Below are 101,389 nucleotides of genomic sequence, written 5' to 3' on the forward strand. Positions count from 1 at the left end.
ATTATGTGGGTGGTTATAATGTTATGTATAATCGAATATGGTCAAGTCTTCACCATGATTAGGTTCTACAGTGACGAAACACTTCCCTGGATATTTTTAAAAGGTGTTTTATAGTTTTATTTGCTGGAACAAAATTTTAGGTTTCAGCACGGGTGAAGAGAGAGGCCTTATCAAGCTGCCGGAGCCAACCAATCAGACGGCTCCCCCAGCTTCTGTCTTTGCAGGAATAACAAATATGTGTGAGCTGTTGCCAGTCTGAAAGTTTCTGCATGTCAACTTTGTACCATTTAGCATTTACACCTGTGCTTAAGATAGAAGTTCTGTGCTGTCTGAGTGAACCTGCAACAGTCCCAATCCAATTATAGAAAGTCGGTTTAATTTCCTGAACTACTTCAAATGTCAGTAAATCTTTGACTAAGCGCTGCTTTCTCAACATTCACCAAAATTCTTCCATTAATCCCCCCACATTTTTGTCTGGATACAAACACAAGCTTTTAGTGCAATCCAAGACACTACCACAGGATTTCTGCATGCTGCACCACTTGATGCTCTTTAACCAAGCATCAAGTGGGAGAGTGTGTTAGAGAGAGTGTGTTAGATGGCGGCACTTTAAGAGACAGTGGTTTGAAACTGAAGGCCGAGGCCTGAGTAGGTGGTTTGGAGTGTGGCTTTTAAGAGCCCAACACTGCCGGATATGAGCTGCCCTCAATGTTGGGTTTGATGAAGAGGAACTCTTTTGGCAGCACTGACTAGAAGTGCCAAAATTGAAACTGTCTCGAGTTTATCAGCTATATGAAGCTGTTGTTAGGTATGGCTGTGCTTTTAACAGATACCCTGTTAATCATCTTCTGGTAGATGAGAAGCCAGAAGATCTGAGCCAGTCCTTCAGTTTTTCACCCGGACTGACAAATATCACATCACAGTGGTGCAACCCTAACCCCAGTTGGGGGGTCAAAGACATCACTATTCAAATTTTGGCGGGAGACATTGTTATCTAAATGTTTTTGCCAATTCGTTTATACAGGTAAGTGTGGTGTTATGTTGTAGGATTATCAGAAAAAATCAAGTACCACAGTGTAAGGCGGGGGTCAGGGTTTTTAGAATTTGATCTTCAGTTATACTCTTCTTCGTTCTAGGTCTATTTAGTATTTACTATATTCCTTACAAGTCTTGTTCATGTTATTTTCTCCTGATTTGCTCTTGATGCTTGTTGGAATTTCTTGGTTGCGCTCCCTCATTTTCAGTCGTGTTCTTCACCTGCCTGCCTGCTTGAAGTCTGCATTTGGGTCTTAATACACGAATAGGAATTCATCAGAACTGACCGTGGGGGTGTCGGCCCTCATTCGTGTGATCCCGGGATGGTTTTTGTGCTTGCTTGCCCTTAATCTTGCAATCTTTTCTCCAACAAATTCATCGCGCAATCCTCCACTCTGTCCACATTCTTACATTCTTCCTTGTGGTGTCTCACAGTATCATTGGCCATTACAGGAAAGCTTACAGAATGATAAATATTAGAGTTACATGCAGCCTGGAAGCTTGTGTCTCTGTTTGTGGGTACAGAGCATGTGTTTATGTGCTTCTGGCCCACGAGTCAGGTTACCATTAACTGACCACAAACATAATGGAGCCACTTAAGACATGACATAGTCTCGAGGCACATACATCTAGGCGCACACTGTCACTGCATTGCATTATCTCCCTGATGTGAGAGGCGATAATGCTGCTGGTCCCTGTGAGAGTACTGAGAAACGCTTGTATCATATGTCACAGTTGTCAATTATTCCACAGCATGTAATTTATTACAGTGCATTTAGACTCAGTGCTGTGTAGAATGTGTAGATGTGTAGAATCAGATGTCTTTTTATATACAGTTGATGTACAGAAACGTGGGAAAAGGATGTTTATTGGAGACGTACTGAGCATTTAGATGTCTGAGTGGCTGCGTCTAAAGTGGTAACATTTTCTGAGGTTTATTTGACAGCCCTTACAAGAAACCATGGATGGTCCAGACTTGAAGAAAGAAGCATTTATATTACATCTTGTGAATATATATGAATATGCAGTTATTTCTTTGAGAAATGGAAAAATTAGTTTGGGTCCCAGTCCTTTTTTTACACTTAATTTTGTTTTATTCTGTTTATTTTTTGTTCAACTTGGTCTGAACCAGAATAGCCCTGATTTTCACAAAAAAAAACGTCACGATAACGCTATTATCACAATATCAACAGAAATTTTATTTAAAAAAAATAAATAAATAGAAATGCCATTGATCAAATTCCTCCTCCAATGTATTATTTTGTCTTTTTTATTCTTGGTAATGGAATGACTGAAAATCCATGTGAAGGGAGGTTTATGACCACAATTGTACAAAAACGCCTAAAAACAATTACATATAACGTGCAACTTGCAGGTTAACAACTTCTCCAAGAGACATGAAGAAAGAATGAGGTTTCTGAAAAAAAAACCTGTCTATATCTCTGCCTTAAAACGACGTTTTAGTGTCAGAGTTTTGAATGTATTTTAAAAATTCAGCTCAGCAGTGACCTAACACAAAGGGAAACCTAGATGGAGTTTGAGCATAAGAAATGTTGTTTTTTTGGTTTTTATAGTAATTTTATTATTTAAATAATGATTATCTAAAGCGTATAAAGGCTTTTTAATTTTTCCTGCATGCTTCTAAAGTTTACGTCACTGAAGTTGTGAACCTCCAAGCTGCCCTTTAAAAGACAATGAAAATTAAACTAAGTGAAGGAATCAACAAAAAGTCCACAAGACTCAACTTCTGCCTTTCCTACAATGTAAACTGACACAAAATCACTTCTATTATTTTCTTATTTGTATCCATTTTTTTGTATATACATTGTAGATATTACGTGTTGTCTTTTTAAACTATAACTTCGTGTATCTGTTCAATGATGTTTAAATCTTTGACGTGTTTCTTCTGTATCACAATGTTATTTGTAGAACATATAAAAAGAACTAGCAGTTCTGTAAAGTTTGTAAAGTTTGTACTGTTTTGACGAAAACATCCTGGGTTGACGTGGTAGCTAAGTGCTTTGGCTACACCTCATGACTGAATAATCTGAGTCCTCAGCGGATGTTTTCCAAATTCCATTCTGCAGCTCTCTTTTGCTCTTATTAACTTCTGTATTAATTTCCATACCAATTTTTCTTCATAGTAAGTTATTATTTTTATTTGACCATGAGATTTTTTTCTTGGTGGAAATGGCATAAACATGTGTCAGATAATGGTAAGATATAGTGTTGGAAATGTTCATGGTAAAATATGAACTATGTCTTTGAATGTTTTGCATTTTTGTCACAAAATGCACAGTCTAAACTTTTTCCCCATTTGGAAAATATTACAAAAGTCACAAGCCACATTAAAGTGTTTCCATATATCGGACAGAACAGACCAAACAGAAAGACTTTAATTTTTGTTGTTGTTGCCTTTACCAGGGAATTCCACAACAGTTTCAAGCATCTCTTTTAATGAAGCTGAATAACATCTGGCAAAGAATAACAACTGTCTCCCGACAGCCTCTGTCAGACCCAACATATCGTAATATTTGCTGAAGAGCATCTCTGTGAGATGAACCGATGATTAAAGTAGCTCAGTAAATAGATAAGGTAGACTTTTTATCTTTTAATTGTTTTTATTGTGCTGTGAATGTCTGAGGGTTAGATTTCCTCTCTTTCAGCGAAAATTGAACGAGATGATGGAAAACATGAGAAACACTCTGACATGATGTTCAAGTTGTGTGTGCATCAGATGAAGGTGGATGTCTATGTGTTTGTGTGTGGCTTGTGTTTTTTCAATTCAAGCCAGAGATGCAGAGAGAGGCGGAGGAGATAGGGACTTGTGGTGGAGAAGGTAAAAAAAAAAAGACTTCTTCTGCTTGGTCGTTTGACTAAAGAGGGGGAGGTCCAGTCTGTGTCATAAACTAATGAGATAGAGACAGTGAACCAGAGGAAAGAGACAGTGTGCTTGGGCCATTAAATATGCTGTCAAGCAGATGAACACGAGCTACACCAAGGAGAGATAAGATTGATACCATTAGAAGTAGGACAAACCCTCTTGATCTTCAAAGGTTTACAGACGCAGTTTCAAAAAGGCACCTGTTAGGGTTGGAGAAAAGTTGGTCTTTCTCTCAGACTCAGGAAGGTCCGGTGACTCCTATCAACAAGCAGCCATGGCCTCCTTTGCGTGGGGCTTAGTCACTGGCTTCTTCACCTACGAGACCACTAAGTCTGTGGTTGTGAAGAGCTGGTCTGTGGGGATCATCAACAGGATCGTGCAGCTGCTCATCATCACATATTTTGTCGGGTAAGTGATTTGTTCTTTCATTCTTTGGGACAGTGCAGGGAGCAAAAAGAAGTTTAAAGCCCCGAGTCAGGGGAGTGTTAAGGGGATAGGTTTAGTTCAATTACAAAACATTTCTCACCACTCGCAAAAAAAGATTCAGACTTCAGGTAAAATTATAATGTGTTTTTTTATTAAATCTCAGCTGGGTCTTCATCCATGAAAAAGCTTACCAGTTGACCGACACCGGCATCGAGTCATCAGTGATGACGAAAATCAAAGGCTTTGGTTACCAGCACAACCGTGTGATGGACGTTGCTGACTATGTCTTCCCTCCTCAGGTGTGTTACCTTGAAAACACACATTTTAACACTTATATATAAAACACAATGCTTTGCAGGAGTATTTTCATGTGATCAAATATTTTGACTTACCGCTGATATCAGACATAACAGCTTAGGGGGGAGTGGAATGTGTGGTGGTGGTTTTTGTTGCATGTAAAGAGTCAGATTGTAACAACAGGCATGTGAGTTGTTGCTAAAGACTAAGGTCATCAAAATATGGCTAATATGTGGATATCAAAAGCCTTTCATGGTGTGGATTAATTCTTCTACATGTGGCACTGCATTACACAATCTAACGGTATACTGTTAATGTTCTGCTGTGTTTAAGGGTTCAGCCATCTTCTGCATCATGACCAAAATCATCATCACTGAAAATCAGTTCCAAGGATTCTGTCCAGAGGTGAGGAGACATTCACATTTCTGTATTTGGATTGCTTCAGTACTATCCAGTTAGTTTCAGTCGACTCTCAGGTTTTACTACAACCCCAAAGCAGAAGAAGTTGATGCAATATGTAAAATGCTGGTAAAAAGAAAAAAATGCAGTGAATCAGCATTTATGTTTATGTATTTAGCAGACGCTTTTATTTAGTGTATTTAGTGTACATGTATCAAGTCCGATTTTTACGTCTTCGCAGACAGTATGGACCAAAGCTGTTTTATGTTTTTTTCTAAACGACTTTATTTCATTTGAAGGCTCCAGCACATTCCAAAAAAAAAGGAAAAGGAAAATGCGGCGGTAAAGTTTTTACTACTCTGTAATATTTATATTCCTTAAACACTTAAAAGCGTCCTGGCATTGAGGATACAATGTGATTAAAAAGTTCTTCCTTTTTAAATTTTTTTTTTATTACATATGAGGATGTTGTCATCATTTTTGTTTCAAAACTCTAACATCCACACATTAAAAGTGGGGTAGGGGTTCTTTTTCTGGAGCATTTTTTTTACATATTGCTTGAAATACTCTTCACACCCCCATTGCAACCAATTAATTAAAAGTTTTGACACAAAAATTAAAAGTTTTAGTGGCCTCTAGAACGTACAATCTAGGAAAAACACTATCCAATCATAGCCTGATTAACATAGACTTTCAAATCTCTTCGAGATTCTGGTCTGACCAAGACCATAACGAATACGATTCGAAATGGCCTGGTCAACCCGCCTCCCTCGGGTTGCTACTGGTTGTGGCCAGAAAAGGTTGTGCCTAAGCTTAAGCCAATCACACCACTCTTTCCTCTGACGTATGATTTAGCTACCAGCGGGACTAACTGGGAGATTAAACTCTTACCAAAGCCAGTAGGGAGCAAGGCGAAAACGTCTTTCCTGTCAAGAAATGATTCAAGGGCTGTTCTCTGCTCGATTTTTAACGAGAATCTCCCGTCAAACACTTTCATTACAGCATCTACAGCAGTGTCAAAAGCTTGACGCTGCTCCATGTTGATATTGAATGAAGCGCTTCCGTGTACAATCCATGGGTTGAGTGGCAGTTCAACCACGTCACTACCTTGAACACGCCTCTACCCTGGGCCGTTGGCGCTGCTCAAAGTTGATTGCTTCCCGACAAAGTGGGTGGAGTTCCCATTTTTTCGGGAACTCGAATCCACCTGAATGAGCAGTTTGCCTGAGTAAGTGTAGCAGAGCCGAAGGTGTTGCGTCACTGCGAGGGCGGAGCCTGGGTAATCCAATCATACTGAACGGACCGTTAACGATGATTGGATTCTGATGCGTCTATCAAACTGCAATCTGCTCCTCCCTCCCCCTCCTTGCCCCTGTGCGCGTACCCTTCTTCGTGAACGAATTATGCGTGTCCAGAAGCTTGGCAGGAAGCTAAACTAGAGCCAGCTTGGCTAGCACCTAGCATTATTAAACGTATAGTTATCATATACTAAATACTAAATACGGCAACGATCGATGCTTGCTGTCAGAACAGCGCTTGTGCACCTTCGTGCTCGTGCGCGTTCATGTACTCTAGAGGCGTGGCTTCGGGGGAAAGTGAAGAAAACAGCGGTCTTTTATTAGGGGATGAAACCGGAAGATGAACACGCCGCCGGATGTGATGTAGATAGTGGCTTGCGCTCGCGTCTTGCGTCTTGCGTCTTGCGTCTTGCGTCTTGCGTGAAGTTTAGAAAATTGAGGTGACACACGCAAGCACGCAAGGGGGGGCTTGCAACCGCGCAAGGGCTTGCGTTGCGTCTTGCGTCACTGACCATAAATCAGGCTTAAATCAGGCTTTAATTAGTTTCCCTCTGACGATGGCAGGGCTCAGCCATCCGGGGGAAGCTTCAGGGTAGAGCTGCTGCTCCTCTACGTTGAGTCAGCTGAGGTTGTTCGAGCATCTGATTGGGGCTCCTTCTGGTCGCCTCCCTGCGTACGTTTTTCGGGCTTTTCCAACTGAGAGGAGAGCCGGGGGCAGACCTAGAGCATTTGCTGGAGGGATTTTATATCACATCTGACCTGGAAACGCCTTAAGGCTCCCAAAAAAGAGCTGGAGAGGGGTGTCTGGGTTTCCCTCCTGGACCTGATCAGATTTATTCTTATTTGAAAGCCTCACAAATCACAATTTTTTTTCATTAGATTTCAATTAAATTTGGACAAAACTTTCAACCTGCCCCTCTGGATAAAATCCAATTTTCTATATTCAAAGGGGAAACACGTTCAGTTTTTGGTGAGAAGCTGTTTTAAACCTTGGTTTGGATTTAGTACATCAAAGGCATGTGCACTGCAAACAAATGCATGTAAATTGTCGTTTTGGAGTTTTGACCAATGAATTAAGGCTAAGCATACATTAGAAAGTAGGGATGTGAATTTGCAGTTGTTAAGTGTCATCATCTTTAAGCAAAAAAAGTATCAGAGATGTCATTCCTATTGAACTGATTCTTTAATTGGCTCATTGCTGTCATTTATACAACTGACATATCATCATGTATTTATCATTTTGCCATTAAATGTCTGCATTCAAATACAGCTAAATGTTATATCTCTTTGTGTATTTCAGTCTTCAGATAACTTCAATTGTGACACAGATGAAAACTGCACACAATTTTTAGGCTCCATTCTCTCCAATGGTGAGTCTGATTTCTTTATTTCTTCAAATCACAATGAATATTCAAATCAAAATAGTAAAAACGACAAAACTTTTGTTTTCTCTTCAAGGAAAAATGTCACAAAGTCATTTACAAGAAAAACACAGATTAGAAAAACAATAAATCTCCTAATACAAATCCCATCCTTTAAAATAAAAAACAGTTAATCGGTAATGATGTTGAAAGGAAGAAATATTAACGTGTGGAGCTGCACGTTGACTTGAGTTATATGGTTGACACATCAGTGTCACCTCCAGTGAGTTGCACACATAATGTTTATTTTTCAGAGAGTGAGATTCACTTTAACTTCATTATTTGAGTTGTTATAAATTTACAAATGGTAGCTCTTCCTCTACACTTTGTCATTTCAGTTTCTCCTGCAAACTCATAAGTTGATTCCTTCCTTTCAACATGCTAGTGACAGACCTGCTGCAGTTCAGTGTACTTCATGGATCATGCTGTTGTTTCTTTCACTATAGTGTCATGTTTGAAGTCAGCAAAGTAGTAATTCCCACAAATGTTGGGCCACAGTAACAATAGAACATGAAACACACTTTGCTTTGCTATATCTTAACTTCCTAAACTGCGTGACAGCTTCATGTTGGAAGAAAATCTCTACCAACTGTTTTCACGTCTTATTGTCATTATTAATTTTTTAACACTTTGAATACTCTTTCCCTTGATAAATATTTCAAGTGTGGAGCAGACCGAGGAGGCTACAAGCTGCTCATCTGACAGTTTTTATTGTGTTTATTTGTCTGTGTGGTGGGCCGGCGTTAACTCTCCGGTCTATCACTCACACAAGACATACGCACACAGGTTCTCTCTTCCACCAGGTGTTGGAGTAGCCCTGATGCACTACTGTAGAATACTATCAGACCGTCTCCAGAAAAAGGTCAGAAAATGTGACCTGTGAAGCCATTGGAACAGTAAAAACAATGTTAAGTTAGTTTCATTCCGGTGACGGCAGCAGGTCTGCAGTGTGTTTGCCTGTAGGTCCTGTACAACAAGTTGTCTGTCAGCGAGGAAACAAAGACGGCAAAACTGGCAACAACAAGACTGTTGAAATAAATATCTATTTAGATACTAAATTCAAATATGGATTAGTATCTGACTATGGATTTTTGTTTTTGCAATACTTCCTCAATGGTAACTTTCAGTGAAGTTTTTTTGGAATTACTGCCATCTATTGTTCAGTCATTCTTGATAATACCTTATCTTATTGCTATTAAAATTATTCATAGGTATCTTTAAGAAATGTTGATCATTGGGATTCCTTAAATGATTTACCTTTATTGTGTATCTTGGTACTCAGCCATAACCAACTTGGTCTTTCTAGGAAGAAGAGACCTTTTTTGAAGAAGAGGGTGGAGCTGGAGTGAAACTTAAAACCTGATTGAAGAAAAAAATTGTACCTTTAATGTCAAATTTTTTATTCTAATTAGTTATTTTCAAAATAACCACCAGCACACTGCTGATATAATTAATTCTCTGTTGTGAATTACACAAAATGTTTCTTTCTTTTTAAACTCCTCCCGACTCCTCCCAAGCATGACTGCCAATGTGTTTGTCCAAAAATCCAGATGATTTCAAACAAGAGTGTCACCATTCAGTTGACCGGAGAATTTCTAATTGAGCATCAAATCCTTTCGGTCTCTTTTACCAGGTGTAATAACAGGTAAATGCCTCAAATCCTTCAACAAGTCTCTGGGTCGCTGTGAGATTGAAGGATGGTGCCCGGCTGAGAATGACCAAGTCAAGATGTAAGATGCACACTCGCAGGTATTCTTGTACCAGACAACTTTTATGTCTTTGAAAGCCTTAACTGCTGTCAACACCATCCACAGCAACCCAATGCTGGCTGTAGAAAACTTCACCATCTTCATCAAAAACAGTATTCGCTTCCCACTCTTCAATGTTACCAGGTGGGTCAAAGTGTGGAAAATATTGATTAATCATATATACTTATTTAAAAGTAACAAAAATGATTGTGTTTTCATTTCACAAATTAATTTATGCTTGTTCAGAGGAAACTTTCCCACCACAATGACGTCCGCAGAGATTAGGAGCTGTTCCTACCATCCGGTGTCAAACCCCTACTGTCCCATCTTTCGTGTGGGGGATGTGCTAAAGGACATCGGGCACAACGTGTCTAAGCTGGCGGAACAGGTCTAAACTGTCCTCAATGTTTAATTCTCTTTTCATCCTCAATGTAAAAATGATCTCATGTATAAAAAAGGCACCAACGTTAAATTTTTTAAGATTAAGCCACGTTATATTGCGTTCAAAAGGTGTACCTTGCACACAAGAGAATCAAAGGACGCTCTTCCTTCTCCTTCCCTGGTCTGCTCCTTTCAAGTAGAATTTATTGAAGTAGAAACACCTATATTTTCTCAGTTGAATATGATTTCGGTTCAGTTTTGATTGCTAACTATTTTTATCGATTTTGCAGTGTAATGGCAATTTTACCAGAGAGAGAAGTAACGCTCTCTGCATCTGTGCATGTTACCGTGGCATATGCAGGTGGGGGGAGTGAGGTTTAAGTTCCCGTCGACTAGTGTAAGAGATATGACAACGTCACCCTGGGAATATCGCTCAAGGATTATTAAGTTGTTGGAAATCATTCAAAGATGTATCTACTACCCTAGAGAGGCACGCAGGTTTGTTGTAAACACGAAACACAGTCTGCTGCCTGTGGTAGAGACCACACACAGATCGACTATGAAGTCAAGAAATCTCGCATTCTGTGTCAAACAAGTTGGTCTGATTAGAAGTCAAGTCAGAGCAACAAGTCAGAGCAAAGCAGCAAGTCTCTTGCAGCCTTCACCAGAGCAGTAGCAGCCTTAGCAGTGACTACTTCCTGGTAAAGCCAGTATACATAAAGCCAGGCCTGCAGTCCCTGTCCTGCAGGAAAAATCATATTTGCATAGAAATATTGAGTGTAATCAAGAATCAGTGCAGAATGACTGGAGGCTCACTGCTAACCCATCTGTTGGCGGTGTTTATTTTAGGCAAAGCACCCTATTAATATCAAATGGCACGATAGATCAGTGACAGGGAGTAATCAAACATAACAGCAATAATCCACATCGAAAATGACTGGAGGAAACCCACAATGATCAACAAAGACATGTATTTCTACAAAAAACAAGTGTTACAGAGCAGCTACAGTAACTGAGACACAGAGGAATGTCATACTTTCAAGAATGGCAGAAGTCAGGCAACAAGGTGTGGGACTCAATGTCAAAGGAGAACTCAGAGCATGGCAGTTATAACCATTTATACAATGTCATAATATGATTGGCTGATGGTCTCACAGTAATTAGTAGAATACCTAAAAAATCCTATTCTGCCAGAAAATAGGGAGTTCATGGTAGGTTTTGCTTTTGAATTTGGTGTAGTTTTTTGTCTTTGTATGTTTTTATTAGAAATCAAAAGACAGGACTCTGAACGAACAAACGAAACGAACAAAAAGAAAACTAGAATACAGAACCTGGAAAGCCAAAAGACAGCTCTAAATCAAAGAATAAAACAGAACCCAAAGACCATGACACATATAGCCTCAATCTGTGCCTCTCTTTCTCTAATATTTATTTTTCAGGGTGGAGAAATAGGAATAAACATAGAGTGGAAATGTAACCTTGACCGAGATATTGAATACTGTGTTCCCAAGTATTTTTTCACAAAACTGGATGCTCCATTTGCCAAGAATCCCATCTCCAAAGGGTACAACTTCAGGTACAGTAGTGAAACTGCTTCTATTTGTTGTGATGTTTTCTCAACTGATTTTTTTTATTATTTGGTCACATTTTCTTCTTCTTGAATCCAGGTTTGCTAAATACTTCAAGACAGAGAATGGCACTGAATTTCGGACTCTTCACAAAGCATATGCAATCCGCTTTGACGTTCTGGTCACTGGCAATGTGAGTTATGTTGAATTTTTTTGCAATATTGTGTGTTTTGAAGTAAATCTGAAGTGTATCTAAACTCTTTTTTGTCAGATAACACTTGGTATGTATTGAAACTTTGTATATATATTTCACAAAACACTGCAAATAAAGAAAACGCATGTTTTGCCATATCCAGTGAATGCAGTAATGATGACAATCTGAAATATTGTCTGATATGTTGTATTTGCCCACATATGTGTTACTACTCTTAATATAAGCGTGGATTCAACAAGAACTTTGCCCTCAGTGTCATTCTGGTAGCACACATTTTGGGAATTAGTATCATGAGGTGCAGATTAAGAGAGGAAGTTCAACCTGTCCGACACACATTTGATGTAAAACCAGATCCTGGAATTTATAGATTGCAGCATTTCAAACGATGCAAATATATTGTGTTAATTCAATGGATAATTTATGCTATGAACACAGCCAGACGGTAACTTATGACTCGTGACAGTAACTCAATTTTAAGGTGCTTTTGTGTAAATCCTCACTGGAACAAACAGCTTTTCCTGTATGAAGGATTAACATTTCGGTTTAGGAATTCCTGAATTGTTCACCGTTCACAATGTGATTTATTTGTGTTCAGGAGTTGTTTAGTCCTTATGTGTTCACACAACAAAACTGAGCTACATCAGGGGACTTACACCCCTGACTCGTCTGACTGGTCTTTATCAAGCAGTTTTGGCCGTCACGTAGACAAGTCCATCTCTCATCATTAACTTTACCCTGTTTTGCTCACCAGATTTTGGAGGAGAACTTTCTCACTGCTGCTTCTCTCTCAAGTGTGTCATTGAAATCACACGCTGGAAGCATCAAAGACACATGGCAGTTGTCACCAATGTTTAACCAAATTCTGTCCTGAGAAGACCATAGCTTCTTCACCTTGCTTATCGTCATTTTTGTTGCATGCTTAGATCTGATGGCTCAATCTGTGCTTTTCCTATCCTGACTTCTCAAACATATAAAACATGCTAGATATTTAGCAGGCACTGGGACATCTCTACAAACCTCACATTTCTCGTCTTTGTAGCGTTTGCACATAGCGATTGATGACTACCAAATAAACTCAGATTTGCCTCAGATTTTGGCGATTTGTCTGCAACGTGAAACTTAAGTCTGCTGAAAAAAATCCAAACTTAAACTGAACCCTGCTAGATAGTCTAAGATGAAAACTGAAACAAACGTTAAAGAAGAACCAGTTGTGTATCTGCCAGTCTTTTACGATGTTACTTTACTGCAGTCTATCTGACAGTTGTCATGATTTTATGTATCTATTGTGTGTTTGTGATTTAAATTTACCTTTATGTATTTTATACTGAGTTTTATGTAACTTTAAAGGCTCATCTGGGGACAGGCATTGCAAATTAGCTTAGGCTATGAATTCTATGAGGGAGCTGCATTTGTTAATGCTAAACAATTGTCGCTATACAAATAAACTTTAGATAAATAAGTAGTTCTTGTGTGTGGGACCTAAATTGATTTGATCTCTTCCTGACCATCTCTTCTAGGCAGGAAAGTTCAGCACAATCCCAACACTGATCAACTTGGTTGCTGCATTCACCTCGGTTGGACTGGTATGAATTTCTGTTCCGAGGCCAAAATTTGATTAGATTTTTTTCTGTCAGCTGTCTTTACTCTCTTTATCTGTGTTCCCAGGGTTCAGTTCTCTGTGATGTTATCTTACTAAACTGCTTGAAAGGAGCAGAGCAGTACAAAGCCAAGAAGTTTGAAGAGGTATTGCGTTTGTTTTTTTTCAATTATAATGCAGCAGCATGTGTTTCTGACTCTTACAATGACTTGGATCCAGAGCTTCTTTCATATATTCTTTGTGGATATGTCCATCCAGGTGTCAGAGGCTCAGATTGAAGCATACCTCACTCCCAGCCCAGGCAGCCAGCTGTCGCTCAGACCAGGTGTCAAGAGCTCCTATGACTCTGGAGCTATTTCACTCTCTCCTTCGTACTGACAACAACCATCTGAAGAAATGGATATGCTTCCCACCATTTCTTTCTCTTATTAGGCAACATTATGTCTTCTTCAGTTGTCGGGTTTTTGAAGCCACTTTTAGTTCAGCAAGTTTATGGAGGTGGGAAATGAGGACAATATTGCTGTCATCCTCACAATTTGAGAACTATAAGTTGGTATCTGAACAAAAGGTTATATAGCTCACATGTGGCGCAGAACAATTACAGGCACACTGGAGCTTCCTGGTTACCAACACTGGAGCAAGTTTATTCTTAAGGAAAATGGATAGCTCCTGATCACCTTCAAAGGGAAACATACAATTGTAGAAGTGCTGTTTTATTGTAAGCACTTTCATTTTACAGCATCTCAACCACAATGGCATGTAACCTTGTTTGTATTTTAAAATAGAAAAGCTGAATGAATCCCGACTCCCCATTATTATTTACAATTGAGAAGCAACAGCCGGAAAAAAATCCACAGTAAAAACTATTTGCTTGTATTTTATAATATTTCTCTTTGTCATCATGTTCAAGTAATAACCAAATCTTTTTGAATAAAGTGCTGAAGTCTCTTATTGGTGGAGAGACCCAGTGAATACTGTACATGAGTGTGTGAGAGAGGAGGGAATAGGAAACAAGTGGCTTGAGGTTTGAAAATGGACCATCATTAATGCACTTCTGGGTGATGCGGCACAGCAGGAAATGTTACTGTACACACTAATGGACTGATGCAGTTCCTCCTTAGAACAGACAATCAAGAGGGACATGATTATCATTTTATCTGTGTATTTCCTCTAGTTTATTCCGAGCATTTCATCTCAAACATGCTGTATGTGTTTCACAATCATTCTAATTTCTTTCTGTATACCGTTTGCATGTTTTCTAAATTTTCCTTCCCCTTATGACTACAGTACCACCCTTGTTTCATTGAAATTGAACAGGACACTGAAATGATCAGCCAAATAGCTTCTTGATAGTTCTGACAGTGATTTACAAGAGAATATATCTGTGATGAGAGGCGTCAGAGGAGTTGACGGGAGTTAGCCACAAGCACTGGTATTCCAATCTCATAAAGTGTAATTAATATAAGGCATGTTATGGAAAAGGCAAGGGATATGATATAAAGAGCCAAACGGTACTGTTTCATGTGTGATCCAGCTAATCCATACACTGAATAAACAGTCTATCTTAATTCTATATTCTATTAGGGTGTCCATGAACAAATAGTTGTGAAATATCTAATGGATCATGTCAAATGATCTCTATTTATTAGAATTAAAGAGCCTCTGGTATGCTAATTTAGGTTTATAACATATTGGAAGACTGGCGACCTGTCCAGGGTGTACCCCGCCTCTCCCACAATGACCGCTGGGATAGGCTCCAGACCCCCCGCGACCCGACAGTTGGATTAAGCGAGTATAGAAAATGGAAGGATGGAGATATTGGAAGATGACAATAAATGGTTTGCTGGCTTTTATTTCAGTATTTCAGTATTATGCCCTTCTTTCACAAGTTGACTCAATTGACTGAAGTCTCAAATGTTTTTGACATGATTTGGTAAGTACAGAAAGTACAGTTCTTTCTTTAAAGGCTATTAATTTACAGCTGTTTTCACTACAACTGACGTTAGGGTCAGGAGGGAACAACTCAACTTCACCCCCCATTCTGCAGGGTGCGTCTTAAATTAAATCTGTCCGACAGTTATTAGCTACAAAGCAAACGTATACAGCAAACAAATTACATCAACTCTTGAAGCACATCATTACCAAATGGAACACTATGCAGTACTTAGCCTGAGAGCTCATATGAGGACATACAACAAACCGTTCTCACACTTCCACACACCAAACTGATAGTAAGTTATTGGACAGTCAGTTTTATGCACAAATATTTGGACACAGTTTATGCTGATCACTCTTTTAGGCACAATCTAGTCACAAGTTGAACTGGCCCAGGTTTGAAAAACTCTGCACTGGAGATGGAAAGGCTTGCGTCATGTGTACGCCTTCCAAAAATCATGCAATTATTCCATGAAATCTGGGCTTCACTGTTGGTTGATTGTAATGTGTTTTAATTTTTATTTTAACAGCTACACTTTTTTTAAAGGGAAACATTTTTGCGCATTTTCACTCCAGTTTAAGCTTAATTTAGGTCACTGTACATGTTTAAATTGCTATTCTTTAGTAAACATGTCAACTTATTTAGTTTTCGAAAGCAATTTGTAAGGAATGACAGCTGATAGACATGCAGATTTATGCATCAGACAACAGTATAAAAGTCTACTAAGTCCACTTTACCCAAACATTACAGTTAGCATGCATAAGATTGACGCTGTACAACTGTAACAAGTTTTGTAGGCATGATATTTCTTTGAGCAACAAAATAGAGCCTATATATCTGTAGACATTTACATTGCTGTGGTTTAGTGGCTCACTCCATCTTGGGTTAAACTACACCCTAAATCCTCAAGATGAATCCCTGGGCAGCTTTGTTCTGAAGACAAGTGTGTTCACAAGAAGGGAAGATTCTGTATCAAGAGCATTACATCAGCATTAGAATTACACCAGCATTACATCAAAATGCTTTATTCCGTTGTTGTTCCATAGAGCAAAGTTTAGCATTTTTTTGTTTTGCAGAATGTCAGGATTGTTCCAGATGGGTATAAGCTTACACGGGATAAGTGAAGACTTGGTTATTTTAAGATATTCCGACCAGGCTGTCAGAGAAGTGCTGATGCTTTTAAAACATTTATGATGTTTTATACTTGAGCTAATATATAACAGGTCAGAGATTTCTAGATGGGGAAACAGTACTTGCGCTACACCCACTTATGGTTCATCTAGAGGGATAGATTTGCACTACTTTCAGATGTAATGAAACTTACTGGCTAAGAAATAATGCTGGATATTACGTAACTCTAATCCACCACCATCGTTGGTCTTGTTTTTGGAGTTTTTAAACTAATTGGTGGTGGGTCGTTTTTTGTCAAAGAAATTTGGACATGTATGAATCTAGTGACTTAAACCTAGTAGAGGACAGTTTGATGGGAATAATTGAAAACAAGTCATTTACTTTGGGTAGGACCAAACTTTTTACGATGGCAACTCTCCCCATGAGTGATATGGGTAAGGATTTCCAACATGTGATGTCGTCTTCTACTGGCTTTGAAAACTGAACGCAATTTAATATTGTTAATTCTGAAAGTCTGAGGGACAAGTTTACACCTAAATATCTAATATTTCCTGACTGCAATGTGCTATTGGGTATATTATTGAAACTACAGTTAATGGACAGAACTGTGGTCTTAGACAAATTCATGGAGTAGTCAGAAATTGAAGAGAATTTACTAATGAGGGCAATTGTGTGTGAGAGAGATGTCTGTGAGTTCTGGAGGAAAGGTAATACATCATCAGCATAAAGGCTCATCTTATGATGAACATTTTTGGATGGATTGCCTTCAATATCTATATTTTGTCTGATAGCAGCTGCTAAAGGTTCAATAAAAATAGTACACTGAAGCTTGGAGAAGTTTGGTCATTTGTCCTGACACATGCATTTGGGGAGCTACATAACATTCTTATCCAGTTAATGAAGGATTAACCAAACACACATTTATTTAAAGCTGCAAATAAAAATTTCCAGTTAACCTAATCAATTGCTTTTTCTGCATCTACAGAGACGATCGTGGTTTCCAAGTTATTAATGGTAGAATGGTCTATGTAATTAATTAGCCTGCATATCTTAGCACGCTTTGTCTACCCTTTATAAAAACCTGTTTGGTCAGGATGCATTATGTGAGAGGTCATTTTTTTTAACCTTCTACCAAGGGCTTTGCAAATCATTTTGAGGTCTACATGTATTAGTGATATTGGGCGGTAGCTGAATGGAAGTGTGGGCTCTTTATCTGGTTTCAGTAGAAGGGTAATGTTAGCAGAGTTCATGTTTGGGGGCAATCTGCCAGACTCCTTGATTTGTGATATAGTTTTGTGAAATGTAGGTGCCAGTGTAGTCCAAAGTACTTTATAGAATTCTGCTGGAAAACCAACTGGACCTTTGGCTTTTTTACTGGGCATATGAAGGTCTTCATGGAGTTCACCCATTGAGAGAGGTGAATCCAAAGCCATAACCTGTTCATGCTGTAATTTTGAAAGATCGATGTTACGAAGAAAATGGCCCATATTATCATCTGGTGGATGAATATAAGGTTTTGTAGAAGTGCCTAAAAGTCTTGTTTACTGCGTTGTGGTCATATTCCCTGCCGAGCCCATTCTCTTTTTAAAGTGATTAATGGAGTCTGGATCTTGAAGTAATGATGCATTAAAACTCCAATTTCTAGTTGGTGGTGCGACTTTCATTTATCTGAATAATAGAGACTGGTGTGTGATCGCCTATAGTGATGGGGTGTATTTTGATATTGGAACTATCACTTGGAAAGCTGCCAACTAAGAAATAATCCAGTTTTCTAATAGGCCAGTTCAACACATGACCAGACTGTCTAAAAAGGGGGAAATCAGTGCCAATACAAGCATCTCCCCCGCCCCCATTATTAGTTTGTGATCTCTGGCAAGGTACTGCATTTCAGAAGTCAAATGCAATTTGGGTCCAGATTTATGTGAAAGGGGTGGGCTCATGCCCCTCCCTGCCAACCAGCTGAAGCATGGCACCATAGTCAACCTTTGCAAGTGAGAAAGTCCACACTTGTAACAAATCGTGTTGTGGGCAGAAAGTTTCTTTGAGCCACAAGATCTATTAAATCCATGCCGTTGCATTTTTGCATCTATACAAAAGCTAAGGTGCAAAAATGTCTTTTTTTTTCGTCATTTTGTTTGGGGGGAACGGTGTTTAGCACTGCCATCTCACAGAATGTTCCAAAAACAAGTCTTGGCAAGTACTCCTGAAGTACCTCCCACAGTCCAAAAACATGCACATTAGGCTTATGGTGATTTGAAATTATAGAAAAAAAGCAGGATGGTATCCTTCTTGTGAACAGCCTTACCAAAAGACTGCAAACAAGCATTCTTCTAAAACTGTTTAACTATTCAGTTAATGTTTGCCCTAATCTTGTACATCATAAGTCTCCCATGATGTTACAATAAAACCTTTATGAAGATACATAACATTTACTCTTTACAATTAATGACTCATTGGAGTTCTAATGATCACAAGTTCACTGTACGGGAAGAGTTCAGATGTTCACTCAGACCTCTGCAAGCACATGCTTGAGTTGAAGAGCAGCAATCGATCAAAATCTGCTCAGTGTCTCTAGTGCATGAGCTTCATCTGGCATGTTTTTCCTCTTCTGAGGTGAATTTTGATGAAGGCAGGACAGGGAGCCATGACCAAGAGACAGCATACGTGCAGAGAGTCAGACAGTAGAGACTGACGGAGGTGGACACAGAGTACCTCTAAAATCAGTTGTAATTCAATACAAGTTACCAAAGCACTCAAAGAGAAAAAATGTGCATCCTTTCTCCAGAGAGGAATCTGCTCAGTAAGCTTGCTCTCTGTCTAGCTGACAAACTTAAAGTCAAACCTATCAGAGGACATTGAAAAAATCCCCAAAAGGTGAAGTCATGATGCAACCAACTTTTCAGAGCTTTTAGAAAAGCGATACTACGGTCTGATACGACTTTAGTATCTCAGAAATACTGTTATTTAAAAAAAAAAAAAAAACATTTTGAAAGTGGAAGAATCTGATTTTGACTCTCACCAAAATGATTTTTCCAAGCAAAATTATTTTAGGAAAAGAAACGTCTTAGAGGCTGGAGGCTTAATATTGCTGTTGTGAAGTCATTATCTGTGCTTCCTCCCCGTATTTTTCCTCTTTAAAGCCAGAATCCAGGCGGGTAGAGCAGGCCGACGGGCTGGTGCCACCTCCTCTGTGAGTGCCGGCTCTACCTCACACTCCTGCTCTATCATAGAGTCCTCCTCTTCTTCGGACTCCTCCTCTGAGTATGTTGCATTCAGGTCCAGGTCCGGAGATAATATGGTCTCCACCTCCTCTGAAAAATGAACCCGGCGGTTCTCCTCAACTCGCCTCTGATTAGCAGAGATGGATGGAAGAAAGAGAACACATTAACAAACATTTTAAAATGTCTTCCTGACTTTCATCTCTCCTTATCATCATCTCCTTATCACTTTCATCTCTCTGTCTTATATGTGCTGCATGGAACACTGATTATGCTAATTTACAAAACTGCAATTCCTCAATAATTTCCTAATCTTTCCAAATGTCAATCAAAAATCATTTTGCCACAATGAGTGACATTTCACAGCTGAGTTTGAAAAAATAAAAAGAAGCAACTTTTTTTTAAAAACATCCTATTTTAAAACAAACAACTTCCCTAACACAACAGGACAAACTAATAGCATATAGTCTAAATTTTGTTAACAGGACACATTCAAAATACTTTGCATGCAGAAACATACAAAAACATACAGCAATAAAAAAAAGACTATTTGTGACTTCATTTTTTCCCCCTAAGGTTTTTCTAAATCTCCATCAACATATTTTTCAGCTGTGCTGTGGGATAACTAGGTCAGCAAGATATTCAACATTCTCTTAAATAAACAATGACTGTGTTAGGCATGCTTTTATTTTGTAAAACTATGCTTAAATCCTACTTAGAAATCGCCTGCAATGTGGAATATTGGAAGATTCAAATTCACACACCACTGGGAGGCGTTGTGATACACAATATCTTACCCTTTTTGTAAGAGTTTCCATTGAGGACTCCTGGGACATGGTGTGTTTGAGGACACCCCGGGGTGCAGGAGCGAAAGGATTAGACAGAGGTGTAGGATGAGAGTTTAGGGCGTACAAAGGTATGACGTTATCCTGTTGTGTCTGTCCTGATTTATCTATCATGTGGTAGCTGGTTGGGCACGCTGAAGATATGGACCCTGTCGTGAAAAGAGCAACAAACAGAGATCTGATTGTCTCCTGAAGAACAACTGCTACAATTGACAGGTTCAGCTCAAAGTATCCGAAATATTAGATTCAAATTAAATTAGGTATAAAAATCCTTTGCCTTCATAGAAGGAGAACTGCATGTGTTGCAGCAACACTAAACTAAAACCAGACTTTTTACAGTGATTTAGATTTAGAGTGTTAAGTTGTTCTCACCTCCATCTGCCTCTTCTCCATCACTTATTTTCTCAAGCTGAAGCCTCTCATCTCTCCTCCCAGCTGACTGATGCTGCCTCTTTCTGCTGGTCTGGACTCTGCTCTTCAGTGCTGAGTTGTATTGATTATCTGCAGGCTGCATTTGAAAACAGAACATTTTTCAAGCCGATGACAAAATCAAATGTTTGATTTTTTTTTTTTAATTTTAAGTCATAATACAGATTTGAATATTTCACCTCTGTAAACGATGAAGGTCTGAGCTGCAGCACCAAACCTTTATCTGCAGACTGCATGTCTGATTGGTTATGACCGTCTTCCATTGGTTCTGATTGGTCAGAATCTCTGTAACCCCGCTGTTGTTGTTTTCCTTTTGGCACGTTCATGCTTGAGGATGTGAAAGCATCAGGTGGCGACTGTGCCACTCTGAAGACTGCAGCTGGTGAAGACTCTGTACTCCTGAAGCTCCGGTGGCCGCTTACACCTCCAAGTTGATTAGGATTTGGTTGGATTTTGGGCTGGTTCAGCAGCTCCTCTGATGGTTTTTGATTTGTAAAGGTTGCTGAAAGGTTGGGGTCTATGAACTTAGCCCACTCTTGACCCATGACGATCTCCTCCAGTAGGCTAAATGAACCAAGGCCAGTCTCAAAGTCACTGGTACACCTGAAACAGGAGACAATGTAAACTCAGTTTGACACACGACTCAAAATGACAAATTAATAAGGAGGCTAATTGTTTCTTTGTGTGAAAAAAAATTATATGCCATGACCAAAACCAACATTATAGCCTTAAAGAATAAATCTAAATATGTGCAGCTTATTTTTATTGTTCAAATTAAGTCACTTTTCTTTATATAGAATTTTTTAGAAACAACCGAGGTTGACCAAAGTGCTTCACACAGTAAAAAAAAAAAAGAAAGATGAATGATATAAATAATATGTCATAGAATTAACAGTAGAATCTGCAAGGAAGAGGAAATTACTCAACTCAAATTATTTGTTTGTGCTTTTATTATTGAAAACACAGACCTTGGCATGACAGTGTCAAGAGATTTGGTAACTGTAATAAGAACACTGTCAACCTGCCATTAACTATTCATCTTCAAAGAAAGACTCGTGTGTGTGCGCTTCTTTTCCGTGTTGGATGTTGTTTCGTTGTATGGCATGTTATGAAATTCTGACAGCTTATGTAATTGCATGAAAGTGTGACGGCTGCAGTCAGTCACAGGGGTACGTTTGGCACATCAGCAGTAAAAAAAAAAATGTCAGCACAAAGAAATTTCATAGCTATGACAGGAACTATCTCACATTCCTTTCATTCATTAGTGGTGATGTGTAAGGGAACAAATAAAATAAAGAAAACATAGCTGTGAGAATGTTTAGCAGTGCGGCACTAAAGTGGATGAGTTTGAAGATTTGCAGGACAGCTTGTTGTTGATTACCTGAGGCTGCCATCAACGACATTATCCTGTGTTTGTGAAGGAAACATTATGCTGGACCCACTGGTGTCCAGTGAAGTAAAGCTCTGTTCTCCATCTTCATTTGGTGTGCTCATGAGATTATCTGTCATTGGTAACTGGTTTGGGGTTAAAATCTGTGGAATTGACAAATTACAGTTTTACTTTAAGAAATTAGTTCATTATGTCGATTAGAAAACAAACAATAGAAAGTGCACTGCTTACTTGAGTTGGCTGCTCAATCCTCTGGTCAACTCTCCCCTCATCTTCTTTTCCCTTTTTGCCAAAACTCCCTTGCCTGTCCTTCCATCTCTCTTTAATCTTCTGGGCCCATCTTCTTGTTTTGTTCTCAGATGACCGCTGCTTTCTTCTGCTGTTTGTTTGTTTTTGGCTACTCGAGACATCTTTACTCTGTTCCAAACCTCCAGAGTCTCCGTTTCCTGTGTGAAACTTTTTATTCCCTTGACCAGCTGAGTCAGCATCTAAGCTCTTCATGGACAATAAGGAAACTTTGGGCGTGAACTTCTGGACCTGATTCTGGTTCGGTCCCATGTTTGAAACAGTATCTGTATCAGGAGGGATGTGCCTTTTCATTGAAAAGCTGCCAAAACTCACCCTATCCCCTTCCGTCCTGTCAACAGAAGTGAGATCAGCATCCTTAAGTGATTGAGCAGGAAACAGCCTCTCTGTTCCTGTTGGGATGAACCCGGGCTGTGTGGCCTGTCCCAGCACCCTGCTCTCACCCATGTCACCACCAATGCTGACTTTCTGGAAGGGGAAGGAAGTTAGACTCCTGCCAACTTCAGAGCCAGACCATGAGTGCTTTGTTTCACCACATTTGACATCAAAATTACTGTCCACGGCAGGGATTCCGAACTCTTTTGAGTGGATGCCATTAACACAGAACACATTTGCAGGACTGCTGTTTATGACTTGGAGGTTGGATGCTCCTTTTCCATCCTCTTGCCTGAATGTAGAAGCAGTACATACAGGTGTTTGCAGGTACGCCTGGCCCTCTCTTCCTGGCTGGAGTTTCAGTCTCTGCAGCATGGACTGCAGCAAGGCCTGCGTATCTGTCGGGTGATGTGACTGAGACATCTAGGAACAAAACTTCTACAGATCAAATCCAGATGTCACAGAAACACAAGGGAACAATGCAGTGGATCCAGCTAGACAGGGATGGGTTCCACATAGTGTTGTGATTTGTTGAAGTTGGAGACCATGACAGAGGAAATTGCCTTACCATTTGTCCAGGTTTTGTTAGCAAGGGGGCTGCTCTCTCTCTTCTTTTTGAATGTTCCAGTCTTTTTCCATCATGCTAACAGTTCCTTATAGCAAATATCAATCCAGGTATGCTCACAGATGCTCTTCCTGCCGATTCAGCTCATAGACTTCTTGCCTTTCCCTTTACCTCAGTTTGTAATCCTCAAATGTTGCAGCAGAAATCCATCTATCTTTCTGTTGTTTTGGCACAAGAAGCCAAACAAAACAGTGTCTCACTCGTCTCTTCTTGTGCCCTTTAAAAGTCCCTTCTTTTCAGTAAATGTCCGTAGTTTCAACACACAAAGGTTGGTTTAGTCACACCTCTTCTTCAGCAGCAACTTATACCAGCAGTGATGGGAGGAGGGACAGTTCACGGCAGCGTTCCTCAGACCTTACGCACTGAAGCAAACCAACAAGAAAGACCAGTGAGGTAAGATAATTTATCTTTGACAGCGACTCTCCCTCTGTCTGTTGCTATTCGCCCTTCCTTCCTATTTCTGTTTTGCTCTAACACATGTGCAGCAGACACACCCTCTTCCTTGCCACTGTGGCCCATAACTGGTAATTATAGGGAGTTTTTTAGAGAGCAGCTGCTATTTACAGCATGTCTTTAAAATGAAAGAAAAAAGAAAATGCCTGGTGTCATCTTTAGAATAACCCAATTTTATTTAAACTCTCTGAACTATATGAATCTTTTCGTTCATATCTTTTGTTTGATTATCAACAACGTATGACTGCTGCTGCTGTAGGACTTATAGAGTGGAGTACTTGAATTTGACATTTCAATTAGTTTTTCTTTGAAATATTTGCTTATATTTGATAAGTGGATTTTTGATTTGACACAAAATAGTTTTATTTTACTTGTGATCCAATCAGTAAAATCTAAATCAAACAATCACAACGAGCCTAAAAAAGATCATAGTAATCATCAACTGATGTTGTTGTAAGGTAAATGTTGTCATCATTCTTGTACTTGTGTTGTACGTTGTACCTGTACAATGAAAATAAACACGTTCTATTCTATTCTATTCTATTCTTCTGGCAGACTTTAAAACCACTCAGACTGCTGGTAAAGCTCAGTACAGTGCACTCAGCTGTTTAAATCTAAACAGTTTTGGACTGCTCTACGGAAATCTAAGGTTGTTATGGACAGATCAAAAGTGATTGTGCATAAAATGCCCCCAAAGTTGTCAGCATGTATTGATAAAGGACAGGGGCGGTCTAAATGTTGTATCAATTTAAGCAGAAGGATGGTAAATTGTGATTGTAGAAAAATGCATTCACATAGCTGACAAAAGACTTCCTGAGCAATCTATAACTGGCGCTACTTAAGTTGACCTGTTATGTTATCTGAAGTTTTAAAAAAAGGACTGAAAAAAAATATCAAACTAACTAATTACAATGAATTGATTTCCAATTGGCTTGAATTGGACTTTATTATTTAAGTGCCTTGAGATGACATTTGTTGTATTTGGCGCTATATAAAAAAAAAAAATTGAATTGAATTGAACAAACAATGTACAGTATTGCATGTTGTGTTTTAAAGCGTGCTTAACATAATCGACTATAAGGGGCAAGAGTTACAAAATACCCACTTGTATCTAGTACTATAAATTTAGAACAGAATTAATCGTAAATATTACCCCATTTTATTGATAAAACGTTAATAAAGCAATACGTTTCAATGCGCATGCGCATCACAAAAACCCCACAAAGTCTTCAATTCCTGCCTCTCTGATTGGTCCAAATTGCGGAAGCAGGTACAGCGGCGTAAACAACGCGAGGCTCAGCTAAATTGTCGCTCATTTACCGCATTTTAAATTTTCAAATACAGCCACAAATAAATTATGTTTTCCATAAGAGAGTTTATGCTCCGCCTGCAAACCATTGAAACCCAACTGGTTCACTTCATGTTGGTGTACAGCTGCTAGTTTTGGCTAACTTTTAGTCTAGTTTGCTAACTTAACGGATAAGTTAGTTTGCAGAAATGCAGTGTGTCGTGACGGGAGGAAACGTGAAAGGTAGCAGACATGTCCCGCCGGTTCAACTCTGTCTTTTGCTAAAACACAAGCATTTCATGTTGATAATAATCTTATTTTTATATATACGTGTGTGTCTGTCTGTTCACGCGCGCGCGTATCTGTACCGTCCAGTGTTGGCCAAAGCCATCCATTCTCTGTCCAGGATCGGTGATGAGCTGTATGTGGAGCCTCAAGAAGATGGGGTGAGCTGGTCTGATGCTTTCAGATAAACCAACACTTCCTCCTGCCATGCACAGTTTGGTAGCTTCCTGTTGCTGTACACTTTACGTCAATGAATGATGCTGATTTGATATTTTTTCTCTCTTGTAGCTGGCCTTGCGGTCTGTGAACTCCTCTCGGTCGGCATATGCTTGCTTCCTGTTCGCACCACTCTTCTTCAGCAGGTGCAGACTCTTTTGCGTCTTAGAGTGAGTCAGTGAACATCACATTCATGCAAAGAATTAAAGTAACTTCTCCTCGTGTTTCTTGCAGATACTCCATTCCCACTGGCCTCAACTTCCGCTGCAAGATGGCTATAAAGGTGTGAGAGACAGAGATGAGCCATGACAGATGCATACAGTTGTTTTATTGTCATCTCTGTCAGCTGTTCCCAAACTTTATTTGTTTTGAAGATGTCTCCAAAGTCAATCACAAGAGTTCAAGTACTCTTTGACCCATATCTTTCTTTTGTGGATCAACTGGAGTCATCTTTCCCACACAAGACATTGTCAGTCTGTTCCTAGAAATGTTTTGTTTAACTCTCTTTTCTTCTTTTGTCAGTAAGTTGCAGGTGTTCAGTCTCAGTACCTCTTAGAGAGGGAATGACGGGTGTTTTTTGACCATTTCTCCATCATGTCTTGCTGTCTGTTTAGCTCTTTTATTTATGTGCAATTACAGCGTGCTATAATATTGTGTAACAACAGTTTCGGTTTTGACGATTCATGCTTCTAAGTACAAGTTATTGTACAGTAATTACACCAAAGAATGAGCAAATTTATGTATGTGTCTTTTTCCTTCCTTAAGACATATGCAGGCAAATGTATTTTACCAAAGCATGATTTAGATTTTCTTCACATAGCTGTGCTACTACATAGTCCTCGTAAAGAAACATCCTGGCAGATTGAGTACTATCTATTGGGAGTTTCAATACTCATGCTCATGACTCCTGATCAAAATAATTAATAGCAGAGAGAGCAAGAACTAAATGAAGCCAAGAGTAGTGAAGTTATATTCGCCTTTAAATGCTGTCTATCCTGTCGTGTAACAGCTAGAAAGTTGTGGTTAAATGTGTGAGCTGTTTTTCAAAACCTCTAAACTTCCTTCTTCTAACACTTGTAAATAATAATGTTGCAGAGTAAAAAGTTTTTCAGATCCGAACATGTTTTTCAAGTAGAAACACTTTTTGAGTTTAAAATAAGCCATGTACATGTCGAGATTGTCCTGTAAATACGACATATGACAACTCACAGAATATTTCACTGCATATTGATATAGTCAATGTCCCTTCTCTGTTGTGTTGTGTTGTTACAGAGTGTGCAGGCTGTGTTCAGATCACTAGCGACTTTGGAAAAGACGGTGGAAAAGTGTCACATCGAGCTGGATGAACAGAAGGACCGTCTCACCTTCACTCTGCACTGCAAACACGGTAATTTAACTTAACTTCCATCTTAGAGAGTTCATAATACTTTACAGGGGTGATGTCAGGGTTACATTCAATTTATATTGGCACAGTTTCTATTAATCGAAGCACATTGTGTATTAAATGCCTTCTACTCCACTTTGTGTCCTTGTTTTCTCTGCAGGCCTTTTGAAGACACATAACCTGTCTTACCAGGACAGCGAAAGCTTACAGGCAGTGTTTGATAAGGACAGCTGTGCCAATGCATTCAGAGCCCAGCCCAGGTCTGTAAAATCTGTCTTCCAATAAAAATATTTATAGTCTGTCTTTTGTTTTCCTTGTGCCTGATCTAGAACATAGTGTCCTTTGTAACTCTGATGAGTATAGTTTCAGACCACAGTTTCCAAATAATACACAATGTCTTTTAATTTAGCTGATATCAAAATATTTAGTTTTGTTTTTTTTTCCTGTATCCTCAGGCTGCTGGTAGACACAGTCGTGCACTTCCCTCCGTCTCTGGAAGAAGTGACTCTGACAGTGAGTGATGAACGGATGTGGGTCAGGAACCATGTAGAGGATGAAGCAGGTGACAAGACACACACACACACACACACACACACACACACACACACACACACACACACAGTTGAACAGGCACAAGTTTTAGATGATATTTTTCTTTTATACAGTAGCAAGCCACAGCACTGAAACCGTCATTGTTGTACTTGAAAATGACAGGATACATGAATAAACATAAACTGATCATTTACCAACCCTACTTCTTTGAAAAGAGTGTTGTCTTAGCGAGATTTCACAAATTTATGTCACGTTGCTGTGGATGACATTGAGAGTGATTCATAAACATGGAGAAAATAGATTTAAACCTGGCAGTTTTTTTAGTTTTACAGCCCCACCAAGTTGGCTGTAACAGAAAATAATTGTGTAAAGTTTATTTAAAAGCAGAAGTGACTTTTAAATTTATTTGATTTTGCTACCTCTTCATCTTTCCTCCTTCTCAGAGCGATCCAAGGCCATGCTGACAGAGCTGTGTCTGGCTTCAGATGAGTTTGAACATTTTGCTGTCAGAGCTCACAACAGCATCACGTTTTGTCTGAAGGAGCTACGGGTGAGACAAATGACAGCGGGAAAGAATAACAGATTAGACAGGTGGAAAAGGACTGGGTTATTGTCCGGAGAGTGAGAGAAGTGAGAAAAATACACTGTGGGATGCCGACTGCTCGTAATGAAGTTACAAGTTTCCCTCCCTTCCAGGGTTTGCTGTTGTTTGCGGAGGCCACTGGTCTACCTGTTTCTTTGTATTTTGATGAACCAGGCAGGTGAGCAAACTCATTTTCAAGTTGTATAATTCGAACACTTTTTCCACTTCTGTGTATTGACATGTACATTCATGAGGTTATGTGTTTGTGTGCCAGCCCAGCGGTGCTCTCAGTTACGGACAGCGTCCTGGAGGGGGACTTTGTGCTGGCCACGCTTTCGGAGGATCCAAATCTTCGTAAAAACAACAGCAGAGGGTAAACAGAGCACGCTAAATGATGAAGATTTCTGTGGAAAGCACTTGAGCAGTCGGTTATGCCAGTTATGGAACTGAATGAGATTCAAACTATTTTATTTTTCACCCAATGTCGTCTGATTCAGTGACAGGCAGGAAGTCATCAACATTAACCAACAATGCCACCTGGTGGATGATGTGTACGTAATTTAGTGCAACTGTAAGCCGTGATAAAGACTTCTTAATGGAAACTTTTACCCCCCTATTTGCTTTATATGAATCACATTTACAGTGTTTAGAAATTAAGAGTTTTCAGTTTAGGTATTTTCCACCTGACCTTATTCCAACCATTTCTCATCTTTATCTGAAATGTCAAAAGTAATTTTAGTCAGCGTGTGAACTTTGCCATTCTGGTGAGGAGCTGTCCGACTTCCTGGATGTCAGCAGATCAACACAGTGGGTTTCATTCATAAGCCTTCACTCATTTGTCCTCATGGAAATATTTCTTTGACACTAAATCACTTTTAAGATGAGCGAGTGCATCATCTCAGCTGAGGTTTTCCATGTCCCCAAGCCTGGAAATGTGGAGGTCTAATACTGACGATTCTTTTGATAAACAGCCTACATGCCAAGAAGAGCAAAACAACACTTATTTACTAATGTCCACCAGCTAATATTGGTGTGCAAATCAATGTGCGTCAACATTGCACCAGTTTGAGCATGTATGGCATATTTCCACTGCATGATGTTTGATTCAGGACCTGGTAGTTGCAATAACTGCCACAGATACCAGCACTGCACCAGGCCCACCTACCACCAACCCACCCACACCCTCATTAGCTGTGTCCATAAGTTCAAAACTACCGACTGCTTTTGGGTCTCATTGAAGAGGGTAAATGTTCATGCAAGGTAATTAATCAGCTGTTGGCACAGTTTTAGACTGAGCTATTTCAGGAATTTTTTAAAAATTTTTCTTTCTTTCTCGACGTTCATAAAATGCACCAGCACTTGTCCACAGAACACATCTCTGTGTGTTGCAGCAGTGTTTGAAGACTTTTGGTAGATGTGTCATGATTTCTTACATGTTCCAGTCTGATTTAACAACCTCTTTGAAGAGACAACAATGCATGCCCTTCTGGGATCTCGGATCCCGGGTCGATTGCATCTCACATGCAGCATTAGGAAAGATTCATTTAAGATTGGGTGAAAAGGAGAAGAAAAGAAAGGAAATTGGTGCAAAATTTTGTCTTCACTGTCAGAAAATTCAGCTCAGCATGAGGCGACAAACGCAGTAGCTGTGAATGTTTGTGTTCTTCATTCTCAATTTGTTTTACCGTTCTCTCTGAGTTGTGCTCTCAACTGTCTTGTGCACTCCTCAGAGCACACACACAGCCACCACCCCCCCCGGATGACTTCATGAATGATGACATAGACTCCTACCTGATTGCCATGGATACCAGTATTGCACCACACCCATCTACCACCAACCCAGCCACATCCTCATTAGCTGTGTCCACAAGTTCAAAACCAGCCAATCACAGGGCAACGGTGCAAAGCGAGGAGGAGGAAGAAGAGGTAGATGAAAATTCGGACATGCCTCCGAACAAGAAGGTATGGTTTAGTTTTCACAGGTAAAGAGGGGTGGTGTCCTTAACCTTTTCCCTCGGAACAAATAGCAGATTTGATCAAAAACATTTCTCCTTCTTTTGGGAGAAATGCAGACTAGAATAAGATTTTGCAGGCAAAAAAAAAAGATTGCGGCCCACTTGCATATGAGATCATGCTGTTATTTTTATTTTGCCACAAAAGTCACACAAAAGATTTTTTTTTAAATCCCTTTATGTGGGAAACGAACATCAATGAAACAAAATCATTCAGTTCAGAAGTGGCACTTGCAGTAGAGTAAGTGTAAAACCAGCCTGAAAGCCCTAAAACTTTGAAAGAAAAAATTCACACAGTAAGATTTTCATCTAGTCTGATCTAATTGAAAACATTGAGCAAGTTTACATTACGGTAGAAAAAGATTTAAGTATCATCAACCAGACTTTTAGAAATGGATATCAGCATGTTAGTCTATCCAAAACGCCCAGACATTACGGTTTGGAATCGAATCACTCCGCATTTATATGCTCAACTAGACTCAAATGGGTCGAGGTGCCTCACAGACACTCCAGCGTCCCATTTTTTTGTAAAAAACAGTAAAGTACAAGTGTGTATCATTACAACTTGATACCCAATAAAGCTGCTCTCATTCTCATATTTACTAATTCTGACTAGAAAATCAGCCCAGAATCACGACGTCTCAAATCACGTTCGCTTAAAGATCTTCCAGACTGTCACTCTGCTCTAATAAAATCCTGAATTTATAACAGAAGAATCATCTGTCAAAATCACCATTCAAGTCACTTAAACACAGCGTCTGTGCCGTGAATTCGGCCTTACTTGCACGTATGATGATCTCCCACAGAGCAACGGAAGAATGCCCTCAACGTTTTCTCCTACAGTCCAGTGCCCGGCTCCAGCTGTAACCAGGGCTCAGCTTAGCTCTGCATATAACTGCTTATTAAACGGTACAATCAGAGACCCCCCGAGGTCTCTGATTAGTGCTTTAAATAAGCATTCTTGCACTTTGTACACACTGCATAGCAGCTTCTGTTGAGAACAAGTTTTAGGAGACATGTAGCACGCAGCACACGTTATTTCTCATTCTTGGCAGTTGTTTTAACTCAACTCAGGTGTACTGATTGTGTGATGATATCAGACTTTTGTCCTCGATTTGAATGGCTACAATATTCATTCCAGGGTCAAATATCTCAATAACCTCTTGTGTGCTAATCCTCTCATGGGATAATACTTATTTTCAAAGTTCTTTAAACATCTCTTTTGAGGGTAGAATGAATTTGAATATATTTGTTTATATACCGTTATGTGTGGGGCAACAAATTACAAGCCCAAAACTGCTCAAAGCTTCAAGCCTGTTGCATATTATCTTGAGGATTTTTGCCTCTCGTCTCATAAGTCTAATGTTGACAATTCAGTTAACAGTGGTGTATCTGTACAACAAGTAACCAATCACTTGACTGCCTGTATCCTAACATTAAGATAAAGTCCAGTTTGGTCATTTCTTGTGTTTTCCTCTCACAGTTCCGCTCCCTCTTCTTTGGCTCGGTACTTCCTCCATCTCCTCAGATGAGCACGCAGCCGGTTACAACTAAAGAAGTGCTGGCCAGTGACAGCGAGGATGACACTGAAGCAGAGTGACAGTGGAAACATAGACATACCTGACTGTGGATGATTGTGAGAGCACTGTTACACCACCTGGAGTACTTGAAATTGAACAAATGGACGTTTTGGACTCTACTTTTCATTTGTGCGGGCCAGTGCAAATCTGACATGGACCTGCTTTAACATACAGAGGCCAGTACATTATGCTGCAGTCCAATCACTGGATTGTAGTGTTCAAGGTGGACTTAAAATCCGGGATTATGTGAAACAGAAACAAGAAGCACTTCCATGTTTATTGTGCGGATTCTGTGCAGTTTGTAATGCAGATGCAGGATTTAAGTCCCACCAAATAAAACAAACTTATTTTTCAAAGTATGTGAACATCATTTATTATTTACATGTCAAAAAGTTCGATGTAAACCAGTGTGAAGCTCAAACAACAAGTACCTCGACAGAAAGAGCAATGATGCCTGATTTGAAATCAGATTTAATCATCAAAAGAAAGTTTCAGCGTAAGAGGAAGAATATTTAAGTGTCTGTGAGGCAGTTGTTGCTGGATGAGCGGCCTCATCACTATATTTCTCTTTCTGCACTTGAAAACTTTTCCCTCTTGTCTGTGGTTTCCTTCTATCCTTCTCCTTCACTTTCTCCTGCTCCTTCCCTTTCTTCTTTTTCAACCTTTCCTCCTCTTTCTCCCGTCTTTCTCGCTCCCTCCGCTTCCTCCTCCTCTCCCTGGAGCTCAGCTTCTCTTCTCCCGCGTCCTCAACTGGTTTCCCTGTTCCATCGCTGAAGTCTTGAATTAAGATTTGGGGCACTTGCATTTTGGGTGTCCCCTTTGCCTTGGTGTTTTTGGACTGCTCTCCTCTCAGTCTGCGCAAGAGACCAAAGCGTTTGGGGTTGTCGGCCTGCTGCTCCTGCTGCACTGACGTATCCTCTGTTGCCTCCACAGATCGTGGAGCTGTTTGCGCTGTGTTAACTGCTCTAGGTTGGGACTCTGGATCATTAGGGCTGAATTGAGGTTGGTTAGTTTTCGGTGGGATGGTGAACAGATCTTCTGAAAGCCTACGTGCTAACCTGGAACCACGTGAGGTGGATGACTTGCGCACACAGAAATCCCCAGAGGACCTGCTGCTGCGATGTCCAGAGGTTTGTTCGAGACTGCTGTCGTGAGGCTCAGACCGATCTTTTGTAAAGTGAGAATCTTTGACTTGGGCTTGTGTGTCACTGACAGTAAGTGGATCGTCTGTTTGTTCAGTAGACTTGAACACATCGTCGTCTCCTGCTATAATTCCTTGGACATTTTCTGAGCTCTCTGCCTCCTCCACGGCACCCGTAGCAGCATTGTCTGTTGATTGTTTGGGTACTTGTGTCTCAGAGGAGCTTTCTTTCACTGAACTCATCTGTTCAGGCTCAGTGGTGTGGTTCAGTGCTTCATCCTGTGCTAAAAAGTCTGCGGTCTCCTCGTTTGTTTCTATTTGTGTTTGCGCTGCGTTTGTTTGATCACATACACATGCTTCATTGTGTGTCTCTGTGTGTACTGTCTCAACTATTTCTTCTTTTTCCTGCACAGGTTCAGCTACGATGGCTCCAACTGATTTGTTCATTGTGTCATCTGCAGCTGCTATTTTAGCCTCAGTCTGCGTATCAGCTACTAAGCCGGACTCCTCTTTTTGTTGGAGGCATTCGGGTGAAGACGGTACAGTTGTCGCTTCCACTGTCTCTGCTTCCGTCTCTGAATCTATGCGTTGTTCTGAGTCCGTTTGTGTTATACTGGCATTCAGTTCGTCCTGCGCAGCTACATTTTCCTCTGCTTCGTCTCGAGTCTCTGCCAGCGCATCAGTTTCCGTCTTTGTTTGAGTGTGTGACTCTTCTTTCTTTTCTGTTTCGGACAATGACTCTGTGTTGACGCTTTTCTCCTCGGACGGCTCTTCCTCTGTCTCTGTGATCACTTCTTTCTCTTCCTGTTGAGTGTTAGTTGTGGGATCTTGGTTGCCGAGAGTTGAATCTTCAACATCTCTGTCTGTCTCTGGATCCAGACTCGTCTCACTTGTTGCCTCTGAAGCCTCTGTAACTGTGTTCAACAGCACCTGTTGTGCATTTTCACTTTCCGCCTCTGGTTTCATGTCAGCTTGTATTGTCAGCTCTTCCCTTGAATCAGCAGTTACTTGTACCCCCTCCTCCCCATCTGCTGCTTCTCCCCTTGTCTTAGTGTGGTTGTCATCTGTATCACTTGTATGCTCACGGTCTGTCACAGGTTTCTCTGTCTCTTCATCTGTGTCTTGAACCTCACTTTCCTGAGCGGTGCTTTCATGACTTTCTTCCTCCAGGACTTGTGATTGGCTCACAGTGTCCAGCTTTTCTTCCTGCTCACAGGGAGGTATGAGCTCTGAAGGCCGGAGAACATTTTCAACAGTGTCCTCTTTGGCTGGACACGGAGTTGTTTCCTCTCTCGGTTCTGAAAGCATTTTACTTTCTGCTGTCTCTTTGAGTTGACTTCCATTTCCAGTTTGTTTTTCTGCTATTTCTCTTTCTTCTGTGTGCTCTGTTGGTGCGTTTTGGGTTTTCAGTTCCTCTAGATTTTCCTCCTGTTCGGTTTCTTCTGTTAGCTTCAACTCCTCCTTTATTTCGTGTCCCTCTGAAACTACGTCCTCCTCCTGGACGCCCTTCACGTTCTTAAGATCTATACTATTCCAGCTTTTCCAGTCGTCCTTTGCTCCCATTGAAACATGCCTCACAACTTTGTTCCCGCCTTCCCAGTCACCAGTGTTCACTTTACCTCCTTTCTTCCACCTCTTGTGAAGGAGGGAAGGTGAGAGCGAAAGAGTGGAGGCAGAGCGAGCTAGGGGGACTGACAGGTTCCCTTTTTGCCTCTCTTTTCTTTCTCGTTCTTCTATGTCCTGTTGAGCTTTCGCCCATGCCATCCGGTATCCGTGGCAGCGACCGCTGGGGTCAAAGGTGGATGTGGGTCTGTCTTTCCTCCACTTCTTTAACTCCTTCTCTGTTCGCCTCTCCAGGTCTTTGGATGAGAGTGGCACCGAACACACCTGAAATGAGAACAAAACCCTGGTCTGATATTTGTTTAACTCTAATTTTCAGAATTTGGGGTGGCAAAACAAAAGAAAAATAAGCAGTGCGTCTCAGTTTGGCAGGTATTTCTGAAAGTTACTGGCATATTTCTATTTTTTAAATAAATGTGACCGCGAGCACTGTTAAACTTGTTGGTTTCGGGCAGATAAGTCTGTTTACTTAAATCAAAGAAAAGTTTATTTATAAAAAAGATGGGTACGAAGCCCTCCCGTCAAAGATCGTGTGTATTTTATTTCCACCTCAGATTTACCTCTGCTATGAAAGCATCATCTTCCTCCAGGACTTCTTCCCTGACCCCCCTCAGCCTCTCCAGAGTCTCCATCTGGCCCTGACACTGCTTCCTCTGCTCGGCCCGACCCAGCACCCGGCGCACCAGCACCACCGCCACCTGGAGCAGCACCCGTACACCTGTGCGGCCGCAGAGGAAGAGGAGGGTGGAGGTGTGAGACGCAGAGAGCACAACTTTTTCTTTATCCTCCAGCCACTGTGACTAGAAACATGTTCCCCTCAATTTACGAGACTCCAGGAGAGCAGGATTTATGCTATTCGAATTATTAGTGGGTTGTTTTGGAAAAGGTTTGATGTTTAGGCTCACCGTAGCAAAAGAAGAGGTCCCAGACTCTGAGAAGTGTGTTGAACGGCAGGTGACGTGTGAACAGACACATCAGCCAGTCGGTGGCAAACATGAGCGGCTCCACCCCGTGCTGCTGCAGGTGTTTGTGTGCGGCAGGGCACGTCTTCTTCAAAACCCAGGTCATCATGGCCGCATCAAACAGGACTCCTTCCTGTACAACACACCACAGCAGGCTCAGACAGGAGCCGCTCTGCAGACACTGCAACTATATGACTCATTATTACTTTAGTCAGTCTCTGAGTGTCTACTGAATTGGGATCATTCAAAGCAGAGGTCAAAGAAAATCACTCTCCGGATTGAACTTACAGGCTGACATGTGAATCGTCTCTGACAGGGTCAAAAAGTGTGAATGAGCTCACCAGCAGAGGGCTGTAGTATCCAGGCAGGTACTGCTCACTGATCTGGACCAAACACCAGAAAGCCTCCTGCCCGTGGGAAAACAATGTGAAAATTAGGTGCCATTATAACTCAACATTTATTACATTTACTGTCAGGGTTGCAAGGCTATTAAAATCATGGCGATGAAAACGTGTAAGTAATGGGACTGAATGCAAAAAACAGTTAGATTAACAAACAGTGCTACAGAACTGCTGTCAGAAAGGGGCTTTAATTCTTTTATCAATGTATTCTATTCATGTATTCCATCCATCCTTCAATTTTCTTCACCCACTGAATCCAATTCAGGGTCGGGCTGGGGCAGCCTATCCCAGCTGGCACTGAGCGAAGGGCAGGGTACACCCTTTAAACTATTACACCACAAAGGTGCACAGAGAGATCACTTAAAATGGGATCAAGTAAAAAAAGCAACCATGTGAAGGAGTGTAACTGGTATCAGAGCTGAAGGGAACAGCGGGAACCTGCGAATTTAGCCTGTATGGCTTCATAAGAAAAAAAGCAATACGCCATTCATCTCAATCAGTTATTTTCAAAGTCTGAGACTGTAGGCCTCCCCTCAGATGAAGTTTGGGGGAAAAAATACCCCTCAGTCTCACCACTTATCACTTAGCAAGTGAGCCAATATGACCACATATTACTCACAGACTGCTCTAAATACATAAAATGGGTGTTTCTATTGTATTTATTGGTTTATGATTAGTTTATTATAAGTACATTTTCACAGAACCAATGCATCTGAGTCATTCGGTCAGATCATAACGTTGATTACTTGTAAATTTGTGTAATATTTCCCAATCTCCATTCACTGAGTCTACCCTGAAGCTGAGTAGAGCCCCGCTGGGGAGGCTGGCTTCGCACAATGAAAATCTCTGATCTACATTTATTTTTGAACATATGTTTGCTGTCACACCAGCAGGATGTTATCGGTCATTACCTCAGCAGGCATGTTCATAAGCAGCACTGCAGCCACTGGGCCCTGTGCCTGGCAGTAACCCTCCTCTGGCTGGTGCTGAGTGTAAGCTTTCAACACCCGGAACAAACCACGCTGCCTGCACACACACAGCGTTAATTAACCACACAAAACACATACGCACGCACGCACACAACAAAAAAACAAAACAAAAAAAATGTAGGCAAGTGTAATTAAGGTCAAAATGGATTGTCTAATGGATCAAAAACCTTTGATTCTGCATCAAGAAAGAAAGAAATACATTTTATTAATATGAGCTAGAAGCAGTCATCGCAGACTGAAGCATGTGTATGACTGTTCTTTTGCAATCAGCTCGTCGACAAAAACAAATTGTAGAAACTAGCCTACCCGTGACCGTCCTTGGAGAGGAACATCTCATGGAAAGGAAACTGTCGGTCCAAGTCTCTTTCAATTATATCCACCCAGCTCTGCAGACCAGGCTGCGAGTCCAGAGACTAAAATAGTGCGGCAGAGGTCTTTACAAGTCAGTGCTGGGTAAATCAATTATTCCTCCTGTTTTGTGACCAATTACACAGCATTCAAAGCTGTTGGTGGTTACCAGAAAGCATGTACCACAATGAGAAAATAAAATGTTTCTTGCCTCGTAAGTATTTTTGTTTTGCCTCATTCTGTGAGAAGCTCCACACAGCAGAGGCCAGCACTTTGCTCGGAGCGAGGCCGGGATTCCTTTCTGACATTGCACCTTGACCTGCAGGGGAATCACAGACCCAGGATCAGCTCTGAGAGGCCCTTCACATTCTGACTTATGACAGAAGATGAAAAATAGATAAGTGCAATGACAAGCCGTCGGTTTTGTTCAGGTTTCCTGTGACAAAGTAGCAGGAAATCAGGAGCCCAAACTGAATGTATTTCAGCCACGTCACCCTGGCCCCCCAGATCAGTATGTGAGTAGATTTCTGTAAGTCAGTGATTTTTACGGGATTTCGACAGGACACACCTTACTGCTCTTCTTCACTAAGATGCGGTCCCATTGCCCCATGATGTTTATCCACTTGGCCTCCCGCTGCCTGACAAGCTCAGGGGAAGGACCCACAATCCTGATGAAAGACGGCACACAAAGCACCCAGCGAGTATTTACAGTATCACTTTGTTAACCAAAAACACTAAAAATCACTTCACTTCAGGCCTTTAAGTCAGAGTGCAGTGTATGCTGCATGCACTTTATGTGCTGTCATTACTGCACAGAAACGCAGAGCTTCGAAAAACAAGACAGGAAACAGGAAAACCACACGCTTGCAGTTTGACGTCTCCATGGTAGCAGGTCAGGATGTTATCAATGAGGAAGGTGGGAAGATGACAGGTAGCTTTTTGCTCAACCTGTCTTATTCTGATTTGCCACAACTTATGTCAAGATTTCTGTTTTGATGATTGTTAGCGTTCATGTAAATATGCAGTTTGCTCATTCTGGTTGTGAGGTCTGAGAAAATCATTAAAAACATTGCATTGTCACTAGGTGGTGCAATGCTACAATAGTGTTGTTTTTTTTCACATTTATGATATAAATGATCTGATCAACTGTTAAAACCTGCTCACTGGTTGTCTAGAGACTGCATTCTGTTAATCAATTGCCGTCTGCTGTTTCTCTGTAGCCTTGTGGTCTTCAGATGTGTGGCCTCTTTAGAACTTCCTGGTCTTGCCGAGGAAGCAAATAACTTCGTTTTTCTCTGCAAGCCCCTCGTAGGTAGTTTTAGCTCACAGTTCTCTGCGTATGAAAAACTCTTTCAGCCCTCTGGGAAAAGCTGATTTAGAATCAGCTTTACTGGATTAACTGAGCATGTTATTAACATAATAACTTGGAGTGATAAGTGTTAAATCATCAGATCAGGAAACACGTGCACATATTCGATATTTGGTTTTTATGGTTTTCTCAGCTGGTGGAAACCATTTCAGATGCATTCATATAGAACTTGAAAGATGTTTAAGGTGGATGGTAAAGTGGCACTTGCAATTTTGAAATGATATCTTTACAACTGAGAATTTCTGAACTGAGTCATCTAACAGAACCCCTCATTTACCTTTCGACCATTTTACCTCTCTAAGTAAAAATGACTCTGATGAGAGACTGAAAACATAAGAAGCTGTGGACATTGTTTTCAAAACGAAGCTAGCAATACTGTAGCCGTACATGCGTGCATGGATGCAAGTAAGTAAGTAAGTAAGTCACCTTTCTCAGACAGCAGTCACAAAGTGCAATATGGACATTTAAAAATACATTACAGCAACATACACTGAATATCAGTCTTAGCAGCCCGGGGACCGTTGGGCTAAAATGCTTGTTTAAAAAAGAATGTCTTTAAAAGCATCGACAGAGTCAAGTGATCGCAAGTAAAGTGGTAATTCGTTACCATGTACTCACCCGGCTGTTGATCCATTGGTCAGAATAAAGCCAAACCGGTCTGTCTCTGGTTCCAGGCTGACCTCTGACCCTGCATCTGATCCAGAGCTGTCCTCTTCACTGGGGTTCCTCTGAGCTTGGTTCGATGGATTCAACATCTTCCTGAGACACTAGAAGAGGCTCTCATCATCCACTACTTAACCGCGTGTGCCTGAATATGAGAATGCAAGGCGGCTGTGAGTCTTGATGAGTAATATTCACTTAACCCCATCTAAAAAACAGCAGTCGTTCGTATTCTAACTTATCTCATCTACGTACTTGGGACAAGGTTGTGACATCTGCTGGCTCAGTTTTCAGTATAACTTCCTGCCACTTGACCAGAAAGATAAAGCTTGTAAAATATGCATAAATATATACATATGATATAGATATATATCTATATCAATACCTTTTACATTTCCTTCATATTTGATCTGTCGGTCGCCGAAGAGGTGAAGTGTGAGATCCTCCACTGATGGAAGAGGAAGACAAACTTCCTGTCTCTCTCTTGCTCATTTTCTCACTTGTTGATCCACACCCTCAGCCCGCCTTTATCTGTCACCTAAACAATAAATCATCCGTCTGACAATCAGAATGGAGTAATAATGTCTTCTTTTTTTAAATACAGTCCATAAATAGTTGTGGAAGATATAGTCAAATATGATTCATCAAACATGACACATATATGATGAATATTATGTTATTTCAAGTGCATCCTCTTGTGTGGGTAAACAGCTTTGCTACGTTTGAACGTTTTAGGGAAATACTGCAACTATACTAAGCCAAAGGTATTCAGCACAAAGTGTAACATGTCAAAGATCGCAGTAGTGTTTCAATATCACAGCTAAGACTGAGTGGGGAATTAACGAGGTGCTGTGAATGCAGCATAAATACAACTGCGTATGTTACCTACTTATTGTTCATCAGGGTAAGTACCGTCAAATGTTGAATTGCTTGTTGAGGACTTTTGATTTGATAAATGCGAGCCATTTTGAGTAAATTACTTTTATGTTTGAATCCTTCCAAATTGCCCTAAATGAACTGAATGTTAGTGAAGTTATTAGTTAGAAATGTTAGCTAATATGGGGCAACATTTTGGTACTGCAAACCCGTGTCATCTGACGAAAGAAATGTAATATAACCAAATAAATCAACTAAGGGTCTAAATTGCAACGTTTTGGTCACAGAGCCTACTAATTTTTTAATGGTTATTTTAAAGATGCGTTCATGGCGGTCGTACAGAACACATGTAGGAAACCAAAAAGTAAGCAACACCCACTCTTGTTTTACTAAATAAAAAAAGCTCATTCTGTCATTTAGCTTCAGCTTTTCTATTTGAAATTGTTGCATAGTTTATAATGGTCAGCCAATACGGTAACAATCAAATAAAGCACATTAATGGGAAAACCAAAGATGCTCCGGTTCTTCCGTTTTACTGGCGTCCCCTGAATGTGGCAAATCGTATACGTAATAACGGGGATTTGGAGCGCCAGATTAAAGCACGGCTGTTCTCTACCGGCAGCCTCTCATCCGTACAGTCCTCCGTTGCTTTTAAAGTAGAGCACTTCAGGGTTGCCACTTTGAGAAACTTGTTTGTCTTTTTCCCTGCTCAGATGTCTGCTGCACTGAGTCTGCGTCTTCTTCACTGCTACTCAAAGCAAGGTACTGAGCCACGTGCAGTCAACACATAATATTCATACTCAGAATTATGCATGCTCATATCTCTCATTTGTCTCTCCAGGCACATTTGGATCTGGCTCTAGTGTGTGTGTCACGCGCACATTCAGCGTCAGTGCGCAGAGAGACGGCTATAGTAAGTGATGCTTCCACATACAGAAGAATGAAAGCATCTAACAGCGTTCTGTTCACATACTTATGTCTTTATTTCTCTGGCAGAATATGTCAATGCCCAGGAGCTGCCGACTGACCTAAGATCCATCACTGACCGGGCTGCCACAACCCTCCTTTGGACTGAGCTCTTTAGAGGTCAGATTTAATGTGATGTCTGTGCATATGGCCTGATTCATGCATAGAGTTACAGCTAAAGCCATGTGATATCCTGCATTTTTCTTATTATCTCAGAACAGAACCAACAGATTCAGAGTCATGCATTTTACATGATAACCAAGGCAAAACTGATTTGTAAGTTACGAGTTTTGGGTGACATGTTCCTGCATCATAATAAGTCTTTTTCCGGAAGCACTTGCTTATATTTGGTCTATATTGATTTACAGCTGAGCCCCTTCGCTTGTTTTGACTTCATCCAATGGAGGGCAGCTAGTCAAGTTTCCAGCCTGCTAAAATAAAGTGCAGCACCCAGCTGTTTTAAGGAAAATGATAACAATTTCAGAATGAGGCCACAGACAGGACCACGGATGGACTGATTTAGTGTTAGTTTCTCAATATTTTGTGCATGAGGAAAATGTTATATTACAGAGACCCCACTATTGTCCCATGATTCTTTCTTTCGCCCTTTATTTACTCTTTGGCAACACGTCCTCGCAGGTTTGGCGATGACCATGAGTTACCTGTTTCGTGAACCTGCCACCATCAACTACCCATTTGAGAAGGGCCCTCTGTCGCCACGCTTCCGTGGAGAGCACGCCCTCCGCCGATACCCCAACGGGGAGGAGCGCTGCATTGCCTGTAAGCTGTGTGAGGCTGTCTGCCCTGCTCAGGTGAACACAACACACACATATGTTTCCTGTCATAAAGATAGAGTCAAATCCCAAATATGGTTCTATTGTATGACATAACATAGTCAAAAGAAAAAAATAATAGATTTGCCACCTGGATTTATCTCAATAAATAAGAGAAATAAGAGCCTCCCATCAGAAAAGTACCCATCAGAATCATTGATTCAACTGGCAACAAGGTAAGTCTCTCATTCCTTAACCCACAATGACCCTGAGCAACAAAGGTATTGTTTTACCTCTTAAGCCTGGAGCGACACACACGTTGCATCAGCATTTTCAAGACACATTAACTGAAAATTTCGACAAAAACTGAGGATTTCACCTCAATTATTATTTTTTTCATTTCATGTCCCCACTTTCTTCAGAGCCTGAGAAATAAAACGTTTAAGTGGATAGTTTGAAGTTCTGGAGGGCTCAAATCAGTAGGTCGGAATGTCAATCGACCAGGTTGGAAGAAACGTCCTGTTGTCGTGGAAACGATGTTGCTTTGTTTCTTTGGTCTGCATCGAGGAAACCAAAGAATTAAGGAGATTGCTGAAACTACTGAATTGCGTTAAGGACTTTTAAATGCATTGCTCAGATCTGGAGGATGAGTGGTGAACCATCATCTTAGAGGAACAAATGCAGTTGGAAGAAAAAAGCTTGAATGCCTGAGATCAGAGATCACTTAAACGTTCCAACGTTGCAAATCAGCAGCGGAACTCACGGCAATGTTTAACAGGGAAATTAAGAGACTTTCCGCACACACAGAGTGGGAAACTCAAGGTATTAAGACTTAACAGTTGCATTGGTGTGTAGCTTAAGAAAACCTTAAGTTTGCTACGGAGCATAAAGATTGGGCTCAGAAGTAATGGCCAATAGGTCATGCGATCTTATAAATCGAGATTTACCGTATTCCAGAGTGATGGACACTTTAGGGTAAGAAGACTGCAGATGAAGTGCTGCATCCATCATGACTACTGCCTACAGTACAAGCTTGAGGGGGCAGAGTTAAGATCTAGGGTTGCTTCAGTTGGTCAGGTCTCCTTTCAGGAACATTATGTGCCCCAAAAAAAAAGAGGTCAGCTGACCACTTGAATATACTGAAGGCCCAATTTTTTGCATCTAGACTTTTTTTTTTGTTGTTCCCTGACAGTACAGACATATTCCAATATGACAATTGGGCTCAAATTGTAAAAAGAGAGGCTCAGGGAGCTTGAGGGCATACCTTTCACACTTGGATTAGCCACCAGAGATCAGACCTTAACCTCACTGACAGTCTTGAGGATGAGCTGGATAAGGCAAAGCAGCGTCTGGCTCTCTCATCATCAGTATTGCATAAGCGTAACGAGATGGCCACAGTAAATGCTAAAGGTGATCCCTCAAGATATTTGGATTTTTCACTTTTTTTTTGCCAGAATATATAGCAAAGAATATATGCAGAGATGTCCTGCAATGTTGCTTTAACAATCTTTTTGAAAACCATAAACACAGAGAATATGGAGTCTTTAGATCTTTTAATGGTTTTAATCAGGGTCCACCTTTTAAAACATGCACAAATGTCGAGACAAGCAGTTTACCTCCTACGGTGAATGTTCCAAAGTTGTTTTCTGCCCGTCCCGTCTGAACTCTGTCTTTGTTTTTCCTCCCTCCGTTGAGCGCAGGCCATTACTATTGAGGCTGAAAGTCGAGCTGATGGCAGCAGGAGAACCACCCGCTATGACATCGACATGACCAAGTGCATCTACTGTGGTTTCTGCCAGGAAGCCTGTCCCGTCGACGCCATTGTTGAGGTGGAAAAGACATACAAACGGCTAGATTTTTGTATTGTGCTTTGTGTCAGAGGAACTTTTTGTAAACAAGGTAATTGCGCGCCATTTACTTTATTAACGTCACTTTCCTCTCGATCTCTCCCTCAGGGTCCAAACTTTGAGTTCTCCACAGAGACCCACGAGGAGCTGCTGTACAACAAGGAAAAGCTGCTCAACAATGGAGACCGATGGGAGGCTGAGTTAGCAGCCAACATACAAGCAGACTACCTATACAGATAGAATGATCTATCTGTCTACTCCCTGTAAAGATACTTAAAAATGATATATCATGCTTATATGCATTAAAGAGGTTATGGCTTGTAGCAGAAAAAACAGTGAGTTGAAACTGAGCAGCGAAGCCTTGCAGCCACACGTTCTGCCAACAGAACTCAGGGCAAATATAAAAACGCACAAATTGTTTGTCTTGTGTTTCAAAGAAGGACGATAGTGACCTTTTTTGTGTTGGACTTGCACAGTTTTTACCCGCAGTCTGAGGACACTGTGACACTTTAAAGCATGTCTTTGTCAGATTGTACGGGCTGAATGTTTTTGAGAGAGTGTAATGTTTCACTGACTGTGTAGAATACTAAATTAAAGCATGTTAAAAACTAAACTTACTGTTTGCGTTTGCGTTAGACTGCTCTGCAACTGCTCTGCTGGTTCATTGTTACAACAGACAACAAGATGATTGGTTTTTAAATAGATTTTTCAAGCAGTCTCTGGTTCAAAACATATTACAAACAACAGAAATTGGTTTTGGTGCTCTTTATGTCTGCCTTCTGACTGTTCACTGGACATATGTTGATGTACATGTCTAAATATTTGGTCATCATAATTGGTCTTATCGTGAAAGTTCTCAAAAAAAGCATTCCTAAATAAGTCCCACTCAGCCCAGACGTTTCAGTTGTCCTCGCAGGTCCGTCTGTTGGTTTCGACCAATATAAACATGAATTCATGATTTAAACTGTACTTTATTACTGGGTGAACTGTGCCACATCCCTGCACGTATTATAGATGTAAAATTCTATGGGACCATGTTTATCTAAACATTGATGCTGAATCATGGTCGGTTTATACAGAGCGTTTTTACCGCTGCAGAGATCACGTGATAAGGGCGGAAACTGACTCATAGTCCACGCTGAATCTCCCGCGAACGCAGCCATTTACTCTTTCCTCTCTTCGCAGTGACACCGGTGAGTCTCTACATTCCTCTCTCATTGCGGCCGTTCTCAATTTCAAGTTTGTATTTGTCCGGAAAATCTGTTAAAACAACGGGAAACTCTGAGGTATGCTTTAGTCCAATGTGACGTTGCAGGTATAGCCATGTGAACAAAGAGCAACTGGATAAAGCTATTGGTTTTTTTTTTTGGTGCTAACTCCCAGCTAAGTTAGCCGTTAGCACGTTGAAGAGAATGGCTTCCATGCCGCGCTAGCAACCAGGTTAGCACGCGCAGCTATCCTTGATTTCACTGCTTTGTTCTTGAGTCCCGCTCATATTCCGGTACTTACCTGTGTTTTCTGTGTTTGTTTGTTTTTTTTTAAACGAATAATGTGCGCTTACAGGTGGGTTGCTATGGTGGGTGCTTTCTTGTTCTGTCGCAGGATGGAACACATTAGCTGCTATTCCAGTCCGATTGTTCCAGTCGAACAAGGAAAAAGTGCGCTCGCGCGTCATATGGCGCACTAAACTAACTACAGTAGCTTGTTAGCTTGTAAGCTAGTTTGCAACGGCCAGCGTTGAAATACAGTTTGAGAGGCAAGTTTTTCTTGTTTATATTTAAATTAGGTTAGCTGCGTTTTTTTTTCTTCTTTTTAACATTAACACGACAACGTAATTAACGTTACATGTCAACGTGTTGGTCCGTTACGTTGTGGTAGAACGTGCTAGATATGATCTTTGTGTAACAGTCTGATTAGGTAGCAGTATAACAAACCCTTCTAAGCCGTAAAATATTCCGAATCCTGGCTGTTGATGCACCGTTTTACTCCTAAGGCTTAATCGGGTCATTGCTAACATGGCTAACTTTACTCTACCAACAGGAGGATAACCAAGCGTGCTAACTAACCATCCCGCCCTGTTTTGTTTTAACTCAGAAAAGTCGCAACCATGGCAGATTCAATGTCTCAATGTGTCCCGGTGGCGGTTTTCAAGGTAAGTTCTTGCTGTGTAATACTAATTGTGTACCTCTTTTATCTGTCCAGTAAATGAAAATTGTAGAGCTAACCGTCATTGTGATGAACCAGTACAAACCAGTCTCGACTAATTGTGATCTCTTCCTCGCAGCTTGTGTTGGTAGGAGACGGAGGCACAGGAAAGACGACTTTTGTGAAAAGGCACATTACAGGAGAGTTTGAGAAGAAGTATGTAGGTGAGTTGCTCCTTGAAAAGATGTGAGGGATACTTCTCTTGACAATGAGTTTAAGGTTGCTTCACAAAGATCAAGCCTGATGCTAATTTCAGGGTTCCTAATAGTGTTTTAAAGGTTGCATATGCAGTTATTGAAGTATAACAGCAATGCACACAATTCACCTGTTCCTGCTATATGAACAGTATCTGCTTGGTTGTCGAGCTGTACAGCTACTTGCAAGCTATCCTACCATTTAGTGTGTAATATCTGCACCTTATTTCAATCTATTATTGTAACTTGGTTACAGAACTGAATGTCACAATTATGAATTTTTAGTTCACTTTTATTTGGTATACAACACCAAATTTGTCTGTAAATTTACAACATATTGTTGACACCTTTATATTTAATGATGCATCTCATGATCGTTTTAATTTGTAGGGCAATTGCACATGGTAATGCTACATCCTTAGTTGACTTTCCTTGACTTCAAGGAAAAACATGGAAACATGACATTTTGGATACTCACCCAGCTGTTGCCCCTCACACTAATATGATGTGCAAGTTAATGCATTATATGCAGGCTGCCTGCATGTCACAGCCTACATCTCTGACCTGCAACTGTATGAAATTGGGCCATCTGCAACCAAAATATTTGGAAATAAATGTAAAGATGGCCTGGAGTTGTTTATTCTGTACAAACGGATCAATTTGTTCAACTTGGCTTCACGTTTAAGTCTAGCAAAGATGGTCCCTCTCGGGAAATTTATCTTTTTTTGTTTTAATGGCTGTGTTGTTTCTTGTTTTCATGGACACAATGAGTTAACCAGGATGCATTAGGGCTGAAAATATACAAAGGTTTTACTTTTTAATCAGGTCTTTGTTTTGGTGTAGCTTTATTATGAACCACCATGGTTACAAACGCTCCAATCTTCTAGTAGCTCTTTAGCAAACATAAAATGCGTGTTTACAGTTTAATTTCGATATAATTTAGGTCCATTATAAACACTAATACATTGTAGACTTCAAGGGATGGCGTTTTCTGTTGAGGAAACGGTATTTAGTTGAACGTCTTTACCTGCCAGCCCATATAAAAACCATATGCTGTCTGAGCTTAAACATGAGCTGTGAGACCTTAATGAACTATTAGATATGTTTTAAATGTTAGTCTACTTTTGAGATGATTTAGGATCCTCAATACAGGGTATACAAGTGTATCGGGGTTTGTTTTGCCTGGCCTTTTTGTAAAACAATGGCCTTTCATCACTGTTTCTTGTATATTTTGTCTTCAATTTCAGCTACTCTGGGAGTAGAAGTGCACCCACTGATGTTCCACACCAACAGAGGACCCATCAAGTATAATGTGTGGGACACAGCCGGTCAGGAGAAGTTTGGTGGCCTTAGAGATGGATATTATATTCAAGGTCCTCCTCCCATCTTTATCCAGTCGGACATTTAATTGCACGCTCCATTAACGGAATAATTGACTAAACATGCTTGCTTCCCCAACAGCTCAGTGTGCCATCATCATGTTTGACGTCACTTCTCGAGTCACCTACAAGAACGTGCCCAACTGGCATCGTGACCTGGTCCGTGTGTGTGAGAACATTCCCATTGTCCTTTGTGGCAACAAGGTAGACATCAAAGACAGAAAAGTCAAAGCTAAGAGCATTGTCTTTCACCGCAAGAAGAACCTGCAGGTAATAACTGTTTTCACTCATCAGATTTTGCTCTTTCATGTTACTATTTTTATGAATCGTAGAAAGCACTACTTTACAGTGTTGATTTGTTCTCAGATATTGTTTTTATGGTTGTTCTTCCTCCAGTACTACGACATTTCTGCCAAAAGTAACTACAACTTTGAGAAGCCTTTCCTGTGGTTAGCAAGGAAGTTGATCGGTGACCCCAACCTGGAGTTTGTGGCAATGCCCGCCCTCGCTCCCCCAGAGGTCCAAATGGACCCCAGCCTGGCCGCTAAATATGAGGAAGAGCTTCAAGTAAGTATTAGTGTGCAGGTTGACTCTGTTTCAGTATGTTGGGAGTTGAAATCTAGCAGCTTCTTTATCCAAGAGTATAAAAGCAAAACTCAATAAAGGTGGCTGTTTACATGAGGTTGGTAAATGATTTTTGTCTTCCACCTTCCAGGTTGCATCACAAACGGCACTCCCAGACGAAGAAGATGACCTCTAACCTGTTACCTGTGCTCCCCACCCCTCCCTTTCCCAGTTGTGGACAGGAAATTGTCTGAGTTTTGCCCCTTTACTGTAAAATCCCTTTTCAGATTTTTTTATTTTTGAATTTTTTTGTTTTAAAACTAAGAAGAAAAAAACTTGGTGCAAAAGTCGTGGTTCTAATTTCACTGTATGACACACCCAACCCCCAGTGTTGTTGTTGGCATGGCAACATGCTACTCTCTACGTCAAGCACCCTCCACTGCATACACCCAGCTCACATAATGCTGTTGTATGGTGTACTGGAAGCACTAAGGGGACTAAACTTTGAATAAAAACATCATCAATACACAACGTGCTTGTTAGTTTACCTTTTTTTTTTTTTTTTTGATGGTGTGTAAAACTCCAAGGATGCTTGTTCAAAATGGTCCTGAAAGGGATTTGATAATTTCCTCTTTTTCTTTTTTTTCCTTTTTATTTAACTTCTCATGATAGGAATAAAAAGTTAATGAAATTATTGGTATATTCAGGTTCCTCATTAATTATGATGTTAAGAGGGGATGCCCATGACAAATTCCAGTTGCTGCTTTGTGCCGGGTCTTGACATGTTGATGAGCAAATAAAGTGTTCTGTAATTTGGATCTACTCACCTTTTCACTCGTCTGCATACAAAATATATAGTTGAGAGACTGCTTTCCAAGTTTCGTACGGCAGGAAGTTGCCAGGTCTTGAAACATGCGTCTATTTTTACAGCAGTTGCCGATTTTACCTTCAGGCATGAACTGGTTTGAAACTTGTCTGTTCTTGTAAAATGACCGTATACAGTTCACCGGCTTCCATATTTTAAATTTGTTGCGCAATAGACTTATTTTCATCGTTACTGTTGAAACTTGTTTGCTGGCCCTAGGTTGACTTCTAAGTTGTCATGTTCCAGATATTTGCAGGTACATGCCTGCCATTATGCTCTTTTATTGATTATATATTGTGAGCTTCTGCGAAAATACAGTTGGTATCCAAAATGAGTTACAATGTCCAATGCATTTTTCTCCCCCCCGAGTGGATAAGGGGCTTCTCTACATTAGACCAGTCCGGTATCCGATGTAAGAGAAATTCATGTAGCTCACATGGCGTTAAGTGGACCGTCAACCACTAGGTGTCAGGAGCGCCGTGAACGTGCCCTGCAGGATTACGTAATAGGTTTCCTGTGCACATGTATTGTGATGTGTGGCATCTGTAGGCAGCTACGCAGGTCAGCCGTCCTCCGCATAGGGCCGAGTGCTGCACAAGTTCAGACCGTTTCTGATTAATATTTCTTACTCCATGTGCTGAATGCAAGCGAAACACAAACGACTGGAGAGGGAAGTGAAAAGCTTGATGTTCTCTTTAGTATTTATGCTGGGTGAGGTTGAGGAAGAGAGTGTTTATAGCTACTGAAGGTGACACCGTTTGAACCACACCTCTGGCAGGTCAGGGGAGATGAAAGTAATAAATCACAAAAGGAGGATTATCAGCACACACCAAAACTGAAAAAAAAAAAAAAAAAACTTTCACCACATCTGACACAGTATCCCTAAATGTTGAAAATGCAATCTTACTTTATTGTGTTGTAGCTACACTGTAGTCTTTGGATAGTAGATCTAAATATAATAAATGTGACGGTTATTATGAATTGATTCCTTAAAATACAGCGGTTGCCTTTCAAAAACAAATACCTAGTGAAACTGCAATAAGGGAAACTGTTGGTCGTCTGTGGTTTTCAGACAACAAATCCCAGGGACCTAAATCCCTTTTCCTTCAGTCCCACCATATATATATATAATTAACTTTTTAGGTTAATAGGGAAACATTTCAGTCCGTTATTGCCATCGTTTCCATTCACCTGCACAGGAAAAAGCTGGATGAGACTGACGGGGATGACATATTTCCATCACTGTAGCTTTCTGCAACACGTGCCCTCTTCCTCAGCTCTGGTTTGATATCACCAGCTGTTTTATCTCAAGGTGCTTAGCTCCTAATATTCAACTGGCTGAACATCCTGCGCAGCCATCAACATTAAGGTCACGGATTTATCTGCGAAGCCAAACAACAAAGCTTCGCTGTGGGCACGTTTTGATTTGAATTCAAGTGCAGAGGAGCAACACAAGTTGTACGGGGCAATTTTCAGACATTTTGGCAGCTGATAGCGCTAACAGCACAAATTTAGGACATACTTCTCATTGCATGAAATTAATACAAAAAGCAAATAGAATTTTTAATCTTTTTTTTTTTTTGTCAGCCCATTGGCTTGCTTTATAAGGTCAATATCTTAATTTGTCCAACACAATTAAAGACTACCAATGTTGGTATGTAAGCAATCTAAGGGGTCAGCTCTATGTTCCCATGGCCCATTGGTCCCACATTGCTAAGAATTTTTTATTCATTTTTAGGCCCAATGGTCCCACAGCATATTCCTGCTGCTCCATGTTCCCACATTTCTAAGAAATTATTCAAATTTAGGCCCTATGTTCCACAGCTCCATGTTCCCACAACTACATGAGGAACACATATATCCAATAAATACATTTTATTTAATGGCAGCTTACCACCGGGTCATGAATGACACTGGTCAAGTGCGCCACCCCGGACTGTGATGATATTTTATAGACCACTTTTTATTGTGTAAAGCCAATTTAGCCATGAAATACATATTATTATTGTTATTATTAGTAGTAGCAGCAGTATTAGTAGTACCAGTGCAGTTGTAGGTGTTTTTCTACTTTTGGAAATGAAGCTAAAAAAACAGCTTAGGAAATAATTAAAAAAAACAAATAAAAAAAAGGTAAGCATGTGCAGGCCAAATGTCTTTACACCTTTTTCGCTATTAGTTTATTCAGAAATGTGAGAACATGGAGTTGTGGGACATAAGGCCTAAACTGTGGGACTAATGGGCTGTGGGAACATAGACACGCTCCCCAATCTAAGCTAACAAGCTGATGCCATGTTAGCATGTAATATCTTGCTTTAATTAGCTCCTCAGTTTATGGTTGTTCCAGTAAGCTGCTCGACATTTATTTCCACACAGTAAATATTTGATAGGTGCACACATATACCATTCTTCACACAAGACGTCCTGAAAGCAAACACTTAATCCACTTTAAGGCAGGTGCCTTTGGAAAAAAATATCAGTAACATTTGGTAAAAGTGAAAATCCCAGAGTTCCACAGACGGATAAATTGTCAAAATGTCATGGTTTGTATGAAAATATAATCTGATGTTTCCTCTATTTTTGTATTCTCTGACATGCTATAAATAGTAACACTTTTATTAGACCTAATGATTGGGCACGTTCTAGTCAACATGTCGTCTTCAACATTTTGTGAAGGCAGCGGGTCATAATGCTTTCACATTTTTTCTAAAACACCTGAATGCAGCAGCAGTGCAGGTGGTTGAGGGCGTGGCTTCATCCAAGTACACAATGCGCATGCGTGAGCCTGAAAAGTGCGTTTTAGAATGATTACTGCTGGCCATCGGAGAGACAGATTATACGGCGCCACACAACTGTTGTTTTAATCCCCTGAGAGGGGAGATTTAGCAAGAAAAAACATTGGCTTTAAACCCAGCAGCCATATTGTATGGAAAAACGACGGAAAGACTCCTGTTTTCAGATAAACTCGTCCTCTCAGAGACATCTGCCAGGACTTTTGGGGAGTTTAATTTTTCTCTTTTACTGGCGGTGGGTCTCAGTTGCACAGCTAGCTTGCCAGCTGGTTGAGGATTTCAGAGATTGGAACTAGTTTTTCAGCCATACTGGGGTTATACTTTTGCTGTGCAAGTGTTAGGTTCAAAGCCTGATCATGAAGGACCGATTGGAGCAGCTGAAAGCGGTAAGTGATGCCCAGGAAATGTTGTTTCCCAACATCTAATATTGTCTCATAACTGTAAAACCTCATATTGAGACGGTAAGAAACTGTTTTGTTTTGTTTCTCACTTCCCCACCTATTATTCGAATCATTTGAGAAATAAAACTGTCCATTTGAAAGAGATGACATAACTCAAAGTAGATGGAGCAATCCTGCAGGTTGAATGGTGGTTTGGAGTGGGTTCATTGGGTAAAAGTGATTCAGATTCAGCCTTGTTTGAGTTTTTTTTCTACACAGAGGTTTTTTTTTATTTTTGCATCCCGTGTTAGAAGACCTAATGAAAAGCAGTGTTATCTATTGGCGGCAATCAAGTCCCACATGACACACTGAGTAAGCTAATGATTTAGATATTAGTGTTTCACCACCGCACCAGATGTCACCAGATGGGTCGTTCAGTCTTCATTTTAATTTCTATCAAGCCTATGAATTGATTAATCACTTAAGTCATTTTTCACAGTGTACAAATGAATTAAGTGCATGAATTCGAACCTCTGTTCCGGTTTATTTCACCGTGAATCTTGAAATCTTTCGGCTTTTGACGGTAAGCCAGGTGGAGAACAAGACATCTTTTAAAGTGTGTTCTGAAATTTGGCAGAGGGAGAATAATCATTTTGTAAAAAAAAAAAAAAAACATAGACTCATGACAGTAACGAGGCAACAGCATACTTTTTCCATTTCAGCTGCCGTGACTTAGAAAATCACTTAATCAGTTATTGATGGCTGTAGTTACATCAAGAAAGGAAGTTGTAAAATGCCCACATATCCTTCAGTTAAGATGGATTTCCATCTTTTGTCTTCATCACAAGAACAAAACCCTCCAAAATGGCATCATTGCTTCATCATAGTGGAGAATTGTGTGCGTAACCGTCAGAAGTAAAACCAAAATGCAGAAAGCTTTCCAAATGCACTGTACACTTCCCACTCATGCAGCTGTGGCCTTGATCCTATCTAACCCAAGATGGGATGTGTTGCTATAGCTACCCGAAACTGTTGGCTAAATATTTGCAGTGTTTAAAGTTGCTGAACTCCAGTATTCTCCCTTCTAGGCATCCTTCTCATGCCCCCGGCTTTGTTTCTCTGAAAGGAGGTACAGATAGGAAGTGAAGTAGGCTGCTGAAGTGTTGGGAAGCTGACGGTATACTTGTTGTCTGTTGCTGCAAAGCCGGGGAATTTGTTCCACTGTTAAGCGTACTCTAATCTCACTTTTCCCCACAATTGCTTTATCTTTTTACCTTATCCGCTCTCACCCACCACCTTTATTCCTCCTTGAGTTTGCTCTCTAATCTTTAACTTGCTGGCTGTATATGTGGCAGCCTGTAGGCATATGTTCCTGGGAGTGTTTGCCCAAGCATGACTATTAGCATGACCGTGTCACCTGACATGCCGCACACCTCAAGAGTTTTGCAATAAGAATATGTCACACGACGGCTTTTATGACTCGTTGTTGCTCTGTGGATGTTAACAAGGAGGCTTTGCTCTGTTTTAAAGCTTTTAAAGTGTGCAGCGTGGATGTCCACCCTGCTGTGGTAACTCTGCCTCCCCACCTGACTCACAATCAATCCGTCAACAGTAACTGCACTGGCCTCCTTCCTCCTGTGACATACGGAGGAAATCTTACTTTCTGAGTCTGCTGCCTAATCTTTCTGCAAATCCAGAATTATAATTGAAACAGAAAAGGCACTCCCTGCCTGGGCACGCTTCTCACTTTATCATATCGTCATTATTGTTATTGTTGTTCAGTTTCTTCTTTTGTTCTAAGTTGACTTTTAGTCACAATGACCCTGCTCATGATTCATCGACCATAAAGCAAGTGCAGTAAACCATTATCCACACTGTCACATGACTCAGTTACAGAAGAAAATCCTCCCAAGTTCAACGGGACATGTTGCGCGAAAACTCCTTCGTTCCTAAATGTTTGAATGTATCTAATAATCCAGCATATGTTTCAAATCTCAGCAGGGCTACGATCAAGTTGGCCCCCTCACCTGGAAATCTCAAATGAAATGAAATCAGAGGCGTACTGGCGGTTTGGTTTATGTCTTGTGTGTTCAGTGCTATTAATTTGACCTTTATTTAGTAAGAGGATTGTTTTATCTGCGCGATAAGCTTTGAATGAATGAACGGTTGCGGCTCCAGCTGGGGCCGTCGTGTCATTGTGGGCTGTCCTTAAACACTATGTCACCTAACGCATCACGAGAAAGGTCCCTTTGACCGAAATGTCAATTGCTTTTGATAAAGCCATGTAAACATGAGGATGCTATCCAGCCAGTCGGTTTTAAAGCTCTACTGCTGCAAGTATTGTTATTATTATTTTTTTTTTACTTGTTTTAGCAGCAGAGCGTGCGAGGTTGTTTATGATCCTCAGAGGCAAAGTCTGACTGCTTATCACCTCCAGGATTCTCAAAGATGTCATGGGAGAGATAAATCAGAGAGGGTGTAAGCTGGCTGGATTGCTTGTACAAGGTTGTGTTAATGATAATGACTATGAGGTTCACTCTCAGCCTTTCTTTTTTTTTTTTTTTTTTTGTTAAGGTTTATTCTTCTATCCCTGCCTCAGACCACTTTCCACTAAATCCAGAACTGCCATAACTTAAGTTGAACATGCATCTTCTTTCCTGTGTTGCTGTATTGAATGCTTTGAGGAGAGTTGCTGCGTTTTTGGCTGCAGAGAAAAATGATAAATTTCCTTGAATGGAAGAGAACTTGATGTAAGTCGGGCCGCTGTGCTCACATGAAGAAGCCAACAGCAGTGGCTGTGTCCACAAATCAGGAACCTGCTACTCTTCAACATCTATAGACCTGTTATGAGGGAACTATCTTCTTTCCTCTGAACTAAAACCGTTTCCTGTTAAACTGTGCGGAGGGCATTGCGCACACTCATGACACAAGCCTTGTGACCGCTTCCCTCAGGTAAACATAATCGTCCTCCTTGGCTGAGCTCGAATGGTAGTTCGCTCGTTCAACTCGGATGGAGGGAATTATTGAATCTATAACAGGCAAACGACCAGCAGTTGAAACTGCAGTTGGAAAAATATCCTCCATAGCCCCAGAATTTCTAAATACGGGAAAGCCTCTGATCGGTTGTGCAAAGTTAAGCCAAGTTCAGGGCATAGATCCAGCAGCAGGGGGACACACTGGAAGATCTATGGCCAGATTTAACCCTCAACTCGTCTGACAGATTGATAAACTTTATGAATCGGTTGTCTCTGTCATGTCGGTGTAGATTCTTAGTCATCCAGGTCATGGTGATCCTAAGAGTTTGAATAATGATAATATTATCTCGTCGATCATGTTCCACTATAATACACTATTCTATCTGTTTTGCTCACCTGGTTGTTGAAGAGAACTGTGAATTTTCAACTCGTCAAAGAGTGGTTGTTGTCGCCAGTGATTAAACACAGTAGATTCTTGTTTGTTCTTTCTCTGGGTTTACCCCTGTTGTGCCCCCGGTTGCCGTCTCTTCTGCTTGCACTTCTTGTTACTCTTTAGTCCCCAACCATGTCGGAATATCCATCATGTCGGATATTAGATGTGAGAAGGGGACGTCTCCCTGAGCCTCAAAAATGCCATCTTCAAAACATTCAGACACGGCAGTCAACGGCCACCAATGGAAGTCTGTTTCGCCTCAGACCTGGGCCAAAATCTTCACAAAAGTTCTTCAGATGACTTTGGGAAGTCCCATGTCTGGCAGTGCGGATGACCTACATCAGGTGGCTTTTTTATTTTTTTTCTTTGGCAAGAACACCACAAACCTGGGGCTGACGGTACAGCGGCAGCCATGGTTGCAGTCTCAGCTCTCTCTGCATCCATTTGCTGCAATTCGTTGTCTCTGCGCACTGCTTGAGGAGGTTTTAAATTTTTTTCATCATCACATCATTCTTTGGATATTACTTTAGGAGAACGTGGAGAACTTCATGGCTAAAGTTACAACGCAGTCAAGAAGTAGACATCTTTACAGTTAGGCCTAATATCTCCATCACTCTGCAACTAGAGGTCAAAGTGCACAGCGATCCAGAGAAAAAATGTGAATGTTTGGGTTGGGAGGGAACTCTTACCTTCACAGAAGCAGTCAGTTTGATGACCAGTTCTCAGATCACGGTGTCTCCTTCATTAGGGAGGGGAGTGGGGGGGAATTATGCCAGCTGACATATGGTGCTTTGTACTGAGAATAAATGATGATGAGGTTTTGCAGCCGGTGTCCGAACTGACATGTGAACCTTCATGTGCAGCGTGTGCCATTTCATAATCTTTCTCCAGTTGACCAAATGTTATCCAGTGTGTGGAAGATTTGAATGATTGCGCAGTGTTCGGCATGAGATTATTGTTGTTTTTTTTTCTGGTTCAGAGACCATCTGATTTGCTGCCGCGGGTTTCACTCTGCCAGCGTTTTGGCTCACGCTGCCGTTAAGTCCTTCGCATTCCCACTCCTCAGGAGGAGTGGAGTGCCAGTTAGCGTTTGTGTTGTTTGACTGTGCTCAGGTGACTTTAATAAAAAAGAAAAAAAAAGTTTGCAAAACCACAACCAATCGTGAAAAGTCGCACATTTTTTTACAAACTCTTTGTGACCAGAAACACTGAGTAATAATGTGATCCGAGTATTTGTTTCAGTGTCTTCTGACGGTAAAAGTTGTTTCCAAGTTGAGTCGTCAGATAAGAAAGTGATTGTAACAAGAAATGTTCCTTATAACTTTGATAAAGTCTCTCCCTCTTGACTCTTCCTGTCAGTATTGAGCTCTTTATACATTGAAACTCCTGTTTGTGTGTGTGAGTGTGAGTGTGTGTGTGTGTGTGTGTGTGTGTGTGTGTGGCCTTTGGCTGTTTGGCTCATTGCACACTTCAGTCCCCTTCCTCTTGTTTCTGCTGAATGAGAGACAGTGGAAGGAAGTGAGAGCTTGCTCTTATCTCACCAATGCAGACGCGCTGTGTGAGGGGAGAATAATGTGTGAGCTCGAGTGTCACGTCTGATGAATAACCCCCGTGCTGGTCTCAGAAACCAGCTCTGTGTGTCCAGGAAACTCAGGGTTCACATTTGTTGTTAGCGACAACAGCCTCAACCAACCAAATAGTCTTTGCTGCATTTGCAATTCAAATCTTAGAGTGGGAGTGGAAGCTTAAAGGCAAACGTCTAAAACTCTTAAACTCAATACATTTTAGTGTAACCAGAAAAGTTGTGATATATCCTTTTTTTTTTTTTTAAGGCAAAAGCCCAGATAAGAGAAGATGGAACCGTCATGAATCTTATCACCAAGCACATGCTGATTCGTACTCTGTCGGCCAACCATTGCAACTTTAACTCTCCTTTTGAATAACAAACGAACACATCATCCATTTGCAATGTAAAGACTAATCGTAATTACAGAGCTTCCTTAGAGCATGACCGGTACTGCTAACTCGTTCACGTAAAGCTCGGCGAGGTTCGGGCTGAATCTGCTGAAACGAGAGCAGGGAAGTGACCAGCTGTTGACTGTCGACTTTGACCCACAGGCACCACCTGACTGTCACACCTGATGACTTCAGACTCGGTTGAAAACAAAAGCTGATTCGTGTGAAGAGTTGGGCCGGTCGGCAGTACGCTGTGTACTGAAAACGTGTTTGAGTAATAAAGCAGAAGTAAAGGGGAAAAAGAGGAGCTTAGTTTTTTTTTTTTTTTTTTTACACATATTGTCTACCTTAACATGGAGTTGATGTGTGTTTACCCCACACATTTAATTGTGGTGTCTTACGTCATTTCTAAAGTCAGATGGAGATCCTGGAGCCTCCTTTCCTCCAGTGTAAACATCCAGCAGCCTTCCTCATATTTACCGACTGTCACTTGTGAGGCGCTCTAATAAATTTATTGGGTGTGGGCTGATTAGAGTCTGGCCCAGTATTTCTGGCTGATGTATCATGCTGACACACCAGGAAGCAATTTGATTAGAGTGCGGGAGCTTTCGGTATGAAAACACTACAGTTTGGTTTATAAATGGGTGCAGTAGAGCCTAAATCTAAAGGTTTTAGATGGTAAAGGTGCACCAGCTTAGTGTGGACATAAAGTCATGAGCCTGAGCATGATTTTCATGAACGTGACACCTGCTCTAAGTTGCCTTCCCAGGAAATTATGGAAATCAAATCTTCACTCTATCTATTTTTATGCACCAGTCTTCTTTCTGTGACTTTTTAGCAAATTAAAGCACAAAATATTTGATGCAGGTGATCAAATATAATAGAATTCCCCAGCTCTGAGACACAGCACAGTGTTTTTGCATATTTATTTTTCCAGTGGATCAACTTTCCAATCTCATGGCGACTTCATGCTCATAGAAGCGTAAATAACTCCCGTCACTTTATTTACTTGTTTGGAAAGTACCCTGCGCGGCCAGAATAATAAATCGCACACTAATGTCTTGTTGAACCACGTTTAGCTTTGTTCACAGCACAAATTTGCCATGGCGTCATTTTGTAAAGTTTATGAAAGGAAAAAGTCTTCTCCTGCATATCCCAAAGATCTTCTGGACTCTGGACTTCAGCCAATGTTAGATTGGATCAGCCGGAGGGTCATTTGTTGAGGGAGACATAGCCGCTTCCATGTGTACACCTACACCTACTGTTTTATTTTTTCTCACGTAACCAGGAAATTTGTCCTGGCCAAACAGCCAGCAGCTTAAATTGCAGTGGTTACACGCACACACACACACACACGCATACACAAGTGGAGTTTGGAGTTGATCACAAGTGGCAGGAGCAGCACATTTAATCACCCCGTCATTCCCGAGTCAGCAGGGTGGCAGAGGTTCTTGGAATAAGTCAGAAAAGAACCCGCCGTGCTTGGTATTTGAAGCTATACAACTGGCAGCCAGAATGCTTAGCTCAGCATTAACTCTGGAGATGAGTGGGAAAGGGAGTCTCGCCTCACGCATAACAAAAATGCAAACGCAAATGCAAAACTCACCCAATATCACCCTATAAAGTACACGAATAAAAAATGTGAAAAGACAGGTGATTTTGTTGTTGTTGTTTTGAATCAGATTATTTGTCCTCTATCATCAAGTAGGTGAAATGGTTTAATTTGTTAAGATTTAAAAATGTTGGAAAAACACATTCACATGTCCGGACTGCTGTATTATTGGCACTTTCATGAAAAACTTTGGACTGTCTCGCTTTGAAAGTCGGGCTGTCCCAAAAAAACACGTGGGCGTACGAAGCACCGGCCGACACGCAGCTTTGTGTTTTGGCCTCAGGTTGGTTTGTTGAACAGCGTACTGTACGTCTGTAAATTTAACAAAAATACACCGCCCCAACTTTACGTCCGGAATAATGGGGGCCAGAGATGTTACACATCCATATTCCAATTGAACTCTGTGTCCTATATCATGATTGCTCGTCCAAAGAAGAAAAAAAAACCACACATTTTTTCCTTACTGATTTTAGCTTAACTCTTTAGAGAAACATTTAATATTCTTTACCCGACACGTTGCCATCCATTCTCTTTTTCTTCTGTTAGACGTGTGACCAAGATGATGAGGAGGTGGAGATTGCTGTGGACAACGCAGCCTTCATGGATGATTTCTTCACTCAGGTCAGTGTTACCGTCTGTGCGGTTGCTCTCCAGTTTCTTTTGTCCACAGCTGAGGTTTGCGTCCGTCTGTTTCAGATTGAGGACATCAGGAGCAGTATCGATAAAATTGACGAGAACGTGATTGAAGTCAAAAAGCTTTACTCTGTCATCCTGTCTGCTCCTACGTCAGAACAGAGTAAGATGCCTCACGACCACCAGCTTTCATTGAAAACGCCCTGTTTTTTTTTGTGTGTTTTTTTTTCCTCTTCTGCTAATTTACTTAAAAGGGATCAGATTAAAGATGGTTTCCTTCTTCCTGATGTCTTCCTCCTTGTCATCTCTGAGGAGCGAATCTCTTCATCACCAAAGATGGCTCCCAAAATTCCTTATAGAATATCTTATGTCTTAATAAACGTTACTTGTATACATGAATGAATGTCAGCTACATTGGTCTGAAAACATCTGAGGGAGCAATTGGTAAACTGATGAGTTCAAGCCATAGATGCAGCCGTTTCACCCTGTCTGCTTCCCATTCTTCCTTCTTCTCAGAGACGCAGGACGATTTGGAGGCGATCACCAATGACATAAAGAAGATGGCCAATAATGCAAGAAACAAACTCAAGAGTAAGCCTCACTGCCACACACAGCCTGTCAGGATAATTCAATTTTTTTTTTGGTTTTAATGCGAAACGATTTGCAATGAGTTGAAGCTGAGGTTCTAAATCTTGGACTGTTTGGCAGCCATCGAGAGGAATCTGGAGTCGGAACAGGAGGAGAGGGTGTCGGCTGACATGCGGATACGTAAATCGCAGGTAAATTGTGACCATCGGACCATTCGGGTGGCCTCTAAACGATGAAACTGAGTGTTAACACAAGAACCACCCATTTTTAAGCTCACTTTAAGCACCTTGTAATCTCTAGAGACTTAAACTCATTTTCTCATGAGAACTGAATACTATATGATCGCAGATTCATTGAGGAAACTACACGAATGAACTTGTTATCAATCAAAATAGTGGGATAATCAACTCAAGATCTTGATAAAGGCTAAGAAGATGCATGATTACAGGCAAGGCCGCTCTCTGCTTCTGTAGACGACGGATTTTAGAAGTGAGTGAAACGTATTTGAAAGTGGACATCTGGACTCGCTTCGACTTTTGTTAACTCCCCATTAAGCATGAAGTGCATAAAATCTGCCACCTTTAGATGTATCGCTGTGGTAACACAACTAATACGAGGAACCACGTTAGCTGTTTTCGCCCTGATGAAAGGTCTGCAGCCCCAATAAAACACAGCCAGCCCGACTAGCGCTCAAGAATCAATGAGGTGATGTAATCCAGCTCTGAGAGAGGGAAGAGAACCACCAGATCCGAGGCATCTGTGAACATATGCGGTTGTAGAGAACCCCGGGTGTGGCCAGATGTTGAAGCTGTTTGGAGCCACAGTGTGAGTGGACTATTTCCTACAGAAACGGCTCTACCTGCACTCTGCAGCCAAATTAAAGCCCAGATTAGGAATTCAATGAGTAACGCAGGACTCGTATGTAACATGCAGCATGTGCAGTATTGAGAATGTCGTATTATTTGTAAAGAACTAAAATGGGAATTCAGACTGATCTGACTTATGTTTATTAATGAAACTGTACCTATGTGTCCTCACATAGTCATTTAAAAAAGCAATATGTACAGAGTCTATTAAATACTTTATTAATCCCAAAGGTAAATGATATTGTGTCTCTGGTTATTTAAAGAGTATTTACTTTAATTTTGAATTATTTTGTACATTTACAGAAGAAGAGCAAATAAAAAAGACTATGTGAGACATACAATAATGTCATACAGATCATGAGTTATTATTACTACTGGAACATTCACTGTGACAAGAAAATCCAAACGCAGAATGAATTTTGAGGCAGTTTTGATATTGAGCATGTTAATATCACAACAATGAAACATTTTTGGGATATTGTGCGGACCCTATTACCGTATAACGAGCAGCATTATATTCCAAACTGCAGCCTGTTGCTCTCATTTCCCCTCTGCGATGCCGCAGCACCGTGTTTTTTCTAGTAACCCGAGCAGCTTCCACTGATGGGCTGCATTTTTCAGATTAAGCTGCTAGAAGTCTCCACATCCCACAAAGTGAGCCTGTTACTAGTTATTTACATGACAAGAACACGTTTGTTCCTCATGTACATAAAGAAAGGTTTGACATGTACAGAGACGTTTCTCCACCTTCAGGTTTGCGCCGAATGTGACTCAAATGGTCGTTGATTACTTTTTGACCTTGTTTGCGAATGGACTGATATTCTGTCTCCCAGCATGCAGTGCTGTCCAGGAAGTTTGTGGAGGTAATGACGAAGTATAACGAAGCTCAGGTGGACTTCAGGGAGAGGAGTAAAGGGCGTATTCAGAGACAGCTAGAGATCAGTAAGTTGCAAACACTGAAAGAAAGATATGATGGCCTTACGCGTCATTAACCCTTTCCCTTTTCCTTCTTTTCTTTCCTCTTTAGCTGGAAAAGCGACAACGGATGACGAGCTGGAGGAGATGTTGGAGAGTGGAAATGCTGCCGTGTTCACTGCAGGGGTAAGAGTGTGTTTTTTTTTTTTTACTCGTTTAACAGTGTTCTTAACATGCAGGATTTGAACTAAATCGTAGAACTTTGGATTTATTTTCTCCCAGATGCGTCTTACTTTGCATTCTTGAGTTCTCATTTTCTGGGTTTTTTTTCTGCTCACACACAGTTTGCTCCAATAATACACAAACACAAATGAAGCTCAACTGTATACACTCGCTGGACATGCTGAGTTTGCGATTTTCAGTGATTCTTCAAAGATTGTGAACCCCTTAAACTTGGAAGTCCTATGAGTAACGGTAGCTAAACAAATGAGGCAAAACTATACTTTTCACCTAGTTATTTAGAGGAGTGACCCGCCTGTTGATCGTAAAGGGAAATCAAAGGTGGATTAATACCACAGTTATCACCAGCTAAGATCACTCAAAGAGCGTCACCAGCTCACAGCAGACACCATTCTGGTCAGGAATTAAGACAATTGGCAAACACAACTCAGTCTCATTGTAAACATTGAGGTAATTGAGATCAGACGTGATTCAACGTGAAATCTTAATTTGGACTTAATTTGGCTCATCTGTGTTTGCATTGACCCTGTGTGGTAAGAATAAACCGGTCCTCTTTGCAGATTGTGGACTCTGGGATCTCAAAACAAGCCCTGAGTGAGATTGAAGCCAGGCATAAAGACATTGTCCGTCTGGAAAGTAGCATCAAGGAGCTGCACGACATGTTTGTAGACATCGCCATGCTGGTGGAGAGCCAGGTACACTCCTGTGATCCAACTCTCTTGTTCTTGTCGTCAAATTCATTCATTCAACCCTCCTTTAGATTCATCCCTGAGACATTTCCATGACCTGCCGGTCAGTCGTGACTATGTCAGACTCTCTTTCTCTATTGATTATCTCTCTCTCTCTCTCTCTGTTGCATTCGCTGTGTTGTGACTGTCAATCTGCATCTGTCTGTTTCCTCTTTTCCAGCTCAATGCTTTTCTTACACCTCTCCTCTGCCACCTCCATGTCATCCCCCAATATTAATGGAACACAAATGCATTAAGTAAGACATCAGAACACTAGAGTCATTGCAAACATTGTTGAACACCCAAGCCACCATACACGTAAAAGATTTGAGTGTAACCACCTATTTCTTGCTGCTTACACCATGCGTTCTGAGGGAAATGCCTGTTTGAGGTAAGAGCCCTTTATTGATGTCTGTGTTGTGGGATATCTTTGAGGTTCTTTTCTCTCTTTGCTGTATATTTTTTTTCCCAGTTTAAAAAAAGAGATTTGCTCCAAAAAAAAAATGAACATGAATATCCTTAATCCTCCTGTCTGTTGTACGTTGCTGCTCTGTATCTTACTGAGTGTTGCGTGTTTTTCAGGGCGACATCATTGACAACATAGAGCAGAATGTATCTCAGTCAGTGGACCACATAATAGAGGCAAAGGAACAGACCAAAAAAGCCATAAGGTACCAGACCAAAGCACGCAAGGTAAAGTCATTTTTGCCACCCCCCCCCCCACACACACACACACACACACACAAATCTATTTGTTCTTTTAAGACACTGTTGCACTTCTACACTGTTTCACACATTCGAACCACCACCTGCAGATCACCCCCCTTCCCCGTGATCTTCGTCCATGCGTCACCATTCACACAGAACCTCCGCATGCTTCCATGTCCGCCTCGCCCTCTCTGTTTTTACTTATTTTCCTTTGCTGCCTCTTTTGCACCCCGACACTGCTCCCGTCAGGGCGGGATGATCGAGAAGATCGAGAGCAACATGGACCAGTCCGTGGGCTTTGTGGAGCGCGCCGTCGCAGACACGAAGAAAGCGGCAAAGTTTCAGCAAGAGGCTCGCCGTGTGAGTGGCTGGTCGAAAACAACGGGCCGGTTTCCCAAAAGCAAACCAAATTCTTCTGTTCTATTAAGAAGTGGCCCGAAGATGAGACCAACACAGTATGAAAAACTATGCGAAGTTAATGGTAACCACAGGAAAAAGAGTGTCAGTAATTTGCACACTGAGATGTGGCTATACATCCATCCATCCATCCATTATCTATACCGCTGAATCCGTCGATCGGGTCGCGGGTGGGCTGGAGCCTTGTGGCTATACAGTTGCATGAAAAAGAAAGTACACCCTCTTTCAATTCTTAAGTCTTAAGTATCTGGACAGAGTACAAAAGATATCTTCTCATTACCAGGTTTTCAAATTAGGTTAACACAACCTCAGATGAACAACAACACGTGACATATCGCACCGGGGCATTGTTCATTTAACAAAACTCAAAGCCAAAATGTTGAAGCGCTGTGTGAAAAACTATGTGCACTCTGCTGACTGCTTTTATAAGAACTAAGAGAGGTAGTAGCAGCCAGGTGCCACCGACGTAAACTTGCTGTCCAGAGAAATTCATCTAAGACTCTCCCCACATACACATTTATACACTAAAGCTAGATAAAGAAGAGTGAGTCAAGCTTCCTCCGCGATGATGTAAGACACAGATAAAATCATACAAAAAAAACCCTGTTCAAGTTGTGGCTGCTGAACGTGGTTCTGCGAGCAGCTGAATGATGGCGTGCACTTAGTTTTCCACATACCTCTGCATTTTGGCTTGGATTTCGTTCAATGATGTTGCAGTGTAACGTGCCGTGTTGTTCCTCATCAACAATGAACAATGCTCAGCGAGCTGATTCGAGCTGGAACTGATCGAAGTTCACACAAACGTGCTTTTGGGAAACCTTGACACCACGAAGACCCTCCCCTCCATCGAGACTGGTGATGATTCCCAACCGTCCTACTTGCTTTGTTACCAAGCCTCCATCCTGTGCCGTGTGGTTCCCTGTCGGCTGTGACCTTCCCACCTCCAAGACCCAGAACCAAGACCCGCCTCTCCCCCCTACTGAGACACACACTCGCTCTCTTTAACAACTTTCCTCTTTTCTCTCACCTCGAGGTTGTCTTTTTAACACGACTCCTGCACTGTTTCTTTCAACTTTACGCAAAGGCGCTGTTTTGACTTGCAAACTGTATTTTGTTTTACTGACGCGACACTAAGCAGCTGTAAGGAGCAGAGTTTGTGTAAGATAACCCATCTGACGAGATTATCGTTTTGGATGGGCAGACCTCTTCTCTTGTGACATACAGTCATATACCAAAACTGTTGCACATTTGTAAAAAAATCAGTGTATACTTCTTGTTGTTTTCTGCTGCGATTCGGACCTGACTGTGTGTAATTGGTTATTCCCTACAGAAAGTGGTGATAATAGTGGTGGTTGTGCTGATCTTGCTGGCAATAATAGCTCTCATAATTGGGTTGTCAGTAGGATTAAATAGAAGCTGATTTAAGTGAGAGAAGAGTTACGGGTGAGTAAGTTTTTACCAGTATCCACTGTAGTGTTGTAGCATGTGTGGATAGGACGCATGTTTTTGGAAAAGCGTTTCCCCCAGGCTGCACGAGTGTGTCCTTTCTATCCAGGGAGCTTACTTGAGGTGTGTTTATGTGCATTTGAAGTTCTTGGGTGTGGTTTTCCTCCTTCGGCCTTTCTGCCTGCATCCCCCGCCTCTGGTTACTGCTGAACAAACAAAGTGGTGTTAGTGGGGTGTTGGTCGCACACGGTTTCCACTGGTGTTTGTTCTGTGGGATCATTTCACTGCTCATGCGCTCCACCACTAACGCCATCCTCCCTCTTTGTCTCCCCCTCCGTAGAAAACGATCATCATTGGTGTCGTCTGTGCTGTGGTTGTAGTCATAATCCTCATCATCATCCTCACCCAGACGTTATAATCATCATCCGGCCCACCGTGTCCTCCATCAGCTGGTCGCCAAAAGAGAAACTGATGCCGATCACTCTGTGTGGACGTCATGAGATTAATCAAGCCTCCAGTTTAAGAAGAAGAAAAAAAAAAAAAAAAAAGGTATGGTGTCACATCCAACCTCTGGGAAAAGAGAAGTTGGCGGCCAGTTTTTTCGACATCAGTTTTGGACATTTTGAGGATGCGCTGCTGCAAATGAGGAATTGGAGCACGATACCTGTTTCACCTCGGTGGAGGCGAAAAGGGAAATGGAAAAAATGACTGATCATTACATCACTCCAGTGTCACTGAGCATTTCATTGTTCATCACTTGATGCCAAAGTTTCACCTTTCATGTTTGTCGTACGTTTGTGAAACCGCGTAGAAGCACACGACCTCCCTGATCATTAATCCTTGCCTTTCATGAGCCTGGGCACATTTCACCACGTAAACGCTACCGAATGATCACCGCTCTGGGATGCTGTCTGTTTTTGGGGAGCACTTTCACTCTTAAGAATATGTGATTAATCTGCAAATGGTAGAATTGGTAGTTTTGTCCCGAAAGTGCACCTCACCCCCATTTTTAACTTGAAGTGGGCAGCTGTGTGTGTTCTCTCTCTTATGATTCCTCAGTTCTGAGAGCTCCAGTGGTCGGCGTTTATCTACTCGTGGGGACACACTTCAAACACTTGCAAAAAGAGGAGGTGAACAGTGAAGCATTTCGGAGAAATGGCTGAAATAGGATTTTCACTAAACCTTTTGCATTTTTAGACATGACTGCATCTTCACCCGCTAACCTGCTTTTAAGATGATTTTTGGCTGAGAGCCTCGTAGGAACACTAGCTTCTTGTTTTCCAGAAGTGCCTGAAAAATATTTTGTATTTATTCTACTTTATGATAATGAATTGCCTTTGAAGTCGCACTTAAACGGGGGGGGGGCGAGTCTATTTTCTCATCTTGGTGGCTTCTGTGTGAGCTGCATTAACGGCTTTATTTAGGTCTCGTATTTCCTCTGCAAACTCACAACTCGGTTCCCGGTTTATTAGCTACGCCTTCGCAATACACCTGCAAAAAAACCCAAACATTAGAAGTGCCACTCAGAGGGTGGGTTCAAACGGATAAGGGAATGTTTTCAGGAAAGGAAAACGGGCGATTCCAGATTTATTGCAGAGCTCTGCTACTTGACATCAGTATTGGTGGAGTGGACTTAAGAAACTGACAGCTGAGGCGAACTGAATGCCATCAGGGAACGTGTCGGGTTGGCGGTTTACCGAACCACGGTCAGATGAAAGCAGGCGATTCCAGCTGAACGTGAAGTAAAAATAAACTATTGACCAGAGCCTGTAGAGTTATGTTGCTTTTCACTGTTGAAAATGAATGGCCTCCAGCATTTCTTTATTTTGTTGTTGTTTGTTTTGGAAACACCGTCTTCTGTCCTCGGCACAGGCGGCAGAAGCAGAAAATGGAAGCTTTTGTACACAGTTATAAGTTAAATGTCGATTGCTATCAAAGAATTAAAGATTCCTTTGTTTTATAAAGACTGTCTGTCCTGTTGTTTTTGAGTCGCGCAGCAAGTATGTAGCTGAATTGTAACACTTTGGGATGGCTGGACGTTGCTGAGATGCCGAGTGAAGCTTTTATTGTGTGGTAGTAGCTGCTGTCAGCAGATGGTTGACACCGGGTTGCAAAGTACATCTTTTTTTTTTTTTTTTTTTTGTAAAACAAAAAAAACAACAACTGCTGCACAAGTGAAAAGGAGGGGGTAAGTTGAGTCACCTTTCCTCTCTTTACACACACATATTCACGCCCCAACCTCGGTGACCCTTTGTTCTCCTTTGTTCAATCATTTCCTCAACCCGGTGCCCACACATTTAAATAATCACATTGTGTTGGCCGGCTTTGTGTCTCGACTCAGAGTTAACAGCCTGTTGTCTGACTGCTGTCTGTTTTGCTGTTTGTTTTGTTTTTGATTGAAACTCCAGAAAAAGATGATGATTACATTGTGTTGTACCATCATTGGAATCGTCGGGTTCTCCTATCTCTACAGCTTCTTCTCATAAAACATGAAGCAGAGGTGAAACATCAACCCACAGCTGCATATCCTCCACTTGCTGACTTCGGTGTTTAAACCTCTTTTCTTTTTCTTTTTTATTGTCTTTGTGTTGCTTACAGGGAGCCGGATATCTCAGAGAAAACATCCTTTTTTTTCATTCTTTTTTTCCTTCCTAACCATCATTTAAATCTTTTGAAAATATAATAAAATTGTTTTTTGTTTTTTTTTAAACGAGCAACATCCGTCCTGTAAACTTTCCCTCCTGTTCATTAATTGGGTTTCATTTCTTTGCTGTATAAAGTGTTTGAAAACGTGTTATCGTGTCGATTTCTTTTTTTTTTTTTTTTCCCTCCCTCAAGTCTGCCTGTTATCGGATGGATGATCTAAAGTGTGACCCCCACCGCCCCCCCTTTTTAATGACTAAAGGGTCACTGTCGTCAACTACAGTCCAGCGCCTCCTGGTGGTGCATTGACGCAACGATATTTGACAGAAGTTGGACGGCTCGAAAATGTATCTTATAAGGATACAATTAAACCTGGAAGGACGAAAGAAGATGATGCTTGTGCCGTCTATGCTCTACTTTAAAAAGAAAAAAGGGGGAGATCCGATTAGGTTGTATTCTCTGACTTGTTTGCTGTCATAACATCAATAAATGTGTGAGATTTTTTTTAATTTATTAATTTATTTGGTTGTGTGTGATCTGTCTGTATGAGCCTGTGCTGCTGAAACGTTCGTGTCTTTTCTGGAGCTGTCACTCTCACTAGCTGTGTATCAACTCAGTAAAGCCTCTTGTGTAATAAAAAAAAAAACATGTCTGTGCGTTGTACCAAGTGCCGCTCACGCCTCGCTTCTTGTGTTGGGGTTTCATACATCACGCTCTGCTCATCTGTTTTGCGCACAGAGGAACACCCCGCGTTCTGCCTCTGCAGTTGGAACATTGATCCATGCGATGCCCCCGTGCGTAAAGCGGTGCGCCTCCTGAGAAGCTTTTTCGACCTCATTCCGCCTCTAGCTGCTTCCTCTTGCTGGCGTTTGGGAGCCCGGCCCATCAGCACCGCGCTGGGGCGGGGTTTTCACAAGGGTGCGCTCGCTTTGCTGCGTCTGGTTCGGAGGATAATCTCGGAAGAGAACGGGGACTTAAAAGGAAAGAGATTTTCCTTTCACAGTATTGTGACAAAAAGTGAGAAAACGCATCAAATGATAACCGTAACGCTTGCTTGTCTGTGAGGTTTGTGGAACATGAAACCATGGGAACACTGTGTGTTAAACGCTTCCATCTCATCCCACAGAGGAGATGGACTGAAAAGAGAAACAAAACAACTCCAAGCCATGTGTGCGCGTCTACAAATGTTACACATTAGTCATTTCAGAAACCGTTTGTGATCGTTTGCTTTTAATTTTGGTCCGCATGTGTCACCTGGTGGATACGTTTCGTGTCTTGGTTTGCGGTTTTGCAGCTATTTCTGGGGTCATATATTATATTTATGCCTCTCTACCTTTCATTTAGGTTATTTTGTGTCTCTTTAGGACATATACAGTATATTTCCGGGCTCGCTGGCTCTGCGGTGTGGCCCTTTCATACATACAATAACGCAGGGAGCTAAACTAAGTAAGTGCATTTGCCAAGAAACTAAAGTAATTTTTAAAATACTCCTTGCTAAACTGAGTGTTTCACTATCAACATGAAAATGTGATTTATTTTTATATTTTTATGAACATATGAGCAAGTCTACATGTGAGCTTATTCGTTTTTTGTTGCAAATCAAAGTCAAAATCTACTTCAGTGTCAATTCTACTGTAGTATTTGCAGGGTATATAGAGGATTCAAATGTGTTTCTCTGAGACCTTCGATAACAATATTCAGAAAGAAAAGCCTTTCTGAACTCTCTGAAAACTGCTAATATTTACAACTAAATGCCGGTGTAACAGCGAATTTTGTCACCCATCCCATTCTAAGTGCTGCTCTTCATGCAGATTTTTCTTTGTTACACTCCTTGCATTAAATATTACCTCTGAAATTTGTTTCCAGGGTTATACTGTAATGGTGACTAGTATTAGTGAATCAGAACAATACTACCCCAGTCATCACACCGGAGAAGACAAACCAAGTATACTTGTATGTTAATGTATTGTAATCTTGTTTAAATAGCACTTGCTGTGTCCAATGAGAGCGCCTCTATGCAATTTTTTCAGACCAGTGAAGCGAACTGAGGGCGGGTCGTAAGCGGTTTCCTTTCCCTTTTTTGTTTTTTTTAGGTTTGTGTATGTGAGTATGTGTGTTTTCTGACCAGCTGAAATGGCGGCCCGGAGCGTCGAATCGTCCTAACTTTATCGCACAATAATAAACACAACCATATCCGCAGCTCTTATCACATAACATGGGGAGAAACTTTACTGGGAGGCTTCGGACGCTCTAGTTAGGACGCGTTACTTGAACCACTACGTCTGAACGGAGTTGAAACGCAAAGGTAATGATGAAAAGCTTACAACTGCCCTATGCAGGCTAACGTCAATGCTAGCTAGCTAGCATCGACGTTAGCCAACGACTTAAGAAAGGGATTGTCAGCTGAGCTATTTTACGCTATCTGATAACGCCAGTTAAATGTTGGCTGTAAATAGACACGTTGGCTCTGAATATAAATGTTGTAATGTAGGTACTCGCCTGTCACTTGTATATAGACAATGACTAAAGCTTAACATAAATGTTTGTAATTTCGTGTGTGATGCTAACCTTAGCTCGCTGGCTAAAGCAACACTGTTGGCTAACGTTAGCAAGGCTAGCTAGATAAGCTCTGCCAAGAGAGAGGTGTGTGTCTCTGCCCCAAACATTTAACTAACGGTAGAAAAAAAATATACATTGCAGCAGTCATTGGGTTTTTAGTCTTAACGCTTTTACTAGTAACTTTATTTCTCTTCTGCAGACAATGGAGGATTCTCACACACGGTACAGCAAACGTTTGGTAAGTAAGTTAGCCAAAGTGCTACCTCCCGGAACACTTGTTTTATGTTTACAATGAGACCGAGTTGTGTTTGCCGTCCATTGCGTGTATCTAAAGTTAGCCCCTCCGTGACCACTAAGCAGTTTAATTCATGAAAAGTCCCGTGTTTGATTGTGCGGCCTGCTTTCTCTTTGGTCACTGAGTAAGGGCAGTAGTACTCCTGTTTTGTGTGTCTTCCCATTGACGGTAATGAACTTGTTTAAAGACCCTGGGTTCAAGAAAAGGTCAAGTTCACTATCTAACCTGACAGCATTGGTTCTGCGACTTTGCTTAAACTCCATACAACACTTTTCCCCCAATTGTTGCAAAGCACCAAACTCTCTGGCTAGCTATTACATAAAATATGTTTATACCAGCGATTTAATGGGTGTGGAATCAAATATAAATCTTAAATGTGTATTAATAAAATAATGCTTTCCCTTACGTTTTCAGTTTTCTTGTTTGCTGGACATTTTTATTAAAAGTGTAAATTGAACGGTTCCCTTATTAGGATTCAATAATGCCCTTAACTGTTTTATAATCTATAGTTATATAGATATAATCTAAGCATCGACAAGGGTTTCCTGCCATTTTGTTGCACTCTGAAGGTAATGGGTACTGTCACTGTGTGGCCCTCAGTTATGAAAGTAAGGGGCATTGGTGTTGAGATAATACTTCATTTGTTGTGGCAAAGAGATGGGGGGTGGGGACATCTTAGTGCAGGGGTGTTGTGCTTGATCCATCTGTCTAGCCAAGCACTGCAAAGGGGGGGAGCAATGTGTAGAAGATTAACTCCTGCCATTGGGATGCTTTATTGTTTGTTTCCTACATAAAGTGAACTGGTGGCAGGCTAACTGTTCAGCTTGGATTGATTTATTGAGATTTCACCCATGTCTGGGATGATGGGCTTTATTTTTGGCACTGATGGGAATTCAACTGCAAGAAGCATTGCCCACCGGTGTCTCCAATTGTCAGTGGTTCTTCCCCTTCAAGAACCTCTGAATACACAAAGCAATGTTCCAATGATTTTTGGTAATTTAACTTTTTTTTGTGATGTTCCGTTGCACTTGCTTTTGGTTTTGTAGCTGAGCCAGTAAATATATGTGAAAGTCTCTTAGTTGTGGATGTGAGCGGTTATTGAAATTACTCACTTTCTTAGTTTTTTTTTCTTTGTTTTCTTAGAAGTAAGTGTCTGAAGTGTAGTCTGAGAGGTTTCCACTGCCAAGCTTTGTCAGCGGATTGGCAAACAGAAACCAAAGGAGAATTTGGGGGAAATAATATCATGTTTGGTCATTTATTGCACTTATTTTAGTTCTGTGCGAGAGTCTATCGGTTAGCCTATATAGTTATGCTTCATAGCTCTGTCCGGTTCCATCCTTGCACACACTGACTTTAGTATTTATGTAGCACCAATTCATATTAAAAAGTAATCTTGGGGGACTTAACCTGGAGAGAAAAGCACTTTGTGACAAGGATAAATAAACCTGGCGCGTCATCCAGCTGCAGCGGTTCACCCCACGTTAAGAAGTCGACCAAGGGGAATCTTTGCCTTCCCAGTCTTTGTCCCTTGTTTTAGTTACTTACTGCAAATCTGACTGTGGAACACTTTAAAACAGGCCTGAAAAATTTTCTTTTTACCCAATGTTTTTAATGATCTCCCTTTAAATGCTCTATCCTGTATTTATTTCGTTTTAGCATTTAAAGGACTCGCTACTTTTATTTGTGTATTTTATTTGCATTTTACTGTCCCTGCTTTTGAACCTAATATTTGTCTTATCCCACTGTAGCACTTTGAGATTTTATTGTAAATGTAAAGTGTGTTAAAAATAAAATTTATTATTATTATTATTATTATTAAATTACACCATTCATGTCAGATGTAGAGGTTAAGGTATTGTTTTTTCTTGTCCTCAGCGCACAGGTACACGTCGCCGCTACCAGGATGACGGGATCTCGGATGATGAAATTGAAGGCAAACGAATGTTTGACTTGGATGAGAAATTGGAGTGTGAGAGGTTTGCTTCTGATCTGATCAAACACATGGATGGTAAAGGTAAAGATTCACAAGTAAATTAACAAAAGTCATGAAACATGATGTCAGTAAAACCGTATCAACCCACGTCTTATATCATGTGAGGGAAGTGTGATTGTGCCAGTCGTACCATGTCTCTCCCAGTTTGTGCTGGTCAAGTGTCGCAGTTGTACTTTAGCGTTATATTTTCAGATTTTGTCTTTTGATGATTGTTTTTCTTTGCTCCTCTATAGATTTTACATATGAGTACATCCAGCGGGAAGGGCTCAGGGACCCCATTATTTTTAAGACGGCCGATGGGCTTGGTATTCAGTAAGTAAAAGTCTTCAACTGTTTCCTCACAGAATGTTCCTTTTGCCCCAAAACACATACTGCACTTTTGTTGTGTTCTGAAATTGCCAGATGTCGGGAGCTTTTTCACAGAAAAATTTGAAAATGCCTCAAATGATCTCTCTTGCAGAATGCCAGATTCTGATTTTAGTGTGAGTGATGTCAAGCTGTTTGTCGGTAAGTTCCACAAAAATGGACAAATCAATTTTTTTTATTCTATACATACAAACAGTTGTACTTTCGTGCTACATGCATATATATATATATATATATATATATATATATATATGCATGTGTTGTTCGGTTATTTTAACCTGCCAAAAAAAGGTTCTGCACGTTAATTGGTAGCGATGTAAAGTATGCATGAAGATATTAAATCTAGATTTCATTTCACTGGTCTTAATCGCTGAACCATTGCTCATCGTCTTATAGGTAGTCGGCGCATTGTCGACGTTATGGACGTGAACACCCAGAAGGGAATTGAGATGTCGATGGCTCAGTGGCGGCGCTACTATGAGACACCGCCATCGGAAAGAGAAAAACTCTACAACGTAATCAGCCTGGAGTTCAGCCACACAAGGCTGGAAAATCTGGTCAAACGGCCTGCATCGGTGAGCCTTGACACAATATCGCATTCTTCATTGAGAAAACACTTGTCTAGTGATCGTAATGTCGTGTTCCCCCCTGTGCAGTCTTCAGAGCAGCATTTACTCTGTTTTAGTAACGTTTTTTTGTTGTAAATAAAAGCAGTTTGAATGAACGTATGCACCATTTTCCGCATTGTCCACTCCAGGTGGACCTCATCGACTGGGTAGACAACATGTGGCCTCGGCATCTCAAGGAGAGACAGAGAGACTCCACTAACGCCATCATTGACATGCATTATCCCAAAGTGCAGAAGTGAGTTGAACAGTATTAAACATTTGGTGTGCCTCAATTAAGGTGCACCGCTGATCATAGTGAAATTGTTAATTCAGTTTTTAACTCCAGCTCTTTGGATTTGAATTTTGACCTAAATTAATGGCATGTTTTCCACCCACGCTCTGTCTCTAAGGTACTGCCTTATGAGTGTGCAGGGCTGCTTCACAGATTTCCACATAGACTTTGGGGGCACATCAGTGTGGTACCACATTCTGCGAGGAGGAAAGGTCAGTCTACACGCCAGTAGTGTAATACGAGGTTCGAAAGTTGATGCTTGTGACGGTCAGGTGGGCTCCTATTTTAGTCTTTGTGCAGCAATAGATTTAATTATGGTCACGAGCCAAAAGAGCATTTTATTTACAACTTCAAGTTAATGTCTCGTAAATGCAAATTAGTCTGTTGGAATTTTTTTTCTTTTTTAGATATATATATATATATATTATGGGCACATGCAAATTTCCTTTATTGGATTGATGTTTTGGTCTCTTGTGTCTCTTTGTGAGAGAAATTATAGAGACATTACAATCTTGACACGTCCTTCCCTCTAAACGTGATGCAATGCACTTTTCTTATGACAGCAGAGTTCCAGTCAGCAATAACAGCATGTAGTTTAGGATTTTGTATTTGCTCGGACTAAATAAAAGTCTTGCAGGTTCCATTGTCAACCCAGTAGCCATAATTCTTCGTCTCACGTAACAAATATCTGCAGGTTAAGCAAACAACTGCTTTCTGTGTTTGTGCTGTGCACATCGGTCACACCAAAGTATGCAAGTGAATTTTACTCCTGAATCTGTTTTGTTACAACCCTGATGTTTGGATGTACTGTCAGAGCAGAGTGCAGCTCAAAGCAGAGCGTTAAAATGTAAAATCTCGGTCCAGTAAAATGTTCAGTTATGTTTGGTCTTGCGCATCCTTTTTTATGGCTTGTCAGGGGATCCCGAAGTCCTTGAGCCTTACTGCAGACATATGATGCTTTAAATCAGTGAGTTTGTGTGTGCTATATTAATGAAGTAATTTCAGGACCTTACACATGGATTCTTTACCCGTCCTTCCTGCAGGTGTTTTGGCTTATTCCACCCACTCCCCAAAACCTGGAGATGTATGAAAACTGGGTTCTATCAGGAAAACAGGGAGACATCTTCCTTGGAGACAAGTGCCATGACTGTCAGAGGATAGAGCTCAAGCAGGGCTATACCTTCATAATCCCATCAGGTTCGATATTCGAACGCCTCCACGATAAATCTCCACAGGACTCTCCCTCACATACACCGTCTCTTGCCTTTCCCTTAGAGGCTTCACACACTCGTAACCACTGCTTTCCTTCATCGTGCTGTGTTTTACATGTTGCAGGGTGGATCCATGCAGTTTACACCCCAGAAGACACGTTGGTGTTTGGGGGGAATTTCCTACATAGCTTTAACATCCCCATGCAGCTCAACATCTACAACATTGAGGACCGCACACGGGTGAGAAGCACTTTGTTGTCTAAACTTTTACCTTTTGACTGTTTTTTTTTATTTAATTTTTTTATCCTGTTCTTATTTTATTTTTTTTTAATTCAGAAATTTACTTTTTTTTTTTTCTTTTCCAATGACCAGAACCATTCCCCATAATACCTGGTCATGCACTGATATGGAGTCTGTTACCAGTGCTCTCTTTGTTTTTAAAATTAAAACATTGTGCCTAACAGAGTAGAAATGAATAGAATTAGAATAGTTTTGTATGTGAAATACTTGTGAAATACAGTGTTGGGGAAGGATGCAGCCTTTCAGCACTCTTGTGTCTATATTTGGCAAGAATAGGTATGGTTGCACTTGGCAACAAGGAGTGCTCTGAGCGCATTATCCACAATTGCAATGTTAACAAAAGCGCTCCCGATCGCTTGTCTGATTAGGTTTGTTCATTTTGGCTTTGCGTCAGTGGAGAATAGAAATGCACAACTCTTGAACTTGTGCTAACATGTTAAAATGTGTTTTTCAGAAGCAAAAAATATGATTTTAAATTTTAAACTCAATGTATGTTTATTTAATTTTGTTAGAGTGGTGTTTGATCATTTTAATTAATATTTCTACTAATAATCTTTTTCATCTTCCTCCTTTAGGTGCCAGCAAAGTTCCGCTACCCATTTTACTATGAGATGTGCTGGTATGTCCTGGAGAGATACCTCTACTGTCTGACCAACATCTCCCACCTCACACCTGAGTTCCAAAAACATTCCCTTGGCATTGGTGAGCGTGAACACAGGGAAACGATGCGGCCTTCATTTTCTTTCTCTTTTTCCCACTGGCACAGGACGAACCCAACCTTTAACGATGACGTTCTTCTCTCCTCAGGACTTACTCCTGCTGACGTTGAAATCGGTAATCAATCTGGCAATGGCACCTCCAATGGAGTCGACAGTGATGCTGAAAACGAGGTAAAGGTCAAGGACGAAGAGGTCAAGGAAGAGGTCAAGGTCGAAGAGGTCAATGTCGTAGAGGTCAAGGTCGAAGAGGTCAAGGACGAAGAGGTGAAAGAAGAGCCGACGGCCCGCGCTATCACACCTCGGCGCGCGCTAACGCCCTTTGAGCTGGAGGGACTGTCGAACCTCTTAGGGAAGCTGGAGGAGCTGCCGGCCCACAAAAAGTGCATCCCTGAGGGGATCGGGAACGCTGCAGCTCTGATAGAAGACATGACGGTGCGTATAATCAGATTTTCTTGCGCAGATCAACTCGCACGTTAACAAGTAGTGAATCAGTTTTTTTTCCCCCTGCTTTTCACTTCTCAATTCTGTGTCCAGGCTGTGTTGAAGCAGTGTGCAAGTGACGACCCCAAGCTAGTCTACACTGGAGAGCCAATTGTCAAATGGCCTAAAAGGGTGAGCAGGGAACTGATATGTCGCACATTTTGGCTCATTTGAAGTAAACGGAAACATTCCTGTGCACTGTAAGCTACTAACATACTTTTCCACCTTTTTGCTGCTGATTTTGTACAGCCATCATGGTACCAGCCCCCGGCTCCCCCTCCACCTGTTATTTACCGTCCTCGCCTGGGTCCCTCCCTCCACAAGCATCAGAGGTCAACCAAACGCTCTTCCATCTCGGCTTTGAGGCGCAGGCGGGTGAGGTGCAAGCGCTGTGCTGCCTGCTGCAGAAAGGAGTGTGGCAACTGCCAGTACTGCCACGACATGAGGAAATTTGGGGGACCAGGACGTATGAAGAAGAGCTGCATCATGAGACAGTGTCTCGCGGTAAGATGTCATACCCTTGACTGTATCTGTATGTTTCAAACAAAATAACACTGTGCATCAGTACGTGGTGGATTCAACGGGATGTCTTCTGTCGATAACTTGAAACCTTTTTTAGTCTACTTTTACGTCTCTTTAAGTCACTGCTCCAAAATGTTTATCATCATAAAAAATGTTTTTAATCACGACATTGTAATTTGGAACCTACATTGCATTATTTTTCACAACAGAACATTGTAATATAAGTGAAGCTTTCAGTGCTCTGTTGGCTTTAGATAAAAAAATAAATAAAATGTTGATGTTGTTTTACTCGTATCCAGCCTGCCTTGCCGAACACGGCCAGATGTGCTATATGCGGAGAGGGAGAGTTTGATGAATCAAATCCAAGCACTCACTCCCTCATGGAGTGCACGGTATGCTCACAGATAGTCCATCGTCAGTGTGTTAAGGTGAGTCTTCTTCAGATGGAGCAAAGTCTTGACAGATTTATTTATTTAGTTTAGTTTCTTTAAAGTCTTACATTCTGCTTTTTTGTCCCCTGAGAAGTATTACGGGCTTCCTGCGCATGTTTTCGTAGCTTCACTTTAATGTAAAATTCAAACATGTGCTCATAAATAAGGATATAACATGAACTGTTTGACATGTCTGTAATAGAAAAATATCCCAAATCTTCACAGTTGAGATAATGATTCAGTTAGTTTGAATCTGTAATCAAGTCTCGTGCACAAAAAGGCTGCTGTGACACTTTGTTTATTCGCCTGTGTAGTGCGAACAAAATAACACAGACATTGGAAATGATTGTGAGCACTGCTTCTTTATGTACAGTAAAGAGCTTTGATGCTGATTGTGTATGTGGGATGTTGTTGCAGAACCAAAGCTGCCGTTTGTGGGTCAGTTTGTGTTTCAGACTTTAAACTGTTCTGTTTCAGGAACCGGGTGAGGGAAAGATCAATAAGGATCTCCCCAGCTGCTGGGAATGTCCTAAATGTTACCAAGGCAAAGGTTCTGCATCAGAGGTACAAAACTCAGAACTTCTTCATCTTAATTTGCCTCAACTCCTGTCTCAGTGTTCAGAGTTCACCTTTTTTGTCTTTGTCGCCAAAGTTTCCTTATCAATAACTTTTAGCTACTCTGTGGTTAATGCCGCACAAATGAACTGACACCTTCTCATCAGTCTTCAAGCGATGAGGAAAGCGGAGAGTCGGAGGGTTCGACATCTATGTCACAGTCCAAACTTGCATACCAAGAAGGCACTGATGCAGGCGAAGGAGCAAGACGAGGGGGAGGCAGCAGACCTGCAGGCCGACCGACGGCACCACCACCCTCACAGAAACTGCTACTGCAGCATCAGCAGAGTCGCAAAAGAGCAAGTGCACTGGAGCTCAGACTTAAGAAGAGGGTAAGTTGGACGTGCTGTGAATGCTTTAAAGTGAAACATTTTATAGTGGGATTTAAAGTGCTCTAATAATCCAGCATGTCTGCATCTCCTGAATGTTTCACTATTTTCCAGTGAAATTGATGTTATTTTCCAACCGCTTCCTTTTTTTGCAGATAAAACTGGAGCGAAGCAAACTCTTATCAGTAAGCACCGTACTTTATTTACCAAAGATATGATATGATACTTAAATGATTCTACCATATATCCTGGTTTGAAACTTGTTTGGCTTTTCTCTTCAGAAACAATCGTCTCTAGATCGCTCTCCCAGGCTGCTGGGCTCCAGGGTGTTTTCCCGCCTGCGCTCACCAGCAAGCAGACTACCTCAGGGTCGAGGCCAGGGCTCCACATGGGCAGGTAGCTTGCCGTACAACCGTTTTCCAGGTGGGACTGGGACCGTCGAACAGCAGCACTCTTCTTCCGGTCTGGCGCTTGAGCCAAAAGGGGAGCCCCGCAGAGGGAGGGGAAGAGGTGTGAGACTGCGAGGAGGTGGAGCGGGACGAGGCATCAGAAGTGGAGGAAGTCGTGCAGAGTTGGAGGAGGAGGAGAGCGAGGACAGCAGCAGCAGCAGCAGCACCAGCAGCAGCAGCAGTGATGACGAGGAGGAAGAGGAGAGTGAGCTGAACAATGGGAGGGGAGGGGACAAAGAGAATCAGCCACAGTTGAGGCGAGGAGGACCGGCAGCTAAAGAACGAGATGAGGGTGGGAATGAGGTGGCTAACCAAAACGGAGCGGACGAGGATGAGGAAGAGGAAATGGAGCAGGACAGTCCGAAAGGGGACAAAGATGGCTCATGTGTTAAAGTGACGCTGCAAAGGCCAACCAGAGCAAAACAGGACCCATCAGCCATTGTCCCCAAATTGGAGGCTATCGCTCCTCAAACTGCCACATCCACAATACACCATCAGAGCAGAGCCCTGGTCAGACCCCCAATTAGAAATTGTCCAGATCAGCACTCAAACAGGCACACACCACCACACACTCGGAGTGGGCGCACATCCCACCCAGAAAGACTTGAGGCCTCAAAAAGGACGAGACTAAGTAGGCCAGCTAAACTGAGCAATGGTGCTTCCTCTTCTTCATCTGAGCTTCAGCATCTTAGAGTCCCCCTGTCTGCCCTGCAGGAAGGAGGCGGCGAGGCAGACAGGGAGAGCGCCGGGAGCGGCCCAAGCTGTGAAAGGGAGGTGTGGGTGTCTGTCTTCCGCTACTTAAGTCGAGCAGATTTGTGTGTCTGCATGGCTGTCTGCAAGAATTGGTACAAATGGTAAGATCCATTCATTCATTTTCTTTTTTGTTGTTGTTGTTGTTGTTTTAAGGAATTTGTAACATGTTTGGATCTGATTGGCAGTCTGGTTACATGGCAGCCACACTCACGCTTACATGTCTTATTGTAAGATTAGAAGACGCAAAGCTCGTATATTTTTATTATTTCAATGAATCTGTTTACACACAGAATAGAGATCCACCTTCTTTAGGGGCATTTCAGCACTATGCTTGCACAATGTCGAGATGTGATCAAAACGAGGAATGCGCTGAGCGGGCCCAGCGCATCGGCCTCTGTGTGCACCTGGCTGTGAGACAAGTCCGCATGGATTGTCTACAACATGCAAAGAGGAAGTACTTATGTGGAATATAATGCAATCGGTTTTCAGTTGGATTTAATTCGTGTACAAAATCTCTGTGATGTATTGAGGAGCACTTTATTTTGAACTTTGCCTCAGCGAGAGGTTCCTAACCTAGTTAGTTTTTGTCTGTCCAAAAAATCATGCATGTTAGGTTAATTGGCATCTCTAAATTGTCCTTAGGAGTGAGTGTGAGCGTGTATGTTTGTTTGTCTCGTTTGTCTCTATGTGGCCCTGTGATGGACTGGCGGCCTGTCCAGGGTGTACCCCGCCTCTCGCCCATTGACTGCTGGGATAGGCTCCAGCTCCCCGCGACCCGACCGACAGATTCAGCGGTATAGATAATGGATGGAATTACAAAGAGAAAGAAAATCTGAGTCTACTGAAATTAGAATCCGGATTTTAGACCTCAAAGAAATCAGAAGTTGCAGTCGGCACATCAATTGCTAGTTTTTAGCTGTCAGGTGTGCATCATAAAGTGACAGTAGCTGATTATCATTAGTTCTGTCAGAGGTAAATTTATAGATGTAGTCATTCTGTATCACTTTTCACTTTAGGTCGCCGCGTATCAGGGAAAAGAAAATACGTCCTCGTTCACCCGCTGCTTGGTAATTCACACGACAGACGGATGCAGTTCAGCCCCTAGTGTGTGTGTGTACTTACACACATCAAGCTGGCATCAGCTGAATGATGACATTGTCATTGCTTAGAGTGGTGCTTTCCACAATGCCGGCTTGCCCTTGCACACATTACCCGTTTGGCCTCTTGTTAATACCTCCCTCAAAGGTTTTAACGGCAGTGAATCAACTTCGACTAACGCTCTGTACTTTCCCACATGATGTCGTCGTAATGAAGGCGAAGTAGCCTCGGTTTGAATGGCAGGTGTGAAAATTCCCTCTGCAATGTGTCGTCTGGCCGCGATGTCTGCATTCAGCCCAGAGATTCTGGATGAAAACGCGACTGTACAAACCCAAACGGACTGTGTGTTTGTGTTCAGAGTGGTGAGCTCGTTATTCGGACACTTGTATGGCCACCTTAATTAATCTAAAGCTGAATTTTTTAAGTAGGCTAAGTAGCTTGTAAAGTACAGCTGTGAATCAAGTGTGTCACATTATGTTTAACGAGCCTGTGACATATTTCCCTGCTCACGTCGTTCTGAGGTTTCGGGTGCAGGTTGTAGATATTAGCTACGCTACCAAAAAAGTACACACTGTAACTACTTTGAATTTCCTGCAGTGTTATTACAGTATTTTGTAATGTCAGTGGGTCATACCTCTGAGTGTCGATAACCAGAAGAACGGCTATGTTCACTATGAGTGTGTGCGCTTGTCCGTAGGTGTTTAGACAAGCGGCTCTGGGCTCGGATTGACCTGAGCATCAAGCGCACTGTTACTCCTCAGGCTCTCACAGGCATCATAAAGAGACAGCCGGTCACGCTAGACCTCTCCTGGACCAATATCTCCAAAAAACAGCTCAACTGGCTCGTTGGTCGCTTACCTGGTATATACAAACACACTCACACTCGTTTATTGTATATCTTTTGATTTTAATTGAATAATAACCGAGTCGGCGTGATGGATAGATTTAAAAGGAATGCCTCAGTGTAAAGACAAACCATCATCCATTTTGCAGGGCTGAAGGACCTGATGCTGGCAGGTTGTTCGTGGTCATCTATTTCAGCTCTCTGCTCCTCCGGTTGCCCTCTCCTCCGCTCTCTGGACCTGCGATACGCAGATGGGGTCAAAGACTCGCAGATCAGGGATCTGGTCAGTCCTCCAGGTGAGCGCAGAGCAGCCTCAGCAGAGAGTCATTGCAAGACGTGCAGTATAGCATTAGCTGTTAATTTCCTGGTAATTAATGAACTTCGCCTTGCTCGTATTCTCCCTTTGCTTCTCTTTCTCCTTTTTCCTTATCTCATTTGTTTAATTTCTTTCGCTCCTTCTGTCCCAGGCTGCGACAACCGCAGCCAGCTGCGCAGCATGCAGTGTTTGCGGTTAGCCGGCCTGGACATCAGTGACCCGACTCTTCGGCTGGTGATCCGCCACATGCCCCACCTAACAAAACTGGATCTCTCCCACTGCAACAGCCTCACCGACCACTCCATCAACCTGCTGACTGCAGTGGGCTCATCCACCCGAAACACACTGACGGAGCTCAACCTGGGAGGTGAGAGACCGTCGATGTTATGAATCTCACTTTCAGGAGCAAAGAACACGCACATTTGTAGCTTCGGGTTTTATTTCAGAAGAATTGAAGTGCCTTTGCGTTTCTTCCCCAGGCTGCAGCAAACTGACCGACACGTGTTTGAAGTATCTCCGTCGCCTCTCGTGTATCTCGCTGCTCGACCTGCGAGGCTGCAAAGGAGTCTCCAGAAAAGCCTGTGAGGCCTTCATCTCCGAACTGTCAGTCAACACACTCTACTGCCTATCAGATGAAAAACTGATCCAGCGGATATCTTAGTCACCTGCCCCGCTCCGTGTTTAGAGGGGATTTAAGATGCTAATGCAGGGGTTGGAGGGGGGTCTGAAGCAGAGAGCATGCTCACTGGTGTTGGGGAAAGCGGTTCTCGCAGCTGGAACAATGTGTCTTACGTTTTTTTTTTTTTCTGCATACCTACGAAGAGACTCAGGAGCTTTCTTTGCTGTTCTTTTGAAAAGTAATTTTCTCTCCTCGACAGGAGTGTAAGAACGATGAATTATCTGGGTTAGACTTCACGTCCCGCGGATGACGACCCTCTCGGCTGTTCTCGGACAGGTGCAAGTCTTAATTCCTCTCACAAGCTCCCGCCGTGAGAAAAAGACAAGTAAAGACTTTGAGTTTCTTCTTCAGGACATAAAAAAAAAAAGCTCCGATACTATTGTTCAGTTTGGCTATTTCGCCGTAAGCTTTTATTTGTCATGCGACACATTTGGGTGCATCAAGTAGATGGATATATGTTTTGTTTTTTGTCAGGGAGAAACTGTTCAGTTGTTTGATGACTTGCGCTTTTATGCACAACAGTTATGTGTTGAGATTTACTTTTTTCTTTTCAAAAGAAACAACTAAAGGTGAAAAGACTTTTTCGTCAAACTACTGGAACGATCAGTGTTTACCAGTTGTGCATCCGGCTTTTTTTTTTTTTTTTTTTTAAATCATTAAATGAAACATTTGTTCGGCCGTGTACATGCGAGCGTTGAAGAAGGTACAAAGACAGCGTGAGTAGGCAATCAACAAAGCAACAAGACCTCACCCCAACAAAGGGCAGGTTGCATTAAGTATGGGGGGAATAAGCCAAGGATAAGTTGTCAGACGGATGGTGCATTTTTTGAAAATATCAATTCAACTTTCAGGTGCTATTGTTTCCAAACTCCTATTGCTTTGTTTTTGTACAGAGATGACATTTAGAGCAAAACTATTCAAGATGAAACTGCTTCCAAGCCCCTATTTGATACTTTTTCTTTTTTAAGATGGATGAGAAATTACCTACGTTCACATGTCAAATTCAGTGTAGAGATGTTAAGATTTTGATGGGTGTGTGTGTGGGGGGGGTGTTGCTCGTTTCTGTTTCTTTAAAGTGTTGTGGCTCCGTATCTCCCGGACTGCTCTCCTGGCCATATCCCTCAGAATGAATATAAGTCTATAAATATAAATATTTACTTTTGTGTAAATGTGTTTTTCTTCTTTTAGATTCTAAAAAAAAAAAAAAAAAAGCAAAAAAAAAAAATCGGGAAGCCTGTAGCACTGTAAGTATTCTCTGAAGCCTTTTTCACTAAGTGTTATTTGTGTTATTTTTCAAGAAAAATAAAAGAATGAGAAACAGTTTGGCTACGCTTTGCTGTGAGACGCATTCAGTACAACACTGCGGATCCAGGACGACGCCGAAATATCCGCCCCTGCTGGCTCCACCCAGCATCTCTCCATAACCTGGAAACAAAGCCACTTCAGAAATAAATAAATGAAGCTCTGGCAGCTGTAATGGTGCTTCGTTGTGGCCAAGCTGTTTTCTGGACGGGGTCGGAGCAGACCAGCAGATGTGTTCCGCTGTAATTATCGGTGGCCACGCAGGACCGAGTGCTAGTGGCTGCAGCTGGCAGCATCTCATCCTACGCCCTGAACTTAAGTGACCTGGATGTGAAACTGGAATAAAGGCCGTGTCTTGCTGTATTTTGACAGACGTTTACAGCCCTTTGATGGAAACGGGATGGTTGCAGCTGCACCGGGGAGGCTAGCTAACTTTTAACAGGCTTCGTGTCCCCCTCCCACCCCCAAACCACCACCCCCACAGGAGTACATACATTTTTTTTCTTTGGTTAAAAAAAATTAACGGACAATGCGGCTCATTATTGGCTGGTTGAGTTAGTTGTCTTGCATTCTGCAGCATGGAAACCAAGTGCCAAGCGGAGCTGGGAGCAATGTTGTTAGTACACAGTTAGCTAACTTTAGCTCAGCTAGCTGCTAGTTATCTACATTAGTGGGCTGAGTTAGCCAGGCTAACTCAGCCCACTAATTTAAATAGGCACGCACAATATTTGACTCTTTTTGCTGCCTCGGAACATTTTCTTCGTGACAGCATTTTCCAGTGACACAGTTTTTTCGGAGTTCCCCAGTTTCTCTGCTGTTGTCGAGGCCAACTAGCTAAGCAGCTGTGCGGATCATCGCAGGGCTTCATTGTGCTGTGGTGTCGCTGCAGAAGTCGTAGCTTTAACTCGCGTGCCACTGCCAACGACAACCATGGCTCAAGAGGCGTTTCCTTTGCATTCTCTTGTCTGGAACAATCAGTACCTGGAGCTTGATCGAGAGCTGCAGAATAATGAGGTGAGTGTGGAAGCTGGTGGTTACAGATGCGTGTTTTTTTTTTTTTTCTTTTTTTTTTTTTTTTTTTTACACTGCATTGCGCTGATGCCGAATTTGTGCGTTTGGTTGTGCAGCAGGATATGGAGCGTGTGGATCCGCGAGGGCGCACCCCGCTGGAGCTGGCTGTGTGTCTGGGCCACCTGGAGTCAACCCGGGTGCTGCTCAGACACTCTGTAGACCCAACGCACTGCAACGCACAGGGCTGGACCAGTGAGTGCTCAACTGTTGCTCTTAGTTTCGTGTCCCCAGACTGCTGAGGGAATGACGGGCACCCTCTGTCTTTAAATGTGGATGTGTGTTTCAGTCTTGCAGGAGGCGGTGAGCACCGGGGACCCTGAGCTGGTGCAGCTGGTGCTTCAGTACAGAGACTTCAAGAGAGCTACTGAGAGACTGGCGGGGATCCCAGAGCTGCTTAGCAAACTAAGACAGGTAAACCTCATGTTGACGCTTGGTCTATATATTAGTTGTGTCGAGACAAGGGACTTGCCTCTATGAGCTTTGTTTCCAGCACCTTCCCGTTGGCTTTCAGTGTCTATAGACTCAGAACGTACAAACAAGAGGACAACAGTCACTGATGGGAGGCCCTTTGTTTATGTCCACGTAAAAAAAAAAAAAAAAAAAAAAAAAAGGACAACTCTCCTCTGTCTTTGCAGGCACAAGACTTTTATGTGGAGATGAAGTGGGAGTTCACCAGTTGGGGTGAGTAGATTTCTTTAATGCGTTGTAAGAGGGGTCAGTTTCAGCACCGCTTTAGGTGGACAGCTCCCACACAAGACTGGAGAGCTCGACTTCAACATGTTACCTGCTGGGATGACTGAAGCGCTTCATAGAGAGCTACATGTATCATTGTGTCACAGGTCAACTCAGAAATGCTTCTTGTGATCACTTTGCCTTCTCTGATTTGCAGAGAATCAGAGAAGGCTCATGTGAATTTAATTATACGTGCCGTTATCAACTTGTTATTTGCTTAAACGGGGCACCACCGGCCGAACACATCATTCTGTGAATTTTGACAAGAAGGTGAAAAGATCTGCAAAAGCCATCAAGATGAGTTGAAACCTTTATTTCAACATTTTAAGCTAGATTGGTGAATTTATTTTTCGTTTTGTACGTTTTTCTTTTTCTCTTTTTTTTCAGCCAGTTTCTCAGAACTTAACTAACTTTTTAGGGCTATAGCCAGGGCTCTTTTGAGTCATTGTTAGCACAGACCAAATTGTACAAGCATTATAAAATAAAGATGGATGCTCACAAAGAAGGAGAAGCCTATAATTGAACAGTTAAGCCTTTTCAGGTTGCATTTTGTGACGTAATGAAGGAACGACACGTAACAGAAGTGGTCGAGGTAAAGTTGAGATTGGTGGACAGATTCATCCAAAGCCCTGCTTTACTGCATTAGCTGTTCAGAATAGATCAGACTGTAGTGGTGGTGCACTTTTCTACCATGTAGCCACACCTGCACAGATATGACCTCCATTTAAGAGTTATCGAAAGAAAGCATTTCCTGTAGCTTCTTCGCTGAAATTAACTTGAAGTTTTAAAATGAACTTCTAAACCAAGAGGTTAGGAAACGCGTCCCATGGTCTGATGGAGTAGAGACGGATCTATTTGGCTGCAGTGAGGCAAACTTTACACGATCTTTTAAAAAAAGGAGCCGCTGATGAAAAGAGGATGGCTTTCAGAACGGGTAAATGATCCATAACGCACCTTAGAAGTTACAGTGGAGGCACAGGCTAAAAGTTTAGTCTCAACTCTCACAGTTCCCCGACTAGAACGTCTTAGAAAATCTCTTACGTTGTCTTTTTTTTTTTTTTTTAACTCTTAGTTGGATTTATGGGAAAACAAGAATTACATTGCGGGGATAGTTGTTCTAAAGTATTCTGTCGATACTTTAGTTTTAGTTATGTTTTCATTCTTTGCCTTTCAAACACTGCAAAAGAAATGAATACTATATATAGAGTATATTTAAAGAACTGCCTTGTAACTTATAACTTTTCCTTTTTGGTAATCATATTATCGTGCCTTATAGATGCCGCTGTATACTCTATGAGGGCGTTCCTTTATGAGGGCTTATAACTTCTCCACACCGGCAAGTGGTACGCAAGACAACCCTTTAATAAAAGCAAATGAACTGGAGAAATACATGTCTAATACTTAAGTTGTCACAGAACTGGGTTATTTACTTTTGTTTTATAAATAAATTAAATCTGTTATTTCTCTTATCGAATACATACATAGTTATGAAAAGTACGCTGTGTAATGAACTGTGTTTCTTCTCAGTTTTTTTTTTTTTTTTAAATCAACAACTATTTTCCGAATTGTCATTTTTCCATGTTCTCTCTCTCTGTTAAATGATGTTTCCACTTTTTAGTTGAAACTTCAGCATACATTTTTTGTTTAATGCTTTCTCGAGGAAAAAAAAAAAGACTTTGCAGGAAACAATCCTTTCCTCCCCCTTCTCATCCCCTCTTTGTTTACCCAAACATGGCTCTCGCCCCCTCTTTGTGACTCGCTCGTGAAACGTCTCTCCTCGTCCTCACATTTCAGTGCCCTTGGTGTCGAAGGTTTGTCCCAGTGACGTCTACCGAGTGTGGAAGAGTGGCTCATGCCTCCGTGTGGACACCACCCTCCTGGGCTTCGAACACATGACTTGGCTGAAAGGACGGCGGAGCTATATTTTCAAGGGTGGAGGTGCGTGATATGGTCACATGTGTAAACGATCACGCAGATGAGGAGTGATCCGGGCCTTCATTTTTGGTCGGAGCCTTTGAGGCTCTGGTTTCCCACCCGTTTGTGCTGACCGTGCCCCTCTTCTCAGATGACGGGGCTGTGGTGATGGAGGTCGACCATGAGAAGCAGGTGGTGTACACTGAGCCGCTCGTGTTGTCCCCTCGCGATGCTCCATCACTCCTGGCAGCCATGCAGCCATCACAAGAGAACACAGCCCAGAGACTCACGTCGCCTATCGTCTCAACACACCTCAACACACGCAACATTGCCTTTGAGCGGTAACGAGCACACGCACATAAACCAGTTTTATACCTCATCAGTGTCTTTGTTTACAAGCCATGTATAAGTCTCATGTTGTCTCATAGAGGTAGTTTTTCCACTGCGGGTCATCCCTTCACATGTGTCCACAGCGTCACAGTTAATATATATGAACTGGTAACGTCTGTGTCTAAAGCAGCTGCTGCATTTACATTGCATGTGCAGGAACAAGTCTGGAATCTGGGGCTGGCGTTCTGAGAAGAGCGAGGTCGTTAGCGGGTACGAAGCCAAGGTAAGCGACGGCTGAGGCTACCTGGTTCGGATGGGTTTTCCAGAAATCATGAATTAATTTAGCTGGAAAGTTAATTGTCATTTCCTGTGACTGCAGATAATTCAGCATCACCTGAATTTATGCACAGATCAATGATCCGCTTAAATGATCTCAAGAGCAATATTCAATTGTTTGAGAAATCTTTTTGGTGTCGTATGATGCAACAGTCCTTTATTTCTTCATACTTTGCTGTAATCTTTTAAAGTGGTCTTGAGCAGCAGTTCTCCAGGCTTCCTGAAGGTCTTTCCAAGTTTTTCTCTAAGCATTGGCTGTTTGTTTGTTTTTTTGTTTTTTTTAATACTAATTTTCAGTCATTCAGTCCTTGTTCCTGACTATTTTCATGAAGTCACGTAACGGTGATCTATAAATCTAAATTATATGAATAAAAATGTCTCTTTACTTCAGGAGTGAACCAGTGTTTGTTCTACAGTACAGATAACTTGGCAAGGAACTCATTTTAAATTGTCTTTTGGCACTTTGTTACCAGTAGACGGTCAAGAAGACTGTTGCTGTCCAACCAAGACATTCTTCAAACTTCACAGAAAGATGTAAATGCTACACATAATTCAAAATATTGGAATATCCTCTAGAAACCACTTGCATTACATTTTGTGTTTAAGATGGCTGCCTGATTGAGAATAATTTTGCCAGGTGAAGGTCCAGTACCAAAACATCCCTATTAAACCCTTTAATGATGCAATTGCTGAAACTAAAATTAAATGATTTATAAGACTTTATTGTGTATTTTTAATGTGACATATAGCCAACAGAGTGAAACCACAGTAGAAAGGGGGGTTCTTGTTTACATACGGTCAGTACGAGCAAAAAAAGAAAAATAATTAGCATGCTCTCTTACTGCTCTGCTCTGCTCACACACACACTGAATGATGTGCTCTCAGATTCAGCCTCTTTGGAAACACTCTTAAGCCTATTTTAGTTGTTTGCAACAAATGAATGCTTTTCTGAAGCATTCACAGACGGTGCGAGGAGGCGATAAAAGGTGTGTGTACATGAGCGCTTTTTCTCCGTTTATCCAGGTTTACAGCGCCACGAATGTGGAGCTGGTGACTCGGTCAAGGACCGAGCACCTATCTGACCAGGACAAGTCCAGGAGCAAAGGTGGAAACACGTACAACACCCTATACAGAATGTCTGTTTTGTGTGCTTGAAACTGTTTGCATGATAGAAAAGCAGCAGACTGTCAAATCAGTGTTATTGAGTAGAAATTAACTGCTGAGAAAGTGGACTACTAGTGTCTCCCACTTAGTGTGTTATAATGTTAATTGTATTGAGTAAAACTCTCTGGATACATGTTGTACTTTCCTTAAGCAGAATACATGAATTCAAATGGATGACTTTTTCTCTCCTCTTTCTTTTCAGGCTCAAAGACGCCTCTCCAGTCTTTCCTGGGGATTGCTGAACAACATACCGCTCACAATGGGGTGTGTCTCGCTCTCACCAGTCTCACCAGCTGCATTCTGCTGTGAGGAACGCGCTCACTTACAGCTGTGTCTGTGTTTTTCTGCCAGAGCAACGTGTCCCAGTGCGCCAGTCCTCACAACCCCACAGCCATCACAGCCGAGGAATACTTCAACCCCGAGTTCAACCTGAACGGCCGGGACATCGGGCGGCCCATCGAGCTTACTAGCAAAGTCCAGAGGTGCGGTAAAGTCCCGACATGAAACCGTCCTCATTTTCCTACCCATATCAGTACCACTTAAATGTTTTTTTTTTTTTTGTTCTTTTTGGCTCCTCTTTAGGTTTAAAGCGACGCTGTGGTTAAGTGAGAGTCACCCGCTGTCCCTGGCCGAGCAGGTGACGCCCATCATAGACCTTATGGCCATCTCCAACGCCCACTTTGCAAAGCTGCGCGACTTCATCACCCTGCGCCTGCCACCAGGCTTCCCTGTCAAGATAGGTGGGTGCGATCTTGGTGCGGACAAGCTACATTCAGAATGTACCGTCACACCGTGGATGTATTAAGTAGAATTAGCTGATGACTGCTTGTATTAACCAGAGCAATAAAAACACCCGTCAGCTGTTCCTGGAGCGCTTGTTTGTGCTCCTTCTTAGTTTAGATAATCCTTCTGCAAAGACCTTCCTGAGGTAATTGGATAATTTCAACCGCAAACATTTGATCATGTGGGATGTTTGTTGAAGCATGCACCAGGTCACTGGCTGCCACTCGGCACACTTCATCTCTTGTCTGATTAAAGTCTTGTTCTGTCCCCCAGAGATTCCTCTGTTTCATGTTCTGAATGCCAGAGTGACGTTCAGTAACCTTTGTGGCTGCGACGAGCCGGTCAGCTCTGTGACTGTCCACAATCCAGAGAGCTCCGGAGAGGCCGGTAACTGTCTCATAGATATACTTATCATAGATACAAAGTCATTCAGTTGTATCCGATATCTTTAAATTAAAGTCATTGATCTTCTGGCTGTGCAGGTTGACTTGTGATGAGAGGGGATCCAGCTTACCACCACTCTGCTGCATCATTGTCATTCTACTAATTTCTTCTCAGGTCAGTCTCTCCCTCCTTTCCACTGTGAGGTGGACCCCTCAGTGTTTGAGCCCCCTCCAGACTACACCACCCTCGGTCCGGGCCGCAGTGAGCCAATGAGGGACGAGGATGACAACCTGCTGCAGTTCGCCATCCAGCAGAGTTTGCTGGATGCTGGCACAGAGAGCGACCAGGTGAGAGCCTGATGGTTGGTCAGTTCAAGACAAAGACGAAAGCAGTTCGGTTGGTGTCAGACATTGTACTTAGGCTTTGATGTCTTTCCTCGACATTCCAACACTTCTCCAAACAAACAAAAAGTACATTCCTCTGTCTAAAGAGAAACTTTGAAAGACCTTCAGAAAGTTTGGAGATCTGCTGCTTCTCTGCAGACCTCTTTAAAAGATTACAAGAAAATGTGGATCTTTGGACGCAAAATATAAATGAATGAAGACTGGGCCGAGATTTTTGCACAGAACTATGTCCCAGGAGCCACTTTTTGTCGTCATCTGCAACATTTCTGTAATGGCATATTTTTGCACCCATTATCCATGTAATTGTGTTTGTTCTTAATTTGCAATGTGTTGAGCTCTCTCTCTCTCAACCACCGTAGCATTTTAAAAGACGTGAAAGATGAGTATTTGAAAACACATTAGTGTCACCAATGAGCATTTCAAATGCTGAACAAAGTGAGCCCACATGTTTTCCTTGCATCCACAGGCACTTAATATTTGCATCTGGTTTTCAGGTGACCATCTGGGAGGCCCTGACTAACAGTCGCCCGGTGCCGCCGTCACCACTGTACGAGGAAGACTCTCAGCTGGAGAGGCGAGTTGACTCTGACCTTACCTGTCGCCTTGTTTTATGCGTTTACATGTTCACATTTCAAACGGAAAACAAAAGTTGCTTTTTAGGCCTCAAACTGGCTCATATGTCTGTGTCAAGCACAGAAGTGTGCTTTCTACATGGTTTGTTTTTACTGAGAAGCATTTAGATCTATTAAGATATTAGTTCAGGTTTAACAGGAAGTCAGACTCATGCCAGTGTTGAAGTCTTTCTACTTCAGGGACGTCTCTGGCTTTGGGAGTCATTTAATTAAACAAGTCTTTAAATAAAGTTCAGTGATTAGCTTTTCATTCCACCAGAGAGCAGCAATTCCCATTCATCACCTAATGAGGTTCATGAGTGAAACTATGCTGTGAAGACACTTCTTTGTTTAATAAAAGGTGACTTGATGTCTTTATTTCTGCGTCGTTTCAGGGCCATCCAGGAGTCCCTGTCCATCTCGCTGGCCAGCAGAGAGGGAGAGGACGCAGCCGACCCCATCCAGCCCGCCTCCGTGTCTCCGTTGGACCCCGCCGCCAACTCGCCGCTCTCTTACAATGCAGTGACTGACCCGCGTCTGTCTGGAGACTTTGGCGTGGCGAGCAACTTTGACGAGCAGCTTCGTATCGCCATGGAGCTGTCGTGCAGAGAGCACGAGGAGATGGACAGGTGAGGCTGACGATGTGCATGTTGTCACCTGAGACTGAAGCTTAATATTGTACGATGTTTGTTCGACACTCTCGTGTAAGTGCAGTCAGGAGGAAATGGTTCTACAAAGAGACATTTGTCTGTTAATTTGCTCATTCTTATACAGGACTTGAGGGCAAGATTTCAGTCCGGACCTTCTGCTGTATCTGTACATCTCTGCTTGCTGCGCTCTTTCTTTCATTCTTTCTCTTGGACAACATGTCGACACGCACCTCGGCGCCCACATATCCCGCCGCCTCTCATTCATTCACAGTTCGGTTTTCAACAATTACTTGTTTATTTGAAATGGCAGGAGGGAGGAATTGGAGATAACTGTGGATTTGAGGCGAAATGAACATGATGACGAAGAAACCCTCGTGCGTTAAGGGTTACAAAAACCTCTCCTGCATTGTCAGCTGCGTCTCTTTGGTGCATTTGTGAATCAGTGGGTAAATTGTGACGTTTGGTGGTCATGTGGTGAGACGAAAGCTTGACCGGACAAATATCTGCTGCACGAGGCTTTGAAATAAAAACAAGAATAAGAATGTAGGAAAATTAAATGATAAAAAATGAATGTACTGAAAAATGACTTTGAAGTGTTTTTTCCTTTTTCTCAGCTGGTGAGCGTTTATTCTCTTTAAGACATGTTTGACTGACTCACTTTCTGATCTATTCCCTTTATTTGTGGTACTGCTGTCATTCCAGTCTTTGTTCAAACCCCATGAATGCTACGCTGAAACTATCATAGCCAAAATATTTAAATGCTTATATAATCACATCATAGATGGATAGATTCTTTATTCATCCCCAAAGGGGAAATTCTGTTTTATTTAGCTCTAAAGATGAACAAAGAGTCCCTGACTGATGCTCTTGTGCGCTTCACACAATAAAACCATCAGGTCAGCAGTGGAGAGACGGTCGGATAACAACCCAGAGTAGTTCAGACTAGGAATCTTTTCCCGGGAAATGGCATGGTTCTGACTGGTGAGCCTTATTTCTGCTTGTTGCTGCAGGAAGCAGAAGGAGGAAGAGGAGGAGCTAGAGAGGATCCTGCAGCTGTCACTCACTGAGAAGTAATAAAGCGGCAGCAGCGGCGGCGGCAGGTTCGCAAAGAGGAACAATCATCTTAATTTATTCAGTTTTATTTTCTATATCCTGAGATGTTATGTTCTTACAGATGTTTTATTCGTCTTTCTCACATGAGAGCTGCTACCAGAGTGTAAAAGGACCGGATTATTAGAAATGTGGAACAGGGGGGAGTGGCAGACACAATTACTCTATAAGTAAAGGAGGAGACAAAAGGGAGTCTTTGTTTTTGTTTTCTTTGGGTTTTTTTTATTGAAGATTTTTCACAGTCTTGTTGTCTTTGAGTGAAGAATTATCCTTTAAACTTTAAACCTAAAACATGATCCACTACCATGGTGAAAGTATGAAAATGGTATAACTTATGAAACAAATTATTATAAAAATTCAAACTTTTATGTTGGCTTACTCTTACGTGTGAAAAATAAAGAATTAAGATCATCTTGGCTTGTGATTATTATCATTTTTTTAATTAATAATTTTTTTTAAATGTATCAATTTCTTCCCTCACACATTCTGACAGTATTGTTTCTGTCGTTGGAACGTATGCAGTAAGTAGATGTCTGTATTTTCATAGTTTAAAAACTCAAAGCAAAAGCTGAGAGTTTCAAGTTGTGATTCAAAAACAAAGCCGGGAGCATTAATTGTCTTTGTTGTGACGGAAGCACTTAAAGACGCAGCTTTTTTTCTGTTGGAATTGATGAATTTTTCTCTCCTTCGTGAAATAAGGCATTGGCAAAATGTTCGTTCATTTCTGCTGGATTTGAAATGGCGTTTGACTCACTTTGATAAAGTTTTCTGCGTTGTCTCTTCAAATGCGGTGACGTGAACATTACAAAGTAGATGGGGGCAGATAAGGTGATATATTCAAGGGTAACGTGGTGATGTTTCAAGATGAAAATCTAGTCCTCAAATTGTCTAGGACCGACTCAAAAAATAACAGCCCATCCGTTAGCCCTCCGCTGTCATTTTGACTTTGACAACGTGAAACTTTTAAGAGGATAAATTTTTGAGAACGCAGATATTCAGGATCCCTAGTGGATAAATCGAAATTACTTTGGCGAACCCTCAATATATTTGAAGTATTTGGTGGAATATACAAGCTCATCGACTTACCTTCAAGCTTTCCGATTCTAATTAATATCTCTCTATAAACACACCTGGATTGCAGATGTTTGTTTTGTAATGGAGGCGTTTGGTGCTATCGTACAAATGTCTGTAATTACTTTGATCCCTCACTTGTTCTTAGTTTGTACTTCTGAACAATAACTCAGGGTGCCATTCAATATCATTAAACATGCATGCAGAGCAGTGTGATTGAAGATAAATCATGCACAGCCTAAAGCTATGCTTATGTGATATATCACTTTAATTCTTTGTGTTGAATCGGAGTGGCTCCCACATAGTTGGAGTCCCTGCTTTACACAACGATGAGCTTATCTGATTCTGATTGAACTTTTGCAGATTCTGTTTGCTTTGTCCAGAGCAGCACACAAGGTGGCAGACTGCAGCCAGACTCGCAGGGAAACGTCAAATCTCTGAACTGAACCTTAAAAGTTATTGGCAGCAAATTGGCAGTCTTGTGAGGCTCATGCCTCAGCCCGATGAACTCTTTGGAATCCACTCTACTGAGTTGCTCTGTAATTTTACTCGGGATTTATTCTCTGAGCCGGTGACGTCGTCCTTTTCACTGTCCATGTAGATATTTTCTTTCCGTGATTTCACAGCTTCCCGGAGCTCATGAACTGTCAATAAAAACATGGAAGTGTCATTTTACACATACTGTGAAATGAAGCCCTATTAGCACTGATTAAATATTTCTTCACCTAGCTGGAGCTCGTGATCATCAGGGCTTTCATCTTCGGGCATCAGGTACTCGTTCTCCTCAGTTGGAGGAAGCTTCTCATTGGTCGAGTGCCGCTTCATAGGCGCCACTTGTGCCTTGGGCACATCTTTGGGTGTAGATGAGGGGAGCCTGATGCACTTTGGAGGAGTTGACACATCTTTGGAACAAAAAATGGCTGTTGGGAGCTGGGTGATTTTACTCAAATATTGCTAAAATGGAAAACCGTGCTCAGCCTCACCAATGCGAGTGTCGTAGGGCTGAGATGCAACGTAGGGAAAAAGACGGTACTCTGTCTTCTCAAGGAAGTATTTCAGCACATCAGTCAAGGAGGAGACCTTCACCTGCAGAGCAGAGGCTTTGTGACATTTTCTTGACCAGAATCGCATAATTTCTGCCGGTGTGCATTTAAAGCAAGTGACACGGCTGTCTTATTACTGCTGCGAACAACTTTATGGTCGGCAGTATCCATGAAAGTAAGAGGAGACCCATCTTTGATCTTTGCAAGTTATGAATTAATTTGCAGTGGAGGAAAATGTGGTTAAATAGGCTACATATTCTCAAGACTGTACTTATGCACTGAACTGAGGCACTTGTTCCTAACTTGAGTATTCTGTTTTATGCTACCGTGTATGTCTGATAAACTACATCTTAGAGGGAAATATTGAACCATTTACCCCATGGAATGTATTCAAAGAAATGTATTTGACAGCTTCAGTTAAACTGGAGAAGAAGACTTTACACAGTAGAACATACAGAATGCCATCGAATTACTAAAGATTAAACAAGTTGTTCCCAACCTTGTCTTTTGACATCTTAAGAAAAACACGTTGGTTTTTCTTAAGGTCACACTTTAGATGTCTGAGATCTCACCAAAATGAAATGGTAGAACAAAACCTATAAAAGTTGAATACAGTTGTATGTATTCGAACATCCACCCCTGGGATTTAAGTGGTGTCCTGTAAGTAAAACTGAATGTAAAGTGTTTCAAACCATCTCCACCTTCCACAGCCACAACACTAACATGCTGCTAACACACAGCTTCAGGTGTTGATAATGTGCTGATGTCATATGTAATAATATATCAGTCAGACACGCCAAACCAGAGTTCTTGCCCAACTTTAACCACATTTAGTTGTTAATACTTGTATTTAAGGACTTTCTCCAGGTTTCACCAGATTTGAACTTGTAATTTTGGCAGTGCTAAAAAGAAACGTGATGACAACAGTTGTGTTCTGTCTTTTTTGGGGGTTATTTGTTCTGCTTTGTTGCCATGTGTTTCACTTTGAGTGACTGCTGTTCTTCGGGGGAACAGTTCAAACTGAAGTACCACGGTTGAAATTTATTGAGTTAATAGCAGCGAGCCGTTGGACTTACCGGTGTATCCAGCTCAATGACAAACCCTGCGTTTGTGGAGCTCACCCTGTAGTTCCTCATGACAGGCCCACTGAAACAAAGGGAATGTTGCGATCATCACATGAATGAACGTTACTGCTTATTCCAAATGTTTTTGGGTTGAAAGGTGCATTTCTCTCTTTGTTTTTCGATGCACACTTCATGTGATTCAGATTTTACAAAACAGGGTTATCATTAACTCCTGGATGACCCTGTTTTGATGGTTAAAAATTTCCCAGTGGACACTTTTTCTTCAGTGATCACATGTGCCAGAAATGCTCAATCACTGAAACATTCTACAACACGGGGGGGGGGGGAAGGGGAGAGAAAAGAAATAAAACCACATAGTCATAAGCTTCTACGTGTCAGAGGTTTGGATGGACAGACCTGGATGTTTGTTGTCTGAGGGTCAGGGCATAGTTGTTGGTCAGGGTTGATGGGCGGAGGATGACGCCTCCATATTCTGGGTTCGCCTTCAGCATATGTTCAGCCTCCTGTCGAGTCACATCGTAGAAACATCTGCAGGATTCAGAGAAAAAACTAAACTGGAGCGCTTTCAGGGAAGTTTTCCACGCTGTGTTTGAAGGCACAGACAGTTGAAACTGAACACAGAAATGGAGCAAAGAGCCTCAGTTGAACTCACTCAGGCATCTCAAGAAGAGACGTGTCTTTGGACGTTGAAGTTGAGCCTGCAGCTGAGCTTAAGGAGTGTAGGAAGGTTGGTCGAGGTGGGAGGGCCGGGCGTGATGTGTTGGTTTTTCTTTTCCTTTCCTCTTCAAGAACCTCTTTCAGCTTCAACATCTGGCCCGGCAGCAGCTGCAACTTGCTGGGAATCCCATTCTGCAGAGACATACAGCTCATACCATGACTTGGCTTAATACTATAGATTCTCCTCAGGTGTCGCGTGCGTGATTGCGTGTGAACACAGAAACCATTCATTCTCATTTTCATTTTCCTCAAAAAGAAAAGCGCTTTGTTATCTTGAGGCAACAAGGTAACAGAATATTCAACTTGTGATCTCGAGATAACGACATCAAAAGGAGAGGCTTTTGTATTGTCAAATGATCAACCTTATGTGATCATTTATAGAAATCCCATTCCTTTGGTTTAATCACAGTATAGACCAGGATTTGGAGCTGCTTTGAACCCAGACTTTTGGCAATAACTTTATTGTGTCTCAGTCAAACTCTTATGTTACCCCTTCAGTGTGTGTCTCTCCATTTATGTGACTGTGCATCACTTACGTGGACCACAGTGAGGATGTATCCCCTCCACACCTCTCCCGTGTCAGCATTGTCCATCTACAAAGCCACCCAAACAACAAAAAACACAGAAAAGATGAGAGTCCTGTGAAGGGAATCAATTAAGGTTAAAGTCAGCCACGATTTAAATTCCCGGTCCTGCTAATTTTTAGTGAATACTGATCTAATATCTGGTGGAAATGTTAAAGAGGAGTAGAGAGTAGGACAGTTTTAAGTGCAACAGACCTTCAGCTGCACCTCCTCTGTGTGCAGGGTGAGGGTGAAGATTGTAGGGGCCTTATTTTGATATTGAGACTCTAAGTCCATGGACTTTAGCTTCTCCAGGTCCAGCTTCTCTGTGTACTGACCAACAAACAATCGCAGGCATGAACGATTAATGAAGCGTCAACTGAGCCTCAGCTCTTTATTGAGCCTTTAACTGTGTTGCTCTAAAGTTTCCACATTGTTCCCAAATATACAGTTCATTCAGTCTTGCACACCTTTTTTTGTAATTGACCATTAAAGATGTGAAAAATTAGCTATTTTCTTACCGTATCCTGCGTGTCATCTTCGTACAGAAACAGCGTAGCACCTCGGAGCTCTCCGTAGTACTTCTTGAAATTCTAGAAGTCATAAATGTTTGATTGATCTGCTGTCGTTGATAAAACATTAACCTTTGCACAGAGGTGGAGACTGATTAATTCAAGCCCATCACTCTGTTACATAAGTACAATTTTAGGTGCTTTTTCTGCTACTCTTTTTGCAAATGTCACCACATTTGATTTCCACTTGTCTCAACGCTGCACAGTAGTTACAATTGACTGTGCTTTAAGATTTTACATACAAATCAAATGAATGTATGTCATACTATCATTATAAATCATTACATATTAGCAAAAGGCAGTTACAGTTCTAAATCAGCCATCTTCTCTTGGTTTATACTTTCTCTGCTTTCCTTCTTTGCTCCTACCTTCTCTTTGGAGCTCTTCTTCAGCAGGTGCCCGGAGTGGTAGAGAGGCAGCGCAGTGATATTCTGCCTCTTCTTGTGGACAGTTCTGGGGTTCACAGACATTTTCGGTACTCTGTCTAATCTGCGCTCTTCTTCCTGTCTGGTTCTGCTCAGCTTTGGCTCAGTCTTCTCCTGCTTATCCAAGTCATGAGCAGCTGTACTGACTCCTGGGAAAGGTTTGTTCCTTTTTATTTCCTTGTATGCAGAGATGGATCCATATGAGTTATTATATGCTGCTGATTGTAGGTATATTATAAACCTTCAGTGGCAATCTTATCATCGCCCTCCTTTCAATCCCAGTGCTTTTATGCCTGAGAATGAGGAAGTTCTGCACTGATTTATGGAGAAGGAAGTAGTTAGTACATAAGAAAAAACAAAAACTTGCTTCTGTACTTTGAACTTAAGATGGACGGCTTTGCACCACCTCCCCAGAAACAATAAAACATGAAGGCATGTGTCTACTAACTAACATTGATGTGCATTTAATTTGTCGATAGTAATAGAACTACTACATGCCTCATGGCCACATATTGCGTCTTAAGCTTAAAAATGAATTTGCATTATGAATACTTGCCATTTCTCCCCTCAGTGTGGTTGTTTAATGTTTTGTCCTCACAACATGCCTTAATACACAATGCACAATATCACACCACTCACACACACACATCTTCCAGGGTCAAACTCACTCTCATTGTGCTGGACCGATTAATTATTTTCATTACTCACATAGTGTGGGTGAATCAGTAACTCAGTGATGCAAATGTATTACTCTTTAAAACGCTTTATTTTTGTGGCCCCAGCCAACTAGCCGGACTTCCTTCGTCAACGCCAAAACCAGGCTGGAACTCGGCTCACAGTACGCAGCGGGAAGTAAGAAAATGTTCATAAATAATATTGCTAGTATGGGATGTCATACAGCTTCATGTCAAAAGAGGCAAACTATCCCTTTAAGTTTGAATTTAAAAAAAGTAAAAACTTATATTACATCATAAGTTATTCATAGTCATGCCAAATGTTTTAATTGCAGGGAATTTCTATATGTTAAACTGGCTTCTTCTTATTGGAAATAACATAAACAAGTGACAAGAGAGGGAAAGACGTGAAAGGTGACCATGATTTTTGAATTTTCTTGTCTTTTTTCTTTCTTCCTTTTTTTTTTTTTTTAAAATATCCAGAGTGAAAAAATATCTATACCCTTGTTCTGATGATGTAATGATCTTCAGGTCTGTGAGGATGGAGGGTTTCCTTGCCGTCCATATGTTCTTAGTGAGATTGAGGTCTGGATCCTGACACTTCAGAATGTTGATGTTGTTTCCTGTAAAACCATTTCTTTGTCTCTGTTCTGTTTTTTTCAGTCACTATCTTGCTGCCCACGGTCAAATTTTTGTGCAGAAAGCCTGATGAATTCCTCAAGAATCTCAATGAAGAATTACAAAGAAGCGATCCAAAGTCATCGTGGAGACGTGCAAAGATCTAACTAGAAAAGATACAAATTGTTTATTTGCTGCGATAGAAAAATGGGCATCTCTTTTAATGTGGAAAAAAATTGATTTTACTTAAGACTGTGGTTGGCCTTGCTTGCCAAAACCCACCTGATTATATGAGGTTTTTGAAATGGGTGAGTGGCCAAAATTCAGTTGTTTCTTGCATGTAAAAGTAATCAAAAGCCAACTTTCTTGTCTGAGTTGTCCTGAGGAGTTGCAGATTGAAAAGTGGCGACTCTGTTTGTGGCTCTGCTGCTTAATGACTACCAAGGACAGGCACATTTCTCTCCTGTCTTACTACATCTGTGACATGAAATCAGTTTATACAAGCAATGAGAAACACTGATCTAAGGTGAGGACATAGTTGTTCAGGTTAAGTTAAAGCCAACATGACAACTTAAAAGGTTTGACAACAGTTGTATCTACATATTTG

At 41.6% G+C, this 101,389-nt stretch overlaps 10 protein-coding genes across 23 annotated transcripts; 7 read left to right on the forward strand and 3 right to left on the reverse strand.

Annotated features, from left to right (window-relative positions):
- Window positions 1–4,166: 4,166 nt before the first annotated feature.
- Window positions 4,167–13,646, forward strand: p2rx3a (purinergic receptor P2X, ligand-gated ion channel, 3a). Its single transcript, XM_075480502.1, has 12 exons — window positions 4,167–4,327; window positions 4,509–4,644; window positions 4,976–5,047; window positions 7,640–7,709; window positions 9,394–9,490; window positions 9,575–9,652; window positions 9,755–9,896; window positions 11,329–11,465; window positions 11,557–11,650; window positions 13,189–13,254; window positions 13,337–13,414; window positions 13,527–13,646. Exons 1-12 carry the CDS (start codon window positions 4,194–4,196, stop codon window positions 13,644–13,646), a joined length of 1,224 nt encoding a protein of 407 aa, XP_075336617.1. The 5' UTR covers window positions 4,167–4,193.
- A 1,469-nt stretch (window positions 13,647–15,115) lies between these two features.
- On the reverse strand, window positions 15,116–25,823 carry LOC142397792 (uncharacterized). Of its 2 annotated transcripts, XM_075481495.1 has the most exons (8): window positions 25,633–25,823; window positions 23,467–23,885; window positions 22,449–23,321; window positions 22,209–22,360; window positions 21,007–21,430; window positions 20,771–20,906; window positions 20,351–20,547; window positions 15,116–19,683 (listed from the first exon to the last, which is right to left on the reverse strand). In XM_075481495.1, exons 2-8 carry the CDS (start codon window positions 23,467–23,469, stop codon window positions 19,438–19,440), a joined length of 2,031 nt encoding a protein of 676 aa, XP_075337610.1. In that variant the 5' UTR covers window positions 23,470–23,885; window positions 25,633–25,823; the 3' UTR covers window positions 15,116–19,437. The 2 variants fall into 2 exon arrangements, with proteins under 2 accessions (XP_075337610.1, XP_075337611.1); XM_075481496.1 differs by having other exon boundaries at window positions 22,449–23,885.
- Window positions 25,243–32,373, forward strand: rad9a (RAD9 checkpoint clamp component A). Its single transcript, XM_075481497.1, has 12 exons — window positions 25,243–25,507; window positions 25,640–25,710; window positions 25,838–25,911; window positions 26,000–26,048; window positions 27,038–27,152; window positions 27,310–27,409; window positions 27,605–27,711; window positions 28,145–28,251; window positions 28,398–28,462; window positions 28,559–28,657; window positions 30,015–30,246; window positions 31,780–32,373. The coding sequence occupies exons 1-12, from the start codon at window positions 25,474–25,476 to the stop codon at window positions 31,894–31,896; spliced, it is 1,170 nt and encodes a 389-aa protein (XP_075337612.1). The 5' UTR covers window positions 25,243–25,473; the 3' UTR covers window positions 31,897–32,373.
- On the reverse strand, window positions 32,206–39,461 carry tbc1d10c (TBC1 domain family, member 10C). The gene is made up of 9 exons (XM_075480503.1): window positions 39,325–39,461; window positions 37,906–38,005; window positions 37,549–37,656; window positions 37,296–37,402; window positions 36,912–37,026; window positions 35,941–36,006; window positions 35,543–35,732; window positions 35,198–35,355; window positions 32,206–34,904 (listed from the first exon to the last, which is right to left on the reverse strand). The coding sequence occupies exons 1-9, from the start codon at window positions 39,459–39,461 to the stop codon at window positions 32,355–32,357; spliced, it is 3,531 nt and encodes a 1,176-aa protein (XP_075336618.1). The 3' UTR covers window positions 32,206–32,354.
- A 750-nt stretch (window positions 39,462–40,211) lies between these two features.
- Window positions 40,212–44,441, forward strand: ndufs8b (NADH:ubiquinone oxidoreductase core subunit S8b). Of its 2 annotated transcripts, XM_075481499.1 has the most exons (7): window positions 40,212–40,270; window positions 40,956–41,004; window positions 41,084–41,155; window positions 41,239–41,328; window positions 41,848–42,020; window positions 43,682–43,810; window positions 43,937–44,441. In XM_075481499.1, the coding sequence occupies exons 2-7, from the start codon at window positions 40,956–40,958 to the stop codon at window positions 44,066–44,068; spliced, it is 645 nt and encodes a 214-aa protein (XP_075337614.1). In that variant the 5' UTR covers window positions 40,212–40,270; the 3' UTR covers window positions 44,069–44,441. The 2 variants fall into 2 exon arrangements, with proteins under 2 accessions (XP_075337614.1, XP_075337613.1); XM_075481498.1 differs by lacking the exon at window positions 40,212–40,270 and having other exon boundaries at window positions 40,459–41,004.
- A 518-nt stretch (window positions 44,442–44,959) lies between these two features.
- On the forward strand, window positions 44,960–49,369 carry ran (RAN, member RAS oncogene family). Of its 4 annotated transcripts, none has more exons than XM_075481500.1 (7): window positions 44,960–45,021; window positions 45,923–45,980; window positions 46,113–46,197; window positions 47,475–47,600; window positions 47,689–47,876; window positions 48,003–48,173; window positions 48,322–49,369. In XM_075481500.1, the coding sequence occupies exons 2-7, from the start codon at window positions 45,936–45,938 to the stop codon at window positions 48,364–48,366; spliced, it is 660 nt and encodes a 219-aa protein (XP_075337615.1). In that variant the 5' UTR covers window positions 44,960–45,021; window positions 45,923–45,935; the 3' UTR covers window positions 48,367–49,369. The 4 variants fall into 4 exon arrangements, with proteins under 4 accessions (XP_075337615.1, XP_075337618.1, XP_075337619.1 ...); XM_075481503.1 differs by lacking the exon at window positions 44,960–45,021 and adding an exon at window positions 45,041–45,114; XM_075481504.1 differs by lacking the exon at window positions 44,960–45,021 and adding an exon at window positions 45,229–45,268.
- Window positions 49,370–51,825: 2,456 nt separating this feature from the next.
- stx3b (syntaxin 3b) lies at window positions 51,826–68,515 on the forward strand. Of its 7 annotated transcripts, XM_075481510.1 has the most exons (11): window positions 51,827–52,210; window positions 59,727–59,801; window positions 59,877–59,976; window positions 60,330–60,404; window positions 60,522–60,592; window positions 62,101–62,209; window positions 62,295–62,368; window positions 62,983–63,117; window positions 63,733–63,843; window positions 65,606–65,718; window positions 66,062–67,863. In XM_075481510.1, exons 1-10 carry the CDS (start codon window positions 52,181–52,183, stop codon window positions 65,693–65,695), a joined length of 870 nt encoding a protein of 289 aa, XP_075337625.1. In that variant the 5' UTR covers window positions 51,827–52,180; the 3' UTR covers window positions 65,696–65,718; window positions 66,062–67,863. The 7 variants fall into 7 exon arrangements, 5 of the variants coding, with proteins under 5 accessions (XP_075337624.1, XP_075337625.1, XP_075337628.1 ...); XR_012772727.1 differs by lacking the exons at window positions 65,606–65,718; window positions 66,062–67,863 and adding an exon at window positions 63,332–63,541 and having other exon boundaries at window positions 63,733–63,821; XM_075481513.1 differs by lacking the exons at window positions 63,733–63,843; window positions 65,606–65,718; window positions 66,062–67,863 and adding exons at window positions 68,130–68,221; window positions 68,320–68,515.
- Window positions 68,516–70,042: 1,527 nt separating this feature from the next.
- kdm2ab (lysine (K)-specific demethylase 2Ab) lies at window positions 70,043–84,543 on the forward strand. 2 transcript variants are annotated; one of them, XM_075481506.1, is made up of 23 exons: window positions 70,044–70,669; window positions 71,123–71,161; window positions 73,094–73,232; window positions 73,445–73,523; window positions 73,672–73,718; window positions 73,974–74,152; window positions 74,335–74,441; window positions 74,596–74,689; window positions 75,521–75,674; window positions 75,813–75,928; window positions 76,564–76,690; window positions 76,796–77,139; window positions 77,242–77,319; window positions 77,437–77,691; window positions 78,009–78,137; window positions 78,618–78,704; window positions 78,863–79,087; window positions 79,240–79,269; window positions 79,366–80,387; window positions 82,082–82,245; window positions 82,378–82,524; window positions 82,696–82,911; window positions 83,024–84,543. In XM_075481506.1, the coding sequence occupies exons 2-23, from the start codon at window positions 71,126–71,128 to the stop codon at window positions 83,203–83,205; spliced, it is 3,957 nt and encodes a 1,318-aa protein (XP_075337621.1). In that variant the 5' UTR covers window positions 70,044–70,669; window positions 71,123–71,125; the 3' UTR covers window positions 83,206–84,543. The 2 variants fall into 2 exon arrangements, with proteins under 2 accessions (XP_075337620.1, XP_075337621.1); XM_075481505.1 differs by having other exon boundaries at window positions 70,043–70,669; window positions 75,521–75,928.
- An 83-nt stretch (window positions 84,544–84,626) lies between these two features.
- On the forward strand, window positions 84,627–94,425 carry ankrd13d (ankyrin repeat domain 13 family, member D). Of its 2 annotated transcripts, none has more exons than XM_075481507.1 (16): window positions 84,627–85,539; window positions 85,653–85,788; window positions 85,883–86,007; window positions 86,208–86,277; window positions 88,123–88,266; window positions 88,394–88,583; window positions 88,789–88,855; window positions 89,932–90,013; window positions 90,275–90,336; window positions 90,424–90,554; window positions 90,655–90,812; window positions 91,129–91,242; window positions 91,414–91,586; window positions 92,138–92,217; window positions 92,650–92,883; window positions 93,915–94,425. In XM_075481507.1, the coding sequence occupies exons 1-16, from the start codon at window positions 85,456–85,458 to the stop codon at window positions 93,976–93,978; spliced, it is 1,914 nt and encodes a 637-aa protein (XP_075337622.1). In that variant the 5' UTR covers window positions 84,627–85,455; the 3' UTR covers window positions 93,979–94,425. The 2 variants fall into 2 exon arrangements, with proteins under 2 accessions (XP_075337622.1, XP_075337623.1); XM_075481508.1 differs by having other exon boundaries at window positions 86,232–86,277.
- Window positions 94,426–95,580: 1,155 nt separating this feature from the next.
- On the reverse strand, window positions 95,581–99,535 carry LOC142397161 (signal-transducing adaptor protein 1-like). Its single transcript, XM_075480504.1, has 10 exons — window positions 99,434–99,535; window positions 99,015–99,086; window positions 98,710–98,826; window positions 98,467–98,523; window positions 97,866–98,062; window positions 97,610–97,741; window positions 97,205–97,274; window positions 96,069–96,171; window positions 95,811–95,987; window positions 95,581–95,729 (listed from the first exon to the last, which is right to left on the reverse strand). The coding sequence occupies exons 1-10, from the start codon at window positions 99,533–99,535 to the stop codon at window positions 95,581–95,583; spliced, it is 1,176 nt and encodes a 391-aa protein (XP_075336619.1).
- Between the last annotated feature and the right edge of the window lie 1,854 nt (window positions 99,536–101,389).

The sequence above is a fragment of the Odontesthes bonariensis genome, chromosome 13 (assembly GCF_027942865.1).
Source record: "Odontesthes bonariensis isolate fOdoBon6 chromosome 13, fOdoBon6.hap1, whole genome shotgun sequence".
In the NCBI taxonomy this organism is placed as follows: domain Eukaryota; kingdom Metazoa; phylum Chordata; class Actinopteri; order Atheriniformes; family Atherinopsidae; genus Odontesthes; species Odontesthes bonariensis.

Excerpts from the sequence above, each read along its gene's own strand:
- p2rx3a (XM_075480502.1), top strand. The coding sequence starts at position 4,194 with ATGGCCTCCTTTGCGTGGGGCTTAGTCACTGGCTTCTTCACCTACGAG. Across the intron at positions 7,710-9,393 it reads AGGCTCCATTCTCTCCAATG|GTGTAATAACAGGTAAATGC; the intron begins GTGAGTCTGATT and ends CTCTTTTACCAG. Across the intron at positions 13,415-13,526 it reads AAGCCAAGAAGTTTGAAGAG|GTGTCAGAGGCTCAGATTGA; the intron begins GTATTGCGTTTG and ends ATGTCCATCCAG.
- LOC142397792 (XM_075481495.1), bottom strand. Across the intron at positions 22,361-22,448 it reads GGATTGAGCAGCCAACTCAA|ATTTTAACCCCAAACCAGTT; the intron begins GTAAGCAGTGCA and ends TCAATTCCACAG. Across the intron at positions 20,907-21,006 it reads GACCTTCATCGTTTACAGAG|CCTGCAGATAATCAATACAA; the intron begins GTGAAATATTCA and ends TTTCAAATGCAG.
- rad9a (XM_075481497.1), top strand. The coding sequence starts at position 25,474 with ATGCAGTGTGTCGTGACGGGAGGAAACGTGAAAG. Across the intron at positions 27,410-27,604 it reads GCATTCAGAGCCCAGCCCAG|GCTGCTGGTAGACACAGTCG; the intron begins GTCTGTAAAATC and ends CTGTATCCTCAG. Across the intron at positions 30,247-31,779 it reads ACATGCCTCCGAACAAGAAG|TTCCGCTCCCTCTTCTTTGG; the intron begins GTATGGTTTAGT and ends TTCCTCTCACAG.
- tbc1d10c (XM_075480503.1), bottom strand. The coding sequence starts at position 39,461 with ATGTTGAATCCATCGAACCAAGCTCAGAGGAACCCCAGTGAAGAGGAC. Across the intron at positions 37,403-37,548 it reads AAAACAAAAATACTTACGAG|TCTCTGGACTCGCAGCCTGG; the intron begins GCAAGAAACATT and ends GCACTATTTTAG. Across the intron at positions 34,905-35,197 it reads ATGATGCTTTCATAGCAGAG|GTGTGTTCGGTGCCACTCTC; the intron begins GTAAATCTGAGG and ends TTCTCATTTCAG.
- ndufs8b (XM_075481498.1), top strand. The coding sequence starts at position 40,701 with ATGGTCAGCCAATACGGTAACAATCAAATAAAGCACATTAATGGGAAA. Across the intron at positions 41,156-41,238 it reads TGCGCAGAGAGACGGCTATA|AATATGTCAATGCCCAGGAG; the intron begins GTAAGTGATGCT and ends TTTCTCTGGCAG. Across the intron at positions 43,811-43,936 it reads CCGTCGACGCCATTGTTGAG|GGTCCAAACTTTGAGTTCTC; the intron begins GTGGAAAAGACA and ends TCTCTCCCTCAG.
- ran (XM_075481500.1), top strand. The coding sequence starts at position 45,936 with ATGGCAGATTCAATGTCTCAATGTGTCCCGGTGGCGGTTTTCAAG. Across the intron at positions 46,198-47,474 it reads GTTTGAGAAGAAGTATGTAG|CTACTCTGGGAGTAGAAGTG; the intron begins GTGAGTTGCTCC and ends CTTCAATTTCAG. Across the intron at positions 47,877-48,002 it reads ACCGCAAGAAGAACCTGCAG|TACTACGACATTTCTGCCAA; the intron begins GTAATAACTGTT and ends TTCTTCCTCCAG.
- stx3b (XM_075481509.1), top strand. The coding sequence starts at position 52,181 with ATGAAGGACCGATTGGAGCAGCTGAAAGCG. Across the intron at positions 60,405-60,521 it reads TGCAAGAAACAAACTCAAGA|CCATCGAGAGGAATCTGGAG; the intron begins GTAAGCCTCACT and ends ACTGTTTGGCAG. Across the intron at positions 60,593-62,100 it reads TGCGGATACGTAAATCGCAG|CATGCAGTGCTGTCCAGGAA; the intron begins GTAAATTGTGAC and ends TCTGTCTCCCAG.
- kdm2ab (XM_075481505.1), top strand. The coding sequence starts at position 71,126 with ATGGAGGATTCTCACACACGGTACAGCAAACGTTTG. Across the intron at positions 78,138-78,617 it reads TCCATCGTCAGTGTGTTAAG|GAACCGGGTGAGGGAAAGAT; the intron begins GTGAGTCTTCTT and ends GTTCTGTTTCAG. Across the intron at positions 80,388-82,081 it reads TGCAAGAATTGGTACAAATG|GTGTTTAGACAAGCGGCTCT; the intron begins GTAAGATCCATT and ends GCTTGTCCGTAG.
- ankrd13d (XM_075481507.1), top strand. The coding sequence starts at position 85,456 with ATGGCTCAAGAGGCGTTTCCTTTGCATTCTCTTGTCTGGAACAATCAG. Across the intron at positions 85,540-85,652 it reads GAGAGCTGCAGAATAATGAG|CAGGATATGGAGCGTGTGGA; the intron begins GTGAGTGTGGAA and ends TTGGTTGTGCAG. Across the intron at positions 91,587-92,137 it reads CTGGCACAGAGAGCGACCAG|GTGACCATCTGGGAGGCCCT; the intron begins GTGAGAGCCTGA and ends TCTGGTTTTCAG.
- LOC142397161 (XM_075480504.1), bottom strand. The coding sequence starts at position 99,535 with ATGTCTGTGAACCCCAGAACTGTCCACAAGAAGAGGCAGAATATCACT. Across the intron at positions 98,063-98,466 it reads ACATCCTCACTGTGGTCCAC|AATGGGATTCCCAGCAAGTT; the intron begins GTAAGTGATGCA and ends ATGTCTCTGCAG. Across the intron at positions 95,730-95,810 it reads TGATCACGAGCTCCAGCTAG|TTCATGAGCTCCGGGAAGCT; the intron begins GTGAAGAAATAT and ends TTTTATTGACAG.